This window comes from Phoenix dactylifera, chromosome 10, assembly GCF_009389715.1.
Source record: "Phoenix dactylifera cultivar Barhee BC4 chromosome 10, palm_55x_up_171113_PBpolish2nd_filt_p, whole genome shotgun sequence".
Classification (NCBI taxonomy): Eukaryota; Viridiplantae; Streptophyta; class Magnoliopsida; order Arecales; family Arecaceae; genus Phoenix; species Phoenix dactylifera.
In genome coordinates, this window is record NC_052401.1 from 9657143 (window position 1) to 9799531 (window position 142389).

The 142389-nt window shown below is 38.0% G+C and overlaps 3 protein-coding genes across 7 annotated transcripts; 1 reads left to right on the forward strand and 2 right to left on the reverse strand.

Annotated features, from left to right (window-relative positions):
* The first annotated feature begins 54300 nt into the window (after window positions 1–54300).
* On the forward strand, window positions 54301–74511 carry LOC103720328 (TBC1 domain family member 13). 3 transcript variants are annotated; one of them, XM_008809973.4, is made up of 9 exons: window positions 54301–54761; window positions 54845–54937; window positions 61090–61194; window positions 61429–61581; window positions 62499–62597; window positions 62687–62815; window positions 71918–72097; window positions 73787–73903; window positions 73991–74511. In XM_008809973.4, exons 1-9 carry the CDS (start codon window positions 54504–54506, stop codon window positions 74042–74044), a joined length of 1188 nt encoding a protein of 395 aa, XP_008808195.1. In that variant the 5' UTR covers window positions 54301–54503; the 3' UTR covers window positions 74045–74511. The 3 variants fall into 3 exon arrangements, with proteins under 3 accessions (XP_008808195.1, XP_008808194.1, XP_008808196.1); XM_008809972.4 differs by having other exon boundaries at window positions 54305–54761; window positions 74011–74506; XM_008809974.4 differs by having other exon boundaries at window positions 54307–54761; window positions 61083–61194; window positions 74011–74506.
* Window positions 74512–75417: 906 nt separating this feature from the next.
* LOC103721476 (O-fucosyltransferase 1-like) lies at window positions 75418–112533 on the reverse strand. 3 transcript variants are annotated; one of them, XM_039130994.1, is made up of 9 exons: window positions 112302–112533; window positions 112027–112198; window positions 109654–109735; window positions 109454–109524; window positions 98139–98227; window positions 96419–96542; window positions 96021–96304; window positions 91119–91248; window positions 75418–76334 (listed from the first exon to the last, which is right to left on the reverse strand). In XM_039130994.1, exons 1-9 carry the CDS (start codon window positions 112310–112312, stop codon window positions 75720–75722), a joined length of 1578 nt encoding a protein of 525 aa, XP_038986922.1. In that variant the 5' UTR covers window positions 112313–112533; the 3' UTR covers window positions 75418–75719. The 3 variants fall into 3 exon arrangements, with proteins under 3 accessions (XP_038986922.1, XP_038986923.1, XP_038986921.1); XM_039130995.1 differs by having other exon boundaries at window positions 112021–112189; window positions 112302–112531; XM_039130993.1 differs by having other exon boundaries at window positions 112021–112198; window positions 112302–112531.
* A 2040-nt stretch (window positions 112534–114573) lies between these two features.
* On the reverse strand, window positions 114574–123007 carry LOC103721478 (B-cell receptor-associated protein 31-like). The gene is made up of 2 exons (XM_008811718.4): window positions 122054–123007; window positions 114574–115378 (listed from the first exon to the last, which is right to left on the reverse strand). Exons 1-2 carry the CDS (start codon window positions 122337–122339, stop codon window positions 115008–115010), a joined length of 657 nt encoding a protein of 218 aa, XP_008809940.1. The 5' UTR covers window positions 122340–123007; the 3' UTR covers window positions 114574–115007.
* Window positions 123008–142389: the final 19382 nt, after the last annotated feature.

Below are 142389 nucleotides of genomic sequence, written 5' to 3' on the forward strand. Positions count from 1 at the left end.
TATGCTCATGGGCATCCTAAGGAACTAATTCTAGATGATCCATCTCAACCCGTTAGGATTAGAGCATCCCTTAGGAATTTGAATAACCATCTAGCTTTTGTTTCACACTTTGAGCCCAAACATATAGAAGAAGCCGAAAATGATGTAAATTGATAAATGCAATGCAAGAAGAACTAAACCAATTTACTAGAAACAAAGTGTGGAATCTAGTAGAAAGACCTTCTGAATATCCAATTATTGGTACTAAATGGATTTATAAAAATAAACTTGATAAAAATGGAATTGTTATAAGGAATAAGGCTAGACTAGTAGCAAAGGGGTATAATCAAGAAGAAGGTATAGATTTTTGATGAAACCTTTGCTCCCGTAGCTAGACTTGAGGCGATTAGACTACTATTAGCATATGCATGCTCTAAGGACTTCAAACTATTTCAAATGGATGTAAAAAGTGTATTTTTAAATGGGTATATTAATGAGGAGGTATATGTAGAACAACCTCCTGGTTTTGAAAATCATCAATACCCCAATCATGTATATAAGCTAAATAAAGCACTTTATGGTTTAAAACAAGCACCTAAAGCATGGTATGAGAGGCTTAGCAAATTCCTATTAGAACATGAATTCTCTAGGGAAAATGTAGATACAACACTATTTCTGAAAAAGCAAAATAAGGATATGTTATTAGTACAGATTTATGTTGATGATATCATTTTCGGTGCTACTAACAATCGCCTCTGCGAGGAATTTGCTGATTTGATGCAGAGTGAGTTTGAGATGAGCATGATGGGAGAGCTGAACTACTTTCTCGGGCTTCAAATCAAACAGTCTGAAGGAGGCATCTTCATCAATCAAGCCAAATATATCAAGGAGATGCTCAAGAAGTTTGACATGGAGGGAAACAAGTCAATCAGCACCCCCATGAGCTCATCATGCAAGTTAGACCAAGATGAATCAGGTAAATCTGTAGATCAAAAACTTTATAGAGGTATGATAGGATCTTTACTGTATCTTACTGCAAGTAGACCTGATATTATGTTTAGTGTGTGCATGTGTGCTAGATATCAGGCTAATCCTAAAGAATCACATCTAGTTGCAGTTAAGAGAATTTTTAAATACTTAATAGGAACTAAGAACATAGGGCTATGGTACTCTAAAGAATCTAGCCTAAACTTAATAGGGTACACAGATTCAGACTTCGCTGGATGTAAGCTTGATAGAAAAAGTACCAGCGGGTCGTGTCAATTTCTAGGAGAAAACCTTATCTCATGGTTTAGCAAGAAACAAAACTCGGTTGCATTATCCACTGCAGAAGCTGAATATGTTGCAGCCGGGAGTTGTTGTGCTCAAATCTTATGGATTAAACAACAATTAGAAGATTATGGCATTAAACAAGATAAAATTCCCATTAATTGTGATAATACAAGTGCCATAAACCTAACTAAAAATCCAATTCAACATTCAAGAACTAAACACATTGAGATAAGACATCACTTCATAAGAGATCATGTATTGAATGGTGATGTGACACTCCAATTTGTTTGTACTGATAATCAATTAGCAGATATTTTTACAAAACCCCTAAGTGAAGAGAGGTTTAGTGTGCTTAGGAGGGGATTAGGAGTGATTGATCCATCCTAGTGGTTCCACTAGATACATTGATTTTGATGATTACAATGTGGTTAAAAATAGAGTTTCTTTCCAATGATCATCAAATCAGATCTTAATTAAGTGATTTTCCGTCATTCGGCACGATTATAGCATGAGTTTTAGGTGCGTGCCAAAGTTAGAGACGACTCGAGTAAGTTTCAGAGCCGGCTCCTAAGGGGGAGTCGACTCGCGCATTGGCGGGAGTCGACTCGCAAAGATGGCAGCAGAGGGGGAGTCGACTCGCATACTGTCGGGAGTCGACTCGAGGTCCACAGGCGCATAAGGAGAGTCGACTCGCGCATATTCTGGAGTCGACTCGAGGTCGAGTCGACTCGCAGTCGGGATCCGACTTTTTAACCCTAGATTTGTCGTTTCGAAAACACTTTTCTTTCAAGCCGCCACTGTTCAAAAAGCCCTAGAGCCGACTCCTAGGTCGTCCCCGATCGTCTCCAAGCCATTTTCCCGTCGATTCTTCGCCGGACATTGAGTTCTCCTCCCTTCCTAGGTCATTCCCGGTCGGTTCCGAGTCTTTTCCGTCGGTCCTTCACCATCCTCTAGGTTTTTCCTCTCAGTTTAGGTCAAAATGCCGCGTAAGACCGTAGTTAGGAAGAGGTCCCGACCCGAGGCCGGTCCCGAGCGGCGCTCCAAGGCGCGGAACGATCCCGCGAGGCAACCACCTCTGGCTCGTTCCCCGCCTAGGGCGGTTCCCGCGAGGCCATTGGCTGGGAAGGTCGTCTCCACCGGGAGGTATGTCGATTTCGACTTCCTCTCCCGGGAAGGGTTCACCATAGGTGATAGACTTAGGGCCCAGGGCCTAGAGTACTTCCTTACACTGGACCTCCCCACATACCCGGGCCTTATTAGAGAGTTCTATGGTACCGTCCATCGGGGAGATGGAGGTATCGAGGGCACAGTAGCCGGTGTCCCTTTGCGTGTCACGGAGGATCTTATTGCCCACATCCTCCACCTTCCATTAGCAGGGGTGGCTCCCGCACACCCTGAGGATAGGGTTGAGGCCCTTACGGCCGTTCTAGGACATCCACCCCAGTCACCTCTAGACGAGGTATCCGCGAGCTCACTACCGATTGAGGTGCGGATCCTCTTGAGTATTTTGTCTAGATCCATCTTCCCTAAGACAGGGAGATTTGATTTTGTAAATGAGAGAGACCTAGCTCTTATGTTCTATATCCTTCAGGACACCCCAATCAACTTCCCTAAGCTCATCTATAGGTATATGTGTGAGCCCCTAGATAGACCTAGGCTCACCCTCCCATACGGCATGATTTTCACCCTTCTTTTTAGGGAGTACGAGGTTCCCATTCCTGAGGGGGAGCCCTTTCGCGCTTTGCGATGGACTGATCGCACGCGTGCGGGGACCCTACACAGGATGGGGTTTCGGAAGAGAGAGGGGGTATGGGTTAGGAAGTCTACCCTCACCGCTCAGACCACCAGACCTTCACCCAGTCCTGAGCCCGATTCAGACTACCCAGACCTTCCAGACCATCCAGACCTTCCATCCACTCCTCCTGCTCCTACCACCTCTGCCGGACCTTCCTCCTCGGCTCCACCATCCATGGAGGTCCGGATTGATCCTGAGCAGCTCCGGGAGCTGCGACAGGAGATAGTCAGAGATGTGAGGGATGAGCTGCTTCGGGAGCTCCGAGGTGCGGTGCCTGCTCCCACTCCTGCACCCGTATCTTCTCAGTTGGTCCCTTCCTTGACAGCCGTGACTGACATGACGGCTCATGTACGGGAAGAGATCTACAATGTCCGGAGTTTGGTCCAGGCCCAGTTCCACAGCATGAGTGAGGTCACGAGCACCACTCGACAGATACGAGACGACATAGGTCATGACATGCACACCACCACCGAGGGGGCCGAGCGCTTGTCGAATGTACTCATCGACAAGCTGGACGCACTTCAGACGTCGGTGACTGGGCTTCAGACGTCGGTGACTGAGCTCTCCACTACACATAGCAGAGCCACTACGTCTATTATCACGCAGCTTGGCCATGTTACAGATGCAGTCACCCTCCTCATGGAGCAGAGCCGATTGAGAGGAGGAGCCACATCCACGAGAGGAGGTGCCTCATCCTCGAGGAGGCCATAGATGTTTTTGTGTTTTGTCTTGTTTTACTTTACTTATTGTATTCTCACATGTATTCACATTCATATCAATACAATGAGTAGACATTTTATCTTCAATTATGTGCCATTTGATGATTGGTTGTGCCATTGATTGTGTGTGATTACCTCCTTTTTGATATGATGACAAAAAGGGGGAGAAATAAAATATGTAAAAAAAAAGGGAGAAATATGTATAAAGTATGTAAAAGGGGCGAAATATGTAAAAGAAATCAATGGAAATCAATAAAAACATAAAACTCTTAAAAACACACAAATTTGTTCTAAGTGGATTCGGTACCTCGAGGCTCATTATCTCTCTTTTGGGGCTCCTAATGGAGTAATCTCCAGAATCTATTCAAGGGATATTCGGAGATTAGCTGAATCCTACACAAGAACAAATTGACAGATTTTCCCTCTAAATACAAAAAATTCAGTTCAAAAACTTCAAAGCATTAAAAGGAAATTCAGAGAATCAAAACATAGTTGAATGCATATGTTGAGGGGGAGAATCTGAATTTTAATCAAACTAAATCATTAATGACATATAAGCCAAACAATTGATTGCATAATATGAAGGCTTATATAATTCCAAATGAAAGGGGGAGCTTTAACTCCGAAATTTATTGTTTCACTCCTTTCAAGCTTGGATAAATTGAATTACCAGACATTTGAATTCATTTATGGATTTTATTTTATTATTTATTGAGCAATTCATTTTACATATACTCAAAGTTTTGTCATCATCAAAAAGGGGGAGATTGTGGAGTGATTGATTAAAACCCCATTTGATTTTGATGAGCTCAAAGTATTTGAGTATATCTTTTGATTACTAATGAATTCAATTGAGTGTTTCAGTGAAAATCCTGTCTAAGTATCCCAAGACTTGGTTCATAATTTTTGGATAAGTTAAGGAGTCTGTTTGAACCAATGTCTGAGACTCGAGTCGACTCCCGAGTATCACGAGTCGACTCCAAGCGTATCAAGTTCACTGGCACGAGCTCGAGTCGACTCCAAATAAGTACGAGTCGACTCCGACTGAGAACAGATAGAAGGACAGAAAGCTTCAACTCAGAACCTGTCAGCGAGTCGACTCCCGAAGTGCGCGAGTCGACTCCGATGTTCACCGAGTCGACTCCAAGGAAGTAAGAGTCGACTCCAAGCAGTCACAGGCAGAAAAGTCAGAGAACAGTTTTCGGGTCTGAGATTCGAGTCGACTCCAGTGGAACGCGAGTCGACTCCGATAGGTGGCAAGTCGACTCCAGAGAAAGCAAGAGTCGACTCTCAGCGGTACACAAAGAAAAAGTCAGAGAGCATTTTATGGACTCTGAGATTCGAGTCGACTCCCGCAATACGCGAGTCGACTCCAAGACACCGCGACCCCAAGACAGACAGAAAACCAAGTTACTGCCTCTGAGATTCGAGTCGACTCCCAGACAGCTCGAGTCGACTCCAAGACAGCTTCACGTCAAAAGGCAGAAGACCATCTTTCGGAAACTGAGAGCCGAGTCGACTCCAAGGAAGTTCGAGTCGACTCCAAGACTGGACGAGCCAAAAGACAGAGGATCGGGAGTTCGGGCTCTGAGATTCGAGTCGACTCCCAGGACAGTCGAGTCGACTCGAGTGGACAAAATTCAAAATTGGATCCACGGACTTCAGTGGATGAGCCGACTCCAAAATTGCCAAGTCAGCTCCAGAAGTTGACGAGTCGACTCCAGGTCAAGACGAGTCGACTCCCAGTCGTGAAGGCAACTTTAATTCAAATTTGGAACAGTTGCCGAGTCGACTCCGGAAAAGCTTGAGTCGACTCCCGCTACAGCCGAGTCGACTCCTGATCGCGCGAGTCGACTCCAACCCACCAACGGTCATATTGTCAAGCTGCGCAGAGTGTTCAGAACGGGCAGAAAAAGCACTCTAACGGCTAGTTTCCGTGGGGGTTGGCTTAAATAGCCACAGAGGACTGTAGCAAGGCAGAGAACAACCATTCCACTCCAACTAATCAAGCATTCAAGCTCTGCAACGTGCTCTTCAACAAAAAAGAGGAAGATCTGCATTTACTGCTTCCAACTACATCTTCCCAGCAATTAAAGCCTCCTTCTCCTGCATTCAAGTCGACTACTCTTTCAAGAGGAGACCAGAAGTTTAAGAAGCCATTCCTCATCTCCAATCTAAAAGCGTTTGAGGCTTCTTAACTTCATTTATTGTTCATATTGTTTTCATCTGCTTTTTGAGAAGCTCATTTTTTGTTTTCTTTCTACAACTTGTATTTACTTGGTTCAATCGGGGATTGAATCAAGGGGATTGAGGTTGGTTGGTGAGCCGAGTTAAAACCAACGTGTGTAAGGGTTTGATTGTGATCCCGGGAAAACAATCGGGGCGGTTCTAGTCGGTGAGCCTGGAAAAACCGACCGAGTTCGTTGTGAGCTCGTAAAACAACAAGTTTGGTTGTGAGCTTGGAAAACAACCGGCTGTAATCCAAGGGGGTTATAGTGAATTCCCAAGTGAGACTTGGGGAGTGGACGTAGGAGCAAGGGTTAGCTCCGAACCACTATAAAACCTTGTGTTTGTGTTGGATTGTCTCTCTTCTTCTTCCCCTCACATCACTCACAGCACTTAGCATTAATTAAATAACTTGCAATAGTTTTTAATTAGTCAACCACATCGTTTTAATTATTCAAATTATTTTAAAACCCAATTCACCCCCCCCCCCTCTTGGGTTGTCTATCTGGGCAACAGATGCAATGCAGAGGCATGACTCTGATAAATGGCTTGGAGCCATGAAATCCGAAATGGAGTCCATGAAGGTCAATGATGTATGGACATTAGTTGACCCATCCGAAGGAATAAAATCTATAGGGTGTAAGTGGATTTTCAAAAGAAAAATGGGTGCAGACGGAAAGGTAGAAACCTACAAAGCCCATCTGGTGTCAAGGGATATCGCCAGCATCATGGTATTGACTATGACGAGATCTTTTCTCCTGTAGTAATGCTCAAGTCCATTCGGATTATGCTTGCGATAGCAGCACATTTAGATTATGAGATCTGGCAGATGGATGTAAAAACTGCATTTCTAAATAGAGATTTAGAAGAAGAGGTTTACAACGTGAAGGTTTTACATCTACAGATAAATCTAAAGTGTGCAAGCTTCAGCTATCCATTTAGGATTAAAGCAAGCTTCTCGGAGTTGGAACATACGTTTTGATAAGGTGATCAGAATGTATATATTGCCCAGTAGATACAACCCAAGAGGGAGGGTGAATTGGGTATTTTAAAACTTTTCAACTACTTCTAAACTTTTCAATTAATTAAGCTAAGTTGTATAGATGCACAGTGGAATTTAAACTTAGCAACAGTTATTCTAATCTGACTAAGATTAAAACTATTAAGCAGCGGACTCAATAAATAATTAATCTAGATTTTCCCAAGCAAGCATTTCAATACAATGAATCTTAATGCAGTTTTATTAAATGAAACTTGATTAAACAATTTGAATATACTTGCAACTAAAGGATGCGCGGATAAGAGTTAAGCAAGCAATTCAATTAGATATTTATCTAAGTAAATGAGAAAATTAAACAATGAAAGAAAGCATCACAAACACAACAAACGTATAGTGGTTCGGTGCACCCCAACACCTACATCCACTCCCCAAGATCTCTTGGGAATTTCACTATAATCCCTCAGATTACAGCCGGTTGTTTTACAAGCACACAACCTAACTTGTTGTTTTCTCGAGATCACAACGAACTCGATCGATTTTCACAGGCTCACTGACTAGAACCACTCGATTGTTTTTTCGGGTTCACAATCAAACCCGGTTGGTTTTTTCCGGTTCACCAACCATAACCTTACACCATTGGTTTTTTCTTTGGCTTACCAACAAACCTTAACCCCTTGATTGAATCAAGTTACAAGATATTAGAACAAGAGTTTAAAACAAATACAAGCTTCTTAAACAAGCAGATATAACAATGTAAACAAATAGAGTAAAGAGAAAAAGCCCTCAAACAAGTTTTGTAGATGAAGGAACTCGGCTTCTTCTTTACTTGACCCTCTTCTGATTTCGCACGAGGTAGAGGATCACTGAGGCAGCACACAGTTGGAGAGGAAGCCTTGGGATTCACTCAGATGCTCTTCTTCTCTCTCTTTTGCTTTGAATGTCCCTTTTGTGCTTTTGGGAGGTTTGTCTTGAAATCTCTTCCCTATGTGTTCTCTCCCACTTTCTTAACTTCTCCTCTAGCTCTCTCCTTGATTTTATAGCTTTGGATGGCGTGGGAACAAAGATCTAGCCGTTAGAGACAAAAATAGAGCTGTTGAAGTTGAGAAAAAAAACTAGCCGTTATGCCTCCCAGCGTGTTCGAGTCGACTCGGCTGAAGCAAGAGTCGACTCGGCTGAAGCTGGAGTCGACTCGTGAATCGGAGTCTGCCGACACTGTAGCTGGGAGTCGACTCGACTGTAGCTGGAGTTGACTCGAGCACTGTAGCGCTGAAAATCAACTCTCTGTCTTTTTCTGCGGGAGTCGGCTCGTGAACAGTAGGAGTCGACTCGAGCACTATTCCTTAAAACTCTAGAGTGCCAGAGTCGACTCTGAACTTCTAGGAGTGAACTCGAGGACTGTTCTTTTAAATTTTTCTTTGAATTTGCTACTCCAACTTGAATCCTTTGAATTTGAAACTTGGGCCAATGAAGTGTGGCTTTCTTCTAATTTTTCTTGAGAGCTTTTGAGGCCTTCTTGTATTTTTTCAACTTGCTATGTTCCTTGCAAAATAAATTATCTTTCTTCTTGCAACACAAACATTAGTAATTATACTTCAAGATTTTGTGATCATCAAAATCAATCTTTGGGTCAGTAATCTTCCCCTTTTTGATGATAACAAAACTTGGAGTATATGCAATATAAAATAGATTGTGTTCTAGAACTAATGCATAGCTAAGTTGCATGAAGTAGAAAACATGCATATTTAAAACATACTTCATGATAATGTTTTAGATTTAATCAACTTAACATAATCAACACATAAAACATTATGAGCATATACTCAGATATTTCTTCCCCTTTTTAACAACATCAAAAAGGTTGCAAGATAATGAAACATTAAGCACAAAGCAGCAAATGATACTCAAATATTTTTTTCCTTATTGTACTCTGATTTTCAGTCAATGCATGTCGAATTATTGCAAGAATATGAATCATATAACTCAAGGCAATAATGTCAGAATAAGATTAATGAGCATATATCAGAGCCAATTAAAATGATTTTAGAGCAAATTATAATGAGAGCACATCGAATATGATTCTAAAGATAGTTTTCAAATCAAGTGTAGGTGGAACCTTTTTCAAGTTAATTCAAGGAGTATCAAGACTAATATTCAAAGAAGGCACGAATAAAAATCTAACCCCTTTTTTTGAAAGATCTTTAATAACAAGTATGAAAGCTTGTTCATTTAAGATCTTTTGCCCAATATATTAAGTATTTAGCAACATGAGAGCAATTTAATTAATTTTCAGAGTATAAGATCAAAACAAAAAAAAATATAACATCATGTTGGATCATTAATTTTTAATGGCTTCAAAATTCTTGTATGATAATAAAAGCATTCGGGCACAAATACCAAAACATGAATTCATGCAATTTATGATATATCTTAGAGCATACATAAAATTCAAAATTCTTTTAGAGCTCTTTTAAAGACTTTCTTTTATTCCTTTAAAAAGAAGCACATTTTGATACATATAAAAATGAATTGGCACAAAATTGAAGTTCTAAAGAGCAAGCCAATAAGAACTCATTAGTGAATTTCAAAATAGATTTTCTAATAAAGACAGATGGAATTCGTATTCAAATAATTTTGAGAACAGCTGATTTACCGATTAGGTGCATTTTAAAATCTATGGATCTATCATATGTAGCAGCTACTTTTAAATTTGTGTTCACAAGAAATACTCAAGAAAATTCAACACATTATTCTCCTCCTTTTTTATTAAGCTAGAGGCTCTTAAGATCAACTGATTGAATTGCAATTTGGTTCATGATTGATGCATAAAATATATTAACCAAATAGTAAGCCTCAAGGTGTATTACAAAGATTTTCATATTTAAATTTCAGATATTTATATAATGGAGAGTATTAGGAACACTTCTCATTTAATATTCTTTCTCTCTCCTTTAGTTATGGATTTATGCGATTAAGATCCATATGATCTCTTCTCCTGAAACAACCTTTATACAACTCAACTCAAGGCAAGCAATGGTAGCACAAAGAGGTTCATCAAAATCACTCCTTAAAACATCCAAGGAATGCATCAAGTGAAAGTGACTTTTGAATAAGATACATAATGCATTTAGATTAAATATCTAAAGCACCCCCTCAAAAGATACATTCTTATTTAATCATTCTTTTCTTTTTGTTGAATTTCAGATTTTGATGATAAGCGTGAATAAAACTGAAATTCTATGATATCAAGAATGTAGAGTGATCTATAATTATTCAAATTTTGTAGCAATCACTCTTTTTAATCTTTCAAGAACAAGTTATGCTTCTTCTTAATCTTTGAGAAAATATTCTGAAATATTAATCAGAAAATAATTCATTTGAAGCTCAATTTCTTTCAAAAGCAATTACATTTTATTTCTTTTAAGAGTCATTTGAGTGAGCTGAAATGTTTCTAGCTTTAAGATCATTCACTCTTTTAAAAATAGCTTTTTCTTTTAGTGATGGAAGCAACAATCATGCAGAAAGGGATATAGAAGATCATTCAAGTGAATGTTTATAGAATTTAATTTCTTACTCATAGATTCACAGCAATGTATACATGAAATACAATGAATCTTTTTAATATCAAAATAAAGTCATATATTTAGAAACATTTGTTCGCAATCAAGATCATTGAAAAATACATTATTTAAACTAATTTTAGTACACTTTAAAGATAAGAAATGATATGTTTCATATGCGTATCGGAGCAATCAACCAAGGCATCAAAATTAATTCTATTTTTCCTAAGTTAAGATTTTTATTTAGGAATCATATTGAGTTATTCTCCTGAATGTTGCGATCATTGAAGCATATAACTAAGGTTACAAAGATGTAATGATATAAGTATTTTTAAATTAAGTTTAAGTTTTTATACAAAATCGGATTTTGAACTTCATAAAGATTTTCAAGGAGGCTTTCAAAGTTATAATTTGATATATGTATCTTCTACATTATAGCTCATCTTAAATCATTACGATTGAAAACACATATTTCAAACATATTAGAGCATGTTCAGAATCTTTGTATTTAATGTTGAGTTTTGGTACGAATTAGAATATTATGTACCAAAGTTAGGCAAGTTGAAGGATAAAACAAAATCAATTCATTTTTCCTAAATAGAGATATCCTTCTCTTCTCTTTTTTACAAATTTATTCAATTTTCAGATTTCAAGATGATCGTGAACAACAAATCTAAAATTTCTTTTTAATAATACCAAAAAAAAATTTATGTAGTATTTCAAACATTCAATCAAATTATCCAAGCATGGAGCATTACAAAATATTAAGAACCTATAATTCAAAACATCATGCCACATGCAAAATATATTAGGTGTTAAGTCATGCATTAAAATATTAAGAACAAGTATGTCAAGGATCAAAATCAATTCTTTTCAAATAAACTTTTCCTATTTAAATATAATCTTGCACTGATTTCATCCTTAAGGTGTGTTTTCAAGTGACTAAAACTTGACTTGATTCTTCTTATATACTTTCATTTACTTTGTCATTCATTTTCTAATTTTCTTTGAATTTCTTTCCTTAACAATTAATGAACATTTTGATTTTGTTTTTCGTTTTTACTTTCTTATGCTCTATACTCTATTTGCTTCCTATCCGGTGGAGTTGAAAGGAGCACGAGGTACTACCACTAGCCTCTCTCTTGTGCCATCCCTAATATACCCTACACCGAATAGTTGGGTCAAATAGTGCCGGGTACTACCACTAGCCTCCCCATTGGCACCATCCCTATGATGAGCAATATAGAAAGGTTAAAATATTCACTTCAAACTCTCCTTGTTTAAGTATAATTAATTACGGATTTTATCCCTTCCTAAAGAACGCTCACACAAGTCTCATAAATGTGCCGAATATATTATGCTTGTTTTACTTTTCCTTAAGATTAGAGTATTTGCCTTTACTTAGATTTTACTTTCCTTGAATAATGTTCATTTTTTTTCTTTATCTCTCTCTTTTTTTGTTATTCTCAAGTAATTTACATGAAAGAGCAGAATAAATAAATAATCTTATATATCATATAGATGTATATCATGCAAACAACATTTTCATTATGCTCAAGGATTCATAGCTTCTCACAAGTTATTTTAAATCAAAAATTTAAGCATAAACTTGTGAATTTCATGGTTATGACATAGGCAAAAATATATTTTAGTTTGGGCAAACCATGAAATAATTTCTAAAAGCATAAGTCAATCAATACATATATGACATGATATCAAGAAATTAATAATTAAAGACTTTAATCATGCCATAATAAGATTTAAGTTATTGACTTTGCTCAGCTAATTTATGAGAGAGGTATCTAAAATTACCGATTCATTCTGCATTCTTCAAATCAAATACCTACTAGATTTTTTATGTGTAAACTTTTGGCTGAAGAAGGTCCCCTTTCTTGTTTGCATATGAATGTTTATTGTATCTTATGTGGAGGTGTCCTTCAAGTTGAAATCTTTCATTTTCTTACTTAAGGATCGTGCATTATTAACAAAATCTTTTTTTTCTTTCTTGAAGGAAAGTTATTAGTTTCTTCAAGATACAAAACATTCATACAACATATTTCTTAACTAGATGACTCAACATAAGATATAACAATAATTGAATGTTGAGTCACTTTACTCAAGAGATTGCCTAAATATAAGCAAGCACATGTCACTTGAACTAAAGAGATAGTTTCATTAACCAAGATGGTTTAAGGACAAGCATGTGAAACAATAGGAAGATTCATCAAGGTCAAATCAATTTCTTATTTTCAGAATCAATTTAGCTTAGATTCTATTTGCTTAAGATAATTATCAATAAGACATGCTAGCTAAGTTTTAATCAAATTATCTTAAACAGTTGTTTCTATCAAAATTCAGATTATGATTCATTTGTTATCAATAAAATATGATTCATTAGAGTTAGATTGAAGTCCTGCACACGGGCATATAATAAGCATACAATCTGGTCTACTAGCTGTATGATAAAATAATTATTCTATCATACTTCAATACAGCTTTAAAACAATAGATCTACCTTGCTCATCCTTTTCAAATTCTACAAGATGGGGTCATAGACATACCTTCTTCATGCCAATCTTCTATAAGAGTTTTCTCGTGGACTAACTTTAGTCAATGAAGATCCCCTTTCTTGTTTGTCTTAATTTGGAGTTCGAGAGAAAATGTTAATTCATTCATCATACATATTTCAAACTCACCTTGCATGAGCTTAGTAAAATCTTCATATAAATTTTCATTAGTAGAACCAAAAATGATGTCATCAATATAAGAAGCAGAAGGCATAGGCCTGCACGAAGCCAAGCCCCAGCCACTGACTGATGGACTGACTTGGGCTACCTTTAACCCGGAGACCCACTCTCCTCTGACCTACAGCTGGCTTGCTTTCTTGCCTTGTTATGAGTGCTCCCCATGCGACTGACCGATGCTGGCTCCATACGGATACAAATAAGATATCACAAATTTTTCTTTTTGATGCATAGATTTATCACTATTACTTTCTATCAAAAAAGTTACTCAAGCTTTTATATATCACGCTTTTGGTGCTTGTTCCAAATCACATATTGATTTATCATATTTGTAATGAGTGTTTTTAAATAAGGTGGTTATTTTACATAGATCTTTTTTAATGAAATAACCACATAGGAGTGTATTCTACACATTCATTTGACAGAACATAAAGCTCATAAAACAAGCAAATGATAATGGTGATCTTTACTTCTAATCATGCAAGAATTTCATCAAGATCTATTTCATCTTTTCTTGATTGAATTTTTTAGTAGTCACCAATTTTTTTTCATTAAGTGCATTTCTGAAAAACTCAATTTGGTTCTAATTATTAACAAGTTTTCAAATTTTATCGGCAAGATTTCAAATTCTATCTCTTTTCAAAAATGATTTAGTTTAACTTGACCAATTATAATCTTGTTCATTCTTCTTAAAGTGTTTTAGTTTCAGATTGTTATATATAAGCAAAAAGATTAACCATATACATATATAATCTGATTTTAGTGACTTGATGAAAGATCATTAGTCTTATAAAGAATAAAATGAATTGATATTTCTATAACTAGGGTCTTTTTATTGAATATTCTATATGCATTGCTTGATGAATGATACCCAAAGATATGAGTATCTTTATCAGATTTGGCATTATTTTCATAAGAATATATCAAGCATAACATGTACGACTGAAAAATATAAAAGATATGCAATATTTCATTTTCTATTTTTCAGAAGATCAAAAGGAGTTTTCATCAAAAATAGATCTAATAGAAACCATATGTATGACAAGCAGTGATGATAGCATTTTTTAAAAAAAATAACTATCATACAACATTGTCTTTTTCATTTCTTCAAGGATTCTATTAATCCTATTTTACTTATGGTGTCCTTGGTGCAGAAATAATTGTATTCAATATTATTTTCTGTGCAAACCTTATCAGAATTTTGGTTTTCAATACTGTGCCATGATACTCTTTATCTTCAAAGTTTGGAAACCTTTTTTATTTGAAACACTTTTACAAGATTTAGCAAATACAGAAAATACTTCAATTTTATTTGCCAAGAACAAATCCAATGTAAGCTTTTGAAAACTTAGTGATGAAAACAATATTTTTAGATTTAGAAATTGATTCTTATTTGTTTTCTTAGTTAACATGTATAGCAAACTTTGACCTTGCAGAAGATAATCTAAGTAAACCAATGACAAGATCTTTTGAAATTAGGTCCATACTAGCATAAGTTAATTTTATATGCCAAAAAAAAAATTCTTTGATCTTAGTATTTATAATGCATATTTTTTAAGAGCATATCAAGTACATATTCTTATGTCTATGATCAATAGAAGATAATGCCATGGATAAGAACTCTCAATCAAGCATATAAAAAATTCATAGAGTTATTCTGGGAGAATTGATTTACCAAATTATCCATATATAAGTAAAGCATAATATAGAAAGATGGAGTGATTTGGATATATTTTCTTTTCAAACCAAAAATATCACTTATATCACAAAAAAATGATTAATACTTGCAAGTTATGTTTTAATCAACTAATAAAATAATTTCGGTATGAGAGGATGCAAGAATTACTAATTTCATTATTTCTTCTATTTTAGTCACTCTTCTTAATTATATTTTAAGTTTCATTCTTTAGCATGTGTCTAGAGCACCCATTGTCCGGATAACATCTTTCATTGGAACCTTGGGTAGCTAGACACACCTGCTGAAAAATAATTAGATTTTCAACTTAGGAACCCAAGCTCTTTTGGATTCTTGCAAGTTAGCTATAATTGTTCCTTTTGGAATCCATATTTGTTTAATATTAATAGCTTTACCATTTAATTTATGTGTATTAGAACTATAAGTAAAGTTATTATGCCCATTCTTTTCATATTTGAAATAAGTTATCTTATTTGATGGTTTGCTGGGTAAATTGGTAATCTTTTTCTCTAGAAATTTATTGTTAAGCAAGGGAGTCAAGCTAAATTTGGATTTATTAAAAACAACATGTTGATTTTCAAACATCATTTTTAATCTTTCTGAACTTACAGTGAATTTGTTAATAAGAGATTTCAATTGGTCAACTTCTTCACTTAAGTTTTGGTTTGCTTTAATTAAGCTATGATTTTTTTGAATCAATTCTTCTGAATTTAACCTTAAGCTTTTATTTTCAGAATTTAGTTTGTCTTGTATTTCAGCAATAGAATTTCTTTCTTTTGAAATTTTCAGATTTAGCTTTTTAAGATTTTTATTTTTCATAGCTAATTTTCTACATTCACCATACAAATCATGAAAAGCATTTAATAGTTTATCATAAGAATATTCTTCATGAAATTCATTTGGTGTAAGATTAGATTCAGATTTTACCTTTTCTTCTTGTGCCATAAAGCACAAGTTAGTTACCTCTTGTAGTTCTTTGGAGCTAATATCATCATTGTTGCTCCTAACTTTCATTTTCTTGCTTGACTCTTCCTTGGTCAAGGTTTTCTTGCTTTTTATCTCTTTCTTCCTTTCTTCTTGTTTTCTCTTCTTCTTTGTCTTTAGGAAGCTTTTGAATTTTTCGGTGTTTGGGAATGGATCCTTGTTTTCATCACTGAATTCTTTATTTGTTGTTCTTTCTTCCTGATTGGGAGATTCAACATCTTTTTCTGCAGTCTCACTGTTAGTATGTAATTGAAGCACATGTGAGCTAATCTGAAATTTATCATAAATATTTTTTAAAGTATCCCAGATTTTTTTAGCAGATAAGCATGCAGAAATCTTATTAAATATAGTTTCATTGATAGCACAATATAATATGTTCATAGCATTAGCATTCAATTGTGCTAAGTCTTTTTCATTAACAGCTTGAGAGAGTGTGTGAAGGTCATTTATTACGATATTCCATAAATCGTAGTTTTGTGATTGAATGAAATTGTGCATGCGTACTTTTCAATGTGTGTAGTTTATGCCATTAAATAGTGGAGGTCTATCAATTAATTGTCCCTCTCCTAGAAAACTATCTATTTGAGTTGTCATGATCTTTGGCTCTTGATCGTGAGATCAACAATTAACCTTAGAGCACCTACTCTGATACCACTTGTTGCCCAGTAGATACAACCCAAGAGGGGGGTGAATTGGGTCTTTTAAAACTTTTCAACTACTTCTAAACTTTTCAATTAATTAAGCTAAGTTGTATAGATGCACAGTGGAATTTAAACTTAGCAACAGTTTGATTCTAATCTGATCAAGATTAAAACTATTAAGCAGCGGACTCAATAAACAATTAGTCTAGATTTTCCCAAGCAAGCATTTCAATTCAATGAATCTTAATGCAGTTTTATTAAATGAAACTTGATTAAATAATTTGAATATACTTGCAACTAATGGATGCGCGGATAAGAGTTAAGCAAGCAATTCAATTAGATATTTATCTAAGTAAGTAAATGAGAAAATTAAACAATGAAAGAAAGCATCACAAACACAACCAACGTATAGTGGTTCGGTGCACCTCAGCACCTACAGTATGGTTTCATTAAGAATAAAGAAGAACCTTGCTTTTATAAATGGGCAAATGGTTTAGTGATTGTATTTCTTATTTTGTATGTGGATGATATTCTCTTAATCAGAAATGACATTCCTACATTACAGGGAATAAAAGTTTGGCTTTCATTTCAATTTGCCATGAAGAATTTGGGAGAAGAATCTTACATCCTATGGATGAAGATCTATAGAGATAGATCTAAAAGATTGCTTGGATTGTCCCAATCCACGTACATTGATACTGTGCTGAAAAGGTTCGGCATGATTAATTCCAAGAAAGGTGATACTGACTTGAAACTAGTAGGATACATTGATTCCAGTTTCCAGTAAGATCGAGATGACAACAAGAGCGTGTCAGGTTATATATTTACCCTGAAAGGTGATGTTGTTTGCTGGAAAAGTTTCAAGCAGCATACAGTGGCAGATTCAACATGCGAAGCAGAATACATCACAGCATCTGATGCCCCCAAGGAAGCTATATGGATGTGGAAGTTCATCACAGAGCTTGGAGTGGCACCCTCCATTGATGGTCCAATTTCTATATTTTGTAATAGCATTGGAGCCATAGCTCAAGCGAAGGAACCTAAAGCACATCAGCGGACCAAGTATATTTTACGGCACTATCACCTAGTTCGTGAGATTGTAGCACTCCTACAGTTGTGGATCTTCCTAGAGCTTCGCGTGGACTATCCGTAGAGGCCGGACGTGTGTGCGGCTACACAGGGTGATCAAGGCATCATCAAAGTTCTCAAAGCAAAAAGGTATGAGATCTGATGATCCAAAGATTGATTTAAAGATTGATTTTGATGATCACAAAAACCTTGAAGTATAATTACTAATGTTTGTGTTGCAAGGAGAAAGATACTTATTTTGCAAGGAATATAGTAAGTTGAAAGAATACAAGAAGGCCTTCAAAAACTCTCAAAAAAAGTTGGAAGAAAGCTTCACTTCATTGGCCCAAATTTCAAGTTCAAAGGATTCAAGTTGAAGGAGCAAATTTAAAGAAAGATTCAAAAGAATAGTCCTCGAGTCGACTCCTGAAAGTTTAGAGTCGACTCTGGCACTCTAGAGTTTCAAGAAACAGTGCTCGAGTCGACTCCGATACTCTACGAGTCGACTCCGGCTGAGAACAAACAAAAAGACAGAGAGTTGATTTTCAGCGCTACAGTGATCTCGAGTCGACTCCAACTTCAGCGCTACAGTGCGGAGTCGACTCCCAGCTACAGTGCCGGCAGACTACTATTCACGAGTCGACTCCTATTTCAGCCGAGTCGACTCCTGCTTCAGCCGAGTCGACTCCTGCTTCAGCCGAGTCGACTCCTGCTTCAGCCGAGTCGACTCGAGCACGCTAGGAGGCATAACGGCTAGTTTTTTCTTGATTCCAACGGCTCTATTTTTGTCTCTAACGGCTAGATTTTTATTTTCACTCCCTCTAAAGCTATAAAATCAAGAGGAGAGCTAGGGAAGAAGGTATGGAAGTGGGAAAGAACATTTAGGAAAGAGATTTCAAAGAGATTACAAAGGAAATCTCCCATAAGCACAAAAGGGCCATTCAAAGTAAAATAGAGAGAAGAAGAGCATCCAAGTGAATCCTAAAGCTTCCTCTCCATCCGTGTGCTGCCTCGGTGATCCTCTACTTCGTGCCAAATCAGAAGAGGGTCAAGTAAAGAAGAAGCCGAGCTCCTTCATCTTCAAAACTCGTTTGAGAGCTTCTCTTTACTCTATTTGTTTATATTTGCTATATTTGCTTAGTTAAGAAGCTTGTATTTGCCTTAAATTCTTAGTCTAATATCTTGTAACTTGATTCAATCAAGGGATTGAATCAAGAGGTTAAGGTTTGTTGGTGAGCCAAAGGAAAAACCAACGGTGTTAAGGTTTGTTGGTGAGCCAAAGGGAAAACCAACGTTGTAAGGTTGTGGTTGGTGAGCCTTTGGGAAAACCAACTGGGTTGATTGTGAACCCGAAAAATAATCGTTGTAAGGTTGTGGTTGGTGAGCCTTTAGGAAAACCAACTGGGTTGGATTGTGAGCCCGTGAAAACAATCGGTTGGTTCTAGTCGGTGAGCCTGTGAAAACCGACCGAGTTCGTTGTGATCTCGCAAAACAACAAGTTGGGTTGTGAGCTTGTAAAACAACCGGCTGTAATCTGAGAGATTATAGTGAAATTCCCAAGAGGTCTTGGGGAGTGGATGTAGGTGCTGGGATGCACCGAACCACTATACTTTTGTTGTGTTTGTGATGCTCTTTGTTATCTGACTTCCTCACTCACTTACTTACTTAGATACTATGCTTGCTTAACTCTTCTCCGTGCATCCTTTTGTTGCAAGCATATTCAATTTACTTAATCAAGTCTCATTCAATATAACAGCATTAAGACTCATTGTATTGAATTGCATACTTGGGCAAACTTAGACTAATCTTTTATTGAGTCCGCTGCTTAATAGTTGATTAGATTAGAATCATACTCTTGCTAAGGTTAAATTCCACTATGCATTCATACAACTTAGCTTAATTAACTCTAAAAGATTAGAAGTAGTTGAAAAGTTTTTAAAAGACCCAATTCACCCCCCCCCCCCCTCTTGGGTTGTCACCTTGGGCAACAAGTGGTATCAGAGCAGGTGCTCTTCTATTAATTATAGTCTTAATCGACTAGAGCTAAAGATTATGACAACCCCACATAACATATTATTTGCCGAGGGACTTTCCATAAACAGACCTCCACTATTTGATGGAACTTATTATATTCAATGAAAAGCTAGAATGAAAATTTTTGTTCAATTACAAAACTATAAAATATGGAATATCATTATAGATGGACCTCACACACTCTCTCAAAATGTCAATGAAAAAGACTTAGCACAATTGAATGCTAACGCTATGAACTTTCTATATTGTGCTATCCATGAATCTATATTTCATAAGATTTCTGCATGCTTATCTGCTAAAGAAATCTGGGATACTTTAACAATTATTTATGATAAATCTCAGATTAGCTCACATGTGCTTCAATTGCGTACTAACAATGAGATTGCAGAATTCTCCACATTAGCCGAGTCGACTCCCAGTTCGTTCGAGTCGACTCCTAGAGAAGAACAGTCTGAAAGACAGAGACTCAATCTTGAAGATCTTGTGAACGAGTCGACTCCAAGTATTTCAGAGTCGACTCCCAAGTTAGCCGAATCGACTCCAACAAGGCCCGAGTCGACTCTGAGGCAGATTAGTTCAAAAAACAAAGAGTTCGGTGATGGAAACAAGGATCCATTCCCAAACACTGAAAGATTCAAAAGCTTCCTAAAGACAAAGAAGAAGAGGAAGCAAGAAGAAAGGAAGAAAGAGATAAAAAGCAAGAAAGCCTTGACCAAGGAAGAGTCAAGCAAAAAATTGAAAGCTAGAAGCAACAATGAACTACAAGAGGTAACCAACTTATGTTTTATGGCATTAGAAGATAAAGTAGAATCTGAATCTAATTTTACACCAAATGAATTTCATGAAGAATATTCTTATGATGAACTATTAAATGCTTTTCATGATTTGTATGGTGAATGTAGAAAATTAGCTATCAAAAATAAAAATCTTAAAAAGCTAAATCTCGAAATCTCAAAAGAAAGAAATTCTATTGCTGAAATATATGACAAACTAAATTCTGAAAATAAAAGCTTAAGGTTAAATTCAGAACAATTGATTCAGAAAAATCAGAATTTAATTAAAAAAAATCAAAACTTAAGTGAAGAAATTAACCAATCAAAATCTCTTATTAACAAATTCACTGTAAGTTCAGAACGATTAAAATTGATGTTTGAAAGCCAATATGTTGCTTATGATAAATCAAAACTTGACTTGACTCCTTTACTTAACAATAAATCTCTAGAGAAAAAGGTTATCAATGCATCAAGCAAACCATTAAATAAGATAACTTATTTCAAACATGAAAAGAATGGGCATAACAACTTTTTCCATCGTTCTAACACAATTAAATCAAATGGTAAAGTTATTACTATTAAACAGATTTGGGTTCCAAAAGGAACCAAATGTCCTAACTCTCAAGGACCCAAGCAAGCTTGGGTACCCAAAATGAAAACATGAGGATGTAGACATAGGTGTGCCAAGATACCCATGGAACAAAAGAAACTTAAAATATACTTATGAAAAGTAATTAACAAAAATAATAATAATGAAATCAGTAATCCTTGCATCTCATCATTATTTTTGCTTTAGTACTTGATATGAATTGCAAGTATTGATCAATTTTGTGATATAGAAAATACTTTTGGAAATATAATCAAATCACTTCATTTTATAGTATGCTTTACTCACTATTGGATAAATTGCTAAATGATTAATCAATTTATTAAGAATAAATCTATGAATTCTCTATATGCTTGATTGAGAGTTTTTATCCATGGCATTATTGTTTATTGATCATAGACATAAGAATATGTGCTTAATATGCTCTTAAACAAAATATATTACGCATTATAAATACTAATATTAAAGTTTTTTTTTTGGGCATATAAAATTAACTTATGCTAGTATGGACTTAATTTCAAAAGACCTTGTCATTGGCTTACTTAGATTATCTTCTGAAAGGTCAAAGTTTGCTATGCATGTTAACTAAGGAAACAAACAAAAATCAATTTCTAAATCTAATGATGTTGTTTCCAACACTAAGTTTTCAAAAGCTTACACTGGCTTTGTTCTTGACACATAAATTGAAATATTTTCTGCATTGGCACAAACTCACAAAAAGGGTTCAAATGAAAAAGGTTTGCAAACTATGAAAATAAAGAAGTATCATGGGATAGTCTTGAAAACCAATTTTTATCAAGTTGTGCACAGAAAATAATATTGAATACAATTGTTTCAGCACCAAGGACACCATAAGTAAAATAGGGTTAATAGAATTCTTGAAGAAATGAAAAAGACAATTGTGTATGATAGTTATCTACTTAAATGATTTTTAAAAGCTATCATCACTGCTTGTCATACATATGATTTCTATTAGATCTATTTTTGATGAAAACTCCTTTTGATCTTCTAAAAAATAGAATGTGAACTATTGCATATCTTTCATATTTATCAGTAGTATATGTTATACTTGATATGGTTTCTTGAAAGTAATGCCAAATCTGATAGATGTCTATCCTTGGATATCATTCATCAAGCAATGCATATAGAATATTCAATGAAAAGATTTTAGTTGCAGAAATATCAATTTATTTTATTCTTTATGAGACTAATGATTTATTATCAAGATACTAAAATCAAATTATATATATATATGGTTAATCTTTTACATATAACAATCTGAAAACATGTTAATAATTAGAACCAAATTGAGTTTTTCAGAAATGCACTTAATGAAGAAAAATTGATGACTACTAAAAGACTAAATCAAGAAAAGATGAAATAGATCTTGATGAAATTCTTGCATGATTAGAAGTAAAGATCACCATTATCATTTGCTTGCTTTATGAGCTTTATATTCTATCAAATGAGTGTGTAGAATGGACCCCTATGTGCTTACTTTATTAAAGAAGATATATGTTAAATAACCACCACATTTGAAAACACTCATTACAAATATGATAAAGCAATATATGATTTGAAACAAGCATCAAAAGCATGATATAAAAGCTTAAGCAACCTTTGTGATAAAAAGTAATAGTGATAAATCTATGCATCAAAAAGAAGAATTTGTGATATCTTACTTGCTCAAAGTATACATTGATGACATCATTTTTGGTTCTACTAATGGAGATTTATATGAAGATTTTACTAAGCTCATGCAAGGTGAGTTTGAAATATGTATGATAAATGAATTAACATTTTCTCTCGAACTCCAAATTAAGCCAAACAAGAACGGGGATCTTCATTGACCAAAGTTAGTCCACAAAAAAATTCTTATAGAAGATTGGCATGAAGAAGGTATGTCTATGACCCCATCTTGTAGAATTTGAAAAGAATGAGCAAAGTAGATCTATTATTTTAAAGCTGTATTGAAGCATGATAGAATAATTGTTTACAGCTAGTAGACCAGATTGTATGCTCATTATGTGCCCTTGTGCAAGACTTCAATCTAACTCTAATCTGAATTTTGATAGAAACAACTGTTTAAGATAAATTGATTAAAACTTAGCTAACATGTCTTATTGATAATTATCTTAAGCAAATAGAATCTAAGCTAAATTGATTCTGAAAATAAAAAATTGATTTGACCTTGATAAATCTTTCTATTGCTTCACATACTTGTCCTTGAACCTTCTTGGTTAATGAAACTATCTCTTAAGTTCAAGTGACATGTGTTTGCTTATATTTAGGCAATCTCTTGAGTAAAGTGACTCAACATTCAATTGTTGTCATATCTTATGATTGAGTCACCCAGTTAAGAAATATGCTATATGAATATTTTGTATCTTGAAGAAACTAATGACTTTCTTTCAAGAAAGAAAAGGAGTTTGTTAATAATGCAGGATCCTTGAGCAAGAAAATGAGAGATTTCAACTTGAAGGATATCTCCATGTAAGATACAATAAACATTCACATGCAAACAAGAGAGAGGACCTTCTTCAGCCAAAAGTTCATACATAAGAAATCTAGTAGGTATTTGACTGAAGAATGCAGAATGAATTGGTAATTCTAGATACCTCTCTCATAAATTAATTGAGCAAAGTCAATAACTTAAATCTTATTATGGCATGATTAAGGTCTTTAATTATTAATTTTTGATATCATGTCTATATATATATATATATTGATTGACTTATACTTTTAGAAATTGTTTCATGGTTTGCCCAAACTAAAATATATCTTTGCCTATGTCATAACCATGAAATACACAAGTTTATGCTTAAAATTTTGATTTAAAATAACTTGTGAGAAATTATGAATCCTTGAGCACAATGAAAATGTTGTTTGCATGATATACATCTATATGATACATAAGATTATTTCTTTATTCTGCTCTTTCATGTAAATTACTTGAGAATAACAAAAAGAGAGAGAGATAAAGAAAAGAAAATGGATATTATTCAAGAGATGTAAAATCTAAGCAAAGGCAAATACTCCAATCTTAAGGAAAAGCAAAACAAGCATAATATATTCGGCACATTTGGAAGGGATAAAATCCGTAATTAATTACACTTAAAACAGAAAGAGTTTGAAGTGAACTTTTTAAATTTTCTATATTGCTCATCATAGGGATGGTGCCAATGGAGAGGCTAGTGGTAGTACCCGGCACTATTTGACCCAACTATTCGGTGTAGGGCATATTAGGGACGGCACAAGAGGAAGGCTAGTGGTAGTACCTCGTGCCCCTTCCAACTCCACCGGATAGGGAGCAAATAGACTATAGAGCATAAGAATGTAAAAATGAAAGACAAAGTAAATGAAAGTATATAAGAAGAATCAAGTCAAATTTTTTAATCACTTGAAAACATACTTTAAGGATGAAATCAGTCCAAGATTATATTTAAATAGGGAGAGTTTATTTGAAAGAATTGATTTTGATCATTGACATGCTTGTTCTTAATATTTTAATGCATGACTTAACACATGATATATTTTGCATGTGGCATGATGTTCTGAATTATGGATTCTCAATATTTTGTTATGCTCCATGCTTGGATAATTTGATTGAATGTTTGAAATACTATATGAAGTTATTTTATAGTATTATTGAAAAGAAATTTTAGATTTGTCATTCACAATCATCTTTGAAATCTGAAAGTTGAATAAATTTGTAAAAAGGAGAAGAGAAGTATATCTCTATTTAGGCAAAATGAATTGATTTTGTTTTATCTTTCAACTTGCCTAACTTTGGTATATAATGTTCTAATTCATACCAAAACTCAACATAAATACAAATATTCTGAATATGCTCTTATATGTTTGAAATATGTATTTTCAATCGTAATGATTTAAGATGAGCTACAATGTGGAAGATACATATCTCAAATTATGATTTTGAAAGCCTCTATTGAAAATCTTTATGAAATTCAGAATCTGATTTTGTATAAAAGCTTAAACTCAATATGATTTTTAGATAAAAACTACAGTTTAAGAAAAATAGAATAATTCTGATGTCTTGATTGTTTGCCCCGATACGCATCTGAAATATATCATTTCTTATCTTTAAAGTGTACTAATATTGGTCTAAATGATGTATCTTTCGATGATCTTGATTGCAAACAAATATTTTTAAATATATTATTTTATTTTGATATTGAAAAGATTTATTGTGCTTCATGTATACATTGCTGAAAAACTATGATTAAGAAATTGAGTTCTATAAATATATATACCTCAATGATCATCTATATATTTTTCTCTCCTACATTCTTAAAGACTTCCATCAAAATATATATATAGAGTGAATGATCTTAAAGCTAGAAATATTTCAGCTCACTCAAATGATTCTTAAAAGAAAGAAAATGTAAATGCTTTTGAAAGAAATTGAGCTTCAAATGAATCATTTTCTGATTAATATTTTTATACATTTTCTCTAAGATTAAGAGAAAGCATAACTTGTTCTTGAAGGATTAGAAAGAGTAACTGCTACAAATTTTGAATAAATCTAGATCACTCTACATTCTTGATATCATAGAATTTCTATTTTTATTTACGCTTATCATTAAAATCTGAAATTCAACAAAAAGAAAAGAATGATTAAAGAAGAATGCATCTTTTGAGGGGGAGCTTAGACATATCAAGATTTTACATCTTATTCAAAAGCCACCATCATATGATGCATACCTTGAATTTTATGGATTGATTTTGATGAACCTCCTTGTATGGACTTACTAGCCTTAGTTACATAATAAGCCTATACCTTGAGTTGAGTTCTATAGAGGGTATCTTATCTCAAACTTTGAGTTTTATGAAAATATGCTCTCATTAGTATAACCTATACTGAAACTCATCGCATAAATCTATAACTAAAGGAAAGAGAAAGAATTTATGATACACCTTGAGGCTTGTTATTTGGTTAATATATCCTATGCATAATTCGAATAGTTGATCTTAAGAGCCTCTAACTTAATGAAAAAGGGGGAGAATAATGTGTTGAAGTTTCTTGAGTATCTCTTAGAAAACCTATTTTTGGAATTCACTAATGAGTTCTTATTGGCTTGTTCTTTAGAACTTCAATTTTGTGCCAATTCATTATTATATGTACCAAAATGTGCTTCTTTTTAAAGGAATAAAGTCTTTAAAAGAGCTTTAAAAGAACCTTCAAAGCTTTGAATTTTATGGATACTCTAAGATATATCATAAATTGCATGAATTCATATTTTGGTACTTATGCCACAATATTTTTACACCATAAAAGAACTTTGCAATCATACTTAATATATTGCTCTTATACTCTGAAAATTAGTTAAATTGCTCTCATGTTGCTAAAATACTTAATATATTGGGCAAAAGATCTTAAATGAACAAGTTTTTATACTTATTATTGAAGAGATGTCAGATTTCCATTCGTGCTTTCCTTGAATATTATTTGTGGTACTTCTTGAATTAACTTAAGAAAGATTCCACCTACACTTGATTTGAAAACTATCCTTGGAATCACATTCGATGTGTTCTCCTCTGAAATTATCCTAATTGGCTCTGATCTATGCTCATTAATCTTTTTCTAACATTATTGCCTTGAATTATATGATTCATATTCTTGCAATAATTTGACATGCAAATTAGAGTACACTAAGGAAAAAGAATATTTGAGTACCATTTGTTGCTTTGTGCTTAATGTTTCATTACTTTGCAACCTTTTTGATGTTGTCAAAAAGGGGGAGAAATATTTGAGTATGAGTATATGCTCATAATGCTTTATGTTTTGAATTGAATACAAATCAGCTTAAATTGAAATATGTTGATTGTGTTAAGTTGATTAAATCCAAAGCATTATCATGAAGTATATTTTAAAGATATATATTTTCTACTTCAAACAACTTAGCTATGTATTACTTCTAGAACACAATATATTTTATATTGCATATACTCCAAGTTTTGTCATCATCAAAAAGGGGGAGACTGATGATCCAAAGATTGATTTTGATGATCACAAAAATCTTGAAGTATAATTACTAATGTTTGTGTTATAAGGAGAAAGATACTTATTTTGCAAGGAACATAGTAAGTTGGAAGAATACAAGAAGGCCTTCAAAAACTCTCAAAAAAAGTTGGAAGAAAGCTTCACTTCATTGGCCCAAGTTTCAAGTTCAAAGGATTCAAGTTGAAAGAGCAAATTCAAAGAAAGATTCAAAAGAATAGTCCTCGAGTCGACTCCTGAAAGTTTAGAGTCGACTCTGGCACTCTAGAGTTTCAAGAAACAATGCTCGAGTCGACTCCGATACTCTACGAGTCGACTCCGACTGAGAACAAACAAAAAGACAGAGAGTTGATTTTCAGCGCTACAGTGATCTCGAGTCGACTCCAACTTCAGCGCTACAGTGCGGAGTCGACTTCCAGCTACAGTGCCGGCAGACTACTATTCACGAGTCGACATCTATTTCAGCCGAGTCGACTCCTGCTTCAGCCGAGTCGACTCCTGCTTCAGCCGAGTCGACTCGAGCACGCTGGGAGGCATAACGGCTAGTTTTTTCTTGATTCCAACGGCTCTATTTTTGTCTCTAACGGCTAGATTTTTGTTTCCACTCCCTCTAAAGCTATAAAATCAAGAGGAGAGCTAGGGAAGAAGGTATGGAAGTGGGAAAGAACATTTAGAAAAGAGATTTCAAAGAGATTACAAGGAAAATCTCCCATAAGCACAAAAGGGCCATTCAAAGTAAAATAGAGAGAAGAAGAGCATCCAAGTGAATCCCAAAGCTTCCTCTCCATCCGTGTGCTGCCTCGGTGATCCTCTACTTCGTGCCAAATCAGAAGAGGGTCAAGTAAAGAAGAAGCCGAGCTCCTTCATCTTCAAAACTCGTTTGAGAGCTTCTCTTTACTCTATTTGTTTATATTTGCTATATTTGCTTAGTTAAGAAGCTTGTATTTGCCTTAAATTCTTAGTCTAATATCTTGTAACTTGATTCAATCAAGGGATTGAATCAAGAGGTTAAGGTTTGTTGGTGAGCCAAAGGAAAAACCAACGGTGTTAAGGTTTGTTGGTGAGCCAAAGGGAAAACCAACGTTGTAAGGTTGTGGTTGGTGAGCCTTTGGGAAAACCAACTGGGTTGATTGTGAACCCGGAAAACAATCGTTGTAAGGTTGTGGTTGGTGAGCCTTTGGAAAAACCAACTGGGTTGGATTGTGAGCCCGTGAAAACAATCGGTTGGTTCTAGTCGGTGAGCCTGTGAAAACCGACCGAGTTCGTTGTGATCTCGCAAAACAACAAGTTAGGTTGTGAGCTTGTAAAACAACCGGCTGTAATCTGAGAGATTATAGTGAAATTCCCAAGAGGTCTTGGGGAGTGGATGTAGGTGCTGGGATGCACCGAACCACTATACTTTTGTTGTGTTTGTGATGCTCTTTGTTATCTGACTTCCTCACTCACTTACTTACTTAGATACTATGCTTGCTTAACTCTTCTCCGTGCATCCTTTTGTTGCAAGCATATTCAATTTACTTAATCAAGTCTCATTCAATATAACAGCATTAAGACTCATTGTATTGAATTGCATACTTGGGCAAACTTAGACTAATCTTTTATTGAGTCCGCTGCTTAATAGTTGATTAGATTAGAATCATACTCTTGCTAAGGTTAAATTCCACTATGCATTCATACAACTTAGCTTAATTAACTCTAAAAGATTAGAAGTAGTTGAAAAGTTTTTAAAAGACCCAATTCACCCCCCCCCCCTCTTGGGTTGTCACCTTGGGCAACAAGATCTGATCTCATTAAAAATTAGGATTAGAAATCAACTAGGTTGTTGAAACTCTGTATGACTATATGTTAGACATAGAATCATGCATACTTGTTTAAGATAAATGTTTAAAGTTCTGGATCTATTTTTGTTGTAAAGATATGATCTCTAGCATGCATAAAAATTAAATAGTTTAATTCATGCTTCCGCTGTAAAATCTTTAAAAATATATGCATGTGACCGCTAGGGTTTCCAGCATCGATATGTTATGTTCAGTAATTTAATATTATATTAAATTATTTTGCTATAGTATACAATATTTTATTTCTATATTATATTAATATTATATTACATTATATTAATATTATACTATATCATATATTTATATATTAATATATATTATATTTTATTATGCTCTGTTGTATAATACTATATAGTGTCCTTTATGGTCATTTTGTCATAACAAAAGTATTTTCTCAGTTTATTTACCAAACACTTGTTAAAGTAACATAGCACTTTAAAAATGTAGTTACCAAATAACAAATAGCTTTTTATAAAAGCTCTATTTCGAAAAGCTCTACTACTAACAGTTTCTCCCAACAGGGCCTAAGTCTTGTTTGAATGTGTTTTGTGATGCAGAGGTTGAAGATGGCAAGGCTAAACCAAAGCTCAAGGAGAGGCAAAACAGCTTTTGTTAGCCCCAAAAATATGGTCAATGAAAGGTGCTACTTCAGGCACTTCGTGGAGCTCACAGTCATCCTCATTGAGTCTATGCCTTAGGAGCAAAAACAAAAGGTGATTGGCACTTCTTTTGGGTACATGCTAAAACTTCTATATATCAAACAGAGCAAGCTACTCCTCGATACTTTGCTCTCCTTTAAGGATTATGAGGAGGAAGGTTTTAGGTTTGGTAAAATGCTGGTGTCTTTGTGGGAACCAATTTTGCTTAATTTTGCTTTGATCCTTGGTTTGAGGGCAACTATTGTTGGGATCGAAATGCAAGGGGAGGAGAAGGTTTAGTCCAACCTCATCATCCGATGTTTTGATGGTGACCATAAAAAAGCTACTAGAGATGCGTCAAATAATAAACTATTGTATTCCTAAAGCATTATATGCACATATTGATAATTTGGACCATAAGCAGCAACATTTTATAAATCAAGTAGCCTTTGCCTCTCAGCTGCACCATAATAGACAAGCACATGCATGGATAATTATCAAAGGATTATGTATGCAGCCAACACTATCATAATGTATAGATATTTTAAAGTTGTAACTTAGAATTTTGGAAAATGATGCTGAAAAAAATTTTGGATAAACCATCCTCAGCAATATCCAAACAACATTTCTTATCCCTTGTTGTTATCCATATATATATATATAAAGAAAATAATTGCAATCATTAAATGAAAACGAGAGAAAAAAGTTAGAGCTCTCTCCAAAAAAAAAAAATCACAAAAAAATTTAAGAAAAGAAAACTCCATTAAAAAATTTAAAAAAAATATGTACAATGGACATTCGTCCTTCCTCTAATAGGGTTATCGCTTCCCTCGCAGAGCCAGAAGGATGTCAAAGGATCACTGTTTGTCGTCAAGAGGTAATTGTAACGTTCTCTCCCCGCTACCTGGATATCCGTTTTGCTTGATATTCTCAAAATACTCCATGTTGCTGGAAATTGGACCTGGGGGTGACCGCGGACCGAGGAGGAGGAGCTTCGGTGGGTGATGTCGTGGCGGACGGCTGTCTCCGGTGGACCCACATGAAGCTTATGGCTGGAGGTTTTGGCGTAGGCCCTCCGATGCTTAAATCGGACAGGAACTTTTAATGGAGAGAAATAATGAAGAGATGTATTTTTTGGCTGGGGAGGAAGAAGATCTTTCTTTTTTGGAGGAGGAAGCCCCCTCTCTTCCTAGAGTTCCTCCCTCTTTATAGGAGGGGGTGTATGTTGGGAATTGTATCCTAAATGTCAATCATCAGCGTATTGATGATTGAATTTTGTAAATGAATTGACAAATTAATAAAGTATTATTTGGCATTATTTATCATTTCATTGTACATCTTCAAATGAACTCTTATATGATGAAGTCCTTAAGACTTATTTTATGATAAAGAAGGATTTATTTTTAAGTCCTTAAACCTGTTCGCGACCAAATGATATGCTGTTAATAGGACGACAGCATTGTTGAGATTAGGTCGTTGTGAGACATATACGTTAGTTGTCCTCTTAACCAAGAAATGTGGAGACACTGATATGTCACACAGGTGAAGTGTAGGAGTACATTTCACTGAACGTGACCAATTTCAGAATGCTCTACTGTCAAAAGATGTTCCAAGTGGATATGGGTATAAGTATCCCTCAAACCTAAGATCACCACAGTGATTAGCAAGCAACTCACTGTACTTTGGTACCGGACTAACAGAATTTCTAATTCTGGGATGGAAGATTACTGGGTGCAGTCAAGTACTTGCAAAATCAGTGCATGAGTCAAGATGGAATTAACCCCTCCTGAAAATAGGAGATAATGCTTTGTGTTCAATTTAGCAAAACCTTAGCCAGGATAATCCTTATGATGAGTCACAAGATTTCTAAAGTTGATCACATAGTGGATGTACTGATTAGAGAGTTGATAGAACTCTGAGGTCATCCTATCATTAGGAGTCAAAGGGATGAATTATACAGTAACCATAGTCCAGAATTTTAGAATATTTGCTTCGCATATATTCGGCCTATCTGGACGTCGGGTACCATTGCTAGATGGTCACATCGATTAGTGCAAAAAGTTGTTCATGTACTACCGGCTTAGGTTCGAACCTATGAGGTCACACGCATAGAAGTTTTCTGATTGATCAAGATAGCTGATGGATGATTAAAAATCATTCAGGGATAATTTGGTCAATTCGATTGGCAAATTATCCTATAAAATAATTAAAATAATTATTGGAGGATTAATTAGTAATTGGATTACTAATAAACTCAATTTGATTGAGCAAATGGACTAAGGATGAGCCAAATTGAATTGGATTCAATTTTGGGCACAATCAATTTTTTTGACCCGATTGGAGTCGACTCGAACTAAAGAGGAGTCGACTCGAGATGGGGCTCGACTCGAGATGGCTGGGGTTGACTCTCTCAGAGAATCCAGAAGATGACTTCTTCTATTTTTCCAGGTGGGGTCGACTCGAGTTTCCTTGGGGTCGACTCGAAGCAAGTTGGGGTCGATCGCTGGGCGTACCAAGGAAAGAAGTTCTCTGTTGTCTCAGTTGGAGTTGACTCGGATCGACTTTAGAGTCGACTTGAAAGGGAAGAAGTCGACTCGAGTCGAATTGGAGTCGACTCCTTTTGGGAATTCCGGAGCTCGCGGACGGGCTGATCTTGTGGGATTCGATCCAGAAGTTGTTTTTCAATGAAATCTGATGGGATTTGAATCGTGGAACATGTGGAAAAATGGCTAGATGGTGATGGAAGATCATCACCATCCATTTCGATCTTATCTCACCCGCATGAACCAACTATTGTTTCAATTTTGAATTCAAACAAAGATAAGATCTATCTTGTTGCAACCATCCCCTTCATGCGCCAACAAGATACTAGATTTCACTTGAATTTCGAATTCAAATAATCAGATGGCATGCCTAAAACAATGAAAAAAAGGATTGAAAAAGAAGAGAGAAAATTCAGCCCTCCATCTCACCAAGTTCATCCTTCTCCTTAAGACGTTCACGCCATTAGTGTTAGGGATCCTGGATAAGAGCCTTTAGATCAGATCTGATAGAGATCAAGGGGCTGGCCGAGTGGTTCAAGCTAATTCCAAAGATCCATTACAAGGAATTGGAGGTCCAATGACTAGAGCAAGGGCAAAACAAATGAAAGAAGCTTTATATGGACTAGTCATGGAAATTCAAGAGAAAGAGGCTGCTCTAGAAGACTCTAAGGCTTCACCAAGATTGATCACTTATCTTTACATAGTAAATGCTGAAGAACAAAGCTTGGAGCCATTAAACAAGGCTGATCCACGTGGAGATGCTATTTAGGCCCATTTTTTGTGGGTACTTTTGGGCTTGAGTCTTGTTGTGTTCCTAATTACTTGTACATGAAGTTTTGACTTGTCAACTCGTTTTTCCTAAGTTATTCATGTACTTCGTAGTTAGGAACCTTGAAAGTTGTGTCATTTATTATTTTGAAGTTGTAACTTGGAAGTTGTGACTTGGAAAACGTTTTTTACTTATTGCCTTGGAAAGGGATGGTGTCCTTTCCAATAGCTTAGTTTGAAGCCTATATAAAGGCTGCCATATGTAACCAAGGGATTATTATGAATGAATTAAAGTGTTGGCAAGCTTTGCTATGCTCTTTTGTGTTCTTGGATTAGAATACAAAATTCTGACTTATCAAAGGGAGTGATCAACCTTTGTGGCGTCTTCAAGGATTAGGGTTTTAAGGACTTAGTTTCCTTAGAGTTCTAATCTGATCTCCTACAACTTGTTTTTCTAGCGATCTCGGGGCAAGTATAGCAAATTGATTCAAGGGTTCCTAGGGCAGGTCTCCTGGTGGGTTCTTGTCATTTGGTATCAGAGCTTTGGTTCTTGAAATCAGGTTACTTATCCTTTATCATCTTTGTTCCTTTGTTCTTATTTTATTTCTTTAAGTTTCTTTGTTCGTTCTCTTATTTCTGTTTTTTTTTTCAGTTCCTTGTGTTTCTTGTTTCCTCTAATCTGTTTTGTTCTTTAATCTTCTGTTACTTAGTTTGATTCAAAAAAAAAAAAAAAAAAAGACGAAAAAAAAAAAACGAAAAAAAAAACGAAAAAAAAAAGAAAAGAAAAGAAAGAAAGAAAGAAAGAAAGAAAGAAGGTTATTGATTAAGGGGCATTAATTACAAGGCTGTTTCACTTGTTGCAAAGCTGAAGACCCCTTGTTGCAAGGTTGTTTCACTTGTTACAAGACCGTTTTACGTATTACAAGGCTGCTTAGCTTGTTCTTATTTCTCCTTGCTTTCTAGTTGTTTCTATTACATATCCTTTACTTCCTTTTGAAGTCTTCTTATGTTCTTGATGCTTTAAGACAATTTTTCTTGAGAGTACCATTTGCCTCATCGAAGTCCTTAAAATTCTGATTTTCTTGGAGATTTGCCACCATCCATCTGATCGCTCTTGTGATTTGTTGATTTTGATTCTTTCAAGAACATAAAGAGGGCTGGCTTGAGTGGTAAAAGGCAAGAGTGTGAGTTCATCATCAAGAAAAAGCCATAAAAGAGTGTCCACCCGAGAGAGGAGTGTGTGAGGACCTATTCTGTTTATACTAATCTTTTGATTGCAGCATACAAAGATGAGTAGTGGAGGTAGTGAACAACCAGATGTTGATATGAAGTTATGGATGAAAGCCATTGCTGATCAACTTACTAAGCTTGGTGCACGAATGGATGATTTGGAATCACCAAGCAGAATCAAACCTTTGAGGGGGCAGATGTTTGAAGATGATGAAGAAGATTTAGATTATGAATCTTACTCTAGAAGGGGAAAGAAGGCCGATGATTCAAAAGATAATAATCTGGGCAGCATCAAGATGAAGATTCCTATCTTTCAAGGAAAGAATGATCCCGAACTTTACTTGGAATGGGAGAGAAAAGTTGAACATGTGTTTGATTGTCACAACTATTCAAATGAGAAAAAGGTGAAATTGGCAGCCGTTGAGTTCACGGATTATGCAAGCATATGGTGGGATCAATTGATGATTAGTCGGCGAAGGATTGGAGAAAGGCCAATTCGGTCATGGGAAGATATGAAATTGGTAATGCGCAAGAGATTTGTACCTAGCCATTACTATAGAGATTTACATAGAAAGTTACAAGGGCTGGTTCAAGGCTCCATGAGTGTGGAAGACTATTATAAAGAAATGGAGATGGCAATGATTAAAGCTAATATAGAGGAAGATCGAGAGGCTACCATGGCAAGATTTATTGGAGGCTTAAACAAAGAGGTTGCTGATGTGGTTGAATTGCAACACTATGTGGAGATGGAGGAGCTGTTGCACAAGGCCATCAAAATAGAAAAGCAAATCAAGTCCAAAGGATCCAAATCGGGTTTGGCTTCTAGTTCCACATGGAAGTCTAATTGGAAGGATAACAAATCTGCCTCAAAAACAAAAGAAGATGCAAAGCCAAAAGATTCGGTTGCTATTTCAAAAGGTAAAACCGAAACTAACACTTCTTCTAAATCACGTAATGTTAAGTGTTTTAGGTGCCAAGGATTTGGGCATATTGCTTCCCAATGCCCAAACAAGAGGATTATGATTATGTTGGAGAATGGTGACATTGAAAATGCTAGTTCAAGTGAGGATGAGATGCCACCCTTAGAAAATTGCAGTGATATTGACATTGAAGAACCTGTACATGGAGATATGTTGGTGACAAGAAGAGCACTAAGCATCCAGCCTAAGGATGATGGTGATAAGGAGCAACGTGAACATATTTTCCATACTAGATGTCATGTGAAGGGAAAGGTATATACCATGATTATTGATAGCGGAAGCTGCACTAATGTTGCTAGTACTTTGTTAGTAGATAAGCTGGAGTTACCCACCATGAAGCATCCTAATCCATACAAGTTGCAATGGTTAAATGAATGTGGAGAAGTGAGGGTAAACAAGCAAGTGTTCGTTTCATTTTCAATTGGCAAATACACAGATGAGATTCTTTGTGATGTGGCACCAATGCATGCTAGTCATATTTTGCTTGGACGACCATGGCAGTTTGATAGGAAGGTTACACACAATGGATACAAAAACCATTATTCTTTTATGATGAACAACCGCACTGTAGTCCTAACCCCTCTCAAACCTTTGCAAGCTTATGAAGATCAGATTCGGATAGCGAGAGAGTGTAAAAAGAGAGAAGGTGAGTCCGAGAGGAAAAATGCAAATGAAAGGAGTGAGATTGAGAGCAGAGAGAAAAGTATTCAAAAAAAAGAGAAAAGTAAAAAAATGAGTGTGTTTGCTGAAAAAAATGAGGTTAAGAGTGTTATGTTCTCAAGACAGCAACTACTTGTACTTATGTACAAGGATGTTTATCTTTCTACTAACGATCTTAACCCCTCCTTGCCTAGTGTTGTTGTGACTTTATTGCAGGAATTTGAGGACATATTTCCAAAAGAGATTCCTAATGGACTACCACCCTCAAGAGGCATTGAGCATCAAATAGACTTCATGCCCGGTTCTACCATTCCAAACAGACCTGCATATAGAGCTAATCCCGAAGAAACAAAGGAAATCCAAAGACAAGTGGATGAGCTGGTGAAAAAGGGAATTGTCAGAGAAAGTCTTAGCCCATGTTCGGTTCCTGTCATCCTAGTCCCAAAGAAAGATGGAACATGGCGCATGTGTGTGGATTGCCGAGCCATCAACAAAATAACAGTTAAGTATAGACATCCTATCCCAAGATTAGATGACATGCTTGATGAATTACATGGCTCTTGTTTGTTTTCTAAAATTGATTTGAGAAATGGCTACTATCAAATTCGTATGAAAGAGGGAGATGAATGGAAGACATCATTCAAAACTAAATATGGATTGTATGAGTGGTTAGTGATGCCTTTTGGTTTAACTAATGCACCTAGTACTTTCATGAGATTGATGAATCATGTTTTGCGTGCTTTCATAGGTCAATTTGTGGTAGTTTACTTTGATGATATTTTAGTCTATAGTAAGAACTTGGATGAACATGAACAACATTTGCATGTTGTTTTTAGCAAATTGAGAGAACACCAATTATATGCTAATCTTAAGAAGTGTACATTTTGCATGGAATCTGTTGTATTTCTTGGTTTTGTTGTTAGTTCTCAAGGTATTAGCATGGATGAGGAGAAGGTGAAGGCAATCAGGGACTGGCCTACACCTAAGAATGCGAACGAGGTAAGAAGTTTTCATGGTTTAGCAAGTTTTTATCGAAGGTTTGTTAAAAATTTCAGTTCTATTGCTGCACCTTTAAATGAACTTGTTAAAAAGAATGTTGTTTTTAAGTGGAATGATCAGCATGAACAAGCTTTCACTGATTTGAAAGATAAGCTAACTAATGCACCTTTGTTAAGTTTGCCTAACTTTGATAAAGCTTTTGAAGTTGAATGTGATGCATCCGGAATTGGAATAGGAGCTGTTTTGATGCAAGATTCCAAACCAATTGCTTATTTTAGTGAAAAGCTAAGTGGGGCAGCCTTGAATTATCCAACATATGACAAAGAACTTTATGCATTAGTGAGAACTCTTCAAACATGGCAGCATTACTTGTGGCCGAGGGAATTCATCATTCATTCTGATCATGAGAGCTTGAAGTTCTTGAAATCCCAGGGTAAGCTTAATAAGAGGCATGCTAAGTGGCTGGAGTTCATAGAAACATTTCCTTATTTCATCAAGTACAAACATGGAAAAGAAAATATCGTTGCTGACGCGTTGTCTCGAAGGTATGCTTTACTTACTACCTTGCAAACTAAGTTACTTGGTTTTGAATTGATTAAGGACTTGTATGCCAATGATTCTGATTTCTGCCAAACATGGAATACATGCAAAAAGAGTGCATCTGGTGAGTATTATAGGCATGACGGATTTCTATTTAAGAAAAATCAGTTGTGTGTGCCTATTTGTTCTATCCGTGAATTGCTTGTCAGAGAAACTCATGGGGGTGGTCTGATGGGACATTTTGGTGTGCAAAAGACTTTAGATATCTTGCATGAACATTTTTATTGGCCTAACATGAAGCATGATGTGCAAGCTGTTTATGATAAATGCATTACATGTAGACAAGCGAAATCTAAAGTTTTACCACATGGCTTGTATACACCTTTACCCGTGCCTAACCAACCTTGGATTGATATTTCTATGGATTTTGTTTTAGGATTACCAAGGTCTCAAAGTGGAAAGGACAGCATATTTGTTGTTGTTGATAGATTTAGCAAAATGGCTCATTTCATTGCATGTTCTAAAACCAATGATGCAATACATATTGCTGACTTGTTCTTTAAAGACATAGTTCGTTTGCATGGTTTGCCTAAGACAATTGTTAGTGATAGAGATGTGAAGTTCCTAAGTCATTTTTGGCGCACCTTGTGGAATAAATTAGGAACTAAACTCTTATTTTCTACTGTTGCACATCCTCAAACGGATGGACAAACTGAAGTAGTTAATAGGACACTCACTACTTTGTTACGTACCATCATTCAAAAGAACTTAAGGCAATGGGAAAAATGTTTACCACACATTGAGTTTGCATACAACAGAACTGTTCATTCTTCTACTTCATTTTCACCTTTTGAAGTTGTCTATGGCTTTAATCCTTTAACTCCCTTGGATATTCTATCTTTGCCTACTAAAGAACGTGCTAATCTTGATGGAAAGCAAAAGGCAGAATTTGTGAAGGATTTACATGCCAAGGTTCGGGCTAACATTGAAAAGAAGAATGAGCAATATGCTAAGCAAGCCAACAAAGGACGTGTGAAGATTGTTTTTGAACCTGGTGATTGGGTCTGGGTGCATATGAGGAAAGAACGGTTTCTAACACAACGAAAATCCAAACTACAGCCTAGAGGAGATGGACCTTTTCAAGTCTTAGAGAGGATCAATGACAACGCCTACAAGCTGGATTTGCCAAGCAACTATAGTAATATTAGTGCTACTTTTAATGTTGCTGATTTATCCTTATTTGATGTAGGTGATTCGAGGACGAATCCTTTCGAGGAGGGAGGGAATGATAGAGATCAAGGGGCTGGCCGAGTGGTTCAAGCTAATTCCAAAGATCCATTACAAGGAATTGGAGGTCCAATGACTAGAGCAAGGGCAAAACAAATGAAAGAAGCTTTATATGGACTAGTCATGGAAATTCAAGAGAAGGAGGCTGCTCTAGAAGACTCTAAGGCTTCACCAAGATTGATCACTTATCTTTACATAGTAAATGCTGAAGAACAAAGCTTGGAGCCATTAAACAAGGCTGATCCACGTGGAGATGCTATTTAGGCCCATTTTTTGTGGGTACTTTTGGGCTTGAGTCTTGTTGTGTTCCTAATTACTTGTACATGAAGTTTTGACTTGTCAACTCGTTTTTCCTAAGTTATTCATGTACTTCGTAGTTAGGAACCTTGAAAGTTGTGTCATTTATTATTTTGAAGTTGTAACTTGGAAGTTGTGACTTGGAAAACGTTTTTTACTTATTGCCTTGGAAAGGGATGGTATCCTTTCCAATAGCTTAGTTTGAAGCCTATATAAAGGCTGCCATATGTAACCAAGGGATTATTATGAATGAATTAAAGTGTTGGCAAGCTTTGCTATGCTCTTGTGTGTTCTTGGATTAGAATACAAAATTCTGACTTATCAAAGGGAGTGATCAACCTTTGTGGCGTCTTCAAGGATTAGGGTTTTAAGGACTTAGTTTCCTTAGAGTTCTAATCTGATCTCCTACAACTTGTTTTTCTAGCGATCTCGGGGCAAGTATAGCAAATTGATTCAAGGGTTCCTAGGGCAGGTCTCCTGGTGGGTTCTTGTCAAGATCTAAGTCCTCTTCAATCCCTACTAGACATTCTTCCAAGTTCTTCCAAGAAGGCAAATCAAAAGTTGATTACATCCGGAAGATCCAAGTTCAGCAAAGGACGATCCTACGCAAGCCAGCACTTCCGTGGGATTGGATCACTCCAGGAGCTTCGCGTGAATTACTCGTAGAGGCCAGACAAGTGTGTGGCTACGAAGCTCGAGCATCGGATCCATTACTTTCTGATTTCATAAGGTATGAATCTAGATCCAAAAATATCTCTTATAGGTTCCAATCCCCAAGGGTTAAACCTCTTTTGGGGCTCTTCACAGAGTAATCTTCAGAGCCTATTCGATGGGCATTCGAAGATTAGTTGGATGTTAGATTAATTGAGTTCAGAACTTAATTAATAATCTCATTTCAGATCTGAAATTAATCATGCAATGATTTTAGCATAATCGTTTAAACGATCCCTGCATATTGATCATGTATACTTATAGTGATACTTTGAAATTTGATTTCTTATACATGTTAGAATTAAAATGTTTAATTCGGTTTTTTCACTGCGATTTTTAAAATTAAAAGAACTACATGTAGCTTGATCTCCCTTATGAAGAGGTACGTAGGCAACCCGTGCAGGTACAGCCATTGATTTTGAAAAAGTTTTAAATTTCAGCATGCTATCACTACTAGCATCATCGATCTCTTTTAGTGTAACGGTTACTCGCAATCCGAGGTGATTACACAAATCGTGGGTTAAATAAGTTACCTTAGATGGCACGGAATTTTAGGCTAGCTGGCAGTCGGTTGAGATTGCGTAGATTTAAATATTGACAACCGTTGTGACGGAGACAACGGAATTTGATCCCGAATATGGAGGATTTCTCGGCCTTCTGAGCTCGGCCATCTGCGCTCGTCCTTCTGAGGGAGGCTGTTCGACCCATTCCTGTCTACCTAAAAATATGCTAGACAGATCGTTGTTAGAACCGACGAACAAAAGTTAAATTTTAAATTTTTACTCTTACCTTTCCTACTCGAAGAATAGTGGTTGTAAGAGGTCGATCCACAGGGAGGCGATTGGAGTTGCATAAAAATTAGAACGTTCACTCGGATTTGAAATTGATTTTTGAGTGATAAAAGGAAAACATTACGTCGGGGATGTTGATTGATTCTCTGGTCTACCAGAGAATATTTTCTATTTGAAAATAACGAAAAGACAGGTTCTTAGAAATCGAAGAACATTTATAAATTGGATGAAAAAGAAAGCTTTGGCATAAAAAAAATGGATGAAAATAGTACTAAGAAGATTGAAGCCTAGAACATAAATTGTATAAAAGAAAATTTAATATATTGCATAAAAAAAATTACAGAATCTGCATAACAAAATAAAAGAACAAAAATTAAAATTGCAACAGGAAGAAAAAAAAAATATAAAGCTCTCAAATAAAACTAAAACTAAAACTCAACCCAAGAACACATTGCTCTGTTTTCAAATTTCTTTGAAAACAGAGCACGACTTCTTTCTTTTTTTTTTCTTCTCTTCAAACAGGGCTATCTTCTCCCCAGCCCCTGTTTCTTAGCCTCCACCGAGCACACCTCCTTCTCCTCTTCTCCTCCCTTTTATAGGTCCCCACTAGAGATCAGCCGCATGGAATGGGTGCTTGGGATCTCGGCGTACATTGATCACGGACTGCTGGGAGGATGCGGTCTTCCTTGATGAACGCAGACGGGTGTGAAGAAATGGCATGAGGAGCTGCTGGGAGGAGCCGATCACGGGATCAACGGGCGATTGCGAACGTGATGCTGCGATTTGCTGGAGAATCACGGCCGGCTGGATCGATGCTTGGGCTCACTCGCGGAATCATTGGGAGGAGGAAGAGGGTAGACGAGCGTGAGATCCGTGGATTTCCTTCACGGGATGCTGTGAGGAGTTGACCGTGGATGCAAGGAAGGAAGGCACGGATGGCTGGGAGCATGATCGTCGGGATTGCATGCGGAAGAGGAAGAAAAACGGAAGGGAGGAGACGCGTTGGATCGCTGATCTTCCCTTCTTTGGGTGCCGGATTGGAGCGGGATCGACGGGATCACAGAAGGTGCCGTGGGATGCGCTGGCAGTGACGGCTCCGAGATGGCTGGGCTGCGTTCGAAACGGGCGCCTGGGATTTGGGATGCTGCATCTGGGAAGGATGCGGAATCACGGAAGAGCTGGGATCTTCCGTGATCGATGGGAGGAAGATGGCAGACGGGCGTGGGATGATGGCATTCACGGCTTGGATCCTGGCTGGAGCTGGGAGATGGGGCTCTCGAATCCCGAAGAGGGGGGGCGTTGTGCGATCTTTGGCCCTCCTGATATGGGAGCTGGGAGACACCAAGTTCAGTTATTAAAAAAAAAAAACAAATAGTGTGATGTGAAATTTGGTTTGTAAACGGACGGACTCAGATCGTCACGGATCATTTGTTCTGACTGGAGATCTATTGCAAGTCTTTCATGGGTCACCCAGCACCTCATAGTTATGGTATGGCCAAATTAGATTTGCCCAAAATTATTTCCAAAAGCACAAAAGAAATGGACCCGATTCGGATCCGAACCTGACTCGGGCCCGACCCGATCTTCAACCGGGTCGGATCTGGGAAGGGATCCTTCTTAAGTCAAATTTTTACTCAATGTGCATTTTATTTCCAATTTATGAAAATCTGTGTCAAACCCACATATAATATTAATCCAGTGAATTTATCATTATCGGTTAGCAATAATACTAATTTAGGTGATATGTAGGTCGCACTTTTGTGCTCTCATCACACCCCCCAACTAGCTTATTGCTAGTCTCTAGCAATTTAGTGCGAAAATGATAAAATAAGAGTGCAAAAGTGTTATTTATTATATAAATATACTAAGATAAATACTCACTTTCGTAGAGCATTACGATTGCACTTAGCACGTGCAACAAGCCTTTAAACCCCTAGGTTACCCTAGTGGACGAGTGTTGTCTCGTGAGGGTTTGCAGTGAAGTTACCCACAAACTTCAATCCCAAAATAAAATTTGATTTGTGAAATGAAAGTCTTATTTCATAACTGATAAGAATTTCAAAAGCACACAAGGTTTTAATTACTAAGTAGCCCAAATTCTAGGTTAGTATGCAATTTAAGTTGAAGTCATTAAGTTTTCCGTTAGGGAGTTGTAAAACTTATTTATACTTGAGTGCTCAGTGAAGTTTGGACCATGCACAAGCTAAGATTTTGGATCTCCAAAATATTGCTAATATTGGTAGTTTCCAAGAATTGGTCGGACAAGACCCATTTACTAATTCAAAATCATCTTATCTGCAGGATTTCGAGAGCTGTGGATGTTTACTTTAATACCTCATGGGCTTTATCTGTAATATTCCAGTTTACTCGAATTTTTACAACGACGGCTTTCACACTATTGTCTTTCTTAAGGTCAATATACATTTTTTTTTTCATCATTTTTTTTTTGTTTTTTGTTTTTTTTTCATTAAAGAGAAATGATAGTGTATATATTGTGCACTTTTACTCCTATGATGATTCCTCCATGTAGCGAGCAATTAGTCGACAATTCTCACACCAGTTGGCATGAGGTGTCGGGCATCAAGACTCCCCTACGGACCTATGCTCGGGTTCCTCATCACAAGCCCGCTGACCTTTGACAATAGGTAGCCCTTTTCGATGTACCTGACTAAATCCACCAAATAGTTTTTTTTTTTTTTTTTTTTTTGGGATCAGAAAAAGATGGTTCATCAGGATTCGAGGTTGCTACCATATTCTCAACACAATGTCGAACCTATACCTTAGAAAATGCAGGCCAGATGTGTTGTGAAATTCAAAGCACTAATTAGCTTATAACTCACTAAAAGGAACTTAATAAAAAGAACTCACTTTGCACTACTTCCAACTAGTCATTGGGCTCTTAGATTTTATATACCTTGTGTGTTGTAAAAAAAAAATTTTAAAATTTCCAAAAAAAATTTTAAAAAATTTTTTTATTTATTTTTATAAAATTCCAAATGCTTAAAAATACCCCCAAACCTAAATCTAACATTGTCCTCAATGTTAAAGAAAAATTAAAGCAGTAAGAGGACAGAGGAGAGGTTACCTGATATGGGTGGGTAAATTGAAAATTGGGGCAAAATACCCCAAACCTGCATATTAGTAATTTTTTTTTTTATAGAAGATATTTATATGTTGGGTTGCCTCCCAAGAGCGCTAAGTTTTATGTCTTCAGCCAGACAAAATGTAAATCTCCTTTTTTTTTCAACCATTATCTAAGAATGGTTTTGGACAAGTCCGATGAAGAACAGTCGGCTGATGACGATCTATGCTCATAAGGGGAACAGAACTAAGAGGCGCATGCTTGACCCCTTCCTCGGAATGGGCAAGGTAAGCTTCTAAAGGGTCCTTATTATAAGTTTGTAAGAAAGTCTCCTGAACCAGACTTTCAATCATGTCAACTTCATTGATTTCTTTGTCGTCTGGTGGTTGTTTACTTATGTTGAAGACATTAAGCTCGACTTTCATGTTGCCAAAAGATAACTTCAGCATCCCATTTCGACAGTTGATCACAGCATTTGCTGTGGCTAAGAAAGGTCTACCTAAAATTATAGGTGTGTGACTGTCTGGATGTATTGCAGGTTCAGTCTCAAGGATAACGAAGTCCACAGGATAGTAAAACTCATTTACTTTCACTATTACATCCTCTACAATCCCCTTGGGGTACTTCACTGTCCTATCTGCTAAGGAAAGGGTAATATTTGTAGGCTTTAATTCCCCCAAACCTAACTTTTGGTACACATAGTAGGGAAGTAGGTTCACACTGGCTCCTAAATCTAATAGGGCTCTCTGGATGATCATCTCTCCTATTTTTATTTCAATGGTGGGGCAACCAGGGTCTTTGAATTTCGGGGCAATCTGTTGTTGAATGAGAGATGAGGCTTGTGCAGCCATAACACCTTGCCTAGGAATACTGGTTTTTCTTTTGACCGTGGTGAGGTCTTTCAAGAATTTTGTATAGGAGGGAATTTGTCTTATGGCATCGAGAAAAGGTATATTTATTTGAACAGTTTTAAAGACTTCCATGATATCATCAAAGTTAGATTGTTTCTTGGAGTCCTGAAGTCTACTGGGGAAGGGAACCTTGGGTTTGTATGTTTCTATAGGTTTTTCCCTTTTTTCTGGTTTGTCCTGTTCTTGACCTCTCTTCTGAATTGGGTTCTTATCGGATTTATTTTTATTTTCTTTTTCATATTCAGGAAGTTGGACTTTATTGTCCACTTGCTTGCCAGACCTTAGAGTGGTAATCGCCTGGACTTCATAGGTCGGATTTCCATTAGAATTGATTTGATACTGACCTATCTGACCTTGATTTTGTTGTCTACTAGGGTTAGGCACTGGTTGACTAGGTAGTTCACCTTTCTTCCTATCCCCTAGAGAGTTAGCTATTTGGCTCAGACTAACCTCAAGTTTTTCAATTGCTTGCGCATGGAATTGGTTAGTCTGGGCTTAGGCTGTATTGGTCTGTTGTTGTTGCTTGATAAAATCTTGTTGTTGTTTCATCATATTAGCCATCATGGTTTCTAATTGTGAAGGTTGCTGTGGGATAGGGGCATTATAAGGCGGTACAGATGGAATCAAAGGTTGGTTCATTTGTGGTGGACCTATCCTGGGAAAGTTGTTCTGAAAACCTGGTGGACCACCTTGATGCTGAATAGGTTCATTTTGCTTGTATGAGAAATTTGGGTGGAATCTATTATCAGGGTGATAAACTGGGCTGAACGAGTTGGGAGTGGGCTTCTTAAAGGCACTATATGAATTTAGAGCATTTGCTTGCTCGGCCTTTATGGTGGGCAGATTAGGGCAGCACTCCACTAGATGCTCAGGACTGTTACACAAAACACACAAACTATATGACTCGTGATCCACTTTCATGACGGGATTTGACTCTTTGTATGAACTCGAACTAGTGGAAACAGTGAAAGCATCAAACTTTTTACTTAAGTTGTTCATTCCAGTCACCAGATTGGACATGACATTTTTGAGTTCTGGGTCTGCTTTCATTTCATAATTACCTGATTTTCTAGACCCGAACTCATCTCTATTTACTTCCTCACCATAGCTACTCCAATTTTGGGCATTTTCAGCTAAGTCAACAAGAAATTCATAGGCTTGATCCGGGGTTTGGTTCATGAACCTACCCTTGTGCATGGACTCAATCATGTTTCTATGTGCTGGAGGTAGTCCTTTATAAAAGAAGTGGACCAGATCAGCCTTATCAAGCCCATGGTGTGGGCATTTGACCAACAAGTCATGGAATCTTTTCCAAAGTTGGAAAAATTCCTCCTCAGATTTTTCTCTAAAAGTTCTTATGGCATCCTTAATTTTTTCAGTCTTTACCATAGGATAGAACTTAGCCATGAACTTCTTAGATAGTTGTTCCCATGATGTGATGGAATTTGAAGCAAGGGAATACAGCCATGCAGCAGCACGATCCTCTAAAGTCATGGGAAACAACCTTAATTTAATACCCTCTTCATCTAAGTTTTGATTTCTAAACGTTTGACAGATTGTCAAAAATTTGTTTAGATGAATGTAGGGTTGTTCACTCTCGAACCCATGAAACTTGGGTAACATGTTTATTGTTGCAGCCCGAATCTCGAATTGGGCTGCATTATTAATCGGTAATACTATGCAGGTAGGGGGACTAGCGGATGCGGGTGCAAACAATTCATTCAGGGTTCTAATATGTTCACCCATTGTAGAGATCGACGGTTGGTTTACAGTTCGCAGGTTGTGATGAAAAGTTCTGTCAATCTCAGGATCAAATGGGGTTAACTTATCCCTTAATGACCTTCTACCATGCATACATTTTCTACAACTTAATTAGACTCAATTTTTTAAACGAAATCCTAAAAGATAAGAAGAAGGGCTAGACCAAGATGACCACAATCAACACCACACAACAATTTGACCCTATTAGTCTTAGAGCTAAGTGAGGTTTAGTAGCTTCTTAAATCTAGTTGCACAGAGATATATCAGGTTAAAAAGTTCCTGAAATTCTCTCCTAGATTAGACAGCTCCTAATCTCCCTTTCAGATTAAGCTTGAGCTTACCAGTTAAGCAATCCAGTAATCAGTGACCAGGAAAGTCCCGGGGTGTGTGGTGGTGCCAGAAGGGATACACCGATACCACAATACCCGTAACAGTTCTCACTGTTGTAAAACTTTCCTAGACATCACCAATTACTAAATTCTCACTGGAGTGGCTTTCAGCCGCTTCTTTCCAAGAGCCTAATTGAGCTCGAAAACCCTAAGGCCAACGTCTAATTTGATTTTAATTTAATTTGGCTTAGGATAAGTATGCAAGGTGGTGATTTTTGGGCTAAGGACAGGTAATGACTTCCCGACCTTATCTTTTTAATGGATTTTGCCCTTAATTACTTTATGCAAATGCTTAATACTTAATGCAGCAAATAATCAATATTTTTTTTTTAAAGTTTATGCAATGTCATTAGGTTGTACTGATTAAATGAGCAAGCAATTTTTTTATTTTTCTTATTTTTTTTAAAATTTTATGTTGTTTTTTTTTAATTTTAATTTTTTTTTAATTTTTTTTTAGCAATAACTTGAATGTAAACTAAACACAATCCTTATGCGTCAGTCAATCTCCGAATGCCCGTTGAATAAGCTCTGGAGATTACTCCGTGAGGAGTCCCAATAGAGGTATGATCACCTCGAGGGATTGCACCCTATCAATTACTAGCAAAAATAATATATATATATATATATATTTTGAATTTTTTTTAATTAATTTTTTTTAACTTTTTTTTAAATTTAAATTTCAAATTTCGAATCACATAATTCAAATTTTGAATTTAAATTTTTGAATTTTTGAATTTTGGAAATTTTTTTCAATTTTTTTTTTTATTTTTTAGAAAACTTTAAATTTCGAATTTCAAATTTCAGAATAACTAATAAAAAAAACTTATAATAACTAATAATAACTACGAAATTACTAACTAAAAATAATCAAAATAAGAAAAATTAATAAAAATAAAAACTTACTACTGGAGTGCATTCACTCCGGGTATCCAAAATCCGATTTGATCTTCGTGATCGTTCTTGCTTCTCGATTTGCCTCCCCGGCAACGGCGCCAAAATTTTGTTCGACCCATTCCTGTCTACCTAAAAATATGCTAGACAGATCGTTGTTAGAACCGACGAACAAAAGTTAAATTTTAAATTTTTACTCTTACCTTTCCTACTCGAAGAATAGTGGTTGTAAGAGGTCGATCCACAGGGAGGCGATTGGAGTTGTATAAAAATTAGAACGTTCACTCGGATTTGAAATTGATTTTTGAGTGATAAAAGGAAAACATTACGTCGGGGATGTTGATTGATTCTCTGGTCTACCAGAGAATATTTTCTATTTGAAAATAACGAAAAGACAACATTTATAAATTGGATGAAAAAGAAAGCTTTGGCATAAAAAAATGGATGAAAATAGTACTAAGAAGATTGAAGCCTAGAACATAAATTGTATAAAAGAAAATTTAATATATTGCATAAAAAGAAAAATTACAGAATTTGCATAACAAAATAAAAGAACAGAAATTAAAATTGCAACAGGAAGAAAAAAAAAATATAAAGCTCTCAAATAAAACTAAAACTAAAACTCAACCCAAGAACACATTGCTCTGTTTTCAAATTTCTTTGAAAACAGAGCACGACTTCTTTCTTTTTTTTTTCTTCTCTTCAAACAGGGCTATCTTCTCCCCAGCCCCTGTTTCTTGGCCTCCACCGAGCACACCTCCTTCTCCTCTTCTCCTCCCTTTTATAGGTCCCCACTAGAGATCAGCCGCATGGAATGGGTGCTTGGGATCTCGGCGTACGTTGATCACGGACTGCTGGGAGGATGCGGTCTTCCTTGATGAACGCAGACGGGTGTGAAGAAATGGCATGAGGGGCTGCTGGGAGGAGCCGATCACGAGATCAACGGGCGATTGCGAACGTGATGCTGCGATTTGCTGGAGAATCACGGCCGGCTGGATCTATGCTTGGGCTCACTCGCGGAATCATTGGGAGGAGGAAGAGGGTAGACGAGCGTGAGATCCGTGGATTTCCTTCACGGGATGCTGTGAGGAGTTGACCGTGGATGCAAGGAAGGAAGGCACGGATGGCTGGGAGCATGATCGTCGGGATTGCACGCGGAAGAGGAAGAAAAACGGAAGGGAGGAGACGCGTTGGATCGCTGATCTTCCCTTCTTTGGGTGCCGGATTGGAGCGGGATCGACGGGATCACAGAAGGTGCCGTGGGATGCGCTGGCAGTGACGGCTCCGAGATGGCTGGGCTGCGTTCGAAACGGGCGCCTGGGATTTGGGATGCTGCATCTGGGAAGGATGCGGAATCACGGAAGAGCTGGGATCTTCCGTGATCGATGGGAGGAAGATGGCAGACGGGCGTGGGATGATGGCATTCACGGCTTGGATCCTGGCTGGAGCTGGGAGATGGGGCTCTCGAATCCCGAAGAGGGGGGGCGTTGTGCGATCTTTGGCCCTCCTGATATGGGAGCTGGGAGACACCAAGTTCAGTCATTAAAAAAAAAAAAAAAACAAATAGTGTGATGTGAAATTTGGTTTGTAAACGGACGGACTCAGATCGTCACGGATCATTTGTTCTGACTGGAGATCTATTGCAAGTCTTTCATGGGTCACCCAGCACCTCATAGTTATGGTATGGCCAAATTAGATTTGCCCAAAATTATTTCCCAAAAGCACAAAAGAAATGGACCCGATTCGGATCCGAACCTGACTCGGGCCCAACCCGATCTTCAACCGGGTCGGATCTGGGAAGGGATCCTTCTTAAGTCAAATTTTTACTCAATGTGCATTTTATTTCCAATTTATGAAAATCTGTGTCAAATCCACATATAATATTAATCCATTGAATTTATCATTATCGGTTAGCAATAATACTAATTTAGGTGATATGTAGGTCGCACTTTTGTGCTCTCATCAGAGGCCTTCTTAGCTCGGCCTTCTGAGGTCAGGCCTGCCGAGGTCGTCATTCTGAGCTCGGCCTTCTGGGGTCGGCCTTTTGAGCTCGGCCTTCTAAGCTCGACCTTCTGCGCTCGTCCTTCTAAGCTTGGCCTTCTGTACTCGGCCTTTTGAGGGAGGCCTTCTGAGGTCAGCCTTCTGCGCTCGGTCTTCTGAGCTCGGCCTTCTGCACTTGTCCTTCTGAGCTCGGCCTTCTGAGAGAGGCCTTCTAAGGCCAGCCTTCTACGCTCGGTCTTCTAAGCTTGATTTTCTGAGCTCGGCCTTCTGAGCTCGGCCTTCTATGCTCGGCCTTCTGAGCTCATGCCTACCGAGATCAGGCTTGCCGTCGAATTCGAGTGTTTTAACCATATGTGTTGGGTGATCCACTTTCCCCCCAACACTCTATGATTGCTTTAGAAAGAATGAATTGGAATCTTAATCCTCTTATGTTGACAATTCATTTTGAGTTTTTCTGATATTCTTTCTTTTGTTCCGCCTCTCTATTCTCTTACAACTGTTTCGTTGGTTTCTGATCAATGGCATAGGATTTTAACTTTCGGCATGGTGATACTAAAATAATTTCTCTTACAAGAATTTGTATTAATTTATGCTGTAGCATTTATACTGCATAATATTTCATTGAGATGAAATTATAGTGGCAAATGACATAGTATGGGAAAGCTAAATATGCTGAAACATAAGTTATTTTTTTTTGGTAAAAAAATGGCTACTCATTCATATAAGTCTAACCGAAACATAGGTTCACAATGAAAGTAATCACACTTGAAGCAGATTTGATATTTAGTTTTTTTCTTTTCAGTGAAAATTGGTTGGAGTTGTCTGATCTTGTTACTTCCGACTGAGATATCTAAAGCACAAGATGGAGGAGCGGCCAAGCGGCGGCTCTGACGGGAGGTGTTGACCGATGGGCTCGGGCTTCAAGAACAGGTGGGGATGAAGGGTGCAATGGGGGAGCTTCATAGGGCCATCTTGAGGAAGACCTACGAGTAGGTCTGTTAACGGGCCGAGCTGCTCAGACTTGGCTCAGTAAAAGCTCGGCTTGAGCTCGACTCGTTAGTCAAACGAGCCCAAAACCGAGCTCAATCCTGAGCAGCTCACGAGCCCAAATGAGGGCTCAGTCCAATTAACAATTTAATTGGGTTCAGACCCAATTAAACTTGGACTCAACCCAATTAAACTTTATTTGGCTTGATCAATTTAAATCGCAATCTAATTGAACCTAGTTGGATTTAGATCAGACCCAACCCAATTTCTTTAAATCGGATTGGATTGGTTCAGATTCGAACTCAACCGTTAACCCGAACCCAACCCATTAACCCATTCTCTCCTTCTTCTCTTTCTTTTTCTTTTCTTCTCCTTTCTCCATAACCTTCCTGACTCCCTTTCTTTTCCTCTCTTTCCCGACTCCTTCCTGTTCTAACACGACAGAGGAGGGGAGGAGAAGCCCTCCTCCACCGGGGAATCAAGGGAGAAGTCCCTTGCACAGGAGGGCCAGGCCATGACCGGCGGCGCCCGCGGTCGAGCCCGCGGGTTCCTCGGCCGTGCCTGCGGCCGATGCCCGTGCCGGCGGCGCTCGTGGCTGCCGCATGCGACGACGAATCGGTGAATTCTTTCTTCTCTTTTCTTTTTTCTTTCTTTCCTTCTTTCTTCTCTCCTTCGCCCGCCCCATCTCCATCCCTATCCCCGAGCTCGGGCTCAGGCTCCGGCTTGAGCTCGTAATTGAAACGAGCTTTATGAGCTCAAGCCCGAGCCTTTACTGTGCCAAGCAAGCCCGAACTCGAGCCCAATACAGAACTCGGTACCGAGTCTGAGCCCGAGCCCGTGATTCTATGAAACGAGCCGAGCCCGAGCCTCCTAGGCTCCGGCTCAGCTCGGCTCGTTAACAAGCCTACCTACAAGTGCGAGCGAATAAAGTATGCCATAGATTCCGTCGCTAGCATTGGTATATTCTTGACACAAATATTCACTATCACAGTGATCGAGAATAAAAAAAAACACTTTGCCTTTGGTTGAGTATTATATTTTTTATTTTTTGATTATTTCTATCATTTTTATATATAATTCTTTCAATTAAATATTAACTTCTATAATTTTTTTCAATTACTTTTTCCATCATCATGTTATATTAAGTTTTAATATACCTATCTATTTAATATTTATTAAATATCACAATTTTTTCGATTGTTTTTTTATATAAAAGTAACATTTAAAGTGTAACCTTGCATTTAGTATCACTACAATCAAAGATAATAGAAAATTAGAAAAAAAAAACCCCTCATCTTTGGATTAGTATTGCGATTGTTTCCATTATTTCTTTGATTATCCTATTATTTTATTCAAATATTAAATATTAACTTTTATGAACATGCAATTCCTTCGATTATTCATTTTTTTCTATAATGGTAGCATTTGAATTGCAACCTCACTTTTGGTGCCATAGTGCTTGAAGGTTGCAGAAAATTGAAGAAAAAAGAAATCACCTCCATGTTAGTACATTTCAAATTATTCCTTCAATTATTTCTATTATTTTAACTTCGTCCTGAAATTTTTATTTCAAAAAATAAATCTTATTTATTTCTTTCTGCAATTCCTTCGATTATTCATTGTTTCTTATAATGATATAGTTTGAATTATAGTAGTATTAACTTGGAAGCAACTCAGGACTAAAACTTGTTTGTTACAAGTAGGAGCAGCTCTTGCCATAGGTAATATATAAACAATCAATTTTTTAATAAAGGTTCATGTTATCTTTATAAATTTGAATTTTATATCTATAGTTGCCACAGAAGTAAAATAATGCATATGTATTTATTTTTTTATCATGTTTATAAAAAGAACATATTATTATCATTATTAAAGATTTGTGCACAAAGATTTATTTAAAATTTAAATTTGCATATATAAATATTTATAAATATTCATTAAATTTATTAGTAATATTTATTAATATTATCAGTATTAGTAATATTTATTTAATATAGAAGTTAAATATACAATTAATATAAAACTTATTAATTAATATATAATTTATCTAGATTAATATTAATATTTACTTAATATAACAAATATATTATATCAATTAAAGAAAGTCATTCTCTTTTACAGCTTATTACCTAGTTGATCAACTAACAAGAGGTTATAACTATATTATTTTTCTACTTCTTTATTTAAATCTTATCCACATTACTAATTTTTTTTCTCTATTTTTTCTTAAGTTGAAACAATCACAAGATAAGTGCTCCAACTAAAATGAAAACAATTGCCCAAGTTTTTTTTTAAAAAATAAAAATATTTTGCATAAAATAAAAAAAAGGATCAAATGTCTTCATATATGTACATATTTTTTCCATCCTTCTACAAATATTGACCTGTTATGTTTAACGATTTCTCTTTTTATTATTGCTAATCTTTTTGTTAGTGAGACGATGATAATAAAATTATCAATAATTATAAAATATATTTTACTTATAATATATCTTTATTTTATATTTTAGATTTCTATTACTTCTCTACCATTATCAAATTATGTTCTGTTTTCATCCTCTTTCCTCGTATCATTTTTGTACCTATTTATACCACTGTAAATTAATATCTTTGATATAACCCTTTTTTTTCCATTAAAACCCATATCGATCCAAATAGTGCATAAACAGTTTTTCGCCTTGGCTACAACTATTTGAGGTAACTTATTCAGTTGCAAAACTAACTTGACGAGCGCAAGCCTATATTCATGTTTTATCTCATGTTAGCCAAGTAAAAATTTACAACAAAATCTCATCTCACTTTTGTGAAAAATCTTATTAAAATAATTTTTATTCTAATAAAAAACGTGGGCCGGATCGTGGGTCGGATACGCATCCCTCTGCTTTACGGCTCCCTTTGTCGCGTCACCATCCTTCCCCTCCGGGTGGTTCTATATACACCCCCCCTATTGCTAAGGACACCCCCCAAAAATCAAAAAGAAAATACCCAAACTAACCTTTAGTGTAATTACCATATTGCCCTTGAAATTTTCTCATACACCCCCCTTCCTCCTCCTCCGTTTCGTTTTGAAAAGAAAAAAAAAAAACACCCCTCAAACCCCCCTTAAACCCCTCAATCCATTTACATCGTTTAGGCGATCTTTGAAGGAGATTTAAGCCCCATTCGAAGCATGGACAAGCAACTAGTGATTTGGGATGAAGAATCGGCCGCAAAGGTACGTGTTCCACTTTGTTTCGAAATTTTTTTTTTTCACGGTTCGTGCTCCGTTCGGCACTGGATCGCCGAACAAAAGGCTTCTGTTCGGCTGAACAGTGCCGAACAGAAGCCTTCTGTTCGGTAGAACAGTGCCGAACAGAAGCCTTCTGTTCGGCAACCCTCAACCGAACAGATCTGTTCGGCTGCACAGTGCCGAACAGAAGGCTTCTGTCCGGCACTGTTCAGCCGAACAGAAGCCTTTTGTTCGGCGATCCAGTGCCGAACGGAGCACGAACCGTGAAAAAAAAAAATTTCGGAAGAAGCCGGCGAGGTGGTTCCGGGAGAAGCCGGCGAGGTGGTCGGAGATCGGGAGAATGCCGGCGACGAGAGGGAGAAGGGGGAACGGGGGGGTTTTGGGCGTTGGCGAGGTGTTTTGGAGGGGAAGAGCGGGGTGGGGGGGGTTTGGGGGGTGTAGAGAACAATTTAGGTGAGGGGGTGGGGGGGGTGGGGAGGGTGGGGGGTAATTTAGGAATTTTTAATTTTTTAGGGGTGTCCTTAGCAAATGGGGGGGTGTAGAGAGTATTTAATTTTTTTTTAATTTTTGGGGGGTGTCCTGAGCAATAGGGGGGGTGTATATAGAACCACCCTTCCCCTCCTCTCTCTGCTCTCCTTCGTTGCACACAAAGGCCCTGGCACAGTTTAAATTTACGAAAACGTCCCCCAGCCGGCTTCTAGATCTCTCTTCCACTCCTTCGACAACCGCCATTACCAACGCGTCGCCGCCTGGAAACGTAAGCAAACGAGAGAGAGACTCCAAATGTCCGATACGTTCCGGCACGAGTGCTGAGGAGGAGAGGGAACCGGGGAAACGAGGTGGGGAAACGGGAATGGTGGGGAAGAAGGGTGTCCCTGATTGGCTCAATAGCCCGCTCTGGTCCTCCCATCCCTCCGACGCCCGATACGCCACCAAAACCCCCTCCCCCGATCCGCCACCTCGACCTCCGCCGCCGCCCTCCGATCCTTCTCCTCCTCCTCCGCCGCCGCCGCCGCTCCCCGAAGCGACCAGAGAGGAACCGAGCCTGTCGAGGGTTCCGCCGGAGGAGGACTCCCTCCAGTCCCAGCTTCTGACGGAGTTCAAGCTCACGGTTAGGGTTTCTATGCTTTTATTGCTCCGAATTTGGTTTTATCTTGTTTGGATTGTGCTTGGTGATTTGTTTGTGTTGATTAGTTGTCGAAGAAGGTAATAAATCTTGGGGAATTGAGAAGATTGACGTGCCAGGGTATTCCTGATGGCGCTGGAATCCGTCCAACAGTATGGAAGGTCTTTAATCCATTCCCGTTTCCCTTTGTTTTTCTTTTCCTTCTATTTGGTTTTGATTGTATCTTAGGGTCGCTCTGAGTTAATTATGCTTGAAAGCATGAATGTTAAGGGTTCCCACCCTTGTAGTCTATTCAATTCAAGCATTTGGTCAATATTCTCATTCATTTTGACAACTAGAATCTGCTGTGTTATGCTGCTAATTTTTAAATAATGTAATTTGATTCTCAAGGATGTTTTGAATTATGAAAATTCAGCTTTGTTTATACTTATTTTTTTCCTAATTCCGAATTCCTTCATGAGGCTGATGTAGATGATAGGGATGAGGCTTGATAGATATGGAATGGTAATTAAAAATCATAAGAATCTGTAGCACTGTGTACTTCTTAAACGAATGCATTGCCAATTTACCATGCAGGTACTGCAAAAGGAAATAGGTGTTACCGTGCATGGTCAAAAGATTGGTGTTAGTTAGGCCAATAGCAAAGATCAATCATTTAGTTGGGGGTGGCGGCCAGTTTACATGACAAAAGTTTGGAAATAATTTAAATGATAAGTTAAAAAAAAATATATGAAGAATAAGTGATATAAAACTATTGCTATTGTTGCTGGAAATTGGATCTGGGGGCGGCCGTCGGCTGAGGAGGAGGAGCTCCGGCGCGAGAATGGCAAGTGGCGGTCCGTCGGCGGGCGGCGTCCTCCGGAAGACCTGCAAAATGCCGGTGGCCGGGGTTTCCGGCACCGGCCCTCCGATGCTTAAGTAAGAGGGGGGCTTAATTTTGGAGAAGGAGATGGACTGTATCTAGAAGTCCGACGCCCTTCCCTTTTTAGAGGGAGAAGCTCCCCTTTTATAGGGGGAGTGCCAGGGTTACCTGTGATGTGACTGGACGAATTAATGGGTTACCGTCACGATTCGACGTGGGCGTGGAAGTAATGAGTTGCCGTGGATGGCCCGTTTCCATCATGGGAGGAGATGGCGTGTAGCCAGAGCTTGCTTGTGGCGCGCAGTGCAGTACATTCTTGGGAATGGTGAGACGTTGACAGTCGTAGCAGGGTATGGTCCCTGGTTGATATGTCGTGGCGTGGCGTGGCCGGCAAGTAAAGCATGGTGAGGTGAGGCTGCTGCAGGGCATGGCCGCAGCATGTGGACGACGAGGTCGGCCTTCTGAGGTCAGCTCGGCCTTCTGAGCTTGGCAGCCTTCTGAGCTCGGCTCGGCCCTCTGAGCTCGGCTCGGCCTGCATGAGCTCGGTCTGCTGAGCTCGGCAGCCTGGATGAGCTCGGCAGCCTTCTGAGCTCGGCAGCCTTCTGAGCTAGGCTCGGCCTTCTGAGCTCGGTCTTTTGAGCTCGGCAGCCTGGATGAGCTCGGCAGCTTTCTGAGCTCAGCAGCCTTCTGTGCTCAGCAGCCTTCTGGGCTCGGCTTGCATGAGCTCGGCTCGGCCTGCATGAGCTCGGCAGCCTTCTGAGCTCGGCAGCCTTCTGTGCTCGACAGCCTTCTGAGCTCGGCTTGCATGAGCTCGGCTCGGCCTTCTGAGCTCGGCTCGGCCTGCATGAGCTCGGTCTTCTGAGCTCGGTAGCCTGAATAAGCTCGGCAGCCTTCTGATTTGGGTGCTTTAATTTGTGGGTGGTCCATTTTTTTTCCAACACTATCCCCCGACTTCCAAGTTCGAGCTGCTTTTTGGCTCGAGCGAAGGAAGTAGTCCAGTCGTCGATCATCCTATAATATAGCCAAATGTCTATGGAGATGTACGTGCCAAGTAGGGTGTACCTCTCATGCAGTTGGAGCTAAGTGCTTCAGGTCGACTCAGTGGCCTTCTTTAGCTTGTGGTCGACTCAGCAGGGAGATGTAGATATCCGGAGACGACGGACCTTGTCCGTTGGCGACCGTGCGCTCCCACTCAGATCGGGGCGACGTTGGAGATGTAGATATCCGGAGACGACGGACCTTGTCCGTTGGCGACCGTGCGCCCCCACTCAGATCGGGGCGACGTTGGAGATGTAGATTTTTGCAGGTCAGCTTTTGCCTTCTCCGACCTGGGAATATATTGAATATTGAAATTATTTAAAGCCGAAGTGACGTCTCGTACCTTTTGGAGGCATTTTGATGGCTTCCGAGCTCCAAAGTCCCTCAGGACTTGGCTCAGCATTGGCCTTCTGAGCTCGATTTTTTGGGGGAGGCATTCTGCGCTCAGGCTTCTGAGCTCGGGCTTCGGAGCTCGGCAGCCTCCAGAGCTCGGCGGCCTTCTGAGCTCGGCATTCTGTGCTCGGCCTTTTGGTCTCGGCCTGCATGAGCTCGGCCTGGATGAGACTGCTGCAGGTCGTGGCTGCAGCATGTGGATGACGAGCTCGGCCTTCTGAGCTCGGCTCGGCCTACATGAGCTTGGCCTTCTGAGCTCAGCTCGGCCTGTATGAGCTCGGCGGGGGCTTCGGTGATGGCGACGCTTTGAAGGAGAGCAACGTCGCGGGCGCCCTCCTGAGGACTTACACCGGTGAGGAGGGAGTATATGCTGGTTTCTTACTTGCTGCCAGAAGACAGAAGACTTGGAAGGACAATGGGATTTAATGGGGCTGTACTCTTTGTCACAGAGGCTTACAATCCCATTTTAAAGCTCCATAACTCTCCTTCTCCAGACCTCAGCTTTTATTTCTCTTTCCCTCCAACTCGTTGACGTGAGACTTGGGCTACTACTTCTTACTGGTTGCCCCCACATACGTCGTTGCAGCGGGAGCCATGCCTGATTCGAGATAGCTCGGGAAAAAGTTTCTTCCTCTGCTTAACATGAACCCGTGGAGGCGGCACAGGAGGGGCCTCCACTTGTTGCAGACTTTGGACTGCAATGGTTAGCGCTTGGACTTGCTGCACTAGCGCGTCGAAGTGCTCGGGTTGGACTTGTGGAACTTGATCTACCGGAGATCTTGGTGGTGAATTCTGGACTGAGCGTTCGAGGCTTGGAGCATGATGCCGAGAGGCATTAAAGACTCCTATGCTCCTTAGTTTCATGGCTGCAACTCGGGCCCTTCCTCTAGCGCCAACTGTTGCTGGAAATTGGACCCGGAGGCGGCCGTCGGCTGAAGAGGAAGAGCTCCGGCGCGAGAATGGCAGGTGGCGGTCCGTCGGCGGGCGGCGTCCTCCGGGAGACCTGCAAAATGCCGGTGGCCGGGGTTTCCGGCGCCGACCCTCCGATGCTTAAGTCAAAGGGGGGCTTAATTTTGGAGAAGGAGATGGACTGTATTTAGAAGTCCGACGCCCTTCCCTTTTTAGAGGGAGAAGCTCCCCTTTTATAGGGAGAGTGTCAGGGTTACCTGTAATGTGACTGGACGAATTAATGGGTTACCGTCACGATTCGACGTGGGCGTGGAAGTAATGAGTTGCCGTGGATGGCCCGTTTCCATCATGGGAGGAGATGGCGTGTAGCCAGAGCTTGCTTGTGGCGCGCAGTGCAGTACATTCTTCGGAATGGTGAGACGTTGACGGCCGTAGCAGGGTATGGTCCCTGGTTGATAGTCGTGGCGTGGCCGGCAAGTAAAGCATGGTGACGTGAGGCTGCTGCAGGGCATGGCCGCAGCATGTGGACGACGAGGTCGGCCTTCTGAGGTCAGCTCGGCCTTCTGAGCTTGGCAGCCTTCTGAGCTCGGCTCGGCCTTCTGAGCTCGGCTCAGCCTGCATGAGCTCGGTCTTCTGAGCTCGGCAGCCTGGATAAGCTCGGCAGTCTTCTGAGCTCGGCAGCCTTCTGTGCTTGACAGCCTTCTGGGCTTAGCAGCCTTCTGAGCTCGGCTTGCATGAGCTCGGCTCGGCCTTCTGAGCTCGGCTCGGCCTGCATGAGCTCGGTCTTCTGAGCTCGGCAGCCTGGATGAGCTCGGCAACCTTCTGTGCTTGGCAGCCTTCTGGGCTCGGCTTGCATGAGCTCGGTCTTCTGAGCTCGGCAGCCTGGATGAGCTCGGCAGCCTTTTGAGCTCGGCTTGCATGAGCTCGGCTCGGCCTTCTGAGCTCGGCTCGGCTTGCATGAGCTCGGTCTTCTGAGCTCGGCAGCCTTCTGATTTGGGTGCTTTAATTTGTGGGTGGTCCATTTTTCCCCCCAACAGCTATGTTGGTCTACTTATTCACTTGAAAACAAGCATGGGGGTGGCAAGATTATCAAAGAATAAAAACACCACGGCAACCAAAAGCGGCACGTGCCTTGTTAATTGTAATCCTCAAGCAACCTTGAGTCTTGAATGATTCGTGAGTTAATCATGAAATCATGAATCTTTGTATAATTCTTGATTGGTACAATTACTGGAAAATCATTTGGCCAATCAAAAGATCATGAATACTTCTTATTTTAATTGTATGAAAGTGTTGTTACTATATCTTTATGCATGAGGGCACCTGTTAAGTACATGTTGAGATTTTGATGCCTCTTTAAGTCAGTTTCATATTTAACTCCATATTTGTTATGAAATCAAGATTTATAGTTAAATTTGGGATCTTATGTTTTGGCTTTAACATAACATTTAGGGCTTGTTTAGATATTTGGGCCAAAATTACCCAAGGATTGAAAAAATGTAAGAAGAAAATGATGCTATAGGAGAAAAAGAAAAAACCTAACCTTGTTTTTTTTTTTTTTTTTGTACTGCTGTTTGGCTGATTGTAGCAAAATACATAAGAATTTCTTTTTTAAATGGTTAAGGAATACACCTAATGAAAGTTTATAATATTGAATATCTGAATCCATGTATAACAACATTGTTGCAATCTAGTGTGTCAAGGCTGCCAAACAAGAGAATAGCATCCAATCTTCTTTGTTGCAGAAGGAAAGCAATGAAGATGAGAAAAAAATTATTTTCATTTTAACAAAACTCAAGCACCTCTTCTAATTACCGAACCCATACTGTAAAACATGATTGTAGTGTCCCAATTCCCAAATATAAGAGAAATAAACACCCCAAAAGAAAACAAACCTAATAAAAGCGTCATGGCAGATCCATCTGCATGTTAATAACCCAGGCATATCTTCTTCATCTTCCTTTTATAATCTTGTTTCTTCTTTGCCATCCTTCTTCAACTCATCTTGATTCCAACCTTTGTGGTGGGTGGGTTTTTTTTTTTTTTGGTGGGGAGATGGGGTGCAGGGACCGAGTGTTGGACTTCACTCACAACGCATGGGTTAGAAAAAAACCCAAAACAAGTGGATTTTCTTTCCCTATAGAATCTCTTTCTTTTCCTGATTTTTTTGAACCTCTTATAATCTTATCCAAATAGCAACCTTGAAGGATTGTATTCCCATAAGGGTTAGGATTTCCATCGAAATGCTTTAATCCCATAGAAAACCATGGGATTTGATTGCATCCAGACAGGCCCTTCTATCCACTTGCTTAGCGCCCAGCCACCAATGTGACCCTTGTATATCTACTTGCCACTTAACATGTGCCCAAACAGCATGTTTAGATCTCAGTCAGTCATAATATGCATTATCTTTAGAACGGCTTGGATGTTTGGTTGAGGCAGATTGGAGTATTACTATATTAGGCATCACATGGGTGGATTACAACACCAAATATCATCTTCTTTATTGGTGTGAAACCATTGCACTTAGAACTTTCAAGCATCATTATCTTTTACTATATTTCCAACCTTTCATCATCTCTAGAGTTGCTTATCAGATCGACATACTTGAATTTGTTAGAATTTTTTTGAATGGTCTTATTATTGTATGATTTGTAGGAGAAATTTGTTAGTTTACTAGTTACATACGATAAGCGGGTTTTAAATATTGGTACAAGTGTTTCTTTAATGTCATTTGTTTATTCTTTTGCCCCTATGTTATTAATAAATTTACAGTCGTTTTCTATACATATAAAATTTAAGTTACTTTTTATTCATTTGTAATACAAGCCATCTGAGCATTTGCCTATGCACCTATCTGCTACTTAAGCATTTTGGGGTCCCTTGGCTGCTCCCATACTGCACCACCTTTTTTAGTTATGAGATTCTGACTTAAACATTAGACATAAAAAGAAAACATAAGCAAAATAGTAGCACTAATTTACCTTTAAAGTGCTGCTGTAGTGACATGGCAATTTTGGGAGTCCTGAGTAAAGATAAAATCCATATGCCTTTGTTTTTGAACTTTTCTCCTCATTGAAAATTAATTTAATTTTTTTTGGTAGCGAGCAGCTCCTCTTGGGGTATTTGCCCCATGATCGGACACTATGGGCACATGAATTGGATAAGAAACGTTCTCAATACAATGCTTTCAAAGATGAGCTTCTGTTAAATCCTGTAAGTTCTCTAGAGTGTTTTCATTACCAGTGGTTATTTTTCATCTAGCATTTTGAATGGTAATCATTAATGTAAAATATGGCATTCAAGCCAATGTGCATGTATTTACACAGTAAGTGAAGGATATCCAACTATAGAAGAACATGTAACATATATACATTTAATATGGTTGTTTATGTGCTTGTTTTTTACCATTCCATTCAATGGCCTCTGAAAGCTTTCGTTGCTAGTCAGTCAGAAATCACACGAAGATTGGAGGAATCAGCTGGTTCCAAAACTGAAGAGTTTAATTGCAAAGGAAGTGGCTTGCTCCAGAGGTCAGAAATTACTGATGGGGAACATCCTCTGAGCCTTGGGAAGACCAGCATTTGGAATCAATACTTCCAGGTACTGCTTTGAGATTGAATGTAACTTGTGATCTGTATATAACTGTGCTCCATTTTATTAGAATACCATTACGTTATAAACCAAACAAGTAAAACAAATTGTTCTTTTCATGCGTTAACAGAGTATTGTGATTTGTGACATGTTTTTGTGTAATCTAATTCAATTTTTCCATGTGTCGCATTAACTTCATAATACACATTTCTTTTCCTCATTTTGTTCTCAGCTTTCTGAACAGATAATCAGGCTCTACTAGGAAATAAAGTATATGCTGTCATCTAACTTAAAGATCTCATGCCTCCTAACTTTTACCTGACAGCATTTTCTGAAAAACCAGTTTTCTAGTTTCAAGCAAGTCAAAGAATTATTATCATGAAAACAGCAATCCAATTTGTCTATGCAGCACCAACATGTTTAGCATGGTGACTTTGCTAGTAAGTACCATTGCACATCATGCTGTAGACCCATCAGTTTTCTGTTTAGTAAGAATCATGGACTGAAAATCAAGGGAGTGAATTGGATATTGTAACAAGGTTTGGGAATGTGAAAAGGGGTGGCTTTAGTAAGAAAGTCTATAACAGAACAGTAGAACACTAAACGGATCTGAGAAAAAAATACTAAATATATATATATAATGTGTATATATATATATATATATATATATATATATGTATATATATATCATCACATCATCACATTTACCAAAATCTTTGATAAAAAAAACTGGATGGATGCCTCCATCTGAAGTCTATCATCAGGGCTATTTCTAGCTTGAAGTCACATATAGTACTAAATATTGGGGCATTAGACACGGAACAGGGATCTTTCTAAAAGTTGTATGTTGTTTACAGTTATCTAGGTGTCTTTTCATTCAAGTGCTGACACATTGCCAAATCGATTAACAATGTTTATCTGCTCAGGACACAGAGATCATAGAACAGATTGATCGGGATGTAAAGCGTACACATCCAGACATGCTGTTTTTCTCTGGGGACTCTTCCTTTGCAAAGTCAAATCAGGTGAGCTTTTTCTCTCTTTGTATCATGTGCATTCCATTTTTGATATATCAGCTGCACTGGGCTGATTGTATTCTTTGTCATGTTTTCAGGAGGCTTTGAGGCGCATACTTACTGTCTTTGCGAAACTAAATCCTGGTATAAGATATGTGCAAGGGATGAATGAAGTTCTAGCACCACTCTTCTATGTACTCAGGAATGATCCAGATGAGAATAATGCTGTAAGGAATCTAATATTGGTACCAATTTGTTTAAAGTGCCTTTACTTCTTTTGTTTTTTCTAGAAATTGTGTTTACATACCACCTCGTACTGAGCGTATGGTATCGCACCAATACCGAATCTAGACTTGGTATGGAGGGCATACTGAGTTCCAGTATGCTGAACTGACCCCTATACTGGGCATACCAACATTTTATCCGCATGGTACATGGGGTTCAATACCGGGATTGCAAACCTTGATCATGATAGATGAATTTTAAGAGGGTTTTCTTTACTGTGGTTTGGTGCTTGTTTCTGATATTTTAATATGCATGTAACATTATTAAATTGCATGAGGTTTATTTTGTTTTTCACACCACATTACTTTTTAAGAAAGAAACTTTGAGGATTTAATAGTTTCTGCTGAAGTTGAAGCCTACAGAACTGACTGTTTAAACTTCTGTAATTAATCTAGAAAGCATCCCACTCCTTTCTACTTCAAAATTTGCTGGATTTTACCTTCCTTCTGTTGAGGGCTGCTTGTGTATATCAAGTAAAAAGAAGGAAGATTAAGTTATTTGGAATGAAGAAAGGAAACAGAGATCGTACAGAATAGGCAGATGAGACTTCTATAGTCTGAGTAAGCTACAAGATAGAAGCTTTAGGTGGATCTTAGTTATGTATTAAGACTCCCATTGGGCATGAATATGACTAGCAATAGAAGCAAGGCGTTAGGATAGTTTAGTTGTATTGAATATATATGTTATTTTGTTATTTTAGGTTGATATTTTGTGCTACTCTAGGATGGGTACATTTTTATGCCTTCTAAGTTATAGGGTAATATTTTTCTAAATGGGGGTCCCATTCAGGGCCGGCCCGAGCCGGCGACCGCCTCGGCCCAAAGGAAGGGCTCCGGGAGGCAAAGAGAAGATAACCACAGAAGGAAGGAGAAGGCAAAAAGGCACTGACTTGCGATAAAAAAAAGAGAGGAGAGGAGATAAAGAGATTGAGATTGAGAGAGAGAGAGAGATTGAGAGGGGGGGAGGTTCCCTGCCCTGTTTTCTGTGTCTAACCATAGACCAAAAGGAAGCAAAGGCCCCATATAAAACAGGAACAGGAGCTGGCTACGAGTCTTCCCCCTTGATGGAAGGGAGGTGGAGAGTTTCCAGGCCTACGAGTCTTCTTTTTAATTTTCTCCTCTCTGTTTCTTCTCCCCTCTTGGGTGGTAGAGAGAGAAAAGGAGGGAGAGGGGGCGGTTGAATGGCTGCTGTGCTGTGATGTTGCAGTTGCTGCTTGGGTACTCGAACGGGAGAGATGGTAGGATGGGACTTTTATTAATTAGATGGAGTGAATTTCCTATAATGCCCCTACTTTCTCTTATAGAGAGGTCCCTTTCTGGACAAATTCTTTCCTTTACCTTGACCATGAAATGCCATGGGATAACCTTTTCCTATTCGGCTCTTGCTTGATATGGTAAACAGTATTGCCAAGCATTATCTCAGTTATTTAATCAGTTTCATGGCCCTTCTTTTAGAGTAATTACTTTTTCGTGCTTCCATTTAAGAATTATATTAAACTGTAGAAGTTTTTTGTCTATTTTTGTTAGATTCATGCATCTTTGTTGAAATAGTGTACTTGATAGCTATCTATTTCCATATCATTTTTTTTAAGTATTTTGTACTTATTAAATATATTTTTATTATTTAATAAAAAAAGGCCTCACTCACTGAATTCGTCTTAGGCCTCTAAACGTATTGGGCCGCCCCTGGTCCCATTTAGTGGATGAACTATTTATTTGCTTACTTCAGTTGGTCCTACTATATGGGTTTCTTTAAGTTCAAGAATATGAGGGAAGTGGAAAAGAGTCTAAACATGTAAGTGGCTACACTAGGGAGTTACATATGGATGTCTTCCATTGTACTTTTCTTTTCTTTTCTTAAGTGGCTACACTAGGGAGTTACATGTGGATGTCTTCCATTGTACTTTTCTTTTTTTGTCTATTTTTGTTAGATTCATGCATCTTTGTTGAAATAGTGTACTTGATAGCTATCTATTTCCATATCATTTTTTTTAAGTATTTTGTACTTATTAAATATATTTTTATTATTTAAAAAAAAAAGGCCTCACTCACTGAATTCGCCTTAGGCCTCTAAACGTATTGGGCCGCCCCTGGTCCCATTTAGTGGATGAACTATTTATTTGCTTACTTCAATTGGTCCTACTATATGGGTTTCTTTTAAGTTCAAGAATATGAGGGAAGTGGAAAAGAGTCTAAACATGTAAGTGGCTACACTAGGGAGTTACATGTGGATGTCTTCCATTGTACTTTTCTTTTCTTTTCTTGTTAGATAACAATTTTCAGATACTTTCGTATCTATTTCATGATGCCATATTGCTGGCTAGGCTTTTTTTAAGACTATTGATGACATATTGCTCCCAGTTGTTGCTGTAATTTTATAGATTTTTTTCTTCATTTGTTCTCATCAATCATAGAACTGCACTTCTCCTTTATCTATATGATTTAAGGTTAATATTCTTTCTATTGTTTCAAACCAGCAAGCTGAAAGTATATTGACTTTATTCTATATTACTAGTCTTATCCTTGTCTTCAATCTTTAACCTAAACTAGTTTCTTTTGAGCCTAAACCCGAAATTATATGTGATACTTTGTATCTTAAGAATATAACTATACTTGGGCACTGGGCCGGGCCACCCACGGCCCGACACGAAGCGGGCTGTGCCTGGCACGGCCCGCTAGCTACAGTACCGGGCCGTGTCTGGCACGGCCCATTCAAGGGGGCTATGCTGGGTCACAGGTTTCTGGCCCGCGGGCCGAGCCCGGCACGGCCCGCTTCGGGCCTGGGCCGGCACGGCCCGCTCTTGGCCCGCGGGCCAAGCACGGCACGGCCCGCGGGCCAGCCCGGCACGGCCCATAAGGGCCTGGGCCGGGCTGGCCCGCGGGCCTGGCCCGGTCCGGGCCTGGGCCGGGCCAGGCACGGCCCGTCTCCATAAAAATTAATGCTTCATAAATTTTTTTAATAAATTAATAAATATTGAAAACTAAGGATTTATTAATATAAAGCCACCTTAATGGTGGGGGGTTTGGCATAGACCCCTACCAGTTTATTAATTTAAATCAAAATGGTACATGAAGGGAGGTTTGGACCTTGGTCTGACCTCCAGAATACAATAAGAAAGGAGAAAAAATAGAGATGACTCACTTTAACAATTAAAAAAATAAAAATGTACAATTATAAAAAATTAAGAAATCTTACTAATCATCAGTGATTCAGTGAATCAGTATTCACTCTTCAGTAGTGTTTGTATCATCATCATCAGAGGATGTTGTATTATGTCCACCTTTATCTTGAAGTCTTGCCTCAGCATCCAACCAATCTTTGAAGCAGAGAAGCATCTCAACCGTTTCGTCCGTCATCCTACTTCTCTTTTCGTCAAGAACACGCCGACCTGCACTAAAAGCGGATTCCGATGCTACCGTGGACATCGGCACAGCTAAAATATCGCGTGCAATTGCAGACATAACAGGATATTGATTTTTAACACTCTTCCACCAAGATAATACATCTAGATTCTCTATTTGATTTTCATCATATGCAGAATGAAGATCATTTCGTAAATAAAATTCTAGTTCACTACTTAAAGATGAAGAAGATGAAGATAAACTTGAAGCATGTGTGTGTTTTCTCTGTGCAGTGAATGAAAAAATAGATGACGAACGAGAACTACTAGAAGAAGAAATAGAGCTTTGTACGGAAAATCTAGATCCACGAATTTTTTCATCATATATAGCATAAATATCATAAAGAAGTTGTTTTACCTCATTTTTAGCAGGTTCAGGATCTTTAATCATATTTTCACAGTATGCATCAAGTAAAATTAGCACGCCATTCAATTTAACTCTTGGATCAAATACAGCAGCTAAGTTATGCATAGGACATATCTTGTCCCAATACTCATTCCATTTAGATTCCATTTGGTCAATAATAGGCATTAAAACATCATCATATCTATGTTCTACAAATTTTTGACTAATTATATATGCTTGCTGTAAAAATGAACATGAAGTTGGATAATAAATACCAGAAAGAACATTGGTAGCATTATAAAAACTAAGCAAAAAATCTTCCAAAATTTTTTCTTTATTCCAATCAGTTTCAGTCAATATAAAGCCTAATCCACGATCATTAATATATGCACTTAATAAGTTTTTATATGGGTATGCATCATGTATCATGCTATATGTTGAGTTCCAACGAGTAATTACATCAAGTTTAAATTTTTTAAAACATTTACCATGATTTATACATAGTTCCTTAAATTCTTGAAGTCTTGATCTTGAAGCATGAATAAAAGAAACTGCATTTCTAATTTTTGAAATCACATCTTGAATCATGCCCATGCCAGCTTGAACAGAAAGATTTAAGATATGACATGCACATCTAATATGCAATAAATTTTCATCTAACATGGGATGCAATGAGTCTTTTAATAATGTAACAGCAGAATTATTATTAGATGCATTATCAAAAGTAATAGACATAATTTTATCATTAATATTATATGAACATGCAGTTTGATAAATGACATTTGAAATTTGTTGCCCAGAATGTGGAAAATCAAAAGCACGAAAAGCAAGAATACGTTTATTTAATTGCCAATCATTATCAATATAATGAGCAGTAATGGCAATAAAACAATTACTACCTACAGATGCTGACCAAATATCAGAAGTTAATGAATTTTTTACATTTAAAGTAGAAAGTGTTTCAATTAAACTTTGTCTCATTGCTAAAAAGTTAGTCATAGCTACTCTTCTAAATGTACGTCTACTAGTTCTTTTGTAAGCAGGTTGTAGGTTTAATTGAACATATTCTTCAAAATTAAAAAATTCACATAAACTAAAAGGTAATTCATCCTTAACTATCCATTTTACAAGTGCTTTTCTTTGATTTTCTTGATTATATGCAAAATTACCTACAAGTAATCCCCCTTGTATATTAAGGGTACTTTGAGTTTGAGCATGAGAATCATGCATCATATGACTCTCTTGATGTCTTTTTAAATGCCCTGTTCCCCCACTACTACTACAACTATAAAGTTTGGCACATTTTTTACATTTAGCTTTCCAGACTCCATCAACCATAACTCTATCAAATTCATTCCATACAGCACTAGTCCTCTTACGAGAAGAGGTTTGATCTTCACTCGGTTCACTAGTTCTAAAGGAACTAGGAACATGGGGTTGGGGATTAGTTTCTTCTTCCTCAGAAACAGGAGGAATGCCAAAATGACTTTCCTCAAAAGATGACATATCTAAATTGATGAATTCAAAAAATAAAAACTAACCACAAGGAGGAATTGAGTAGAGGGTCGGAGGGCAGAGGCAGAGCCGAGATTCTGAGCTTCCTCTTGTGCTCTCAACAGGAGTGACCTCTTCTCAACAGGAACCTCCTCTTGTGTAGCACTTGAACACTTGCTAAATGCAAACTAAAAATTAAATTGCTAGAAGAGCACTTTAGAAGAGAGAAATAATAGTAGTAGAGAAGGAGAGAATAGTTGGTTTGGTGTGGTGAGAATGAGGAAGGAAAGGGCTATTTATAGAAGCCCAAAATTTTTTTTTCCAAAATACCCCTCAATTTAGCCGTTTTTGGACTGTTGGGAGGGGCATTTTTGGAAATTTCCTAAAATAGCCGTTGGAAACGGCTATTTTTCTCCCCCCCTCTCCAGACGGGCCGTGCCAGGCACGGCCCGCAACGGGTCCAAACGGGCCAGGCACGGCCCGTTTAGCCCTCTGGCCCGGTGGGCGGGCAGGCCCGGCACAGCCCGATGCCCAAGTCTAAATATAACCAATTTAGACCTACCCAAGCAAGATTCACCGTCTCGGTACTGGAATTTGTACCGGTGCCACACTAGCACAGCATCAGCATGGTACGGTATGGAATTTTTTTTTGCGTACCAAGTTTCGGTATGCCACCCGTACCGGATACCGGTACCGGACCGATACGGTATGCCCTGTACCACCCAGTTCGGGCTAGTACAGCGTACCTTGTACCCAAGTCTTTGCTTTATGAATTCTAGAGCTAAACTTGTATCTTTAACCATGGCCAATAGAAGCAGAAAAATCTTGTGCAGACATGCATTTCAATGAGATACTGTTAAAAAACTGAAGCATCAAGCTGATAGAAGCGGAAAAATATCTTAAGAATCTAACGAAATCAGACCTTCCCAAGTTGTTTCTTTTATCAATTCTAGTATAGAGCTAAACTTGGGACTTTCACCTGGTCAATGGAAGAAGAAAAATCTTTTGTGGGCATGAAATGTGATGAGATGCTTGTAAAAATAAAGAACCAATGGAGTTTGAGCAACTAAATCAATTGCTTGAGCAAACAAGTCACTTCTTTAGATGTAAGGATCTTACAGGATCCTCCTCTTTTGGTTGACCAGATTTTCAAAGAGCATTTGGAAGAGAAGGTAAAAAATGAGAAGATCAATGAGAGCACAAGAATCTTAATAAACTTGCTTGCTATTGTTAGTTGTGATATGACAGCTTGGATGTGGATAATTGAATGCACGCTAATACAACCTATATGCTTGTTTGGTGTGGACTGATCAATGTATTTATCTTCAGTATATTCAACAACTCAAAATTTCCTATGGACCCATTGCATCCTTCAACTTGATGACAAAATAGTTCGCAATTATTGCTAATATCAATAAACTAGAAACCTCTATGGCAAAAGAAGTTGAAGGACAAGGTTCCACAAAAGAAACTAAAGGAGAGCCAAAAGATGCATTCTAAGATCTCCTAGAGGTTTTAAAACTAGTTCCGAGGGTGGTACCAATTTTCCACGGAACGGTATATATGTGTCCATCTCCTACCAGCTCACAATACATGTTGTGTACTGGTCTGTCCTGAGGCAAATGTTTGAGTGAATATGATGAGGCTCATGTATTTTCTTCCTCAAGCAAATTGTTTTTAGGTGTGCATTTGAGCCATTGAATAATCAAATAAGGGATGAGAAGGTTGGGATAATGGGTTCTTAACCTTAGCCGCCTCCCACACCCCAAGACCCACATATTCTCTCTCCCTCCCACTCAATTCCTCTTCTTTCTGTTGCACCTCCTCGACACCTCCTCCCATCTCAGCTCCTCCTGCAGGCAATCCTCCTTGGCTCTACCAATGGCTTCATGGGATCCTCCCTCCACTGACCCTCACCTCCTCGCTTTCCCTCTCAGCTCTTATTGTCGCTCTCTATCTCTCCTCTCTCTCTCCCTCTCCCCTTGTCCTCATGCAACTGTTGCCTTCCCCTGCTCAACTTGGAGGTGGGAGGCGATGGCAGAGTGGTCCTAACCACGAATTGCTATGCTAGAGTTGTTGCTCCACCACCTACAACACTACACTATTGTTGCTTCCTTCTCTAATATCGTCTTGTCGCCTCTTTTGACACCACCACACCCTTATTTCATGTGTTTCGGCATCCCGATACCTATGCTGGTTCCAGTTTCATATCGATATGGTTGAAGCAGTACGATACTGATGCTACTGTTCCGTTCTTATGATATTTGGATCTTGCACCCACTTCTATGTTCAGAATGGATAGAATCAAGATTTGTTGTATTGGTCAGCACTGTGTCATACCAGACGTACCATATCGTACTGATACCAAACTAGTACACAGTCTCGTACCGTATCAACATTTGGTATGCCTCGTTGTCTCGTACTATACCGTGTACTGCACTGTAATAGAATAGTATTGCTACGGAGCTCAATACCGAGATGGCGGACCTTAGATAGGACAATCAAATTAGGGACATGGTCTTGCTATGATTAACAAATTGAAGGTGTTTATGAAGGAATATTCACAGCTGAAAGAGTCATAGCCTTGACAATGCAGCAGTGATTGATTATTTTCTTATTTTTTGCAATAGAAAAACATCATGATGAAATAAGTTAAAAGATGGGGTCATAGGGGGTGAAGCCAAAAGAGAACCAGAATTTAATTTGTTTTATGTTAATCGTTGCTTCAAAAAAGTTGCACAGTAAACCTATTACATTAAGGCATGTATCAAATATGGAGGAAGACTTAATCAATATGAAGAAGCCACGTTAATATGTAGAAACAATCCCTGAAATAAGGCAGCAGAAAGAATTTGTAATCAAGCAATGATGACTCCATCCATTTCTATATCGCCAAACCTATCCTTCATTCAGTGATCATAATGTGTTCCTATGTTTTACAATGTAGCTCATGTACGCATGTTGAAAGGGCATGTTCTGCGCATCCGGTGTCAATCTGGAGCACATGATACTGATTGAGTTATGGTCAATTGAAAGTGCTTGAGGCTGCCAAATCTGATTCGGGTATGGGAAAAATCCACATAAAGGATCCAAACCATGATTTAGAAGGGGAAAATGCTCTACTATTTATCACTGAAACTCAAGGGGAATGACTAACATATAAAAACCATGTAATTTATAATTTTCTTACGACTAACTGTCAATATTGCTAATATATTCACATATGAACCATTTAAACAATACCCAAACAAATTATCTTATTAACCACGGAAGTTGCTATCTTTTGGTAATCCAACTGGAACTTCAAGTCTTACTTAAATACTTTAATGTGATGCAAACTTGTATCCTAATTTTGTAGCTGGACGCTAAATTAACTCTTAGGAATATTGTTGATGAATTGTAATAGTTCTTTTTTCAAACATTTTGGGCTTAAATTTACATTCAAAGAAATTGTTGCCTGGGAAAAATAATTCTTTCTGAATTTCTTTGGTGATACCAATTTAGCCATGCTTGGTTTGCCTTGACTTTTGAAACATACGTAGTTGAGATGTGAGACTGAGATGATGTTGGTCTCTCAAGAAGGTCCCTCATAAGGATTATTTTTCACCCATCTAAAGAAATTGTAAGCAATATACATCGCTCCCCATATGCACGAATGTAATTGTAAATTTCTGAAGGGACACAACATTAAATTTATACACTGAAATATGAATTTGGAAGAATTTGGTTTATACAACTCCACATTATTATTTTTACTACCCATTTGTTTCGCTAACTAGCTTTACTATTTTGTCACATGTGCAGGTCTATGCAGAAGCAGACACATTCTTTTGTTTTGTTGAGTTATTGAGTGGGTTCAGAGATAATTTTTGCAAGCAGCTTGACAATAGTGTTGTTGGTATACGTTCTACAATTGCCAAATTATCACAGCTTCTAAAAAGACATGATGAAGAGCTTTGGCGTCATTTAGAGGTTACGACAAAAGTAAGACTTTTTGAAAAGACTTGAATATTTTTCCATGTTTGTATTTTCCACCTTGTACCTTTTTCTTTTTAGTGTTTTACAGAAACTTTTTTTGAATCATGTATGTATTCCTTGATTAGCATCTGTAATGATTATTCTAGCAGTGCAAGCTGTGTCTTGCATTTTCTATTTGAAATGATGAGTTCTTACTAACAGGAGTGGTGGAGTTTTGTGAGCATGAGGAACTGTCTTCAGTTTACATATCAAAAAATGATTATAAATAAAAGATGTCCTGTCAGTTGGCTTTCTGCTTGTGGTACTAATTTCACTATTTTTTTAATGAAAAGCTTAAATAGTATTAGTAAGCTGAAGATCAACAAAGCTGATTGTGTCTTATTTAAAGAGAAACTTGTAAGGTATAGCTTCACTATTGTGGCTTTTTTAGTTTGTGCGGAGGATCAACAACAGTTTGTGTGGAGGATCAACAGTTTTAGTAAGTTTAAGACATAGCTTAATTTCATATGTCCAGTGACCAGGAACTTTCTTCACTATATCAAGAAATTGGGGGTGGGGTTCCCGCATGGGGAAGTACTTGAGTGGCTTTGGTTTTGAACATAATTTTTTTTTCCTGATTTGACTTGAGTACATGATGTCATTTTTATGTGGAGAAGTGTTTGATTTCTTCTTTTTATAAGACCCTTTCTGAAGCTGTTATATTGATATGGATCTATTAATCTTTGTGACTCATGTCAATTTTGTTGGTTGCCATCTCTTCCCTGCTTGCTAAAGAGACTTCAGTTGTGATTGTGTTAATCGATTTTGATAGAAAGGGGCTTGATCTGTCTACTGTGATATAAGGGGTGTATAAAACCATCAAGGAATGAATCTTGCATGTAATTAGCAAGCTGATTCTCTAGTAGGGAGGGTATTCCAGTAAGAATATAGCTATTTATGGTGGCCATATGCATAGTTTGTCAGTCAGGTCTTCGGTCTCTAACAAATGTGTATCTTAGTGTTGCACACCTTTAGGAGGCCCCTATTGCTTGGTCTATCCTCTTTCTCTCCTTTATCATTTCTTGCATCTCATGTCAAGTCCGTGTTATTCGGCTTTAAAATTGTTTGGCCCATGATGATGGTAGATAGTTTTATCTTGAAGAGGAAATGTAAATATTAGTTCTGGAGAATAACAATTTAGGTGTAGGATGAAAATGACTGAAAGTTATCTAGAAGAGACTGTTGAGGAGGAATTTCAAATAGTCCTGATCTAAATCTTACAGCTTTATCTCACGGACAAAGTACAAACAATGATCCAGAACAAATGTTTATGGCTCGTTCAACTTATATTCTATAGAATAGAGTTTGCTTTAGACATTTTTCCTAGATCCTAATTGAACCTGTGAAGCCTTATGCTTCATTAAAACCTGTTTGGAAGATGGGTTTAAAGTGCTTTCCCAGTATCTGAAAGATGGAGATTGCATTTGTTAAATAATGAGTTGTGGTTGAAATTTTAGCTTACTGATATTGGAGCTGTGTAATGGCAGTTAAATTTTAGTTGTGCAGCTTACTGATAACTTAGACATTTGCAGCTTTATATGACCATAATCAAGAATGTGAGCTTTTAATTTTAATTATCAGATCTCTATCATTATCATTTTGTCATTATTATCCTACATTTCCTATTTTTCATAGTTTCTTGTCTGCATATCGCAGGTAAATCCACAGTTCTATGCATTTAGATGGATCACGCTACTATTGACTCAAGAGTTCAGTTTCACAGACTGCCTTCTCATCTGGGACACTCTATTAGGGGATCCAGAAGGCCTGCAGGTTTACTACTTTGGATGCTTGGCTCTATTTCTGCTATCAATATGTTTGATCTTTTTACAAGACCTCTAAATGAGGTCGAAAATTAAGAATATCACATTTTTGTGCAGGAAACCTTACTACGAATATGCTGTGCCATGCTGATACTTGTTCGAAGACGGCTTTTGGCAGGTGATTTTACAGCCAATCTCAAGCTATTGCAAAATTACCCGACCACGAACATCAGTCACCTCCTACATGTTGCTAACAAGTTGCGAGGACCAATGGCTAGCTAACTTTCCATTTTCCATTCTGGCTTTTGTGTATTCATGCATGAATCGTGTAAATTTGCTGGCCATGTAAATGCTTGTTCAGATAATCATTAACATCCAAAGAGTAGCACCTTAGTGTTATGGGCTTTTAGATGCCCCTAGGTAGATGGTCACCTTCTTGGCTCTCATTTCTAGTGCTTAAAGCTCTCAGGATGGGCAATTTGATTTTGCTGATCATACCTGGTTTGCTATGGACCTACAAATTGCATTTGCATCAGCTTTAATTCATTATGTTGGTCTGAAACATTTAGTACTGTTGAACAGAAAAAGATATTTACTTAGTCCATGTGTGATTGATCAGTCTTACTGTTGTACATTCCTTCAAAATGGAGGCAGACATTTGCTGGCAGGTAACGTCGGGTGTTCGGTGAGATATGATGGAAAAATTATAGATTCTGAAACTTCTCAAAACGGTTTTGGAATGTTTATAATGCCAGTGTAGACAGTTGGAAACAATACATAACAAGCTAAGGTCACGTACAGTTGTGCTACTGCTAAATATTCATATCCATTTTCACATGACTATACTTCTATTGTGACTTTTTCCAGGTCATGCCCTATCAATTGTGTTGAATAAGATACATGGAGCATGCTGGGTGCTAGAAATTCCAATCTTCTGTAATCCGTGATCAATTAATTCTGCTTTAAAGGAGCTTCTTGAGTGGTTCGTCCGAAGTATTACGTGGGCTGTCGTGTGATTTGAGTAATGCCATTCGGACAATCAAAATTGCACAATGACATAAAAATCACGGTTACCTGGAAAGTACCTAGTCAAGGAGGATCAACTCAGATTACAGTCTTACATTGCAGGTTTCTGCTTGACTCGGGTCCGATTCATGGCCTACCACCTGTCCTCTAGAAATGAAATAAGAGTTAGGAGAAAAAAGGCAATTCAGAGTACTTCCATCAAAAGGTCTCACAAGAGTCGGTCTTTGCAATGGATACAAGCTTCTTGAATGATGCGGACCAAAATGGAAACCGAACACAGGATGGTACAAGTTATAACACTCGAGAACGTCTCAAGTGCAACAGCAATAGGGTTCGTTTTGTGGAGCCTGATCGTATTTGGATAATTAAATCGAGTTTGGCCTTGATCCTTTGCTGGTTAACCGAGTCTAAGTTTCATTAGACTCCACATTGGAGGATTATCCAGGATGGTGTAAGCATTTACATGTAACTTAAGTTTGAAGTTCCAAAGCACGATCCTCAACTTCAATGTGCCAAAACTGCATTACTTTCCAAAAATATTATGGGAGGCACACAAATAGCTCGGCTCAAATGGCGGGAGAAAAACTGGGGGCACAAGTCTAGCGTATGTTACACTGTTTCAATGCTAGCTTCCTAAAGGCTCTTCAATACCTCCAAAAGCCTTAATTCCGACATTCTGCTATGTTCAGATAAGACAGTCCCCAAGTGCAACCCGAGAATCCATTCACATGTGTGTTCGAGGCTGTAAACAAAAGAAAACTACCATTACAGATGCTATCAAACGGAATAAGCTGAAGCCTTTAATAGATCAAGCCTCTTCTTTCGTGCGTCCTGTTGGAGGTCTCCACGCGTTCTGAAACATCGCCTTGCAACTGGCCATCAAGGACTTCCAACACATTGTTAGGGGGGCATTCATCAGCGGGATTTTTGGGAGACACTTGGCAGAAGCACTCAGGCCATGAATTCGTATAGAAAGACTCTGGTGGGACCCGCTTGTGGGGGCCTCCAAATTTGGTTTTGGACATAACTCGCCTGATCCGCTCCTCTGAGCCAGCGCCGCGCCCTTCCTCTATATCCAAGAATATTGGAGCCAAGGCTTTCCGGTCAGGTTGGATTATGGTCCGGAAATTATAGTACAGACGGTGGCCCATGAGATTATTTGCAAAATTGCTTGGGCCGTCGTACGTCGGCATGAAAATGTCTGAGAGGAGGCAGACCATGTAATCCACAGCAGCGCCAGCCAGGCCTCGTGCATTGTCTTCGAGCTTTTCAGGTCCCACCGTGCTGTGGTTTTGAAGGTGAGGGAACATTGTCCTGAATGGCTTCATGAAGCGATCTCCACCAAAAAGTTCACCGGCGGCGAGGTAGATGCGTGTGGAGTTGTCGAACCCCATGGAGCGCAAGATGAGGCCCACCTGCACAGCGACAGGAACCAAGTTATTTCCGCAATCCCTTTGCCCCCCTTGAGTCCAGGAACAGCTTTATACGTTCAGCATGTCACTCGGCAAGGACCTTAAAGCTTCAGGTTGGAATCTATTTAATATAGGAGAAACTAATTCTCATGAAGAGGAGTTATACACAGGAGAAACACTTCATTGTCTTTTCAAGCAAAGCCATGTATCAGAATTTAATCAGCTATCTGGCGCAGATATTAATTAATTATTTTACAACATTCCCCCACAACTATGGTACAATACTACTTCGAGGCATTCATGTATAGATTTTGCTAACATGTAATGGCACAATATCAAAGAAATTGTGGCCGCCAAATCCGGACCAAGGTCGGAGCACAACTCGAATGACCCTGAGGTCGGCTGGAACCGAGTTGAGCAGGTTGGTTGAGGTGTCGGGTACTAGTCTCCTCCGCTAGTAACCTGCAATAAGTCCGCTAGCCAGAGAATTCCAACGGAGGACCCTCTGATACCTAAGTCATATAGAGAGGCAATAGTGTGGAAGAAAACAAAATGTAGCAGAGTGTGGTTCTTTGTGACTAATATCAAGTGTGTTCTTGCATGTGACTAATATCAAGGTGGGCGGTCCAGCTGCCAGGCGGATGACAAGTGCCCGACCGCGGAAGCGATGCCGCCATCTCTAGCTTGGGAGGAAGAACAGTGGTCCAGCTGCCGGGCGGAAGGAGAGAGGTGCCCGGCCGCTTGCCGCTAAAACCGTTAGCGCCACTCAAGGATCCTATTTCTAGCCCTTACTGCTCGCTTACATAATTTATGAAGTATTATTTATGCATTTGAATTATGCATAAGATTAGTTTTTTGAGATACTGTTAACGAGTTTTCATTCTACCTATGAGTACTATTTGCAAAAAGTACTACGTACGGGCTCTCGGATGCTATGGATGGCCTCCGCCAGTGGGAAAGAGTAACTGAGCATATGGACCCCGCCAGTGGGGGAGAATAACTGGCTAACGATCCTTGCTGTGGGAGTTAAGTACGGTCGTAGCTATAAATCTGAGAGTGTAGATTTATAAAACTTTGTTTATAAAGTATTATTTATACTTTCAAATAAGGATCAAGCATATGCTAGTAAATGTGCATGATTTACCAAAGATAGCATGGTTCATGAAATATGGTGTTACAAATGCATTAAAATGATATTTATAGCATGATCATGAAATTAATGGTTTGAGGTGCCATTAATCAGTTTTCAATCTACTTATAAAGTATGATTTATGAAAGTTATAATTTATGAACTCTCAGATGCTATGCATTGGCCCCCGCCAATGGGTATAATAACTTGGCATTTGCATAGGGCCCCTGCCAGTGGGTATAAAACTAGGCATATTGATCCTTACCGTGGGAGTTAAGAGCAACTATAGCTACACTACTATTTGAGAGTATAAATTTCAAATTATGAAATCATGGCACAATTTTATGATGCATAATCATATTTATGAAAATGCATGATTGTACATGCATTGATTTATAGCTCGGTTTGAGTATATTGTATATATGAAAAATTGTATTTGATGTACATGTTAGCTTCTCAAACCCTGCATAAACATGTTTAGCATTATATTTGATCCGGTAAGATTATGCATGATTACTTACTGAGCTGTCTAGCTCATACCCGTTTATTTACATTTTTCTTTCAGATCACCGCCAGTGATAGCGGCAAGAGACTTTTTGCATCAGGATTTCTTTTTGGGTAAAACATACATTTTGAGTACATAAACTTTTTTAGTAGCTCTGTACTTGGGGTTATCCAGAAAGTTGTACTAAGACTGTTATAAATGAAGGTTGACAATTTTGACTAACTTATTATCCTGATATGTGGCTTCATGCTATTATAGGCAATAGTCTGCAACAGCTCGGCCGTGTCACGGATCCATATATGAGTCGTGACATTTGGTAGTATCAGAGCTTTAAGGTTAACAAAACTATAACCTTAAAAATATGGGGAAAACAGGTAGTTAAGACTGTTATAATACATTAGATTGTCATAATATGTTTATCGAAGAAAATAATTTATTTTAGTCTTACCCTAAAATTTTTGACTGCTAGGTAATCATAAAGAAACATGGAAGACGGTAGAAGAGCACCCTCCCCAGATCCCAGCCACCAGTCTGTTTCCCAGGATACTCCACGCTCCGTGGCAGGCCACGCAGACCTGGCCGGAGTATATCAGATGATGGCACAGCTGCTCCAGCAACAGGAGCAGATACAGCTGGCTGCCCTACAACCGGCGGATTCTTACTAATGAAAGATTTCACAGACTGAATCCACCGATGTTTGATGGTGGACCGAATCCTATGGCCACCGAAATTTGGATTAGGGAGATGGAGAAGATGTACCGAGCTCTCCAGTTTCCTGAGGATGTAAAAGTGAGATTAGCTATTCCCATGCCGAGGAAAAATGCCGAGCACTGGAGGTCAACTATAGAGACTGCATACCAGGTCAATGGGATGACCTGGAGAGATTTCAAGAGATTGCTCTACACTCAATATATTTCAGACTCGGTCAAGCAGACCAAGCAAAATGAGTTTCTAGCACTAACCCAGTCTGAAAATATGATTGTTTTGGAGTATGCTGACAAATTCAACGAGCTGGGCCGATTCTGTCCCCAGTTCATGGATGATGAGAGGAGTAAGGCCAATCGATTTGAGCAAGGCATAAGGTACGGAATCAGGTCTCGGATATCCTCTCACCTGTTCACTAGTTATAGAGATGTGTTGGATCGAGCCTTAAAGGTTGAGGCTGACTTAAGAAGGTCGGACAAAGAAAAAAACGACCTAAGAAAACCTAGGTCAGCGGGAGGCCAGAGTAGTAGGCCAAAAAGCTACAAAAGGCCTATGATTCAGAAGAGGCAGACCAAGGCTTGCCCTTATTGTGGCAGATCTCATCACGGGCCCTATTTGAAGAGAGCCGGGGCATGTTTTAGCTACGGACAGGTGGGACACATAGCTCGTGACTGCCCAACCCAGAGGAGGAATGAGCCCCAGCCTCCTATGCCTGGGAACCAGAGGCCACGGAATGATCCTCGAGTCTTCGCACTGACCCGCCAGGACGCTAGTGCCAGCGATCGAGTGATGATAGGTACATTACCAGTCAACTCGGTTGATGCCTCTATTCTGTTTGATTCTGGTTCTACACATTTCTTTATTTCAGTCAGTTTTTCTAGACAATTATATTGCACATCTGAGAAACTATAAGAACCACTGCATGTCGCTACACCCCTTTAGAAAACAATAATTGTTGGCACTATATATAAGAATTGTATAATTCAGATAGGGGTAAAAGAGCTACTGGCAAACCTTATGCAACTTGACATGCAAGACTTTGACTTTATTTTGGAAATGGATTAGATGTCTCAGTACCACTCTCAAATTAACCGCTACAGTAAAAGAGTAGTATTTCGGATACATGAAGAACCAGAGTTCTTCCAAGGCGAAGCACCCCTACAATGTCAATCAGCATTACATTTTATTTCTGCCTTGAATGCCGTGAAGGCATTAAGGGGTGTAAGGCTTATTTAGCCTGCGTAACGAGTACCCAAGAAGAGATCAAACTGGAAGATATTCCAGTAGTCAGGAAATACTCAGATGTTTTTTCTGATAAATTACTGGGATTACCCCCTGATCGAGAGGTCGAATTCACCATCGATCTCGCACCAGGAGTGGGACCTATTTCCAAGGCTCCTTATCGGATGGCCCCTGCGGAGTTAAGGGAATTAAAGATCCAGCTACAAAAACTCCTGGACAGAAAGTTTATCCAGCCCAGTGTGTCTCTATGGGGAGCTCCTGTCTTATTTGTAAAGAAGAAAGATGGGAGTATGTGGTTGTGCATCGATTACCAGAAATTAAACAAGATAGCTGTAAAGAACAAGTACCCACTGCCCCGAATTGATGATCTATTTGATCAGCTGCAAGGTGCCCAAGTCTTCTCCAAGATAGATCTGCGGTCCGATTACCATTAGTTGAAAATAAAAGCTGATGATATGCCAAAGACTGTATTTCAAACCAGGTACGGGCATTATGAATTTCGGATTATGCCTTTTGGACTAACCAACGCTCCAGCTGCTTTCATGGACTTGATGAATAGAGTCTTCAAGCAGTATTTAGATCAGTTTGTGATAGTTTTCATTGATGATATACTGATTTACTCAAGGAGCACAGAGGAGCATATAGACCACTTAAGGGTAGTACTACAGACTCTCTGGGAGAAGAGGTTGTATTCCAAGCTAAGCAAGTATGAATTCTGACTGGATAGCGTGGCATTCCTCGGACATGTAATCACTAAAGATGGAGTATCAGTGGACCTCAAAAAGATAGAAGCAATTGTAGATTGGCCTCGTTCCACCAACGTCATAGAGATCAGAAGCTTCTTGGATCTGGCTGGTTATTACCGAAGATTTGTGAAAGGATTCTCCCGAATCTGATTCATTTGACTCAGAAACGGGCCAAGTTTATTTGGGACGATGATTGTGAAAAGAGCTTCCAAAAGCTGAAACAAAGGTTGGTATCTGCTCCAGTTCTGACCTTGCCATCTAATATTGGGGACTTCACTATTTATAGTGATGCTTCCAAGAATGGGTTAGATTGTGTACTAATGCAAAAAGGCCAATGTGGTAGCCAATGCTCTGAGCAGAAAGTTAGCAGTCAGAATGGGCTCCATCGCATTACTCACCACTCAATCACAGATTCAGAAGGACCTTGACCAAATGCAGATTGAGGTGGTTACACAAAGTGTTGGAAGTCTACTGGCCAATTTGAGGGTGCAACCAACATTGATTGAAAGAATAAAGGTTGCTCAGCAGTCAGACACAAACCTGGGTCAACTCAAAGATGAGGTGGAGAAAGGGTTGCGACCCGAATTCCAAATCCACCCCGACAGTACCCTAAGATTTGGCAATCGGCTATGTGTTCCAACTAATATTGATCTAAAAGAAGAGATCTTAGAGAAAGCTCACCGGTCTCGTTTCTTTGTTCACCCCGGAAACACCAAAATGTACAGAGATTTACAAGAGCATTTCTGATGGAATGGCATAAAGAGGGAGATAGCAGATTTTGTGGCTCGGTGTCTGACTTGCTAACAAGTGAAAGTAGAACATCAGAGGCCTGCCAGTTTGCTGGAGCCACTAAAGATTCCAGAATAGAAGTGGGAGCACATCACTATGGACTTCGTTACCGGGCTTCCAAGAACAGTGAGAAAAAATGATGTTGTGTGGGTGATTGTAGATCGCCTCACAAAGTTAGCTCATTTTCTACCCTACAGAGTTGGTATTCCACTAGACAGACTGGCTCAGAGATATATTGACGATATAGTACGTCTGCATGGAGTGCCGGTGAGCATTGTATCTGATCGCGACCCCTGCTTTTAGATTTTGGGGAAACTTTCAGAATACCATGGGCACTGATCTAAGGTTTAGTACAGCTTATCACCCTCAGACTGATGGTCAGTCTGAGAGGACGATCCAGACTTTGAAGGATATGCTGAGGGCCTGCACTGTTGACCTAAGAGGCTGCTGGGATGATCACATATCCTTGGTGGAGTTTGCTTACAACAACAGTTACCATTCCAACATTCAGATAGCTCCATACGAAGCTCTGTATGAGAGAAAATGCCGGTCTCCTTTGCATTAGGACAATGTCGGGGAACGAAAGTTACTGAGTCCTGAGTTGGTTTAGAGTGCCAGAGATAAGGTGTTATTGATCAGGCAAAAACTTAAGGCAGCTCAGGATAGATAGAAAAGTTGGGCTGACAGAAGAAGAGAATTGGGTTTTGCAGAAGGTGCTATGTATTCCTAAAGATTTCTCCTTCAAAGGGTGTCATGAGATTTGGAAGACATGACAAATTGAGTCCTCACTACATTGGCCCATTTGAATTCTGAACAAAGTAGGCGAGGTTGCTTACAGATTGGCCCTACCTCCAGAATTGTCTGGTGTACTCAATGTCTTCCATGTTTCTCTCCTACGAAAATACATTCTCGATCCTCGTCATGTGGTGTGATACGAGCCTCTACAGATAAATGAAAATCTAACTTATGAAGAAATCCCTCTATGCATCGTTGATCGAAAGGCAGATTCTTCGAAGGCGCACCATTTGATACGTGAAAGTTCAGTGGAGCAATCACTCAGAGAGGTGTTAGATGTATGCCCTAGAAGCCAATCTGGCGGACACATTATTAATTTTGGGACATAAATTTGTACTTGACTTTATTATTATTGAATAATAAATGGGCATCTTTTCATTCATATTGTTTATGTGTCTATGAATCGTCCAAAAAATTAATAAGATGATGATACATATTCTCAAGAGTTGAGAATTTGAGTCATGTATCATTGGTGATTAATTTCTAAATGCTCCTGATCAATGGATCATCACGAGGACGGTGATCGATCCGATCAGTGCACAGATCGCTTTCCTTATGGATAGACGAGACTCGAGTCCACAGTGTAGAGATACTGAAGTGATAGTGCAGGTGCTTGTTAGAGAACAAGGGTACTGAGCGTGACCAAGACAAGAAGTCACTTGGATGTCTATCCACTCGTTAGTGACTTACTTGATGTTGCAGTAGTGTGACTGGTCCTTTGACCTGCGGTGCTTCAGCTACTCACAGTGAGGTTATTGTAGTTTGACTACACATATACATGGTCTCTAGTCATATGGGTCCTTGTTGTGTAGATTGGCTGCAGTAGGTTCACTGTAGGAGTAGGGTATGCACTTATATGGAATCTATCGACCTTGATAGAAGAGGAGTGATCCTATGTGATTTATTAGACTGAGTTCTAAGACCTTGGCCAGGACAGTAATATACAATGGAGAAAGAGTTCTTCCACTCTTGAACTCAAGTCGAATAAATCTAAATATATGACAGACGACGGGGTTTGACGAGTTATCCATGACCTCCGGTCTGTAGGAATTCACGATAGAAGGACTGTATCATACGATAACTGCACCTATAGGTTCATCATTCTATTCTGCTGGGTAGCCACTACATACTGCTAGGTGTCACTGGTGGATGGTGAGACGCACAGGGATCATCTTGATGGTCGATAATCCCTAGTGAGTTGAGTTGAAATTGTTTCAACCCATTGAAAGAAGATTTCAAGATCGCAATATATCTCGCTACCAATCAGAATAGAACCTATGGGGTCACACACATTAGAGGTATTAACCGATCCGATGGTTGAATTGTGATTAAGAATCACATATGATCAATTAGATTGATAAATGGATAACCCGCTAAGAGTTAGTGGTTAGAAGAAAGAATAATTGCAATCGGATTGCAATTTAATTTAATTAATTGGATTTAATTAATTGAACTTGATCATGAGTCCTACTTGGAGTAGGATTCTTAGAGTTCTAATTGGATTAGGATTTCAAATTAAATTAGAGTCCTACTTGGAGTAGGATTTCTAAAGTCCTAATTGTCTTAGGGCTGAAATTTAAACAAGTTCTGATTAGATTAGGATTTTCTTAAGTCCTAATTAATTAATCTAATTAATCAAATAACTTCTAATTGAATTAGGATTGAAGAGTTCAATTGAGTCATGGTTCAATTAAATTCTAATTGGATTTGGATTTGGAGGAATTAAATTGGGTGCACTTAATCCTATTTTGAATAGGATTGGACCTAGAACTAGTCCTAACCCAATCCCCACTTAATTTGATTAAGTGGGGCCAACCATATGGGAGAAGAGGTAGGCCCCTCCCTTGGCTGGTGGCGTGAAAGAAAAAGGAGGGGCCATGCGCCTCCTATTTTGAATTCACAAAGGGATAAAGATGAGCTCCTAAAATTTAGGAGCTCATCTCTATCCACACACCATAAAAGAGGGGTTCAAAGGGGCTCCGAATTTTTTAATGATTTTTCTTGGGATTTTTGGCAGCAAGAAACCTCCTTCCATTCCTCCTTTCAACCACAAGGAAGCAAGGAAAAAGAAGCTCTTGGCGTGGCATTCAAGAGTTGATTGATAGGGAGGATATCAGCCATCAATAGCCTTCTCTGCAAGGGAGCTAGCACTCCGGGGAGATCCAAAAGCTTCGATCGACTCACTACTTCGTGTGGATACCTATAGAGGCCGGACGCGTGTGTGGCTTCCACTGAACCCTCATCAAATACCACGTGAATCAGATTTGCGGAGACCATCTACCCGCACAAGATGAAGATCTGATCTTCTTAATCATGATTTTAAAATGATTTAATAAAAATTTAATCCTAATCTATCTATAAATGGTTTTAAAATACGTTCATGCGATGAACGGGATATGCACATGTCTTTCCGCTGCTATCTGAAAATTTTTGAATTTTCAGCGGCATGTGACAGATCCTAACAAGAGGAAGGCAACTTAAGAGCTCAAGGAAGAAATGTGCAGGAAGCATCCGCAATTATTTGAGAACTAAGGTATGTAAATGTTGAGGACGAAATTTTTTTTAAGGAGGGAAGAATGTGACAACTGGGCCTGGGCCGCCAGATGGGCCGACCTAGACCCATGTCGGCAGCCCATCTGGAGGCCACCACCTCCTATTTCGGAGAAGGTGGGCGGTCCAGCTGCCAAGCGGATGAGACGACAGGTGCCTGACCACGGAAGCGGTGCCGCCACCTCCAACTTGGGAGGAAGAACAGTGGTCCAGCTATCGGGCGGAAGGAAAGACAAGTGCCCAGTCACTTGCCGCTAAAGCTGTTACCACCGCTCAAGGACCCTATTTCTAGCCCTTACTATTCTCCTCCTTCCTCAGGGAGTCCTTGAACCAGAGAAGCCGGAGCAAGGAACGCCGTAGCCACTTCTCGGAGCACGGTAAGCCCTGATCATGTTATTTTTTCCTGGTTGTCCTTTCTAGTTTCCGAAATAAAATAGAGGAGAGACTCCATGACTATCGGCCGCAGCCGCTGCTGGCTCTCGGCGGGGGCTGCAGTCGAGCCGGAGTCCCATCCCCTTCCATCTCTTCAATGGGGTAGAGGGCCTCGGTGAAGAGAAGGAAGACGGAAAGAAAAGAAGGGAAGAAAGGGAGAAGGAAGAAGAGGAGAGGAAAGAAGGTTCGGGAAAAAACAGGGAAGAAAAGAAAAAAAAAGAAAGAAAAGAAAAGAAAAAGAGAATGGGTTAATGGGTTGGGTTTGGGTTAACGGGTTGAGTCTGAACCCGAACCTATCCAATCCAATTTAAAGAAATTAAAATGAATTTGGGTTAGCTCGAGTTGGGTCTAATCTAAATCCATCTGGGTTTAATTAGATTAGAATTTAAGTTGATTAAACCAAATAAAGTTTAATTGGGTTGAGTCCAAATTTAATTAGGTCTGAACCCAATTAAATTGGACCATGCACTGATTGGACTCGAGCTGGCTTTGGGTCAAGCCCAAAGTATTGGATCAAATAGAATTCAGTAGACTCAGGCCGGCCCTAATCCAAGCCCAAATCAACTATTTAAAGACCAAATTAGCCGCAGGCCGACCTTGATTCAAGCCCAAACAATTTAAATTGACCTTGGACCAAAGTTAGGCCCAATTAGACCTTAGACTGAGCCCAATGACCCAATGAGATGACCAATTTGACCCAGAAAGGACTAGACCTAATCCTGAACCAGGCCCAATCCTATAATTAAAGACCAAATTGGTCTATGTGGGCTCGATTTGATTTTAAACCAAGCTCAAGCATTTCAATGGTGGGTTAAATTGAGCTGGAACTAGCCTAAAATTGAGATCGGAAGCCTTGTGACTCAAATTACATGAAATTAGGCTAAGGGCTTGCAAAATAAATAAATAAGTATACTTACTAAATAAATGTCCACTTTGACATAATTAGGTAATCAAAGAACTGATTAACAAAGAAAAGGAGAAAGCATTAACCCAATTGAAAAGGTAAGTAACATGCCTTAATCTTATTATTTTATGGATCATGTATACACTCGCTTACATAATTTATGAAGTATCATTTACGCATTTGAATTATGCATAAGATTAGTTGTTTGAGATACTGTTAATGAGTTTTCACTCTACCTATGAGTACTATTTGCGAAAAGTACTACGTATGGGCTCTCGGATGCTATGGATCGCCCCCGCCAGTGGGAAAAAATAACTAAGCATATGGACCTCGCCAGTGGGGGAGAATAACTGGCTAACGATCCTTGCCGTTGGAGTTAAGTACGGCCGTAGCTATAAATATGAAAGTGTAGATTTATAAAACTTTGTTTATAAAGTATTATTTATACTTTCAAATAAGGATCAAGTATATGCTAGTAAATGCGCATGATTTACCAAAGATAGCATGGTTCATGAAATATGGTGTTACAAATGCACTAAAATGATATTTATAAAATGATCATGAAATTAATGGTTTGAGGTGCCATTAATCAGATTTCAATCTACTTATAAAGTATAATTTATGAAAGTTATAATTTATGAACTCTCAAATGCTATGCATGGGCCCCTGCCAGTGGGTATTATAACTTGGCATGCGCATAGAGCCCCTGCCAGTGGGTATAAAACTGATATGGGCCCCCGCCAGTGGGTATAAAACTAGGCATACTAATCCTTGCCGTGGGAGTTAAGAGTGGCCATAGCTACACTGCTATCTAAGAGTATGGATTTCAAATCATGAAATAATGGCACAATTTTATGATGCATAATCATATTTATGAAATTGCATGATTGTACATGCATTGATTTACAGCTCGGTTTGAGTATATTGTATATATGAAAAATTATATTTGATGTACATGTTAGCTTCTCAAACCCTGCATAAACATGTTTAGTATTATGTTTGATCCGATAAGATTATGCATGATTACTTACTGAGTCATGTAGCTCATACCCGTTTATTTACATTTTTCTTTCAGATCACCACCAGTGATAGCGGCAAGAGACACTTTTTGCATCAGATTTCTTTTTGGATAAAACATACATTTTGAGGCTCTTTACTTTGGGTTATCCAGAAAGTTGTACGAGACTGTTATAAATGAAGGTTGACTATTTTGACTACCTTATTATCCTGATATGTGGCTTCGTGCTATTATGGACGATAGTCTGCAACAGCACGGCCGTGTCACGGATCCGGGTCCGGATCATGACAGTCGGTTCTTGTCGGCGTGTGTCGATTGGTTAATCATTTGGAGGCGAAGTATTTACCTCGGACGATCGGCTCCTCGGATGGGGACGAAGTCGTTTGAGGTCAGCTTATTATGAGATCGCAGTAAAGCCGGTCTTGTCCAAGGTTGAGTGTCCAATATTTTTTCCATCACTTGCCCCCCACTTCTAAAGCCAAACTGCTTTCTGGTTCAGGCAATGAAAGTCGAACCACCCACTCAGCCAAGGATAGAGCCGTCGTCGATTGGCCTCCACAAAGCATCGTTGGATACGCGCTGTCCCAGGGCGCCATTAATGTAGGGTTGTCCTGAGGCATCATAAATGTGAGGCCATTCCAAGGCGCCATTACTACAACAATCCTAGCAAATCGTCTGCACCATATCTCAATGTGACACGTGGCTTGATCTGCTCAGGTAGCCAAATCAATGCTCTGATTAGGGTCGTTCGAGCCCCTATATAAGGGCAACCCCTTCCTTCAGTTGGCACTTCTTGCTCCTGGTGCTCCTTCGCCTGCGTACTTGAGTGTCCAGGCTTTCGGGTGGTGTTCTGGCGAAATCTCTCATTCCCGGCTCTAGCATCCTCTGCATACTTTTGGTTTCCAATGGATACTTGCTCTTTGGTTGCTCAGCCCTATTTTTTGTCTTCTTCCTCACTCCTCCGTCTTCTCCATCTTTTTTATCACCATGAGTGGATCCGAGGCTAATGCCTTGAAGGGGAGTCAGTAGTTCGCCCGCTCTTCTCAGGCTTGGGAGCCGTCACCTTCGGGTGAGGCTGAGTCTGAGGTCCGTTTGGGCCCGGATTATGAGGTATCCGTCCTTACCCAGGAAGAAATGGCTTCATCCGAGCCCAGCAATTCGTTCCCCCCGAGTTCACCTTTGAGTTCGCTAGTCCCGACATCCGGATGACCAGTCCTTCCTCTTCTCGGCTCAGCCTATACGAGGAAAATCTGAGGGTCGAGCTGAGACTGCCTCTCCACCCTTTTTTTGTCTAGCTGATGATGACCCATAGTCTCATCCCGACCCAATTGGTGCCAAACTCCTAGCGGATCCTCGTCGACTTTCTTTCCCTTTGTCTCCTCTAGAACATCCGAACCTCGATTTTTCTCTTTCGGAAGTGCTTCACTCTGAAGAGGCACCTTTGGAACAGCAACTGGTGGTACTTCTCTCCCAAAAAAAATCCGCCAATGATCCGAGGCGCTCTCTCCTCCATCCACAAATGGAAAGGAAGATTTTTCTTTATTTCTTCCAAGTAGCCATAGCGGTTCGAAACCGTATGGAGGACACCTCGAAGGGATTTAAATCGGCTATCTAGTGACGATCAACGGGCCTTGGACAAGCTCCTAAAACTTCGATCTAAGATTCTTGCTCTGCAGGAGACGTTGATCTACATCGGTTGGAGCCCGGCCAACCCCCAGAGTAAGCTCCTCCTAAATTGTCTCTATCTTTTCACCTCAATGTTATGGACTAATTTTATCTTTAGATTTGCAGCTCTCGCCGCCATGAAGACCAATCTCGTGTTGATTCACGAGAGAAAGATGAAGAAGAGGTTGGCCGCAGCTGCCGAGGATGAAGCCCCTCAAAGAAAAAAGTCGAGGGGGGAGTCCTCGGCCTGCACTGCCAAGGCCACCATCAAGGTTAGCGTTGAGGCCTTGGTTCCTAGAGTTTTCCCCGAGGTGCTTGTACCTCAAGAGGAGATTGTAGAGCTCAACCTCGAGGTTGAAGTTGTCTAGCCGACTAGGTCAGCCCCTCCTGAGGGTGTCGTCTTCGCCTGACCCCGCTTAGCGGTCGTACCCCTACGCCCACCATCTCCCGAGGTCCGCACTTTGGCTCGATTAGATTCGAGCCTATCCACTCCAGCTGAGGAGGGCCCCTCAGCTCCAGCCCTCTCCTCTGAGACCTACTTTCCGAAATGGCTGATCAAAGAGTCTAATTCGGCTCTGGAGTCCCCCGAGGTGGCGAGGCAGCTGTTCGAGCCATACAACTCCAGGCCGATAGGTAGCTTGTGCGCTCACTCGACCCCATCGAGTTCTTCAATAAATCTTCATTAAGTCACTTTCCTCGGCAACTAACTCTCCTTTTCAGCACGCCCTCAAGGTCGGCTGCATGCATGATAAGATCAAGATACTCTTGAGGAGCATCTCGAAGTTCAGGGCAAGGGCGGAGACCACCAAAGAGCACACCCGTATGGCCAAGGCAAGGGCGGAGGTTGCCAAGGAGCAGGCTCAGCGAGCCGAGCTAAGGGCGAAGACAACAAAAGACTAGGTCAAGTTAGCAAAAGCCCAGGCCTCGGCTGCATGGATCCAGACCATGATAAAGGAGGGGCAACTGTTTACGGTTAGGGAGGCCTACAAGGCTGCCGAGCAGAAGGCCGCATAGCTTTCTGCAAAACTAGTCAAAGCCGAGTGAAAGCCTACCGAGGCCGAGGAACGGGCCGTCGAGGCCAGAAGGTAGGTCATTCGCATCGAAGCGAAAATCAAGAGGCAGTGAAGGAGTACCGCGCCTCGCAAGAGTTCCGACAGGAGGCCTTGGACAACAGGACTGACGCTTTCGGAAAGGGTTTCGAGAAGTGCCAAACTTAAGCTCAGTAGCTCTTCTCGGGGATGGACTTCTCCGGCCTCGACAACAATAACGGTGGCGGCGAAGTCGGCAACCTCTACCGCTGTGGCAAAGGCGACAACCCCAGTGTTGGCGAAGACGGCGAGGTCCGCAGCAATGGTGAAGGTGCCGAGGTGGACCAAGGGGATGCCCTCCTTGTCTTGAATCTTCGCCTTGGCGTCGCGGGCCGCGTCAGAGGACTCGATCTCTGGGGTGATCATTTTGTCGGCGAGGGTCTTTACGAAGATCTGCATTTTGCATGGCTGGGTCGGGAGCTCTTCTTTTCAATCAAAGGAAAACTAGGTGCCTTGGCGGCAACAATGGTGAAGGCGAGGAGTGAAGTCCTGCCTCCTATATATTTTTTTGCTTGTTTTTCTTTCCGCTCGAGTAAACCGAGCCTAATGTACTCTTCTTTTTGTTCGGCCTCTACTGAGGTCAATGTAAAAATCCAAGCACGTGTTTTATAATGTTCAAGCATATTGTATTGTATGCAATATTTGGACTTGTATCTTTCCCCTTTTGATGTTTCCAGGTTCAAAGCCTAAAAGCGTGCAAAATCATAAAAATCATTAAAAACCAACTGCTACATTCAGTTGTTTTGAAATGACATTTATAGACTTCTGCATGGAACTTTATCCCTCAAAAGCATTAGAAAGTAGGTTCTCAGTCCTAAAGAAGATATATCTAGGTCTGTTGTAACAATTATTTCGGAAGTTGTCTAAAGAACTTTTGCATCATATCGGGATACACACATAGCACATATACACAGACAAGGGAACAGATAGCTAATGCTGAGATTACCTCCACTGGGAAGGCCCACGGTTTAATAAATTGGAAATTTCATGACTATATTATAAAGCTTGTATATCGTGCAGTACAGATCACCTGAAACAATTGTGAGAGAAAAGAAGCCTCTATGAATTGGGAGAGATCGTGCTGCATGTGTTATAATACCATAACCATAACAAATGAGCCTAGATATTTGAGGGATAGTTCAACTAATCTGATTGGGAAGCTTAGCAAGTCTAACCTACTTGGTAGGCAACTGCAGGATGGAAAGATAGAAAAAATTACCTGTTCTGGAGTTAATGGACACTTCCCAATAAGCATCCTGTCTCTATAAACAAGTACCTTCTTGGCAAAATTTTTCTGTCGGTATCCTTTCAAAATTTTTTGTTCTTCAGGCATAAATATATCCAAACACCTGAACAAATTTACATTCAAATCTGAAATTAATTAACTCAGCTGAACTGCAATTAGATGATATTGATTTAATAGAATATAAATAAAACTTCTCATATGTTGAGTTGGATACAAACATATTAAGATATGAAGCTTTCAGTGAATTTCAAGACAATGAAGATGTAAAATGTTGTGAATGTCACACTGTCTGATCAGGACAATAGAAGTGGCTATGTAGTTTCCATTGGTGAGAACACTTTTAGCATTTAATAGTTTATATTGAATTGCAAGGTCAGACCCGAAAAAATCAAAGCTTTAGCATATGAACATAAGGTCGACTTACTGTTTGCTGCAAATCCATCTTTTACCCACCATTGTGCTCAAGATTAACAACAGATCCCAATACAAAATTCTAATGAAAATCTGATAGAAAACTTTAGCTTCACATATGTGACATTGAAAACCTTATTAGTTATTACATTGAGCCAGGGATTAAAATAACACATATTGTGCCCATCAGTCAAGAGCAAGAGTGGCATGAGGACTGTGCAAACACTTAGCATGCACTGCCATAGAAAGATATGCAAGTTTGTAAGTACATTTGAAATTGATATACTAAAAGATGCCACATCATCCAAACATTTTTAATAATGCTAACTTTAATTGCTTTATTTAAAATGTAAAGGCAAGTTTTAAACAAATGAAACTAGCTCTTAACTAATAAATAAAATTATAGGTTCATAGCACATTCCATACCTTCCATTTCTACACCCACTTTGCATAGGTTAGAAACTTCCAGAACAATTGGTTATTGGTTTCCATGCATCATTTTGGTGCAAATTATGATCAACACGGAGGCTTTCCAATGCGGCTAACCCATCTTTAATTTTGAGTTGTCAAATCTTTTCCCAAAGATTTAGCACTTAGTGCAGATTCCTCTCTCTACTCTCCAACATATATGATTTTTGTTTCACTCTTATCTGATAATAAGTCTCCACCCATTCTTGCATCCGCTTGATGCATATGTAGGATGACTTATCATATCCACTTGGGGGTGAGCCTTGACGCAACAATAATGTTGTTATATTGTGACCTAGAGGATACATGTTCAAAATATGCAAGCAGCCTCTCCGCACGCAAGGGTAAGGCTGCGTACATCTAACCCTCCTCGGACCCCGTAATGATAGGAGCCTTGTGCATTAGGCCACCCTTTTCCCTTCTTAATCTCAATATATTGGGTCATTCTAGTCATTTGCATGTGTTTGTCTCATTAAATTTTCCAATTTATCATGAGATTTTAGTAATATAAAGGGCAAAGTTCACCGTTGACTCACACTATAGCCCATACTTTCTTTGTCCTTCACCCTCCCTCCCTCCTATCCAATACCTCTACTTCTTCTTTTAGCTGTTGTTACCCTCATCTCCCTTATGTCCGCCCTTCCATCGAGACACAAAACCTCTTCTCCTCAAACACTAACAATGATGCTATGCAGCAACCCTGGCCGGAGCTCTGTCATCTACCTTAATATTGCAACAAACTATGTCAAGACCTTGCCCAAGTAGCCCCTCTAGCATATGCATGTCCACAGTGAGGCCATCTACAACCATAATCATCTAAATGGCATCTATCTTTGCCTCTCCTTTAGTGGCAACAATCTAGATCAAGCCAACATCCATAGGTAAATGCTATTCTATTGCTCCACCTCCAATGGGTTCTTGAATGATCCAGGAAAATCACCAGACTCAATATGGACTACTTTGGCCACTATGAGTATTTAGGAGGATCACCAAACCCGATATAAATCACATTGGCCACTATAAACATTCTGAAGGATCATCAGACTCGATGTGGAGCACTTTGGCCACTACGAGTATCCAAAAAGATCACCAAACTCAATATAGAACACTTTGGCTACTACGAGCAAGGCTGGACAGAATCCAGAAGTAAGATCCGCTACATTAGGAAGCTGAATCATGTGCCGAAATTTAGGAGGTCATAACTTGGTCATACAATGCTTGATTGAGATTTTTTTTTGTGGAAATTGGGAAGTTTTTCAATATCTACAACTTTGGGCCAACCTCCTAGCAGGTTGAATCAGGCCGAAATTCCATCATTTAAGCTCCAAAATGGGCTAGTCAAACCGAAACTTTCCTTTTTGAGAAAAACTTTGACTAGATATTATCTTTCAACCCGCGAAGAATTAGACAGAGCGATAGACGACAAAGTTGATATAGAAGTCGGGATTTACCTCTTGCAGAATATTATTTTTTTTTAATTATTTCTATTAGTCATTTATTTTCGGAGATCTAGTCCTATTCGAACTAGGAGACGAATCCAACCCAAATTGTAACATCTCACATAAGTAGAGAAGAAGATAACCCAACTCACTAGGATCGTATCTCGATTGGCGACGTCTTCAACACAAGCATCAGCAACTCTATCTCCAAGCAAAACCAAGTGGTTCAGCCACGAGGTGGGAAGCAGGCGTGTTTCCATTTTTAGTTCTGATTTAGCACGAGCTAAATCTCTTAAGCAATGGAGCCCTAATCCAGAAGGATCATCAGATTTGATATGGATCAGTTTCGCCACTACGAGTATTCAGAAGGATCGTCATACTCAATATGGACTATTTTGGCTACTATGAGTATTCAAGAGGATCGCTAAACTCGATATAGAACACTTTAGCCATTACAAACAGGGTTGGATAGGATCCATGAGAAAGATCCGCTATATTAGAAAGTCGAATCGTGTACCAAACTTCAGAAGGCCATAACTTGGTCATACGATGCTCGATTGAAATGATCTTTTTTTTGGTGAAATTGGGTAGCTTTTCGAGATCTACAACTTTAAGCCAACCCACTAGCCAGTTGAGTCAAGCCAAAATTCTATCATTTAGGCCCTAAAATGGACTGGTCAAACTAAAACTTTTCTTTTTCGAAAAAGACTTTAATTAAATATTATTTTTCAATCCATGAAAAAATAAGCAAAGCGATAGAAGACAAAATTGATAAAGAAGTTGAGATCTACCTTCTGTAGAATTTTAATTTTTTTTAATCATTTTTATTAGTCATTTGTTTTTGGAGATCTAATCCTATTCGAACTAGAAGAGGAATCCAACCAAAATTGTGAAAGAGAGGACCCACTAGTATTTAAATAGGGGCTATGTACCTCAGTTTAGGAGGTGTGAATCATCAATGAAAGAAAGAGGACTTAAGCCTTACCTTCACAATTCTTATATCTTCTTATAGTTTTTCTTTTGAGAGATTCAAGTTGAGCGGATTGAAGAAAATCTTCCTTCTCCCCATTCGGATCATTGAAAGTCTCAAGTTCTTAACCAAATCCTCTATAGATAATAGCATGCATATGTATTTAACATGTTGTGACCTTGTTTGGCTTGGCCACGAATCCGATTGCAATTGGTGCATGTATAAATTTCACCCACCTTCCTACAAGGATGCAATCACAGTGAGGCCCTTGGTGACTTGGGCAGTGCCACGACCCCCCCCCCCCCTCCACTTCCAAATATGCCCCACTACTTTGGAGAACATGTTGATTAACTCAGTCTTCCTTATTAGGAAGCAATCATGGAGACCCAATCCTACATTACAAGCCAGTGGAACAATCTCCACCATTGCTAGTAGAAGTGGTGAGAAAGTGTGCCCATAGTGAAATCTCATCATCTTGATGATGCCACTTCTCATTGAGCATTGTTCAATGTCATAGTGTGAGGGCAGATGATGCCTTGCTGGTATAATGGCACTCTTTATCAAAAGAACATAGAAATGGTGTGTGGAAAGGAGCAAGAAGAGAGGAATGGGGAGGAAGAAATGAAGAGAGCTAGCACCACGAGAAGAAAGAAGAGTTTTGGTGGATAGACAAAGAACAATAGGAAAGGTTTGTGAAGTAAGATGGTAAAAGGACATAGAAAGAGAGTGGGAGGGAAATAAGAAAGGAAGGCGAGATAGGGAGAGTTGGGTGCTGAGTTTACTAAAAGTCTCAAGCTAACTTGATAGTATCTTATCATAGTGCCATTATGTGAAATGCCCCAAAATACCATTAACATATTTAATTTTTAGGGAAAATATGGTCAATTTAACCTACACGGCATCCGGGCTATTTGTTCCCTCGGACATTAAAGACATCCCGTATGCACACACCCATGCAAGCTCACTAGTGTGTATTACGAATAGAAACACGCACATGCACACACCTATGCAAGCTCACCGGCGTGCATGACACGAATGCGCACACATGACATGAGAGAAAAGAAATAAACATAGCATACAACAAACTTAGGTCAAAAAGGTATTAAGATGACAAGTCCAAGATCTAGTTATGTCAACAAAGCTTTAATTGAAGAAAATGCCTTCTCTTTACGAAAACAACTATGTACTATTGATCTATCATAAAAATAATGACATTATAAGCCTGCTCATAGCTTGCAACATGATTTCACGTCATCAAAAGTTTAACCACAAAAGAAAATGTAAACAAACTTAGATTGAGAAAGTAACTAATTTCTGTTACTTTATAGTAGAAGAATTATAGACCTCTATTATTAATTTATTATAATATCAGTAGTGACACTATTATAGAAATAGCTTCTTTGCATGTAGAGGTAAGACTGCATACATCTGACCCTCCTTAGACCCCGTAGTTGCGGGAGCCTCATGCACTGCAACGTCCTTGTCAACAGCAACACTATTATTATTCAGCACTATAAATATGTACATAAAAATGCATATATATGCGTATAAGATACATAGATTGGAGTTAAGGTAATATATACATACCCAGCAAAGGCAAGCATATCCATCTCAAATCGAAGGTGTATTGACATGAAATGGCCATTCGCACGAAGCTTATTAACTATCTCACTGCTTGTCTTCATTATGTGTGGCTTGAATCGAAGTGCATGATAATTCACTCGACACCTCAACCTCTGAAGTTCAGGGTCATCAATCTCCTCTGCCAAACGATGTGAAAAGGGAGTGAGGTAAATAGAACCATGCTTCCTCATCTTTTCCAAAGCAGTTGTTGTATACCAACTCAGAGGAGCATCCCTTGGTGGGCGAATCTGAAATAGAACAGGATCTACAACGATTTCAACTTTCTAATATTCTGATAATCATATGTATGTATTATATCAGAATAATTCAGAATAATATCATATTAAGCTTTAGCATTCAACCTGATAAGATTTCATCTTCTTGGTCTTTCCATGTGAAGAAATTTCAGGAAGCCTTTCCACTAAACGGATATCATACCTTAATGTCTTGATAAAATGATCAACATCATAGATACCTGGAAAACCACTGGGTGCAGGTATGAATGTTCAAATTAGTACCACAGAACGAGATGCAGATTGATATATAATTATGAAGAGAAACAACTTTTTAACAATAAAATAACAAATCGTAAATGCATAGGCTTGTGCACTGTGTATGGTAGCAAGACTAGCAGATGATTTGACTTTGAAATAAGCAATTGTGCCTCACATACCAATCACATCAGAATTGTCTAACACAGAATGTATCTTATATAATAATTGAATGCAGATAATCTAAATGCAAATGACTCTTCATGTGCATCAGTGTGAATATAAGATTAAAGCAAGTAATTTATGCAAAACAGTAAAAGTACAGATACACAAAATAAAGGAGTTTATTGCCCAAAGATGGCATGGGAATGAATGGATTTACTAAATTCTAACAATTTGACAAATAAGATCATATTAAAAAGTATGTCTAGTTTATATATCCAGCTGTGACCAAAGAAAATGCAAATTAAAGAAAATAATAGGAGCTTGTTTGGGTAATCCAGCAGCACCGAGTTGCATTTCCTGCTAGATTTGTGAATTAGGCTGCCATTTAAGCATCGCTCCATCAACCAAACACCTCCCAGCCCAAATCCTGTGGGAAGAAAATAAAGACCTCCACGGAACTTTTTTTTCTTCCTGCAATCCAAGGCTTGGGATTTAGGCTAGGATTTGTGCAGGCCTTTGGAAGGTGGAGCAAAATGGGCCAACAAGCCTTGATTCCTGTAGGAATATCCAAAAAGGCCCTTAGAAGTTTTTTATTTAAAAAATAGCTACTCTAATGACTCAAAATAATCATAATATGGTAATACTTGAGGTAGGAACAGTTTCAGAATCAACACATAAATTCCTGCCATCAAGTTTTGAAAACTAACTAGACATGATTCAACAAAGTATGCATATGAATCAGATCTCTAATTCAGGTTCACCAAATCCTAGTCTTAAACAAGCAAGGCTTCCTATTTTGGATATATTCTTCAGTTTGACTTTGATCCAAAGAACAGAATTTTAATTTTATTTTTTTATTTTTAGATTGATTCCTTTTCATCTCTTGGTAAGTAACAATTAGTGAACAATGATTTGCAGTTCAAGGATGGCATTAATAGAACAGAGAGAAATGTTAAAGCCTAATTCGTATTTGCGTCCCTTCCTCTATTTCTCCCTCCCTTATGATTTTACCTTCATGTGAATTATCATATATACATGCTTTCTATGTTGAAGGAGCAGCAGATGATGTTGTCAGGAGTACAATATAAAGCCAAATAATGCGCAACAAGGCAAAGTTCACCTTGACTTCATGGTTGCAAGATATGGATACATACAGATAACATCAAGTTAATAAGGGATCCTAGTCCTAGGGATTCAATCAAGGTAAAAGCAAGCTCATCAAAGCAGCGGCCTAGCACCTAGCCCGCCCCACCAAGTCCCCTGCTCTTTCCTGGATTTCAGGCAGTATGCTTAAGCCAGCAATTGGTGCTAAGAGCCTTTTTCTTTTTAGTAAACTTGATAATGTTTAAATATACTGTTCCAAAATAAGAAAAGGGATCACCAGTTTACAAAAAGAGCATGACTGCAGATACATAGATGCAGATACCTCTCATCATGCCAGAAAGAATTTGCATCCAACTCTGGTAGCACAAGTGTCGCATTCATGATTCTTGCAGCAACAACAGCATTACATATCTAAAAAAGTCCCGGTAGAGAAATCAGCATCTCATAACACGTCCTTGGGAATAAAAAAGAACTTGGCACTGATGCATTTGATGTGTCTGAAAACACCTTAAAAAACCATTAAGAAAATAGTGCATTGCACCAATTCAAAAAAGGATCATTGAAAATATTAAAGAATTTCATAACCAGACTACAACATGGCAGCAATGCTCGCATGAGTAAGTTCCATAATGTCCACATTGCCAAAATAAAGGAAAGTGTATCAAACATGTCTATTGACCTCTTTATAGGAGTTCCGCCACATGAAACTCCAAAATAAGTTGGAACAGCATATGGTGTTTCAAACTTTCAATACAGTTATAGCTATCCTATACTCCAGAAAAATGATACTGTGTTCTTATCTTCTGAGTAAAGACCATAAGTGAAAGGATTCAAGGGCTTCATGCCAAGGTTGCAAAAGAGATAGCAAAGCATATCTAGTCGTAAATTATAAATATTTCCTCATGTGTTTTCTCAGAAACTAGTTAATGAAGCAAATATGAAAGTTATTGGAAACGGTGCTTACCAGTTTATATTTACTTGAAAGAGGTTAGAAGGACTTTGGCTGGAACGAGCAAGTAATGTGGATTGTTTCCATATATTAGTGCATTGTTCTAAAAGGAAAGGTTTTCTATAATAGCATATCTAGATTTTCAAAATGGATTGAAGTAATGATGCATGGCAGTGCTTACCATGCAGCATGCACTATTGAAGCAAAAGACAAACACCGTAAAGTGGTGCGAACTGTTGTACTGATTGTGTCAGTTTATATCACACCATATTGGCTTGTATCAGGCCATGTCTGTTTGATATGCACAGACAAACTAAGAGAAACTGAAATGAGCCTAAGGCTTGGAAGCCTTTTTTGGGACTTCTTATTATGTTATGTTGGGTTCTGAAGGGTGGGGCGAGCTACTACACCAGACAGCACCACCCATTTTAGCCTCATGAGAACATCAATGACAAATCAATCTTGATTTTCATCTTATAAATTTAAGCTACTCCTTCAGGTAACAATAATTGTTTACCTCTTTGAAATTTCTTTGGAGAAGAATAAATATTAACCTTCTTTTAAATTTAAATAGATTAAATATGACACAACAACTATTTGTAGTAAATCACCTAAGTATATTGTGACTATATGATATTTTAAGCATATCAGATCCTTTTTTTTTAAATAATGCACTATTACGATAGTGCTGTATATGTGTTACAACTATATCACCTAACCATTGCAATTTCAGTTCCCAAATTGAACTAAACTAACACTCAGAATTTAATTCCATTTCAATCAAGTCAAACATATATGGAAACTTAAATCCGTTCCCAAAGTGATTGGATTCAAAACCAATCATTCACTTTCTATATCATGTTCCCTTCCCACCGCAATCTGCCATAGATTCACTATATATGGAGGACTATTGTGAAGGAGGAAAAGGTTTAGATCCCTACCAGTTGTGATTGCCGCCGAGGGTGAGAGGCATATCATCGTGACACATGGCCCAAATTTAAGAGAGTAAGATTTATTGAATTCAAGTGGAATTTCTCACGAAACCAACTGGTTTGGTTCAAGTACTCCTATTAGGTGACCCAAAACTTGATAGACAGACCAAGCTGAGGAGTTGCCGAGTTGGAGGTCTAGAACTGACCATTCTCCATCCTTTCTTCCAATGACCCTTGGTTCCCTCAAATCCACTCATCTCCTTCCTCTGCTGCACCATCCTCGTCCTTGACACAATAGAGGTTTTTTAAAGGCAAGAGCTAGGACATTTTTCTATGGTCACAGACCTAAAGTGAAATTGTATGCCTCTTCAATGATTTTAGGAGGATGTTGCAAGTTCTCATTGGGAGCATCAAACAAGAAAAATAGGATTATGTACCCAAGAGGTAGGCATTTGTGATTTTTTATAGAGAAAAAGAATTTGAGAGATAGAGTGTTAACTTCCCCACTATCTTGCTTCCTAAATTAAAGTAAAGATAAAATAAAGCTGGGGTTTCATTTACAAACAACAAGATTCATCTTTAAAAATGTTGCATCATCTAGCCCTAAGGAGTCCCTATTCTCCTTAATAGTCAGGTGGATTGAGACATGGATTGAGATGTTAATGATGAATGAGATAATAACAAAGATATTCATTCCATGACCAAGAGAATATTCTTATCGGGCAAAAAAATTGAATGATTTGTAATCTGATTTGACAACACAATAGGATAGAAATATAAGCTGACGGCATGGATGAGGGCATCAAGGTTGTCAATGTGGAACATGATGGATTCCGGTAGCTGGCAATGGCATATCACAGAGAATCTAGAGGCTCTTCTGTTTTATTTTGCTGACTTTTCTTTCATCTTTTTTTATCTATCCCTTCTCTTGAATTGTTTTTCATTAGTTATAGGTAATGGACATTAGAGGGGTGGATTGAAGAAGGAGATTGATGGGTTTTAGAGAACTAGCAGAAGGGAAAAGAAAGGGCCAGGAGGCAGAAGGCGGCGGGTTCTACACCTTCAGTTTCTCATAATTTAACCCACCTATCAGTTTTGTGGCTCACCTGATAAAATTTTATCAATCAAACTGATTTGGTTTCAAGGAGTTCAATAATTTTACTCACTTAAATCTGGGGACATGTGTCTTAATGCTATGCCTCTCAACCTCGGTGGCGCTTGTAACTAGTGGCAATCTAAACCATTTCCTATGAAGAAAAATATGATAAAGTTATGTGCTGAATTGATCCCCCAAAAGAAAACTTGAGCCCAAACTCAAAGACAACTATTAACCGAGTTTGGATTCAAGTTTGGAGCTTACTAATTTTGATGAATCCAAACCTAGAATTGAAACTTGATTTGTGTCTTAATTGAGTTCGGATACAGCATGGAGCCAACCCAAGTCCAACTTGTTTATAACCCTAGATCTAGAAGAATCAAATATTTGATTGTTTGCAAGAAAATCCTTAAAACCTAGAAAGTTAACTAAACATGGAACCCATCATGCATGCAAAAAGAAGGGAGAAACAGTTAAAGTAAAAGAAATTTCATTAAGCTTCCTCAAAACCTTGGGATTGCCCTAACCATACTATATAGACCATAGGGACTTAAACTTTATGAAATATATATTTTACATGAACTAATGATACAACTCAATATGCTTCACCCTTGAAAAATCTTTATACATAATGCAAAAGACTTGTGTGCCTCACTACATGGCCGAACTCTGTACTCGAAGTTGGCCTAATTGGGTTTTTCCCAACATATCATAATTGTTAACAATAAAAGTTCGCAGGCACCACTCCACACAAAACCTGGAGTCCATTGGCCTCTTGTAAAATTCCCGTCTATTGAGACTTCCTTTATTGTGCATTCTATGTGCAAAAAACGGTTTCTAGCCGGGAAGGGGATAAATAAAGAACAAAAGTCATTCGATTCCCGATGAGCAGATGAGCCTTGACCTTTTGCTTGCCATAGAGAAAACAACGAAAGTAATCACATGAGCAATCCTGTCATAGCTCTTTCAAGTCATGATAATTTGGTCCAAGTAAGCTTGTTTGGTGCATCAAAGACATCCAAAAGATGCATCTCATCAAGGCAACCAAAAGTCAATATATTATAGCCAAAACTGACTCAAGAATCTTAAATATAAGACTCTAAAAAATATGGTTGTAATTAAGGTCCGCAATATCAATACAGGTACCGTATCGATCAATATCGTTCGGTACAATATAGTCAGTATGGTATGGTATGCAGCCCATATAGAGATAGCTCTCAATCTCTTTTTTTCTCACTTTTTATTAAGATCCTGAAACTAGACAGTATAGGTTGGTACAGTACGGTAAGCATTCCGATTTTAGACAAATACTAAACCGATACAAACCTGTTTGACTCATATACTAAACCGAACCTCAAACAGTACAGTCGATATGGGACGGTACGACATACCTTGGTTGTAATTGATATGGAAATAGGAATAAGATTGAAATTAAGTTCTAAACCTTAAGACTCATCTAATCTTTCAGTTTGTTAGGAGCCTTCTTGAGATTATTTTAAGATATCATTTTCTTAAAAATCATCGAAATACTAATACTAATAGCACATATATCCAAAAGCATATAGAGAATTTCTGCACTGGACTATGAAAAGCATCTCCATATCAACTAATCTTAAGGGCAGGACTGCAAGGGGACATTAGTATATCCACCACCAACACTACAGAAATCAAAACTCTCTTCTAGATTTTTCTAATAGAGTGCTGGTAGAGGTATGATAAAGCAATGAAAGCAATTGAGACAACTTTGTGGCATATTTATTACTTTAGAAGAGAGGGTCAACTGGTGTAGTTGGTATCTTTGGGGGTTAGTACCAAGGACCTAAGTTTGAGTCCCGCCCTCACCCATATGTGGGCTAGGATTTCTCCCATCCTAGTTCTCAAAAAAAAAAAAAAAAAAAAAAAAAAAAAAAAAGCTCTAGAACACATGACTAAGTTACCAGATTACGAAAAGGGTATATAAATGCAACATTACAACAAAGGCCAGAAACATAACAAAAATGAGAGGTATTTCAAAAATATGTATAGCAAAAGGAAAAGGTTTTAAGTTAGCCACCAGACATATCCTCAATTCTTTTCTAGCACAATATCAACAATTACTAACCGTTATGGTTTACCATATTTCGCTGCTAGAGTATCCAATTTTGCAAAACTAATTAAATAAGTTACCAAACACAATTTTTGCAAGGATATTCATGGAATTGGAAGCGTTTGGTTTGAAGGTAAAAACTAGGTTGCTTTTTCCTCAGTCTACAATGGCAAATTCAAGTTGCACCATCACGAATTGCTTCTAAGAGAATCTGCAGATTTTTGGGTTTCTAACTATACGATAGCCTCAAATTACTAAGTCATTCTTACAAACATCACACTTAAATTGATTACTCACTCAAGACACCTAAAACAGTTTTCAGTAGGCTTGTGTCATCAGATATTTACCATACTATGTGAGTTTGGCATCTTCTAGCACCTCTTCTCTGTTAAGGTTACACCAAAGGACATCTTGCAAGGGACGAGAAAGGTGTCACCCCAGCCACAAGTTTGGAAATAACAAGGGCCTAGCTCAGAAGGATGAGAGCATATTTCCATTCTCCACTTACACGGAAGGGGTATAAAAGTTAAGTTCTCATAAAACTTGACTTGAGCCACTATGAAGATGTATATGGCCCCATTCGACATTCTATTTAGAACGCCAAAAAGCGCATCTTGGAGAGCCAAAAGCCCTTTTAGGTGATTTTGTGTGTTCGGTAAAAAATTTCAAATAGCATTTTACTTCCTCCTAAAGCTAAAAAATGTCTACTAGTGTCAGCTCAAATTTGGATCTTTCGGGAGAAAGCTCTACCTGAGACCTATCGGGAAGCTATTTCCATTTTAATAAGAATTCCACAGATGAAAATACCCATGGAATATAATAACAACATAATATAATGCAATAATATAATTATAATGTATTAATATTATAATATAATACTATTATGATATAATATAAAATGCTAACCTTATTATATTATACAATATATCTATAAAATATAAAGTAATATATAACATTAACATAATAATATTATTTTATATATTATAATTATAAATTGTAATATATTATTTATGTTAATTTCTATAATTATATTATAATATATTTTATATTTTATGTTATACATAAATTATTCATTATATATTATTTAGATTAAGATATCAAATAAATAATTTATGAATTAAGAATACTTTATAATAATAATTTTTGATGGTACAAACTATGAGATAATTGAAAGTGCTATGCAACGTCCTTTATTATGATTTTCTGATACTAAAAGCACTTTCTTGGTTACTAACTAGAATATTAAAGTTCCACAACACTTCAGAAATATAGTTGCCAAATAGCAAACAACTTTTTATTAAAAGCTCTACTGCCCAAAGCTTTACAGAAGCTTTACAGATAAAAGCTCTACTATCAATAGTAACGCTAAACGGGGCTTATAGCTTATCATATAAAAGTTAAGGGATCTTAAACTATTATCTTTTAGTATATTATTTATTCTTACCGGCTATCATATGCAATTGTTAAGTTGATGTCTACTTTTCTACAAAAAATTAAAAAGTACAGGAGTCTAATTTTCAATATTCTTGTTTACCTTCTAGATTCAAGTCTTTACCCATCTAGTAGTCCCACCGCCGCTCAATGATGCGATGTACTCCTGAACATACGTCGGATCTACATTCTTGATTTGAATCTTTGTTATCTCCATCATATGATACAAGAAGCCCATCTGGAGGTACCTCTCTCTGTCCATGGCTCGAAACACTTCATACAATGGTCTGATAGCCATCACTATCTTCTCGGCCAGCTGCCAGAATTTCTACCTCGTCACCAAATTTTCGACAGTACTCTCTTTAGTGTCGGCCCTCAAAAATCTACATTTCTGTCACTCGGAACTAACAAATATCTGACGTAGAGTACTTACCTCTCAAGAAGGCTATCAAGTGCAATGTAGTTGATAGCAAACCATGTGACTTCTGATCTCAAAATCTCTCTTTCTGTATATCTTCTCATCAGTGAAAAGACCATATATGGTTATAAATATATTTATGATGGTTTGCGTTGTCTTCACTATTTGTTGCACCATACGAATCTTTACAATGTCCATCAACATAAGGTGGATACAATATGCAACACATGCGGTCCAGAAAATATCTCTCTGATGGCCTTATATTGTGGCCTATTATCAAGGATGGCATACACGACATTCTCCTCTCCTACCTAATCAATCACCTCCTCCATCAATTTGAGAATGTGCATAACATCATGCACCTGATCAGAAGTATCAACCAACTTGTGGAAGAAAGTCTTCATATCACAATATGTCAATAAGTTGATAATGCTCCGTCTGGTAGGACCGATCCACCCATCATACATCATAGTCAGTCTATATGTGGGCCACTTGCTCTTGTATGAGGCAATCCACTTATCTAGTTACTTATTATTGTCAAAAAGCTCACTGTATATGTCATTCGGTCCTGGAGGATCTACACCAAGACCAACAGCCTATATAGAGCAAATGGCGATCTACAGTATGTATTATCTGCCACATTCACTAGAATGTGGCTGAAGTGGAACCAAAATTCAATAACTTGCCACATATTCTTCTTTTTATCCTTCAATATTGTGTCAATCCACTGTTGCTTCAAATTCTTATTGGAAAAAGCATGTGTATCTAAATCAAGAATGGTGGCTCCTGATGGAATCTTCCTCTCCTTGCCGCAGTCCACCTTCGCCTTTTTGGAAACCCTCTCCTTCACTGCTCTAAAATCAGCAAAGTTCTTCATCAACCGTCGAATCTTCTGTAGGTATTTTTGGCACATAAATACGTCAGGATGACCACCAGCCAAGTGTTGATTCAACCTAGTTATCCCTCCTTTAAACTCTGTGTTGCACCAATTGCACTTTCGATTATACCAACCCGAGAGAATTTGCCCATGATCCTAACTAATGTCATGCTCTGGCTTCTTTTTTTTGATGGTTCCATTCTTGCAGATTTATCAAGTACATCAATTTATTAATTATTTAAAAATATCAAAATTTTATTACGATAAATTTTTATTTCAAAAAATACAACTGATTTATCTAATACATAATACTAATTTTTCATATTTTATTTATTTATATATTTTTACTATTTTTAAATTAAAAAATATATTTAAATACCATAAATTCAGAAAAATATGTTTTTTTACTTCAAAAAATACTTCTAAAATATGTATTACATACTACTAATCTTTCATAATTTTTGGTATTAATTATATATTTTAATTATTTTTAAAATTTAAAAATAATTTTTAAATAAAAATATTTTAAAAAATTAATTTCAGCTCTGATCCATGTAGAATCCAACAATGCATGGTACATATATTTTTCTAGACGCATGGGCATGCATCAAAAGCTGCATATTTCTCAATTTTTTTCAAATTTAAGCTTAGGCCACTATGCGCATAATCGCATCAAAACTTAAATAAATGGATACCAAATTTTGCTAAATAGTATCTTGCATGCCCTTAAATACCCTTCTAATTTTATATTTTTTGAATTTTATTTTTTTATTTTTTTAATTTTTTAATCCAAAAATATATTTTTAATTTTCAAAAATTATATATAATCCAAAAAAACTTAATTTTTATGTCATCATGTAGATCATCCATAAATATACAATATCATAAATCAAGCCAAAATCAAAAATTTTGACATGACCTTTCCTTATTTTGCAAATTTCAAGCTATTTTTTGGAGCCCAAAAAAATAAAAAAAATGGATAGGAGAGAGGAAGAACATCTTATTTAGGCTTGGAACTTCCTTCAATCGTGTTGAATCGATATGATTTTTGCTGGAAAAAGGGAGAGACGTTTAGAGAATAGCATAAACGTTGGGAAGGCCTGAGAAACTCCTCAGGCCTTCCGAACATCTTATAACAAAAGAGGAAAAGAGGGAGAGGACCAATTCTGAACCGGCCCAACTCGGTGCGAACCGTCAACATTGGAAAGGCCCGAGAAACTTTTTAGGCCTTTCCAACATCTTCTTATAACAAAAGAAGGAAAGGGGGAGGAGGGTCAATTCCAAACCGGCCCGATCCGGTTCCGACCAATTTGAGATCGGTTTCAGCCGGTTCGGGACCAGTCCCGAATTTAATAGCCGAACCAACCTGATCCCCCACCAGGTCAACTCAATATAGGCCAAATCGGACAGTTCGGTCCGATTCGGCCAACCTTGTTTGAAGCACTATTTCCATAAGATTGCATAAATGCATATTGATTATGACATCCAAAATATAAAAAGACACAAGGCATGTCGGGAAACTTCATAGACTTGGCATTTGGAAGCCTGATGGGTTACATCACCCAACTTCAACAAACTTTCCATAACATGCAGTGCATTTCACTAACATATTCTAAAAAATTGTTAACAATTATTGCATTTTTATTAATTTATTATTGCATGCATATATCATTTATTTTCTCGAGTGCAGTCATATAAAATTTTGTGCACTCATACTAAGTTGAGTAGGATAATCAAGTCACTCCCCCCCACTGCCACTTTCCAAAAAGAAAAAAAAAGCTCTTAAGGATGCCCAAAAGATCACTAGAATGTATGGTGCCGAATTTTGGTTTTGGACCCGTTATGGGTAGCCTCAAAGCTACAATGTATCTGGTACCAAGTTAATAAGTGCAGATAGTTTCAAAAGTTCTCATCTAGTTTCAAGTAGATCGGGGGAAACTATAGGCATCTAGAAAACAGTTAAAAATTATACCCCCTTCAATTGAATGGTGAACATGAGGTCTCATTTGGCTCCTGTACAAGGACTTACAGGGTTACATCAGCAAGAATTTGGGTTTTCATTATTGCATCAACAAGCAAAGATGATGAACTTTCAAAAAGAAGTAAAATTTAATTACCAAAAAAAAGAGGTAAAATGTTGTTTGTCTAAGCTTCATTATACATTTATACTAGACAAGGAAATTGAGCTCAATATATGGAGGTTTACATGCATTCAATTGTTGAATGTGATTGACTAATCTGAACTAAATTATTACTAAATCTTAGCAAAAAGTGGATTTAAAAAAAAAAAAACACTTTTTTGCCTAAAAAAGATGGGTTATTTTTTTTGCAGAATGATACATGATTAGGCATCCCCAAAGATTTTGTGCCTGAATCCTAGTATGAAACCTGTGGCAGTCTAAACAAATGTGTATCAGATATTCAAAATATATCTATCGAATATTCAAAAATTGTGTACCGGATATTCAAAATATGTGTATCGGATGTTCAGAAAATGTCTATCAGATGTTTAGTAAATGTTTATCACCCATCTTATACTTAGACTTAGCAGCAAAATCATCCCAGAATCTTTAAATGTGAATTATTCTGCAAAAAGAAAAAATATAACCAGACCATTTCTGCAAAATCAATAATAACATGGATTTTTATGCAAAATTTTCTAGCCAGAAAGATTTCCTAAAGGCCTCACTAATATAACTCATTAATTAAGCAGGTGGGGTCCAATCCAACTCAAACAAAAGGGAATAAATTTACTAGGTATCTTAAACCCACAAATAGACCATCATGAACAATTTTGATGAAGATTATATTGATACAACATATTTCAGAAATACGATTGCTCGGTGATTTACATGTTTCTCTGACCCTGTGATCCACACAATGCTAGATGTGTTAGAAAGCTCATTTGGATATCTTTCCAATAAGCATAAGCCTCAGCTTACACTTCATATTATATCTAATGAGGCAATCTATTATTTCTGGCTGCTTTAGGAATCTTAATTTGGGCATTTGATGTTTTTCTGCTATCACATCAGCTCCCCTTTGTCAACACTCAACAGTCTTAACAAACTTAACATCTTGAGCTTCATGTGTTAGATTTTTTTTTCATACTTTGTTATTCTTCCCCCGTCGTAACCATTTTAGATAGCTTATCAAAAACAAACAGGAACAATTAAAAAAGCAAAAACAAAAACATCTACATACTCTTATGCTCCGCTGTCCAATAGCTATGGTTCTGCATAGGTGGCACCAACCCTTGATAGAGTTAAAATTGCTTTTTATTGCATATGGCCAAGCCTGTATATTTGGGCAATATGGACCCTTCAAAATGCATTAAATATCCTAGGTTCATTTGCAAATACATAAGACTGGTTAAAAATGAAGTGGTCATGTGAACATTCCAGAAGAATGGCAACATCAATTTATTACTTTTCAACTTTTCCAGTCTTTTATCTAAAATTTCAAGATATAAAACACACCAAATTTTGCAGGTATCTTGTTTAATTTGTGCTTTCTCAACTATACGATCGCTTGGCAGCCCAAGTATTTTCTTGTAGTTAGACATGACTGAACGTTTTGTTCTTCTCATTGTCACCTTTAAAAACTATCAACTATGCTCCTTCTTCATCAATTAACAACAATAAAGAGACAACCAAACTGTTAAAGTTATAAAGGACTACCAATAAAAAAAATAGCTGCTGTTTTAAGTCATTACTGACATGCAGGATAAGATATACGCATATTTCTCAACATTTACCTATTGCAATATGTATCAAGACTTAACATCATCACAAAGGCAGCATGGTTTGCAAATAAGAGAATGTCACAACCAAAATTATTCTTCATACCGCACTTCGCTGTTGATTCAAGCCACCATTGCAACGCACTCGTAAATAGCCATTACTCTCATTTGGAGGAGCTAGAACATTTACATTATAAAAGAGACTTGAGATTCATCATCATAAGGTCAAAGTAATTCAGTACAGAACTAAATATAATCGCAAATCTAGTTATAAGAACTGTTTAGGAAGATGCCGAAATTACGTACGATGCCAATATGATCGTGGAGCAGACGAGGATCTCCAACCACCAGAATCAGCAGTTCTCCAAAGCTTATTTACATCAACATCCTTCAAGCATGTCGATGAAAGATATTAGAACAAAGAACTGACACAACCAAAAGAGTTCAAGAAAACTGTACAAGTACATTGGCATAGCAAGGACATTATTTATATAATTACAAGCTATATTGATGATCATATACATGAAGCAGAGGCCAGTAAAGCATCAGGCCAAGGTAATACTATTGTAACTTCAGTAAACATCAGAGATGCTAAAACAATGCATTAAATCTTCTAGGGATTTAAAAGAACTGAATCTGTAAAGCATGAAACCAAAACAGAATTTAACATATGCAAAATGATGATTTAACATAAATAACTTTGGTGCATCAATATGTACCAAATTCACACACCCAAAAACAAGATAAAAGAAATTAGAAGCCATGGCCCCATGGTTGTGATCATTACCTGGTGAAAAAAAGCTTGCAGGTGTATCAATTTCTGGTCTATTTTCTATGTATACTAAGCTTAATCTGGATCCCATCTCAGCAATCAACATAAAAAGGATTGGAAGAGCAATGTTGCAAGGACCTTTCTGGACCAAGCTACAAGGAAATACTGCAGCAGGCCATCACTAGATATATGCAGATGCTAACAATATTCGCATCAAACACTTTCAAGTTCATTAACTACTTATGTATAATTGGTATTAGTGATGTATAATAAGTATTAGTTGTGTGGCAGTGAATTGAAAGCCCATTTTCCAAGGGAAGAACAAAAGAAACACATTGATTTCCTTCCCATTTCAACAAATCACTTCCTGTTTATGGATTCCTGTTAAGTTTCGTTCATATCAAGGGTTTAAAAAGCAGCAACAGTATGAGGGTGGTTGAGGCACTACATAGTACATCTGCAATATGCAGATGCACATACAGGTTCCTACACACTTAACATTCTAAAAATATTTATAAATAAATAGAATCCAATAACATTAGGTCAAAAGTGAGAAATAAGTAATATTTCATAAAAATGAGCAAATATATGCATATGCTTCCACCCTTATTTAAGAGCTTATTTTAGTATAGTATGATGTGTTTGCCTAAAAAGATAACAATATTTTTGTATGAACTATGCTCAAATTCAAGTAGTCAAATGCATTAGACAAATTTTTGAACCAAGGTTCGCCATCTCGGTATTGAACCCCATACCAATACCATTGCATTATAGTGTCAATACACTCGCTACGGGTCCAGTTTGGCGTACCGTGTATCGGTACGCTTTCCATACCGCATACCGGTTCAATACCAATATAGTACGGTATGGTCGATACACATCAGTACCAACCGGTATGACAAACCTTATTATACACTGTCAAATAATGAACCAAACAAGCAACAAGGATGCGAGACATGTAACTAAATTCAAAGTACGTAGGTAATAAACAAATGTAGTATTAAGCTACTAATTCTCAAAAGGACACTTGGAAGTCAATCACTCCTCCATCATCATCACAGTCCATATGTCTCTAGGCCGCATATGTTAGCCACTTGGGCCTACGTGGGCATTTGATGGCTTATCATGTGGCCTAGCCCCAATATGCATACATAGATGGGATATATTGCTGCATGAAGAACACTGGATCTAATGAAGCTTTCCCACTTTCGACATACTTACGAACTACATTGCTTGCTTTCCTTGCTATGGTGCATGATCTGTAAGGCTTGGTTTATGAAATGCTTGTCAGTGATAAGCGTCATTTTACAGCATGAGAATTTCCCAAGTCTCACCACATATCTACATTTGTAAACAATTAATTCTCGCCCACAAAAATATCAATGCCACGGGTCTTTCCATTCAACTTCGGAGGGTGGGATTGAGACAGCTCTAAGGTGGGAAGAGTTCAAATCAAAGCTAGGTAGCTCGAGTGAAAAAGATTTTAATTACAGCTTGCATCATTAAAGGATTCCCAATTCTTTAGTAGGGGAAGACCCTTATTAAATAACTTAGCTCGAACGTCCAGAGTAAGATGCTTAATCCATGCCATCCCTTTCAGCCTTAAAAAGTGGTACACCTTGCTCTCTAGAACTCCGATCAAGGTACAAATAGTGATCACATCTTTGGAAGGAAACAATCATTCCTTTGACTTACCAACAAAAAAGACAACAAATGGTACAACTACATATTTTTGGAAATGTTCCATACACGAGCAATTAAGGAAAACATAGAAGAGAAATGAAATCTAAACTCTGGGCTTCCACCAAATCCTAACCCAATCTTTTCACCAGTCACATTCCCAATGTTCAATTCAAGAACCACAACATCTAGAAAACAATCCAGGATCGAAGAAATCTAACCTCCACCTGATTAGAGGGGCGGGTGACCCCGATCATCGAGAATAGAGACAGAGTACAGATCAGAAGAGCGAGCACGGCGATCCCTAGCCTCCCCGGGAACGCCTTCATCCCCCCGCCGAGCTGCTTCAGCTGCCTCGCCCCCCCTCTCCGTCCCCAAACCTCTCCACCCCTGAAAGAACTGAAAAAATCAAAAAAACAAAAAAATCACTAAAAATGCTTGAATTCACGAAGAAAAAAGGGAGCGGGAAACAATTGGCGGTGGAAATGGAGATCGAGGGTACCTCCTCATCATTTAACGAAACGGGTTCTTCGAAGTTTTGGTAGTCGAGGATTTGGATTTCAAGAGGTGGGAGGACAAACCCTGGAAGGCGAGCTCTCAGTAGCTGGCGAGCAGATCCGGACGCGGACTCTTCTTATATCGTGGAGAAGAGTAACGAGAGAGAGCGTGGTATGAAAGGTGGTGGTCCAGGATAACCCGTTCGTACGCCGCGGGAACGCGTAACGCCGGTGGACCTCGGGGAAGACTGTGGAGTGGTACAAGATCCGCTACAACCCAAATTTGTAGGAATCCCTTACAATCGGTGTGGCAGATCAGGATAGGAGAAGGATTCGAACTAGAGAGTGTATGCATAAAATTATCTAAGCGGACAATGGAATCTTCCGTCAAAATTGTGTTATAACACATCTAGTCCGTTCATGACGACGCCGTAAATGGACGAGAAGGATTTACCTGATGGGAGACCATGGTTTCCGCGAGGGAAAAATAAAAATATTAAAAACAAAAAGTTGGAGATGCTATGTGAGCGCTCTACATCCCCGATTAAGCTTCTCTCTTTTTCTTTTTCTTTTTTTTTTTTTTTTTTGGCTAAGACGAATGTAGCATACATTACGCGTACAAATACTGCTAAAAAAGTCAAAAAAATAATAGATCCCGAAGCGCATCAGATAATCCTCCCTTCTTCAGCCAAAGAGCATCCCTGGAGTGTGATACTCTTTTTTTTTCCGTACATAATATATGTTTTGCTCAAATATTAATATTTTACATTTTTTTATGTAGACGGATCTGATCTTTTATGTATATTTTAAATATAATTTTTATCTCTTTGAGAACCAAATGTGCATTGACTTTTTGGTCATTATTAACTTTGCGCGCGTGGAAGGTCTCTCTATAAATTTGATGTTGGTAATATCAAAGATATATTAGTTATAAAAAAATTGTAGGTATTTGAGTGAGTGGTAATGATAGGAATTGATGTGAGAGAAAAAGTGTTTTTGTTGTTTCAAGAATGTTCTATAATTGCCCATTGGTTAGTTTTCTTTTTGGATGACTACCCCTAAATCATCTATTTGGTAACGGTGCATATTGTTTTTTTTTCTTTATTAAATTTATCTTTTAGTTTATAATAAGTGCTTTGTAAAGGAAAGGATAAGCATGGGAGTATGTTAATAGTAAGTAAAAATGTTGCCATTACCTATAATATTCCTGTTGTAAAATCATTATGCATACTATAGCATTTTTATAAAGAAACTAATGTGAGAAGACTAATATTATGAGAAACAATAATATCTTTCCAAAAATATAAAATTAATCATTTTTCTTCTAGGGCTAACTAATGTTATCATCTTCGAAGTTTAGTTAAAAAAGATTCTCATGACAAAGAACATAATATTTTAGTGACGAAACAGGATTCTTGTATGAGCGGTTAGTATTATCTATGTTCATATATGCTTAAATGCCCTCTTTAATAGATTTGGATATACAAGTAAAATGGATGTTAGTTTTCCTTTCCTTTTAAGTGAAGCTGCACAAAGTATGGGCACATGTTAAGCACTCCTAGATGGGTGTTTGATTTAAGTAGAGAGGAACATTGGTAGATGAGCTCACAACATGTTACATAAGTGCTTCATGTCAATACCTACTGGAGGAAAATAAATCTATGATCTAATATACTTCCCCTTTATTAACCCATGAGAAATCTACTGTGACCTATTATGAGAGCATTTGAATTAATGAAATTCCTTACATATTCAATTTATCAATAAAGAAATAAAACGTGCACATTTTGTCACAAAGCCAAGCATTTGGCTGACTCAGATCTCTTATATTTTCAGGTTCGGAGTGTATCTTTTGCACGGAAGAATGATTAACCTACTTCCACATCCTCGATCATTAGATCAGCCCTGCACAGATATCAAAGCACTCCAAACTCTTTTATTCATCCACCTCCGCACATCTCTCAGCAATCATTACGCAATCCAACAGTGGATTCGCATAAAGAAAGGAGAATCCTCTTTCATGCAAAAGATACAACCTTTGTCCTATTTTTTCTTTCAACATTTCTTCCACCTCTTTTGCATTATTTATAACGGTTACTAGAGCACTTAGCCCTTGAAAGGAGCAAGTAGCAACATAAAGAAATGAATCTAGCGACAGCAATACCAAATAATTGCTTGTAGATTATGACTGTAATACTATGTATGACCTTTCCAAGCATGGCAGATAAAGCTTCTTCATTCAAGTAGATTTATCACAAAAAGCAGCACATCTGTCAATGTCGCACAAAATAATGCATTTCTATAAAGAGTCGTCGATTGCAATATGATTAATCACTTGATCCTCAACTAATACCTTTGGAGGGTTAGGCATAAAGGTTGTCCTCGAATAAATCAAAACCAATACAACAACAGCACTTAGGTTCCATGAAACTCTCCCCATAAAAGCAAAACGAAAGCCTTCTAAAAACACCTGCAAGAGCACAACCATTAGTAGTCCAATCTCTTGCAACCCGCTTCAGTTTAACCACAAAAAAAGGTTTAGATGCTATGGGAATTTGACAACTTGACATGATTTGGACAAAATCCAGGAGAGTAGGATCAAGTTATCAGGACCCGCAAGAAATATCTATCGCTTCCTTCTCTCCACTTACTTCATTTACATGCACACACATCGCAGACAGATTCCAGGATAACTCGTCTTCCTCAGGCTCTCAGCCTCTGTATGATAGAAGTTGGCCTTGGAGGATTTGGTTGTCCTCCAACAACCGGTCATATTCGAGTAGCAGCTCTTCTGACTGTTTTTGAAGGGAAACAACATGAGCCTCAGCAGACACTGCCCGTTTCTCCTGCTGTTCACACTCTGTCTTCAGCTTCTGCAACTTTTCAGTTAAACTACCTACTTCTCCCTGGAGTTTATGTATCTCGCTGGAAACTTTATCTTCCTTGTCTTTGAAATAATGGTGCTCCTTTTTAAGTTTCTCAACTTCCTCTTTGGAGGTACCAACTGTTTTCTTCAAAGAAACCATCTTCCGGAGGTAGTGGTGCAAGCGATCAATCACCAATCCAAGGAAAAGTGTGTAGCCTGCAAAATCAAGCTCAGCTTCAGGCGATGTCTCTTTGATCGAGATATATAGTATAAGCCAGAAAATAGAAGGAACAAAGAAGAGATAAATAAAGAGTAAAACAACTTTCTATCGTGTTGAGGTCTGAGCAGACTGCCGGATCATTACTGATATCAAAACTTGCTGTTCCACTTTGAATATTATTTTTATCTTTCTGAAGTACAGTTTTTGGAAATTTACAGCTCTGTTAAATGGAAGGAATGGAATGCAGTCTCAGGCTTCCTTGCAAAGCTGGAATGATATGCACACGTAAAACATGTTTAGCCATAGTCTTCGAAAAATGAATCGAAAAGCTTGTTTGGATCGGATTCACTGCATTGGAAATAAGCATTTTGTGGATTGCTATAATAGTCTCAGACCTTTTCCAAATGAAAAACCAGGGAAAGGCACAAAGATTGTTGCCCCCTGCCTTTCCCATTAGGTCTACTTGCATAGACAAAAGCACATGTGGTTTTCCATGAAGATCTGATAAACCAGAAAGCCTAGCCAACTTACAGCCTCATTAAAAAAATTGCCTACCGATAGCTCCCTTTTAGTTGCAATAAGTAGTCTGCACCACAGCTTTGAGACTGTCCTATCTGGAGGCACCTCCACCCCCAATATACACCTTATAATGGCCTTGTCTCGTCTTGAGTAGAGTTTACAGCATCGGTGTAACATGTCATCTCATACCCTACCAACCGCGTATAGCCTTCTTTGCATGATACAAACCCTTTGAAATTGAATGTCATATTATAAGTCTGCATCAGCTGGAACTGAAGGATTTTCAGGATGTATCTAACATATGGTCTAAAGTTGTATTAAACTAGACATGCTCGATTGCACTAATTTCGTTTGAGTAGGTTTTAATGTCCTCCCTTAAATCACCTCAAACTTCATTTAGAAAATAGACCACATGGATCCAATGAGAAGTCGAAACAACTTTGAATCATATCAACCAAAGATTTGAACCAAAAATGGTTGCTTATAGCCCTGTTTTTCCTTTTTTTGGCAGACAGTTGATTTTCTGTTCACCGATCAAATCTGCAGAAATATGCTCCAAAGGACAGAAAACAGGATTCTTGATGATCTAGCACTCAGATTCACCCACCTAGTAGTTGGAAAGGAATTACCGTATGAATAATAAATGCATGTAAGCAACAAATATGGTACAATATTTTGCTTCACTATATCTTAATACTTGAACTTCCATGAGGTAATGGAATTTTCAGGTAATGCATTAATGAGTAATCTATAACACCACTGTTCCACTGGGCATCCAAGTAATTTTAAAGTTAAAGATTGAAAGGAGGAGGGCAAGTAAAAGGCATGGGTGATGCAGATAAATATAAGCATTTCAATAAAATACTGAGCAGTACATAAGGAAGCAATGAACCAACCACATGTATGACTTAAGCAATTCGATTTGAGAATGGTAAGGACAAATAAATTATTGATCGGGTGATGTTAGATCGCAAAAAATAATGACCCTTTAATCCTCATTCTTTGCTGTTATGATTTCTAGAACTAGTAAAAGTGTGCATATTACATCATATCAATAATAAGTGCTCACTGAGAAAGCAAACACCATGAGGACCATAGGGAAAATACCATAGAGGGCCAAGGCCTTCCATGACAAACTATCATTGTGAGTACTCATTAACAAATGTGACTTGGACGATCCCAGATGATTCTTATGACTTCCACATTGAGGACATATTGATCACATGGAGATGCATGAACAAACATGGACAGGTAATATTCAGTATGCTCAAAGTAAATTACTTAAACTACATAATTGGACTTCTCAACCATGCACAAGGAGCTTATACAAGCACAGCAACATAAAGAATATGACAGGATAAAATCAACCTAATGACTAAAAGGTATGGTGTAAAATTACTTCGATACAAAATAAGAGGAGGCGTACATTAACAGTTGCTATTTAAAATGGTCCACAGAACCATGGTAGAAAAGTTAATGGAGATTACTCTTGAAGAAGCAGATATAGTTGAAGTAGCAGCCAGGACAGAACATGAGGAAGATGTGTGAATGGTAATAAAAGTAGATGTTGAAATGAGAATAAGTACTAGTAAAAAAACTCTACAAGTATCTATAGTCAATCAGCATGGCTAAGAAACTATTGATATACTTCAAAATGGCAGAACATCCAAATGAAGAATCAAAAGTTGCTCCTTAAGAGCGGTGAACAATATCATGAAAAAATTTCACATTATGTTAGTTGATTGCTGATGACATGGCTTCTTCTTTTTTTAATGAATTTACATTATGTTGAAGTGAAAAATACCCATAAGCACAATTGTATTGGTAGATCTAGAGACCCTCATCACCAATAAAAATAAAGGTGTATGTGTATGGTGCCATCAACATGGTGATGAAATGGTAATCTATGTCTCTTTCATGCACCATAAGACAATAGACATGTGAAGTCCAGAAGCATAATAAGGTGACCGAATATCCTAAGTGGGCTATATCTATCTGAAGAAAAAGCAGTTTTCATAGAAGAGAACAGAAAAATCTCTGAAAGCCCTAAATAGGGGTGCAACAAATTATCAAAGAGCATGCATTTATCTTCAAAGTGATTCCTAAAGGTGATGGGAGTAAGCAGGGACCTGCAAGACCTCTAGATGGTGCAAAAGTTCCCCATAAAAGTGGCTCCATGGAAGGAGTGCAAGGGACCTGCCCTTTAACTACATCCAAAATAAACGGCACAATGAAGAATAGCGATCACACAGAAATCCTCAATAAAATTAGGCGAAATAGCCTGAATTTCAGATCTAACTACCAAAATCAATATTTGGACATCCTACCAGAGAACCATCAAGAATAGGTGATGGAGAAGGAAAAAGGAAATAAAGGAGCAGCACATGGTAGTGCAATGCTTCAAAAAGTTATAAGATGATGGATTTAATGCTAAGCTGAACCTTTTTGAAGATTTTATTGGTGATTGTTGGCAATAAAAGGAGATATGACTAGACTTGGAGTTCTAGTTATGCCTCATTTTGAAATTTGGAAATTAGAATAGTAGGGGAAGTGCACCTTATTTGGAGAATTACCCCACACCTATGCTGCAAACGATCCAAGCTGCTCATGAGCAGCTCAAGATCGGCTTGTTACAGCTGGGCTCAGGCATGGCTTAGTCAGGAGACAAGCCAAGCTCATACAGAGTTTAGAGCTCAGCTCATAAATAAGCTGAGACTGAATATCCAAGGTTTATAAAATATATGGAGGCTTGGCTCAGCGCAGTAAGAAACTTGACTTAAACCTTATCCGAGCAGAGCGTGAACAGTTTTCTTTAAGCTCAACTCAAGAACAGCCCTTCTACAGAACAAGCTTAGGCCAAGAGACTATTACTCGGATTGGCTCGGCTCTTTTGCACCCTAACTGAACCCCTCACTACACAAAAGGAAGAATGTTCCAGACCTTATAGAAGTTTCGATCCCCCAAAGTGCTCAAATTCCTACATTATAGGAGATTGAGTATGAAGGGAGTACTTCACTCCTCAAATTGAACAATGAAATGAGCAAGGACTCCTATATCACCAAGAAGCAGTTTTTTATGCACTCTCAGCATGCCTAGGAATCAGGATGTGCTCATACCATTTGCATAAAGAAATTGGCAGTGGTAAAAAAAAAAATAGTTAAAGGGCACATGGTATAGAAGTACCAGAATCTACATGATTAAAAAAAGTGTGAAAGAATAATATATACAATGATTAGCACAGTGTTACATACACAGACTATAATACCAACACAGATTGATGTATAATATTGTATCATTACACAATGAGCTTCTTGATTGGAGGGATGACAATTATATTTAAACAGTAATTTCACAAAATGTAATATAATCTAATCATCTTTCCCATGGTTTCTTTTCAAACTATGAAATTTATGATCTTCCAACATTCACGGTAACCTCAAATCTTCACAAAAGAATTGTGGGAAATGAAAATGCATTGCCAGGAAAAGATTTACAAGACAAAACACTTTCATTTCACCCTCTCCAAACTCATAGTCTATCAGCAGTGCATATTTCATATGTTCACTTATGCAGATATTCTTCTTGAAGAAGAAGCACATACGTTTTGAATGTTGAAATGCATCTTAACAAGGGCAGACTAAAATTTTTCTACCATTACAATGTCTGAATACAATAGTTTCTCACCAAAACCTCCCAATTTGGAAGCACAGCCTCCAAGCCCATTTTGGAAGTGTTGCTACTCTCTCTATAACATCTTGATAACCCCACGAACCAGGTGCTGGAATTCAACTACATAGTCTGTCCTACCTTAGAATCAAAATTGATATTGAGATGCCTAACATCAATGAAAAACTGAGGTTACTCAATACATGTTACAGTGAAGCTACAAGGTTCCTGAAAGAGATCAAATAAGTATCCCAATAATACCAGCTACTTTTCAGATAGTGTGATGTTTTTAAGAGTTCTCATAGCCTCAAAGGAATCTCAATACATGAGGTTTTTGATTTTCTGCAACCAAATGTTCATGTGCTTTTTTTATCCAAGGTATGCTCTATCCATAGCCCCTTGAAGTCACAAAAGAAATACAGATTATTGAACCACCCCTGAACTGCCTTACATTTGACAAGAGAATCATTTGCATGATTTTCTAATATCTTCACCTCAAAGCCTAAGAAAATAATAAAAGGCAAACACCTCTTGAGCACATCAATATTAAGGCTTTAGGAGACCATGATCAGGGTGAGTTTATGTGCAATATTCTAGCTATAGAAAATCCATTACTGAATCGTATTTATGCATGCTTTGAGCGTCATCTTTCTTCAACTTACTATATGGAGCACAAACCAAGGGCCCTGCTTTAACCCTGCCTTAAAGCAGTTCTCCATGATCCATGTTGAAATAGCCACTTTTTTCTTATATCTGGCATTGATCTTCTCAAGCATCACAAGCTTATAATACATATGCTCCCTTCAGAAATGCCATCTGGAGGTCGAACTCCTCAAAACATCTGGCATTATCCTTCAAAATGGTAGTCAGATTGAACTCCTCCAGCCTTTGTTGATATTTATGCACCAAAAACCACTTGAAAACTTTGAATGCCTATCCATTAACTTTATGGCTAAACCCCACAAGCCTTTATGGTAAAGATCCCACATACTAGCATCTGAGACATAAGTAGCAATGGATTTGTAGCTATCCATTTCAGGTTCCTTCTTGCATTTCATCCATACACAGCTCTCATCTTCTTTCTTCTCTTGTTTTGCCCATATGGAGTCAACATTATCTAAATCAAACAAATTGGATGAGATTCCAACAAGAGACCATCTTGGTAAATAGCAGCTTGGTATTACTTACCTATTCTCCTTCGGTTACAATTTCTGAGTATTCTTATATATACTGATCATTGTACTGCGAACATTATTTAGATACATATCAGACTTGCAAACTATTTGAGTGAGACATAGCCTATTACAACTGCATCCGATGGGCTATTGCTTTGACAGGTGAATCCTGCTGCATTATCACACACCACTTATTAACCTCAATTCTGAAGTTTCATGGTATAAAAAGTTTGTTGTTATTGCCTTAGGTCATCTCCAAAAAGTTTGGAGATTTGTTCTCTTTAATCATTTACAGTGGCTGTATGTGATCCTCTTGCAAATGGATAGAGGTAACTCTCATTAGCAATGATAATTAGACAAATCCTTAGTGTCTACCTGCCAACTGCCTCCACCATCTCACATCCAAGTCAGTCAAAAACCTGATAAGTCCAACTTGTTTGACCAAGGATCAGGATTCATGGGTATAGATGCTGAACCACAACCAGAATCCAACAAGTCAAATGCTGAAAGCCTCAGAAAGCAAGCAGTGTCTGAGAATATCTTGAAAATTCCGGAAGGTCACAGCATCAATTACTTATTTAGGCATTTTAATATTCCACTTCGTGCAGTCCTATCTTAAGGAATCATTCCTATCAAACCCCTCCGGTGAGGCCACCATGATCAACTTAGAATGACCCCTCCTTTAAAATGATGAAAGTTTTTCCCAATCCATACTGCATGACTTTCCATCCAGTATTGACTATTGAGAGTGTAAGAATTTGTAACAAATCGGACACTTTTAATATTTAATTCACTCAATACAAGTTTTCAGTGTTTTCTGTTGACTCAAGAGTAGATCTTGTCACCATTTCAGCTAAGATCCTGACTACACAGTGACAGTATATACATAAAGACAAGACAAAAATATGAGGGCAAAAAAGAATCAGACAATAAAATACTTTCAGACAGAAATAACACCTCTCTGAATTCTTATCCTCACAACTGGCCTAAGTTTAAACATGTGAAGTTATGATTACATAGCAAAGAATTGCATTGAAACAACTCGATAAAAAATTTCATCTTTAGTAAATGTGCAGTGTCTGAGGCATTCTATGTGGAAACTTGAATAGATATACTCAACTCGACAAAACTCAACTAAGCTTAATCCCAATCTAGGTGGGCTCGCTACATGAATCCTTTTCCTCCATTCCACTCGGTTCTAAGAGATGTTGACATGATGGAAACCTAAATAGATATATCAATAAAATTCTAACAAAAAACATCAAATAAAAAAGAGTAACCAACGCAAACAGATGCATTTTGAGATCTAACCTATAAGCGAGGCCTCAAGGAGGTGGGTCCTCCAAAGGACCTGGTCCATTGGAGTGACAGTCCCAAGCTTCACGCCTCTGTTCTGGATCTTGAGAATGCTGGTGATGCTCGACGCCAGGAGCACCGACAACGTGCACGCCAAAGTCTTCACCGTTGCCGGTCCCTTCCCCGTCTTAAGCTGATCCAAACCCCTCATCACCAGCTCTCGCAGCGGCCCAATCTTCACCATCAGAAGAAGTGTCACGGCACCCTCCGCAAAAAGCACCAGAAACAGAAGCTGAATCATTTTTTTCCGCCCTCAAATCCCACAAACCTTTGCAAGAACTGAATTTTATCTTGGGAAGATCTCTTTGAGAGGACAAAAAGATCAGATTTTGAGAAAAAATCCCTTTTTTTTGGGGGGGGGGGGGGGGGGGGGGGGGGGGGAGGGCCTCTTGTCGATGCAGATCAAAGGCCAGTGATCTCAAAGCAGAACCCTTTTCCTATTTTAAGATTAAAACGCTCTAAACTTCCGCAAAAAGAAGGCAAAATACTTTTTTTTCGCCCTACCAGAACAAATAAAACCTGGCCGTTTATTATCTTAAAAAGATAGCCTTTTGCTTCTCTGAATGAAACCTTCTTGCCTTGTTGGAGAGGGAAAAGAATGAGATGTTCTTCAAAAGGCCATAGATTTAGGGATCTAAGACAGTGGATCGCTTTGGGAACACTTGATACCCCAAAAATCTGAGCTTTTTCCACTGGAGACTTGTCTAATGGGATTATTGCAGGAAACCAACCTCACATTATGCGAGGATTTAGGGGAGAAGGGTCTCCTTCCAGGCCGAAAGAGTAAAATGAGAGAAGAAAAAAGGAGTCTTGGTTTACAAAAAAAAAAGATAAAAATGGTGGAAAAGAGGCCTTCTTTGAAACTAGCTCTCCTGCTCACTCTGCTTTTCGAGGTAAGTGGGCAGCTACGCTGTACCAGATTGTGTGTAATAAAACCACATTTTTGGACTCCCCCGCATAGAGGGTATTCCTTTTTGAGCAAAGCTACCACAGTAAATAGTTTTTTTTTAGTTATTATTATTATTACAGCGACTAACACGCAGTAAGTATGAATGTGATCAACAAAATCAAAAAATAGTAGCTCACTAAAATACTTCAACAAAAATTCTTAATTTTTTCATGTAAAGCCTCCTGAATGATGGACAGCAAATGATGCAACTCAGTCAGCCACGCCATTTGCTTTTCTATAGACATGCATGGTCGTGTAGGAGCCACACTCTCTCAGTAATCTGCAAATGTCCTAGAACAATAGTCATTCCTCTACAGCGCCTCTCCAACTCTGGATCCACTCGATCACCGTAACCAAGTCGCCCTCAAGAAGGAGACAATCTGCATCCAAGATGCGCCTCATGAAGATAATGCTCTTCCTAGCAGCTCTAAGCTCATGATAGATAACAAATGTGTTACAGTAAATAGTTTCGAATTGCAATTTCTTTAGTTGTAGGTTGCTGGGGTCCAAATGTATCCATTTTAGATGTTTGGTGGTAGGATGGAAAAAAATATACACTTTTTTTAACCTAAAAAAATATATATACTTTTATCATTTTGGGTATTCAGATATGATCACATCTGGAGTAGGTGACGAGGATACTCCTCCTTGTGAATTAATATATATTCTCTCTTTTATTACTAAAATAGAAATATAATATGCATATCTTGGTGTATCTAATTAGTTAATAAAGTAATATAATTTTCTTGGCAAATATTTTCATTATTTAGATAGTATTATTTGATATTTACTATCAAGAAATATACATATATGTACAACCTAATGGCGCATGTACGCAATGAATAAAATATTTTTTTTAATTTTATACATAAATAAATATTTTTATTTACTACCTATATATTATATTTAGTTGATACTTTTATTATTTACTATTATTTATTTTCTGAACTTTTAATTAGTATTATTTTTACTTAATTATTGAAAAAAAATTATATGACCTTCGTATGTACATCCTCTCCCTTAGGAGATGAAATGGACTAATTTTGTTATATATTTATATTATATATTATATAATAGCTTGTATCGTTTGATGTTAACCTATCAACACGGTTCTTTTCATGTTAAAATAAAACAAAAGAAAGCAAATATAGTTAAATCAAATATTGGTCGGCTACATTAACGAACATCCTTGGCATAAAATAGCCATGCCAGTTGACATCCTTTTTATTAAGCACATCAAACCTTCACAAGCTTAACACTAAAACCATCATGCAAACTCCATTGTTCTTCGATCTCTTGTTTTATGTTTGTGATGACAAGTTTCAGCATCTAAAGACGATTCTGCTGCTTCTATATGCCTCATTATCTTACAAGTAGTATATATAACCTCCCTAGACTAGCTTTGCTGCTTGATAAGTTGTTTCAATTTATTCCTCCCCTAAGAGTGACTTAAGAATATTTAGAGCATCAGAAAAAAGAGCAGCACAATCTCCACATCATCATGCCAATTGACATCCTTTTTATTAAGCACATCAAACCTTCACAAGCTTAACACTAAAACCATCATACAAACTCCATTGTTCTTCGATCTCTTGTTTTGTGCTTGTGATGACAGTCTTCAGCATCTAGAGACGATTCTGCTGCTTCTATACACCTCATTATCTTACAAGTGCCTATACAACCTCCCTAAACCAACTTTGCTACTTGATAAGTTGCTGCTTAAGAACATTTAGAGCATCAGAAAAAAGAGCAGCGCAATCTCCAGCATCACCATAATGTCCATGAATCACCGAGGACAAACAGGACATACGGCACCAATCTATTCTTCCAACACCCTCAACATATCAAGAATATGAGCTAGAGCTCCGTTAAGAACTCGGATGGCCACAGTAGCTCCTTTTGAAGATACTTATTTCTCGGACTCCAAGGTATTCATATGTTATAAGATCTAGCATTCTCTCCATTACCATCTGCTTTATATAAGCTTGAGGTTAATATCTTTGTGGTATAGTTCCAGTCCGCATCAAAGGATGACATTTGATGAGTGAAAGAATCAACTCTATACACCCCTAGAATTATAGAAAGTGCATAAGTATCTCGGTAACATATTTCACTTGAACATTCCATATAAATAGCATCATATCTATCATACTATAAATAATTTTGTTGGGTTAGATTGATAATTTAATGAGATGATAAGCACCTGATCTCCGGTATTTAAAATGGAATAATTTTATTTTATTATATATTAAATGTCATGTATTATATATTGTTCGCTGATTAAAGCTTTAATTGGTATCTTTTTTGTTTTTTGAATTGTTTAAATGTGAATTCAGACATGAACCAAGTTTTGAATCAAGTATGATTTAGTCAAGTTTGAATCAAGATTTGACTTAGGCTCCAACTAATCTTAACTTGATTTAGGATTATAAAGCTAATTAATTAAGATCATGTTGGGCTTGATTTGAAATTAAGCTTGAAATAATGAAAAACAAATCAAGCTTAAATATTAATTTCAAGCAAGATCCAAGCTCAACTCAAGGCTCTAATAGCAATTTATTGAAGCTCTTTAGAGGAGCATAAGCACATAAAAAAGTAAATAACATGCAAAGTGCATAATATAAAGAAGATGGATAGTATAGAATTAAATCCACAAGAAAGGATTAAAACGCTAAAACACCATGTTAATAAAAAAAGGGAAGAGAGAGAGAGAGAGAGAGAGAGAGAGAAAAGTTAGGATGGAAGTTAGGAACAAAAATCTTATTTCTCAAAGGCTCTAATTTGCCTACGAGTGAGATGTAGGCTAAGCATGTTTCTGACATTTTTACTAGGCTTGACTCTATCCCAATTATACTTAAAACCCAGTCCATTAATTTTCTTGTTAGATTTGGTATGGACTAATATCCCACTCATTCCCCTCATCAGTCTAGGAACTATGAGTGATTAGCAACAAGATGCAATTTCTATTTTTTCTGAAGTAACGCATGCAGCTCTGTTGGAGTATTAAGCATCGAAAGCTCTAAGTTCTTCCTAAATGCCATTCAAAAACTTCAACACTATAGTTTGGTAATTTACTAATAGCATAACCCTCAAAAGTTATGTAATCAAAGCCAAATCCTCAACAACTAAAAGACTCATGCATTTGGTGGATGGATATAACATATTGGCTAAAATTAGAGATCAACACGAGCTTTAGCATTGACTTGACCAAGCCTAGTGTGTGTGTTTACCCCTTCCATCATCTCAAATAGAGCACACCGAGATAGATTCAAGGACCTCCTTGAATGTCTTCCATAGATTGCTAATGTTCTTTACTTGATTGCTAATGTTCTTCACTCAACTTGTTAAATATAAGATGATTCATATGTAAGAATCATCTTATATTTTAACAAGATGATTCTAAACTCCTCTTTTCATAAATCTGTTTAGTTCTGCTTCAACAGTATATGATTCTAAACTCCTCTTTTCATTAATCTGGGGCCCAAGGGTAGAGATTGAGGGGTAGGTAGTCCAACATTTACACATTCTTTGGATAATGACTTATTATAGTTGGGTTTATGCCATGGCATTTCATTTTTGCATTACTCAAGAGTAAGATTGTTTTAATATTTTTGTGTATAATATCATTTGTTCAATAGGGTTTAGAGGGCCATGTTACATGGTCTCACAATATATGGGATATCTTCTATATATTTAAGATATGTTTGGATTTTTATGTGGGGTTGTGCTAAAAATCTAAGTATAAATCTATCGACCAAATACCTTCCATCCCAAATCCTGTGGAAAGAAAACTAAAATAAACCCTCTATGGATCCTTGTTTTCTTCCCATAGCCTAAAAACTGGGATTTGAATTGGGATTTAGGTAGACCATTAATATGTGCTAGATGGGCCAATCGGCCTCATTTCTGCAGAATATTCAGCCAAGTCTTATAGAAATATCAAAATAGATCCTTGCTAGAAAGTTTCTTATTACATTAACAAGTTAGTTTAGGTCAAGTAAGGTCTTTAATAGAGTAGATTAAATAATCCGATCTATAGCAATACCAAATCAAACTAACACAGGTAGCATATCTAGCTCGCTAATATCAAAATGAGTTCATCATCATACTTAAAAAAAAGAATATACAACTGGTTAACCATCCTTCGATTATTACTGTTCAAAAATCATATTTACTTCCAACATATTCAGATAAATTAACTGTCTAAGCATGATTAAAGTTAGCTTATTTCAAAATTGTGTTTTATGATAATATTACTAGAAAAATGTTAGGCTGCCATATTATATACTTTTCATGTACTTGTTGAATAGAAATTCTAATTTAATGTTCTATATTAGGCCAAATTATATTATGTTTAAACGTTTCCTCCTAAATATGTTACTGATAAAGCAACAAATAACTTGTAATCTAGAGGGCGGCACTAGAGGTGGAGCAGGATTTGTGATTAGGGGCCCGGGTGCGAGACTAGTTGTTGCCAGTAGTAGCCTAATTTTTGATACCTCGGTCCCTAGCATGGAATTGAGAGATGTATGGGTGGGGATTAGTTATGCTCAATGCAAGTTGGGTGTCAAACCATCGTGGTGGAAGGAGACTTTGCCACGGTAATCCAATAGATTCGGGGCCAAGCTAGGGAGGTGGGTGCCCATCTGTTACTTTAGGATATCTAGAGCCTTTTGAGAGGAGACGTACCCTTTATTATCAAGCATATATATTAAGAAGCCAATGGAACTGCAAACTAGATGGTCTCTTTTGTCGCCCACATTCTAACAAGGTGTTGTGGACTGACATTAGCTCTCTTACCCTGGGGGCCTTCCGGAATATGTAGTCTTTTGATTTTTTTTGGATATATTCATACTCGATCAGTGTGAATCACCTATTTTTAGAAGGAAAAAAAACAACAAATAACTAAGATTTATATCAGATACTTCATAGGACCTTAATCAATGAATTTTTTTTAATAGGGAGTTGGCAAATTGTTAGTCTTGACAATGAAAAAAACATGCAATAAGTAAAGGTATTAAAGCTAAGATATAATTAAGTAAATATTGTAGTTTGTCTGTAATCTTCTTGACCTTGAATTTGGTTAATAAAGAGATGCCAGGAGATGAGAGAAGCAATAAAGTTGATAATGTATAAAAAGGGTCAAAAAAAGCAAGATCCTAATATACAAGAAATTAACAAAGATACTCCAATTTATTGAATCGCTTTTGTTTTAGAACCACCATTTCGTTGAGAAATTGAAGTCCTTGAATTAACTATGGTTTCACGATGATAAAAGATTTGTGTTTACTTGATTGAGAGAGATGATCATTTATTTCTTATGGAGGTTGATGGCCAGTCTCTTTGTGGACCAAACCTTAATAATAAGCCTCTTTGGATGTTTCTATAACATCTAGTCCACCTTCAAATTCTTTTATAATTGTTGGTCCCTACTAGATTTGGAGGATGATGATACCATCCATAATTCAAATCTTAACTCCATCTTCCCCACTCTCATGACTCCCCTAAAGCGATATTGTGTGCTCGTGTATTCCAGTTCTCTCCAGCCTAACCTCCAATTGGCTTTTCGAGGGCTTATGTGTTCCAGTTATATTGGCCTAGCATCTCTCCAAATGTGTCAAGAAAAACTTGTTTCCCATCTGGCTTGCTAGAAAAATTGTAGGACAAGTCTAACAGTAATGGATAGATAGATACGCAGGTGGGCCACTAGTGTTGTAGCCGAAAAGAAGGTGATTATAAGAAGGATATAATAATAGCGTGGGTCCAGATGCTTTGACCTTTAAAGACTTTCACTGCTATCACACAATCGTCCAAGGAAGATAGATTTGGATAGGGATAGAATATAGCCTAGGCTACAGTATGAGAGATTTAAGTTAACACTATTTCTAAGGTAGAGTCCGACTAGTAAATAAAGTGCAGGATAAAGTAAAGCTAATACAAAAATAGCAAAAGATAAAATAGAATTGATTAATATATTGGAGGTCAAAAATCCTCCTTTAGCATTACAATGCAAAATTTGTAAGTGGCTCTCATTTACTACCTTGACACTTGTCCATGTCATTGTGTGTTATATGAGCCACTATTGCCAAGTATGGAAGGTAGTGTTACTACTCCACACATCAGTAGATACTTTTTCTTATTATTATGTACCATATGGACCACTATTGCCATGCATGCTAGTATTTCGACTACTACCATACATGGCTAGTGGTAACTATTAGCTAACTACTATCCTTGGACTCTGCTCCACTAAGGGCTCATCCTTGGCTGATAGCTCACGCTCTCGTCAGTTTACATTGCTCAGCCTGCATCCTTAGTATTTTGGCTTATATATTTGGTGTTTTATGTAGAATCATTGGTATTTTAACGATAACCGCTAGCTAACTACTGTCCTTGGACTCTGCTCCACCAAGGGCACATTTTGGCTGATAGCTCACACCCTCGTCAGTTTACATTACTCGACATGCATCCTTAGTATTTTGACTTATATATTTGGTGTTTTGGCTAGAATTATTGGTATTTCAACTTGAAACCATAGTGTTTCGGCCAAAAACCTTAGTATTTGGGCCTGCTTTGGCACTTGGTAGGAGCCTGCACACAACTTAGCCTGGTGGCTAACTACAACTTTGGCTTACCACCAATTACTTCATCCTAAGATTCTTATTCTGCATCTTGGTACTTAAATCTTAACAACCTTCTAAAACCTCCTATACAACCTACCCAAGATGTCATAACTCGGTCTATACTAAATAGCCTTCTGACTCCTATTGTCGATCGATCTTCGAATCACAGATATTGGTCTAAATGTGGTGTAAAAAATACCCCCTACATTCCATTAGTCAACTGTCAGGAGGGTGATGGGATGTATTTGGAACCATATCCTTTAACTTGACTTTGGACTTAACAGTCATCCAACTTGGCTGCTTTGAAGAAAAAGCTGACTAAGATCTTACAGGCTCACTAGTCACTTGCTTCACTAAATAGGTTTATACGTTCACCTCTTAGGAAAGATGAACTTGAGCAGTAGATACAGACCATGAAAGATTTGGTGGAGGTAGGATTTAAACTTGAATAGTTTATACAAGCCATGGAGGATTTGGTGGAGGTAAGACCTAATACCATGCTTGCTCTCCAACTCATGGGTACGGTGGATGCAGCTGATTTGGAGAGAAATGTGCCAAATAATGTGACTGATGTCCTCCAGCCCTTGAAGGAACATAAGCCCTTAGCTATTTAACAAGTTGCTCTCTGGCATATAGATTAGAAAATGGATGGCTACTAACAAAGAGGACAAGGTGGTGCAAGGCTATTGTTATGTTATTCTATTATTCAAATCTAGTTCTTGTTCATGTTGCTCTATTTCTGCAATATTGTTGTTACTATTTCTGACAATGGGAGGAGCTATTTCTAGCACTTCATGGAGCTAGCTATCACTCTTATTGAGTTAATCTCCCATGAGAAAAAGCAAATGGAGTCTGCCACTCCATTAGTACATCTGCTTGTACTTCCATATATCAAGTAGAGCAGACCTTACCTTAAAAATTGATCCATCAATAAGATTCCACAATTGGTTGGCTGTGAGGAGAGGATGTGTGCCTTCCAAGTGAGAACGTTATCTTTGTGAAGTTGGATGGCAATTAAGGGAAGACTGTTTAGTGCAGGGATGAGAAAACTTGAAGATGATGCCATGGAGAAAGCTAATTTTGATAAGAATGAAGAAATAAAAGGACAAAAATTGCAAAGAGGTGACTAGAGAAATTGCAAGAGAGGCTTCGACACCATGTAGAAAGGAAACAAGAGTTATTAGTGTTTATATACAATTACTTACAATGGTAATAGATAAAAGGATGGATATATACAACAATAGATCCCAAGAATATGCTTTGGGAATCCCTTGCTAGGTTGCTATATGGTCTTGGATAATGAATATCCCAAGAATATGCTTCGCTAATCTCTTAATGAAAAATTAAGCTAATAGACTCCAGGAATATGCTTTGGTAATCCTTTGAATATGCTTTAGTGATCCCTTGAATATTTGGTGCATGATCTTGGAGAATTTTTGGAGATTTATATGGTCAACAATTTCTTTAGCTACAACAGTAAGCTCGTGTTCCAAAATTTGGCAATTAAAAAATTACCGACACTATTCCTTATAAATAATACTTTGATAAAGTTAGGATGATCAATCCAAATGATCATGATCAAAACCTAGAAGCTTATGCTGATGATGGACCACCAATACATGGACCTCAACTTAGAGTTTGGCCTAATCTAGGGGCCGCAAAATCAAAGGATGTATGACCCACAAGAAGGGAAAAAGGTGATTTTCGATAAACAAAATCTTTGCATGTAGAGTTAAGGTTACATACATCTTATCCTCTCCAGGCCCTATAGTAGCGAGAGTCACATTTACTGGGCTCCCTTATTGAACTTTCTATACGTAATGAAGTTATAGGAAGAATACCTCCAATGGATCCACCTCATCAGTAGCATGAAGACCGAGGAAGCTATGTTAATTCACATAGCAGCCAAGCAGAATATATGCTGGAGTCCCCATAGACTGGACTAACCTAATTATTGTAGGACATCAGTTCGATTCCAAATCGACCTATTCTAATATATATATCTCTTGTAACCCTAAGAAAAGATAGCAATTGAGCATTATAGTGATCTAGAGATCAAGCATAGGGCTAGGGTTTGTGAGGAAATTTTGCACAATGTAATCTCTAGCTTTAAATAATAAAACTTTTGCATCATCTCTGCTAGTGGATATGAGTCAATAGACTGAACTACATAAATATTGTATGCTCTTATTTTTCTCTCTTTTTTCTTTTTGTTTTGTTATTCTCCATGCTTGTTGTTACAGATACCCTTGATTGTTGACTAGTCTCTTTTATATGTAGCTGACCATTATCTAAAATTGGTGTATATATGTGTATTTTTCTATGATATCAAAAACTCTTATACTTAAGCTAATTTACAAAATGAGTATCATGCTACTAAAGAAACACTAGTTTAATGGAGATCTCCTTCTCATTTTTTTTAATCATTTGAGGATCTATATGCAAATTTACAAACCATATTAAACCCTTCCATGTTGTTTTTGGAGTCTTGTTGAGGGGAGATAGTTAGGAATTGCTTGCTTGGACATTTTGCTTTGTCTCAATGGTTTTAGGCTATAAAGCTTTTGACCATTTTAAATCTACGATGGGCGTTCCAATGATCCACAAAAGACCTACCCACTCCACTATTCTCCCAATAACCAATCAAATCCAACAAAAAATTAATGGCTTTTAAATTTGAGTTCTATCTGTTCTTGTTATGGGCGGGCTACTAGAGACATCCAAAATTAAAAAATTCCAAAGAACTGTAAGTTTTATAGGGATCAGAGAATAACACTACTCCAAAATAGTGATCGAATTTCACCCTTTCTACTATCCTACCAGTATATTCCACCATAAATCTAGTGGCATGTCACCTCGCTACCCACTATTACCATCATAATGACTCTTGACCCATAGCTTGAAGCCAACAACAACCCTACTGACTCTTTGCTTGCTAACCATATCCACCCCCTACAAACTACACCACCTACTTCTTCCTATTTGGAGTCTCTAGTTAGACACAATATAATTCATAGGAATAAGTCACCAAATTGTCTTACAAAATTTCCTCGTATCTGTAGAACAAACACAGAAAGACAACACGGTGCATGAGGCTCCACCACTGCAGCATCTAGAAAGGATCAGATATATGCAACCCTACCCTTGCATGTGAAACGATTACTTCTATGCTTCAAACTCTTGATACTTGTTGACTCAATGGATTGATTTTGATGAGGACAAAATATTTGAGTATGATACTAATGATTTTGTATTTTTGGAGTGGTTAATTTGTTGTATTAAGAGCTCAATGAATTTAAGAGATTAAAGAAGCATGGAGAAATTTTTTAAAGAGTTTTGTAAGTTTCTGCAGTAGATGAGTCGACCCTAAAGATTATGAATCAATCCCATAGTCGCCCCTATCACAAATGATCGACCACTGAATTGCCACAGACAGAAAATTGAAAGCAACAAAAAATAACCCTTTCATGAGTCAACCCCTGAAGATTATGAGTCGACCTCTGAAGAATTCGATTTAACCCATCTACGCCTAACAACAATAATAGCTAGTTTTTCTGCAAAATCAAAATGGCCATATTCATTCCCAATGGCTATTTTACTTCTTTAATAACTAAAAATATCTTCCAACTAGTTGTTGAAGATATAAATGCATGAAAAAACCCAAGAAAGACAAGGAGAAGAGAGGGATCAAGAAAAGTGAGTGGATGAGGTAAAAGAAAAAGGATACAAGTCTATCACCACTTCTTGAGCTTCAACTTGAGAATCAATCTAAGAAGTGACTATTTAAAGCCTCCACCCACTTTAAAGAGAGCTTTCAAATATCTATAGAGAAGAGAGCTTCAACTTTCTATCACTGAGTTTCTCCACAAGATCTAGAGCAAGCAAGAAGGAAAGAAAAAGTGCAGACTTCTATTCACCAAGATTCCAACTTTCAAAGCAATCAAACTTAAGCTTTAATGACATCAATCCAGCCTTTGTAGAGGTTATATTATGTGTCTTTTCTATCTTTTTGTTGTACACTAGATTAAAAAATATCATGTGGAATTTTTGATATGGCTGACACTCTAAAAAATCAGCTGGCTTGTAAGGTTTAGTGTACCCATGAAACAGCTTGGTTGCGGTCAATTGTCCTGAAAAATCAACTAAATTTTGTTGAACTTAAAAATCAGCAAGAAGTTCTAAAAGGTTAGAACTTGGGGTGGGTTTAGCTATACCAGCAAAACAACTTGGTTTTGGTCGGCTGCCAGAAATCAACTAGATTTAGTTGTGAGCCCGAAAAACAACTAAGCTATAAACTTATTTATAGATTATAGTTAAATTTCCAAGAAGAAAGCCTTAGGAAGTGCATGTAGAGCTAAGTTTGGCTCAGAACCACTATAAAATCTTCTTGGTTTGTTTGTACTTATTCTTATTTTTTGCACTTGTTTTTCATTCATTCTACTATGCATACTTAAGATTAGATTCGTTTTACTTAAAAATTATTTAAGTTTGTAAATTTTTTTGAAAAACCAAATTTATCCTCCCCCCTTGTGTTGTCATCTTGGGCAACAATTGGTATCAAAGCATGTGCTCTTTTATCTTTTGAAGACCTAACCGTCTAGAGCTCAGGATCTTTATGGCAACCCTTAGAATGACTTTCGTAGAAGGGCACTCCTTTGTTAGGCCTCCTCATTTTAGCATATTTAATTATGCTTATTGGAAAGCTAGAATGAAAATTTTTATTCCAACATAAAACTATGATTTATGGAATATCATAGCACATGGCCAACATACACCCACTAAAATTATAAATGAAATTCAAATTCTCAAACATGAAAGTAAATGGACAATAATAAAAAAAAGCACAAATAAATGCTAAAACAATTAATATACTTTGTTATGCACTTAATGAAAATAAATTTAATAAAATCTCTACATGTTCTTCGGCTAAGAAAATGTAGGATAAATTGGAAATAATGTTCATTCTCTTTGCTCTATTCTGTTTACCCATTTCTATGGAGTCCATTCTACCTTGTCGAAGCAAGACTAAACAATAGTTGAAGAGAAAGAGACTATTTCAAAAAAAAAATGCCAAAACTTGTAAAAGTTATGAGAGTGCTATGTTTTCATATTAAGCATAAATTTTTTTTCTCCGGTGCATACGTACAAACAAATACAAATAGATACAAAGATATATATATATATATATATATACATAAGAACAAATAAGTATGTATGTATGATTATGCTTCCATATTAAGCAAGATTGTTTCTTGTTTTCAGATGTATATATGTATGTATGATTATTCTTCCATGTTAAGCAGGATTTTTTTTTATTTTTAGATGCATACATACAAACATATATGAATAGGTTCAAAAATATATAAGTACATGTAAAATAAGCATGTGTGCATGTATATATATTAATAGTTATATAAGCATGCATATAGATACATACATATACATATGTAAACAAACTCTTTGAACTATTTATATTTTTTACACTATTAGCTATATTCTTTGTATGTCTTGTATCCGTGTAATTTTTTGACCCTTTTTTTCTATTTTTATTCTAATATATACACATGAATACATACACAGGATAGGGAGAAGATACACACATTTATATGTATGCACATAAAGCTGCATCCATTCACACATATATATTTATAATTATAATTATGTAAATATGCATACATGTATATACATATCATATGTAAATAAATTGGTTGAATTATTTTTATTTTTCTTAGTATTAGTTATATTCTCTGTATTTTTTCATCCATGTAATTTTTAGAGTTATTTTTTTTGATTTTACTCTTTCTCCCCAATACGTATGCATACACATGCACGATGCACATATAGAAGGTGTATAGGTATATACATTTGTACATAGCCTTGCATACATCTGCGCATATATTTTTAAGTATGTTTGTATATAAATATTTATACAATCATATGCATAAATGTTTATAGAAATCTATGTATATGCATATACACTTATATACATATACCTATACATAAAGGAAAGGGATAGGAAAAAAATAGCAACATTAGAACATAAACTTAGAAGTGTCTAAATACTGCATTATATCTAGTATTTTTTTCGGTACGTACACATAAATAAATATATAAATATATCATATCCTTTTACAATGATCAGTCTTTTTTACATATCTATTTTGATATGCATACATAAATAGACATAAAAATTTATAGATATTCAAACATAGCGAAATATACGGTACCATAATATATCAAAAAAAGAAAACGAAAGATAACAGTGCAGGATGCCAAGACATCTTCATCCAGAATTTTCTCCATTAGACGATTCTCTATCATGGTGGAACATTTTCTTATGCATTGTTAATTCTTTTTCTATTTCACCAAAGTTAGCTATTAATCTTTTGCACCTTTCGAGTAGAACATGATGATCCAACCTTGATTGCCTGAGTTCTACCTCAAGTTGTGCATGAGCATTATACATTCTCTCAAACAAATATTTAAAATATTCCTTATCAACAAAATTGAAATCTTCAATTTTGAATCAATGTTTTTTTAAAAAAAATTTTATTGTAAGCAAAGCAATATTTTCATCCGAACTACTCTCACCAGTACCTAAACATCCCCAAACTCTAGCTACCTCTGATACTTCATCTTCCTCGCCTAAGACGACATCTAAAAAGGATCTAAAAAATGCACTTTTCCTTAATTCCACACTATAAATAGGAGGGGGGAGGGCTAACTTACAAGCAACTTCATCCAACATTAAATTTGGTGATATTTTAATAAAAGCTATGTATGCAATTAGAAAGGATAATATAATCAAATATAAATAAAAAAATGATAGATAACTAATAAATAAAAAATAATACACCTAAAGAAAATAATAGTACAAATCTATGATAGCAAGGAAGAGAAAAATTAATATTTATTCTTTAGCAGTAGAGCAGATATCTGATATAAAAAAATGAAAAAACCAATTAACAAAAAAGAAAATACCATATTAATTTCTCTTTTCCAACACACGTGCTATAGGTTTCGCAACAAATTATCTTAAAAAAATAGTAGAAATACAATGGTAAATAAATAGCTATTTTTTTATTTTTTCCCCCAAGAACTTTAGTTCAAGAGTTTGGACCCAATTTGATTATAAAAAAAGGGAAAAAGTAATTAATGTAAAATGAAATACCACCTTACCTTTACTTTTCACATATAGGTGCTGCAAAAATATGAAGGTCTCACAAGAAACTATTCTGAATTTTTTTTAAAAAAAACACAAAGGTAAATAAATATTTTTTATTCTTTTTTTAATATTTTTTATAAGAATTTTAGTTCTAGATTCTGGACTGAGGCAAAAAGCTAAAAAGGAAAGAAGAAAAAATCGTTGTTCAGTGTGTGTCCCATTTACAACCAAACTAGCAGAATATCCACCCATAGATTCCAGCATCCTTTTTCTTAATCATTTTTTAAAAAAATTACACCAGGCAAAAAAGGAACATAAAAGTTTAAAATGTTGATAATATTTTTTAAGAATAACATGAATGAAATGTATGTATAAATATTTTTGGATAAAAATCAACATATATTTTTTTAGTATCATGCATGCTTTATGGATTTAAATATCAACATATGGGCCTGTATTAGTCACTAGCGAGTATGATACGGTAAATAATATATAATTTGTCACGCCCCGGATCCGGATCCGTGACACGGCCGTGCTATTGCCGACTACCGCCCACAATAGCACGCAGCCTCATACCTGGGAAATAGGGTAGTCAAACCAACCAAATCTTTTCATGTGTATTCATCTAGTACAACATGCTGGTCAGTACCCAAATACAGAGCTTCTACGTAGTTTATGTACACAAAAGTATACTTGCTTTACCCCAAAAGAAAGAAGCGCTAATACCAAATTAACGTGTCTCTGGCAGCTATCAGTGGTGAGGATCTGAAAGAAAAAAGTAAATAAACGGATATGAGCTACACGGCTCAGTAAGTAATCCTGCATAATCCTACCGGATCAACCAGTAGACTAAACATGTAAATCAGGGTTTTGAGAAGCTGACATGCATGTTTATCTAATAATCATCATGGCATAATAAGTATGCGATTTAAACAAAGCAGTAGTGCAAATCACGACAATTTTCATAATATATGCATATGAAACCGTGCCCCCCCGGCATGCCGTGGTCCTTTTTCTCTCGGATGCTACTACGAAGTCCATTCGGCCACTGGCGGGGCCAGCTAGTCATTCTCGGCCACTAGCAAGGCCAGCGAAGTTATTCTCGGCCACTAGCAAGGCCAGCTCAGTTGCATTCGATCAGTAGCATCTTTGAGCCCGTTACAGTGCCTCTTGGCTAACTAAGACTTTATAAACTTACATGCATGATTAAAATATCAGTATCATCATGTCGCATACATAGCCATAGCTTCTGGGATCATGCAAGTTACTTATGCATTGTAACATATCAGGCATGAAACATATATACTTAAAATAAATGCTTAGGAAACATTAATAACATAATATGATCCATAACAGGATTAGGACAGGTTACTTACATTCTTCACTAATCATGCATACAATTCAAATTATATAAAAAAACACTGGTTCATCTTATAAAACGTATTACAAGATCTACGATAGGATTAAGACAGATTACTTACCTCAATTCGCTTTCCAAATTGCTCAAGTCCAGGTGACTAATCCTCAATCACCTAAAACAACATCATAGGGATTACATTATTCCCCCTTCATTTATTATAAAATTTCTTAGTTCATCATACTATGAACTTACTTGCTTGGGTCCTATCCAAGGATTTAGCCCAAGTCCAATTTGAAGCCTTTGGGATTCGATTTAAAACCAGATTGGGTCCACCTGGGTTGATTGGGTTTTTAATTAAAGGATTGGGCCTCGTTTATAATTGGGTCCAACCTTTTCTAGCCAATTGGGTCCTCTGATTTGGTCAACGTGGCTCATTTGGGTCTGAGTCAGGATTAGCCCAAGGTCAATTCGACCTTCTGTCAGTTAAATTGGGCTTGAATTGGGCCTGATTTACAATCAATTAGGTATGCTGAGACCAACTCAGCTTAATTGGATTCGGACCCAATTTAATTTGGGCTTAACGTGTTTCGGATCCGAACCCGATTCCGGCCCGTTAACCCACTCTTTTCTTTTCTCTTCTCATTTTCTTTCTTTTCTTTTCTTTTTCTTTTTCTTTTCTTCTCTTCTCTTCTCCTTTTTCTTTTCTTCTCCTTCCCGAAGCTTCCTCCCCTCCTCCTCTCTTTCCTTCCTTCTCTCCCGATCTCCCCCTTCCTCTCTTCTCCGACGATGGCCGGACGGCGAGCGGAGGGGAGGATGGCGAGCGGAGGGGTACGGGCCACGACCGGCGGCGTCCGCGGCCAAGCCCCACGGCATCCCCGGCCGAGCCCGCGGCCGAGCTCTCGGCTTCCCCGGTCTTCTTCTTCTCCTCCGGCCGGATCTACAGCCTCTTCCTCCTCTCTCTTTCTTTCTTTCTTTCTTTTCTTTGGTCCTTCCCCTCCGGCACCACCCCATATTCTCTCTCTCTCTCTTACTCCCAAACCCTCTCTCTTCCTCTCTCCATTTTCCCCTGTGAAGGAAGAAGGGGGGTTTGGGAGGGCCGAGCCACAGTCGGCAGTGCCACCGCCGAGCTCGCGGCGTCCACAGCCGCGCCTGCGGCTGAGCCCACGGCCGCGCCTGCGGCTGATCCCGTCGGCGCGGGCGTCGGCTGCTGGCAGACCAAGGGAGCGGCCGCACGCGGTGAGCCCTGTTTCTTCCCCTTCCTTTCTGTCTTTGTTTCTTTCTTTATTATCTTGAATAAATCAGGAGGAGAGAAGGCAGGGGGCTTACCTAGCTTTTGGAAGAAGTCACGAGCCTCTCCTCCGGCGACGGAAGTAGGTTGGCAAACCCTCTCTCTCTTTCTTTCGTTCGGTGTTTAGGGGGGTCTGTGATTTGGGGTTGCCGGCAGAGGCTTAATTGATTATTTAGAGGATGAGACCCCCCTCTAAGAGGTCCCATCCTCTCCATTCCCTCCTGCTCCGGGACTGGCCGCCGCCTCCCCTTGTCTCCGGCGCGCCGGCAGCGGCTGTCAGCAGGGGTGAGGGTCACCCCTCCCTGTCGGTCTTATCCCTTCGTTTTTATTTCTTTTTTTTTTAAAATATGATAACAGCACTGCCCACAGTGAAATTTGGGCCCAACCCTTAACTGGGCCCATTTCTTATTGGGCCTAGTAGGTTCTGGGCCCGGACATTACATCCTACCCCCCTTAAAATAATTTCGTCCTCGAAATTAGTCATACCTTAAGGTTCAGGCTTTAAAAGTATTCAACCATCGAGTCACCCTCTAGTTCTCGGTTAGTCTCCCTCTTAAAATGTTTGCTGATAAGATTTTGGCAAAATCATGGCACCTCAAAACTTGATCCCTTCTATTTATGATATAGGAGTTCTTTTGATCTCTTCCAAAAGAAGACTAATCTTCCCACCTTAGATGCTATAATCCTTGGCCCGAGAAATTAATTGCTTTTGATTAAGTCCACACAAAGATCGTAATCGGCTTAACAAAAATAGGTGAGAGCATTAGCATCAAATACTTTTCATAATCTATAATCTTCTTTCTTCTCTTAACCTTGCCTACAATTTTATGATCAACTTTTATCCTAGCAAAACTTCAAACCCCTTTTAGATAGGTAGATCGAAGATGTCATAGCTAGGAGTAGGGAACATTTCAGGTCTAAGCCCAACCAAGGCACCATCAATCCGTTAATACTAAATTTAAGATGCCAGGATTCTCCCGGGAGTTACCAATAATAGAAAAACTCACGGGTGAAGATTATACAGCTCTCTCTCCAGATTATTCATAAAATCAACATCTTAATTCTGAATAAGAAGATCAAGTTTCTTTGTCAAAGTATCAACTGCTCTCGATTACCCGATCTATCACAAGATTGGATCATAAACAACTCTAGTCCACTCTTGATTGAAATTCATCATGGTCTACTGATAACCTCAATTTCTTTTAATCAGATGGAGAGTTGATTTTAATTAAAAAAAATTCAAGCTTCACATTTAGAAGGACGGAGGTTCATATCAGCATATTTCAGATCTGAGATCAAAATCGATGATCCATTAATTCTAGTCAAAAGATGCTAAGAATTTCTTAGCACGACATAAAACTGGAGAATCTAGGATAGCACCGTGCTATCCAAAATCAGAACATTCTCTTTTTATTTATCAAGAAAAAATCCTACTACACCAAAAAACAGATCAAAACTTTCCGAATTAAAGGAATCGCACTTCTAACCAACTTAGATAAATAATTCAGACCACTATATTTTCGCTGCGCACTCTGATTCAAAACATCAAAATCCTTAGTAGTCTTAAATCTTAAATTCTGATACCATACCTGTCACAATCATGCCCCTAGAATGGTTTTGTATTAGCCCTAACATCTTTCTTTTTGTTGCTCCTTGTCACCTATCAAAATATTTGTGTCAAGCAATTTTTGTGACAGACCGATGATGCGACCAATAAAATCTTTTCTTTCCTTTCCGGTTATGCGGAATCTCACTAAATGAGACTTAACTACCCATTTCCTTATTAAAGCTTAAAATTTTTACTCATGGTTAACCTATTGCTCTGATACCACGAAATGTCACGCCCCGGATCCGGATCCGTGACACGGCCGTGCTATTGCCGACTACCGCCCACAATAGCACGCAGCCTCATACCTGGGAAATAGGGTAGTCAAACCAACCAAATCTTTTCATGTGTATTCATCTAGTACAACATGCTGGTCAGTACCCAAATACAGAGCTTCTACGTAGTTTATGTACACAAAAGTATACTTGCTTTACCCCAAAAGAAAGAAGCCCTGATACCAAATTAACGTGTCTCTGGCAGCTATCAGTGGTGAGGATCTGAAAGAAAAAGTAAATGAACGGATATGAGCTACACGGCTCAGTAAGTATACCACGAAATGTCACGCCCCGGATCCGGATCCGTGACACGGCCGTGCTATTGCCGACTACCGCCCACAATAGCACGCAGCCTCATACCTGGGAAATAGGGTAGTCAAACCAACCAAATCTTTTCATGTGTATTCATCTAGTACAACATGCTGGTCAGTACCCAAATACAGAGCTTCTACGTAGTTTATATACACAAAAGTATATACTTGCTTTACCCCAAAAGAAAGAAGCGCTAATACCAAATTAACGTGTCTCTGGCAGCTATCAGTGGTGAGGATCTGAAAGAAAAAAGTAAATAAACGGATATGAGCTACACGGCTCAGTAAGTAATCCTGCATAATCCTACCGGATCAACCAGTAGACTAAACATGTAAATCAGGGTTTTGAGAAGCTGACATGCATGTTTATCTAATAATCATCATGGCATAATAAGTATGCGATTTAAACAAAGCAGTAGTGCAAATCACGACAATTTTCATAATATATGCATATGAAACCGTGCCCCCCCGGCATGCCGTGGTCCTTTTTCTCTCGGATGCTACTACGAAGTCCATTCGGCCACTGGCGGGGCCAGCTAGTCATTCTCGGCCACTAGCAAGGCCAGCGAAGTTATTCTCGGCCACTAGCAAGGCCAGCTCAGTTGCATTCGATCAGTAGCATCTTTGAGCCCGTTACAGTGCCTCTTGGCTAACTAAGACTTTATAAACTTACATGCATGATTAAAATATCAGTATCATCATGTCGCATACATA

Coding starts and splice junctions, on each gene's coding strand:
- LOC103720328 (XM_008809972.4), top strand. CDS start 54,504: ATGGTGGGGAAGAAGGGTGTCCCTGATTGGCTCAATAGCCCGCTCTGG. Junction 54,938..61,089: donor TCCGTCCAACAGTATGGAAG/GTCTTTAATCCA, acceptor GGTAGCGAGCAG/CTCCTCTTGGGGTATTTGCC. Junction 61,195..61,428: donor ATGAGCTTCTGTTAAATCCT/GTAAGTTCTCTA, acceptor GTTGCTAGTCAG/TCAGAAATCACACGAAGATT.
- LOC103721476 (XM_039130993.1), bottom strand. Junction 96,543..98,138: donor TCTTTCTGGCATGATGAGAG/GTATCTGCATCT, acceptor ACCTGCACCCAG/TGGTTTTCCAGGTATCTATG. Junction 96,305..96,418: donor AGAAGATGAAATCTTATCAG/GTTGAATGCTAA, acceptor GTTCTATTTCAG/ATTCGCCCACCAAGGGATGC.
- LOC103721478 (XM_008811718.4), bottom strand. CDS start 122,339: ATGATTCAGCTTCTGTTTCTGGTGCTTTTTGCGGAGGGTGCCGTGACA. Junction 115,379..122,053: donor CCTTGAGGCCTCGCTTATAG/GTTAGATCTCAA, acceptor TTGATTTTGCAG/GCTACACACTTTTCCTTGGA.